The sequence below is a fragment of the Mobula birostris genome, chromosome 6 (assembly GCF_030028105.1).
Source record: "Mobula birostris isolate sMobBir1 chromosome 6, sMobBir1.hap1, whole genome shotgun sequence".
Taxonomy (NCBI): Eukaryota; Metazoa; Chordata; class Chondrichthyes; order Myliobatiformes; family Myliobatidae; genus Mobula; species Mobula birostris.
Window position 1 is genome coordinate 9,787,619 of NC_092375.1, and position 144,179 is coordinate 9,931,797.

The 144,179-nt window shown below is 43.8% G+C and overlaps 1 protein-coding gene across 1 annotated transcript; it reads right to left on the bottom strand.

Moving 5' to 3' along the window:
• Positions 1 to 1,216: 1,216 nt before the first annotated feature.
• tmprss15 (transmembrane serine protease 15) lies at positions 1,217 to 98,987 on the bottom strand. Its single transcript, XM_072262179.1, has 22 exons — positions 98,838 to 98,987; positions 88,125 to 88,192; positions 85,309 to 85,460; positions 78,631 to 78,750; positions 76,514 to 76,622; positions 66,693 to 66,799; positions 60,435 to 60,575; positions 56,153 to 56,302; positions 45,649 to 45,745; positions 42,539 to 42,706; positions 33,965 to 34,092; positions 30,050 to 30,139; positions 26,915 to 27,040; positions 26,444 to 26,584; positions 23,273 to 23,383; positions 20,116 to 20,248; positions 19,306 to 19,379; positions 12,573 to 12,747; positions 9,259 to 9,440; positions 8,134 to 8,229; positions 3,904 to 4,043; positions 1,217 to 1,372 (listed from the first exon to the last, which is right to left on the bottom strand). The coding sequence occupies exons 1-22, from the start codon at positions 98,985 to 98,987 to the stop codon at positions 1,217 to 1,219; spliced, it is 2,814 nt and encodes a 937-aa protein (XP_072118280.1).
• Between the last annotated feature and the right edge of the window lie 45,192 nt (positions 98,988 to 144,179).

Genomic DNA, 144,179 nt, shown 5'->3' on the forward strand with positions numbered 1-144,179 from the left:
ATTATGACCTACCAGTCTCTGTCTCAACCTTCTTGTCACCCTTGCCTCACCCTTTCCCTTCATCTCTTTATATTGACTATCTTCTCTTCATCTTGATTCAGGGACTCGGCCTGAAGCCTTGACCAACCTCCATGGATAGAACATAGAACAGAACTGCTCTTGAACTAGCCCTATGACCCACGATATTGTATCAAGCTAATTAAGCTAATCATACTTTATTCCTTCTTCCTACTCATTGTCCATTTCCCTCTATTCTCTGAACATTTATGTGCCTATCATATCTGCCCTCATCACACCCCTGATGCTTGACCTATTTGATTTCTTCCAGTAGTTTATTATTTTGCTTTCTACATGTTGGGTTACACAGGAATTTGCAAGGACATAGCTTCTAAATTAATTGGACACAGATGTCACTCAGTGTCCACACCATTTTATTAGGTACACCTGTACACCAGTTTCTTAATGCAAATATCTACTCAGTCAATCACGTGGCTGTAATTCGATGCATAAAAGCATGCAGACATGGTCAAGAGGTTCAGTTGTTGTTCAGACCAAACGTCAGAATGATTATTGGCACCAGATGGGGTGGTTTGAGTATCTCAGAAACTTGCCGATCTCCTGGGATTTTCATGAGCAACGGTTGTTTTTACAGAGAATCATGCGAGAAACAAAAAAAAAAAAAATCCAGTGAGCTGCAGTTCTGTGAGTGGGAATCCCATGTTAATGAGAGAGGTCGAGGAGAATGGCCAGACTGATTTGAGCTGATAGCAAAGTGACAGTAACTCAAATAACCACATGTTACAACAGTTGTTCACAAAAGAGCATCCTGTAAGGCACAACAAGCCAAACCTTGAAGTGAATGAGCCATGGTAGCAGAAGACCATGTACATACACTGAGTGGCCACCCTCTTAGATATAGGAGGTAACTGATGGACTGGTCACTGAGTTTATAATTTATCAATTCAGCATGAAACAGTTTGAAAAGAAAGAAATACCCTTTGAATTAATTACTGTTTGTCCAACTGTGCTAAGGCCCACTTTCAGCATTTAGTACATTCCTGTAAAATTCCTTTTACTGCTGTTTTGATGCGTTTCGAAGTAACAGCTTCAAGTTAATGGGTCAAGGGGGTGGTGCAAGTACATTCACCAATGAAAATTAAAATGATTCAGCGTTGAGGCAAACTCCAAACTTTCTCCACAGTACTCAGAGGTGGGTTTAAATAAGGAACTCCTGTATCCAGTCAACGAATTCCGTGACTCGGGCGTAGACCCCTGGGCTCTCGGGCAGCCCACATCCGTGCCCAAACGATGTCACTCCAGCCAGAAACCACTGACTGTCTTGTTTACAGATGAGGGGTCCTCCAGAATCTCCCTAAATGAAAAAGACTTGTATTTATATAGAGCCTTGCCAAGTCTCTCAGCCTGAACCTCAACTGCTTTGCATACAGCAAGTTAGTTTTGATATGTCACTGTTGTTACACTGACAAACAGTAAATTTATTAATTGATAAGAACAGTGATGGTTGACCAGTTTTGTAAATGATGGGACAATGCCCCAATAAAAGGAATTTCTTGCATTACTATGCTGATTTCATGTCACTTTGTATGCTTATCCACAGTCATAGTACAGAGAGGAACAGGCCCTTCAATGCACAATGTCGTGCCAAATTAAATTAGTAATCAAATGGCCAACTAAACTAATCTCTTCTGCCAACACAACGTCCATATCTTTCCATTTTCCTCACATTCATGTGCCTATCTAAACATCTCTTAAAAGTCCCGAATGTATCTGGCTCTGCTGCCATCCTAATTAGCACATCCCACCGTTCTCTGTGACCCTCACATCTCCTTTGAAATTACCCCCCTCACCTGAAATGCATGCCCTCTGGTTTAGACATGTCAAACCTGGGTAAAAAAGATACGCCCTGTCTACTCCCTCTGATAATCTTATAAACCTCTATCAGATCTCCCCTCAGCCTTCGCTGCTCCAGAGAAAACAACCCAAGTTTGTCCCACTTCTCATCGTAGCACATGCCCTCTAATCCAAGCAACATCCTGGTAAAGCTCTTCTGCACCCGCTTCAAAGCCTCGACACCCTTCCTACAGTGAAATGGCCTGAACTGAATCTAATGGACTCAGAGTTGGACAACACAGAAACAGGCCATTCAGTTCAGCACGTCCAGTCTGACCATTTCACTTATCTACACTTGTCCCATTTACCTGCACTTGGTCACAGGGTCCCCACACTAATCACGCTTGCCTACATTAGGACCATATCGTTTAATGCCTCTCAATTTAAGTGCCTGCCTAAATGCCTCCTAAACATAGCCAAGCCCGCACCTTCCCTCCATCTGCCGCAACAGGCAGGATTTCCTGGTGGCCACCTATTTTAATTCTCTTCCCATTCCCACTCTGACATGTTGGTATACGGCCTCCTCTGCTGCTATGATGAGGCCACTGACAGGTTGGAGGAGCAACACCTCATATTCTGTTTGTGTAGCCTCCCACCTGACGGCATGAACATTGTTTTTTCTCATTTCCAGTAATTTCTCCTCCCTCGCCTTTTTGTATTTTTTCATTCCTGTTCTGGCTCCCCTCTTTCCTCTTGTCTTCTCCTCACCTGCCTATCACCCTCCTCCAGTGCCCCTTCGCCTTTCCTTTCTCCCATGGTCCAGCCTCCTCTCCTTTAACATTCCTTCTTCTTCAGCCATTTACCTCTTCCACCTATCACCTCCCAGCTTTTCATTTCATCCCTCTCCCCTGGCTTCCTACCTTCCCCCTCACCCGACTTCACTTGTCAACTGCCAGCTTGTACTCCTTCCCCTTCCTCTACCGTCTTATTCTGGCTTCCTCCCCCTTTCTTTCCAGTTCAGATGAAGGGTCCTGGCCTGAAATGTCAACATTTTATCCCTTTTATCTGAGGCACACCCACCAAGGATGCCAAATTTGTTGCCACTGAAGCAAATTACTGTGACTGTGCTGAGTTGGAGGAGTTGCAGAAATGGGATTTGAAGATAAAAGTCTCAGCCTAAAATGATGATTGTTTATTCCTTTCCATAGATGCTGACTGTTCTGCTGAGTTCCTCCACCATTTTATGTGTTACTCTGGATTTCCAACATCTGCAGAATCTCTTTTGCTTGGGACTTGAAAAACATTCTTTTGGCATTCAGATTTGGAATCCTTTTAAAAACTCAGCATAGTAGACTATTGTGTACATAATATCATGTTCAACATAGTAGAACATGATTATGGACACACTTTGCAGAGATTATCTAGGGTGACAATTTTTTCAGTATTAGGGCCATACGACAAAGGAGTCGAATAAGGCCATTTGGCTCATTGTGTCTGTTCTGTCATTTGATCATGGCTGATTTATTTCCCTGTTGATCTCATTCGCCTGCCTTCTTCCTGTAATGTTTTGACACCCTGATGAATCAAATTCCAGTCAATCTCTGCTTTAAATTTGCCCAGTAATTTGGCCTCCACAACTGTCTGTAGCAATAAGTTCCACAGATTCGCCTCCTTTTATCTAAAGGAATTCCTTCTCCTCTCTGTTCTAAAGGGACATCTTTGCATTCTGAGTCTGTGCTCTCTGGTCCTAGGCTTGCCCACTACTGGAAACATGCTCTCTACATCTACTCTGTCTAGGCCTTTCAACATTTGGTAGGTTTCAATGTGATTTCCCCCCTTTCTTCAAAACCTTCACCAGTGGCAAAAAGAATGTCTCTCAAGGAATGAGTACAGAAAAAGATTTGAGGCCTGCATTGATCAGCCAATCTAATTAGCCCCATCTGCTTGCGCATGGTCCATACTTCCTCAGTTTCCTACTTACTCCTTGCCTGCACCTGCTCCTGTCCTCTTGGGTCTACTTTCTCACCAGTGGCTGATGTTGAGCACATTTACCTGGCAGGTGTCTATACCTCCTTTAGAATAACCAGCACACATCATGTTTTGTGTAATGTTATACTGCATCAAATTTTCCTGGCACTTTTCATTGGTTACGAGAGGAACCTCTGCCTCCTGAAGGAAAAGTGAAGCTGGACCTGATGGAAAGACCAATTAAATACATATGGTTAAGAAAGGAAAGAAATTCAAGCATGCACAGAATCATGAAATGATCAAGAATAGGCCATATTGGTTTTAAGTGTTTCTAGCCATCCATCTGTTTAACTACACTCTCCTGTTTGGTATTTACACTTAGTTACCCAATAAAGTAGCCACTGAGTGTACGTTCATGGTCTTCTGCTGTTGTTGCCCACCTACTTCAAGGTTGGACGTGTTGTGCATTCAGAGAGATTCTTCTGCACACCACTGTTGTAATGTGTGGTTATTTGAGTTATGGTCACCTTCCTGTCAACCTGAACCAGTCTGCTCTGACTTCCTTCATTAACAAGACAGCTGCCGCTCACTGGATGTTCTGTTTCTCGCACAATTCTCTGTAAAGTCTAAAGACTATTGTGCGTGAAAAACCCAGGAGATCTGCAGTTTTTGAGATACTCAAACCACCCTGTCTGACACCAGCAATCATTTCACTTAAGCCTGATTTATACTTCTGTGTCAAATGTACGCCATAGGTATTGCGTACCCTACAGCGTACCCTACGCCGTAGAGTGACGTGCACCTCCCCAAAAAAGTAACTCACACGTCGCAGCACGCAGACTGCAACAACTGTGATTGGTCTGCTTGGTAGCATCGCATTTCCTCCTACGCATTTCTGGTTGCTTTTCTCCGCCATGACTGTACACTGATGCAAAAAAAATGGTTGGAGACGATGAACCAAATCGCCAAATCTACCTGCTGACATCTGAAAATATTTGAAATGCATCTCCTCGTCCATGTCTCTCACAAAGAAACTCAACACAGTGGCATAGAAACCCCCCCGCCAACTAGCGTTTTGGCAGTGAATTGCAGAGCAACGCAGACACAGCTATGCGTGCTCGCTATGGAGTAGGGCTACACAGAAGTATAAATCAGGGCTACGGCATAGCCCGTAAGCACAAGTATAATCAGGCTTTAGACCACATTAGTCTCCCACTGTGATGTATGGTCTTAACCTCTTGACCCTGTCTGTATGCTTTTCTGCATTGAGTTGCTGCCACATGATTGGCCAACTAGATATTTACATTCATGAACAGTGGTACAGGTTAACCTAATAAAATGGCTGATGAGTGTATACTCCAAAAGTCTTCTGCTTACGCTAGCAACTGATCAATTTCTTTTCTGGGGTCTGGTTTGAATGTTATTTTGGTAATAGTTTGCAAATTTCATTTTCTCGTCGTCCTCTTCACAAGAGGTTTCTCAATGCTGGCTTAATTTTTGTTGCCTATTGTCTGTCAACAACATTGTGAATGAGAGCAGTTGAAATTCAATGGGGTGAAGTTCAAGTTCAGTTTATTGCCATTCAACCATGCACATATATACCACCAAACAAAACAATGATCTTCTGGAACCAAGGTGCACAACACAGTACATATAACTCACAGACATAGCACATAAAGTTACATTACCATGAATAAATTAACAAGTAATAATACACGTACAAGTACATAATACACGTAAAAAGTACAATGCTACTGGTGCCTCACACATGACGAAACCCGGTGGTGGCAGGGAGATCAGTTGTCTCACAGCATCGGGGAAGAAGCTGCTTCCCATCCTATCAATTCCTGTTCTAATGCTACAGTGCAGCCTATGCGATGATAGGGGTCAAAGGGATTGTTGGGCAGATGGGAGGGATCATTGACAATGCTAAAGGTTCTGCGTGTACAGTGGTCCTGATACTGTAAGTATCTTTGGTGGGTGGAAGAGAGACCCCGATGATCCTACCATCTGTCCTTGCAATCCTTTGTGGTCAGATGTCTTGCATACCAGACAGTGATACAGCTGGTCAGGATACTCAACGGTGCTCCTGTAAAAATTAGTTAGAATGGGAGGTGGCGTTGAGAGACTCGGTGAGATCGTCCATTAGGTGCACTCCCATAAACTTAGTGCTCCTAACTCTCTCCACAGAGAAGCCATGTATGTGCAGGGAGGAGTGGTCAGCCTGCACACATTGCAACTCAAGTTGTGCTCACACCTTTCCAGCAGCCGTTCCACCTCCTCTCTGTATGCTGTCTCAGCATCATTGTCAATGATGCCACCAGCTGCTGTGCCATCAGTGAATGATGTACTTTAATTCATTTATTAGAGATACAGCATGGAGTAGACCCTTTCAGCTCTTCGAGCCACACTGCTCTAGCAACCTTTGACAAACCTGATTAAACCTCTCAATAGACAATAGATAATAGGTGCAGGAGTAGGCCATTCAGCCCTTCGAGCCAGCACTACCATTCACTGTGATCATGGCTAATCATCCACAATCAGTACCCTTTTCCTGCCTTCTCCCCATATCCCTTGACTCCACTATCTTTAAGAGCTCTATCTAACTCTTTCTTGAAAGAATCCAGAGAATTGGCCTCCACTGCCTTCTGAGGCAGAGCATTCCCACAGAACCACAACCCTCTGTGTGAAAAAGTTTTTGCTCAACTCCGTTCTAAATGGTCTACCCCTTATTCTTAAACTGTGGCCTGTGGTTCTGGACTCCCCCAACATCGGGAACATGTTTCCTGCCTCTAGCGTGTCCAATCCCTTAATAATCTTATACGTTTCAATCAGATCCCCTCTCATCCTTCTAAATTCCAGTGTATACAAGCCCAGTCACTCCAATCTTTCAATATATGACAGTCCTAATCATGGGACAATTTACAGTGACTAATTAACCTACTCCGTACTTCCTTGGACCATGAGAGGAAACCGGAGCACCTGGGGAAAGCCCACGATTTCCATGGGAAGGACAAAGAGACTCATTACATATTGCACCAAAATTGAACTCTGAAATATGGAATGTCTTGAGCTGTAACAGTGTGACTCAGCAGTGTTACGTAAGCAATATACTTCTGAATCAGTATGATCTGGGATTGAACCAATAGGACTGTCATGAAGTTCTGATTAAGGGAACTTTGATTTGAGGGAATGCTGTTAATACTGCCCATACACAATTACTGGTCGGCAAGAAGTAATAGATCGTATCCTGCATAAAGTTATAAAGAAAGTATATTTACCAATTTCAACTTTATCAAACAATTAATGGGGCAAAGAAAAGAAAAGGGCCTATTACAGTTAAATCAGTCCAATGTACACATAACGTTGGATCTCAAACTGGAGAATTTGGGGGTGTATCCCTTACTCATGCACTGGAGCCCCGGTCAGTGTGAAAGTACACACCACAAATCAAACTTCTCTCAAAGTCCATCTCAAACAACCTGGCTCTCACTCAGGAGTACAGTGCTATCCTCCTTGGAGTCTTCATCTACTCAAAGCACTCTTTCCAAAAGCATTCTGTGGAATCTTCCCTTGTGTAGCTCCACCAAAAAAGGCAAACTGGACTACTGTCCATCACAAGTTTCTCTCCACCCAGCCCTCTCTAGAACCTTCTCCCATCCCACCATGCTGATTGGCTGGCACAACATTCTTAAGTTGAACAACAGGACTTCCACAATGACCAAGATGCTTTACAGGATAAATAAGATTATTTAACCACTTTAATAACTTCCTGATATATTGCTTGATCTATTCGCTACTCTAGTACCAATCTTTTCCGATGCAAGGTCTTTACTGAAATGCTGACAGTGTTTGCTCGTGGGAGTAAGCTGGATGGTATTCATCTGTGGCTGCGCTTGCACAAGATGAGAAACTGCTGCGTGCTTGCTCTTGCAGAAACCTGGCTCCAGGACAACATCCATGCACCATCAATCTACGGGACATGCCACTCACAGACTTGGGCTACATTATTATATCTTTTAATATTTTTGTAACTGTATGTTTTTATGCAGTCATAACTACATACACTCTAGGTGCTGTGAGTTGTGTGTGACTGTTGGTACTGTGTTTTTCACCAGAGGAACGCTGTTTCATTTGGCTGTATTTATTAGTATGGCTGAGTGACAATTAAACTTGAACTTGACAATTCCTTTCCTCCCACAGGATCTGAAGAGTTCCACCAGCAGACTGATTTGTTACACGTCATCAGAGATCCCTGCCTGATCTCAAGGGCACAGCCTCTCTTGCCTTGGGTTACTCACTCTATGTACTTACCACCTTGATTCACTGCACCCCAGCCAGCGATGGAACACATCATTCCCGGGGAGAAATGTTGCTTCCTGTCTGGGAGGCAAGCCGGTTGGATGTACTCTGGAAAAAAAAGTCTTGTTAGCAATCACAGCCTCTGCTGTTGCAACTGAAGGGTTACAGGCTTGCAGTACCTACTGGAGTACAGGTGAGGAGTTAGTTTCCTCATCTGCTATCAAAGCTGGCCTCAAGTCTTGGACATCTTCGACTTAACTAGAGTTAAAACATTAACTCTTTTACTCTCTCCACTGTTTCCAAGAGTTTCTTTTTTAATATTTTTGTAAAGATTAGTTTCACGTACATCAAAACATACAGTGACAAGTATCATTTTCCAGGAATGAAAGGGTTATCATATGAACTGTCATTGATGGCTTTGGGCCTGTAATCACTGAAATTTAGAAGAATGAGGGGGAATCTCATTGAAACCTATCAAATGTTGAAAGGCCTAGATAGAATGGATGTGAAGGCAATGCTTCTTTTTTGTGAAAGTCTAGGATTAGAAGGCACAGCCTCAAAATAGAGGGACGTCCATTTGGAACAGAGATGACGAGAAATTTCTTTAGCTAGATGGGGCTGAATCTATGGAATTTGTTACCACAGGCAGCTGTGGGGTCAGGTTAAGGTAGAGGTTAATAGGTTCTTGAATAGTCAGGGCACGAAAAGTTATGAGGAGAAGGCAGGATAATGGGGTTGAGAGGGAAATGGATCAGCCATGATGAAATGGTGAAGCCGACTCCATGGGCTTAATTCTGCTCCTATGTCTCGTGATCTTATGGTTTTATTTGCATTGACAACCAACTCAGTTACTCAGTCTGAAATAGGCTGGGGCCAGCTTGCAAGTGTTGCCACGCTTCAGGTCTACAACTAAATAAGCCCAAACCGTATGTCTTTGGAATGTGGGAGGAAACTGGAGCATCCAGAGGAAACCCACACGGTCACGGAGAGAACGTACGAACTCCTTACGGACAACAGAGGCACTGAACCTGGACCACCAGTGCTGTTATCGCGTTATGCTAACCACTATTGCCCATCCAAGTAGCTCCCTCAGTCCCTGCCTGTAGCTCTTACAGAGGTCTGAATGCAGGACTTTACCTGTGTAGTTTACAGGGGATTCCAAGTGCATCAAGGCAATGTCACTGTTCTTTGTCCTTTTATTGTAATGAGGGTTTATCAGGATATAATCGATCAGTTGGACCCGGGTCTGGGGGTATGTGAGATTCATTTGGTTGTGGAGACCCAACACTGCCTTCCACCATGAGGGCATGAGGTTCCTCCTGAAAAGCAATAAGAAACTTCGAGTCAGCTATCTATTCCAGTCAACACCGCAGTGATGGGACTCGGGATAGGACGGATGGTAAAAAAGTCAAGTTTTTTGAAAGCTTCCCAGTACATCAGATTCTCATTTTTGGTCTATTATATGCCCTCTCTTTGGCTTTTATCTTGGCTTTCACTTCTCCTGCTAGCCATTGTTGTGTCATCTTTCCTTTAGAATATTTCTTCCTCTTTAGAATGTATATATCCTGTGCCTTTTGAATTGTTTCTAGAAATTCCAGCCATTGTTACTTTGCTGTCATCCCTTCCAATGTTTATTTCCAATCAATTCTGCCCAACTCTGTCTCTTCTGCCTTTACTCCACTGTAATACTGATACATCTGACTTCAGCTTCTCCTCCTCAAATTTCAGGGAGAATGCAATCATATTATGATCACTTGCTCCTAACAGATCTTTAACTTTAAGCTCTCTGATCAATTCTCATTCATTGCACAACAACCAATCCAGAATATCTGATCCCCTACTAATCTCAGCTGCTCTAGAAATCTCTCTCATAGGCACACTAGAAATTACTCCTCTTCAGCATCAATCTGATTTTCCCAATCTACATGCATATTTAAGTCCTCCATGACTATTGTAACATTGCCCTTTTGGCATGCATTTTCTATCTCCCTTTGTAATTTGTAGGCCACATCGGTGCTACTGTTCAGGGGTCTGTATACAACTTCCATTAAGGTCTTTTTACCCTTGCAGTTCCTTAGCTCTATCCACAATGATTCAACACCTTCCGTTCCTATGTCACCTCTTTCTAATGATTTCATTTCATTTTTTACCAACAGAGCAACACCACCCCCTCTGCCTTCCTGCCTGTCCTTTTGATATAATGTGTATCCTTGGACATTAAGCTCCCAGTTATAATCTTCTTTTAGCCATGATTCAGTGATGCCTACAACATCATACCTGCCAATCGCTAACTATGCTACAAGTTCATCTACCTTATTCTGCATACTGTGCGCATTCAGATATACAGCTTCAGTCCTGTATTCACCCTTTTTGATTTTGTCCACCTTTTACATTGCATCCGGTTGACTGTCCTCTCAACATCCTCTCCTCACTACACGTTGGCTCAGTTCAAACCAACTACTTCATCTTCAGCACTACTATCCACAGTTTCTATGATACTTCTTCCATTGAAATATATGCAGCTCTAGACAGTAGTCTCACCATGCTCAATCTTATGATTCCTAACTTTGTCTGAGGTCTTACCAACATCTTCCTCCACAATCTCTCCATGAACTGTTCTGGCAGTCCGGTTCCCATCCCCCTGCAACTCTAGTTTACACCCCACCATGCAACAGAGAAAAAGATGTATATTGTATACATTTCTCTGACACTGAATATACCTATTGAACCTACTGAACATTAACAAACCTTCCTGCTAGATTATTCGTCCCTTCTAATTCAGCTGCAAACCACCCCTTCTGTCCCACCTTCCCTGGAAGGGAGAGTCCAATGATCCAAAAATATTATTCCCTCTCTCCTACACCAACCCCTTAGCCACATATCAAACTATATAATCTTCCTAATTCTGGCCTCTTTAACATCTGGCACAGGTAACAATGCTGAGATCACAACCCTGGAGGTCGATCTTTAACTTAGCACCTGAACTCCCTACACAGAGCCTCGTCACTCATCCTACCCATGTCATTGGTAGCTACATGGAGCACGACTTCAGCTGGTTCACCCTCCCACTTAAGAATTCTGAGGACTCAATTTGAGATTTCCTGCACCCTGACACCTGGGAAGCAACATACCATCCGGGAATTTCAAACTCACCGACAGAACATCCTGTTCATTCCCCTAACTAACGAATCCCCTATCACCACTGTGTGCCTCTTTTTCCCTATTTCCCTTCTGAGCCATAGAACCAGACTCAGTGCCAGAAACCTGACCACTGTGACTTTCCCCTGTTAGATCATCTCCCACAATGTATCCAAAGTGATATACCTGTTGTTCAGGGGGATGGCCACAGGGGTACTCTGCACTGGCTCCTTAACCCCTATCCCCTTTCTGATTGTCACCCAGTTTCCTGTATCCTGCTTTCCTGTGTACTAACTCAGTGCATTGATAGTAAGTTGGTAAATAGGTTTATTTTTGTCTGTGAAAGCCTTGTCTTACATATTGTCCGGACAGATCAATTCATTACGCAGTATATTGAGGAGGTACAAGGTGAAACAGTTACAGAGAAAATTCAGTTTAGCTTGGCAATAAGATATAAGATCATAATGATTGTGAAATCGAAACTCCATCTCATTGTACAAGGAGACCATTATATATTTTAATAATAGTGGGGTAGAAGCTGCCCTTTAACCTGGTTGTACATGTTTTCATGATTTTATATCTCCTGAAGATGTCACAACTATGGATGCTGCTGCAGGGTCCAGGTGCCAGAGCAGATGAGCTGCGTGACAGGTTTGACAATCGCTCTCGTAAGTATGTAGGTTCTAGCTGATTACTGTTTCATTATGGTGATGTTTAACTCCTTTATCTTTGAGACTTGTCCAAAAGCACAGCAACATTTATGCTTCCTGCTTACCCTCATTTTTGTCCGGAAAAGAAGTTGACCATTTCGACTGATGATGTAAAGGAACGTTATTCATTTAGTATTTAGTTATTACTTCCAGCCAGAGTGTTGGTGTTAACTTTCAGTTTGAGGGTTGTAGTTAATGGCCTAGTGTTTATTGTTTTTTTCTTTTCCTTTCAATTCTACAACAGATCTCATTAAAGTCAATGAAATGTCAACCCACTCCAGTGTTTCTGTCTCTCTCTGCACTTGGGTCTTATCCAAATGTTTTGACAGGAGGGGGGTGAAGAGAGAATATTATATGATCTGTATGGATAGCACACAAAACAGTTTTTCACTGTACCTCAGTGCGGGCGACAATAATAAACCAACTCACTCTTTTGGGGTGGCATCCTTGTTCTTGCTTCATACGCTAGTGTTTGAGTTTCTGTATGAGGTCTGGATTTCTCTGCGATCCTTTCTCACTGATAATGTGCATCAGCCATTTCAAGGACTCTCTCATGGAGCTGGCCGATTGATTACAACAACACTGAAGGAAGGGATGTCTTACCCATATACACAGTGGGCTGCAGAAACAATCCACTGCCTGCTGACCAGAGTGGCTCCACACACGTGTCTACTGTTAAACTGAAGGGACACAATCCATGGCCAAGAGCCTTCTTTCGCGTCCTTACCACCAATGACCCTCTCGGCATTCGCCTGTGGCACCAGCACCCTCCCACAAGCTGAAGGGGAAAAATTACAGAATTGTGTATTACAGCATAGAAACACGAACTTCAGCCCAACCCATCTACGCCAAAGATCAGAGAACATAATGTACAGCTCAGGTGCAGAATGTGGCCATTCAGTCCATCGTGAGGGCTGCACCATACAATCATGGCTGATTTTTTTTAACCCTATTCTCCAGCTTTCTCTCTATAACCCTTAATCCCCTTATCAATCAAAAAACAATTAATCTTTACCTTAAGTACATTCAGTGACAAACCTTCATGGCAACAAATACAACAGACTCACAACTGTCTGGTTGAAGAATTGCTAACCAAGTTACCCTTCTAACCTAGTCCCATCAGCCTGTGCTTGGTCCATTTCCCTCTAACCATTTCCTATATAAGAAGTAGTGGGTACGACCCAATCTATCAGGGGTAAAGCCCTCCCAGCCATTGAGAACATCTATAGGAAGCATTGTCACAGGAAAGCAGTATTCATATTCAGGGACCCCCACCAGCCGGGATATGCTCTGTTCTCACTGCTGATATCAGGAAGAAGGTACAGGAGCCTTAGGACCCACACCACCATGTTCAGGAACGGTTATTGCCCTTCAATCATTAGGGAATAACCTCACTCAACTTCACTTGCCCCATCATTGAAATGTTCCCCTAAACTACGGACTCACTTTCAAGGACTCTTCATCTCATGTTCTCAATATTTATTGCTTATTTATTGATATTATTATTTCATCTTTTTGCATTTGCACAGTTTGTTGTCTTCTGCACTCTGGCTGAAAGCCCTGGTTTGGTGGTTGTTCATTGATCCTGTTATAGTCACTATTCTATAGACTAGTTGAGTATGCCCACAAGAAAATGAATCTCAAGGTTGTATATGGTGACTGTGGGCACATGGCCAAGTGATTAAGTCATTCCACTAGCGATCTGAAGGTTGTGAGTTGGAGCCCCAGCCGAGGCAGCATGTTGTGTCTTTGAGCAAGGCACTTAACCACACAGTGCTCTGCGATGACACCGGTGCCAAACTGTATCGGCCCTTGCTCTTCCTTTGGACAACACTGGTGTCGTGGAGAGGGGTCTCCGGTCTTCCATACAACCTTGCCCAGGCCTGCGCCCTGGAGAGTGAAGACTTTCCAGGCGCAGATCCATGGTGTCGCAGAACTAACGGATGCCTTAAATAAATTAAAAATATGGTGACAGATATGTACTTTGATAATAAATTGAATTTTAACTTTGAACTTTGAACAAGTGACTCCTAACTATTGTTATTGTACGTACCTAGCTCAACCATTTCCACTGGCAGCTTGTTCCATCTCCCTACAATCATCTATATGAAGAAGTTGCCCCTCGAGCCCTTTTAAATCTTTATCTTCTCACCTTAAACTTATGTTTTCTGGTTTTTGATTCTCTTTCCCTGAGAAAAAGACTGTGTACATTCATCCTATCTGTGCCCCTCATGATTTTATACACCTATTAGGTCACCCCTCAGTACCCTATTCTCCAAGAAAAACAGTGCCAGCCTGTCCAGCCTCCCTCTTTAATGTGTGCCCTCAAGTCCTGGCAATGTTCTTATAACTCTTCCTATGGCTTCAACTGAAAAGCACAAGAGATGTTCCCAGCAAAATAACATTCTGAAGAAATTTAACGAGGTAAATCCTGAGGAATTATTTTCTAATATCAATAACAATATGTACCATTACTTCTGGCTGCTCACACTCCTCCTTTAGAATGCTGTGCACCCGATCTGAAACATTCCTGAGCCTGGCACCTGGGAGGCAACACACCATCTGAGTGTCTCTTCCGCATCACAGAATTTTCTATCAGCTCTTCTAACTGTGAAATCCCCTATCACTTCTGTGCTCATTTTCTCCCCTCACTTCCCTTCTGAGTCACAGAGCCAAACTCAGTGCCAGGGACCCAGTTGCTCCGCTTCCCCTGGGAGGCCATTCCCCTCAACATTTTCCAAAGTGGTATACATTATCGAGAATGCCCCTTGATAGGGTTGTAACCCGTCAGAACGTTATACCCTGAGGAGCTGTAGAGGCCAAGTCACAGAACAGTACAGAAACAGGTCCTTCAGCCCATCATGGCTGTGCTGACAATGATACTAATTAAAAGTACAATTTTCTGCCTGTATTCTTGTATTCTCTGCCTGTTCATGGGCCAAACAAAATGCCTCATAATTGTTGCTGTCGTAACTGCTGTCATGGTACCATGATCTGGGTTAAAAAAAAATGTCCCGATCCATTGAGCTCCTCCAGCAGCTGTTGCTTTTTTTTTGTGATAAATAGATGTAATCTTTAGCTAAACACATTGGGATTCTGAAGTCGCTGGAAATTCAAAGACAACATGCACAAAATGCCGGAGGAACTCAGGAGGTCAGTGGAATACGGCGTCAGATGAACAGTCACTGTTTTGGGCTGATCCCCCTCATCAGGACTGGAAAGGAAGGAGACTGAAGCCAGGGCAAGAAAGCTCTGACAAGGATTGAAGTACAAGCTGGCAGGTGAGAGGTGAGACCAGGTGAGGGGGAAGGTGAGAGGGTGGGGAGGGGAGAAGATGGGAGGTGATTGATGGAAGAGGTGAAGGGCTAAAGCTACAGGCTGAAGCCCATCAGATTCCTTCTTTTTCTTTAGCCCTTTACCTCTTCCACATGGCCAATCAAGTCTGCTCTGCCATTCCATCATGGCTGATTTATTACCGGTCTCAACCATGTAACCTCTGACTCCCTCACAAATCAAGAACCTGTCAGCCTCCAATTTCAATATACCCACTGACCTGGCCTTCAGAGCCATCTATGGCAATGAATTCCACAGATTCACAATCCTCTGGTAAAGAAAATTCTCCTCTTCTCTGTAGTAACTGAACTTCCATCTACTATGAGGCTGTGCCCTCTGGTCCTAGAATTCCCCACTAGAGGAAACATCCTCTTCACATGCACTCTATATAGGCCTTTCAATACTTGATAGGATTCAATGAGATCCCCCCCTCATTTTTCTAAACTCCAGTGAGTAAAGACCCATACATGCTCCTCATACATTAACCCTTTTATTCCCAGGATCATTCTCCTGAACTCTTCTCTGGACCCTCTCCAGCACCGCACATCCTTTCATAGATAAGAGCCCCAGAACTTCTCAGAATCATAGAATCGTGGAAACATATAGCATGGCAACAGGCTACTCAGTCCTGCTTGTCCATGCCAACCAACAGGGCTGTATTAATCCCGTGCCCCAGCACCTTGCTTGCACCCTTGCAATCCTAAGGGATTCAAGACTTTTTTGAGACACTTCTTAAATGCTGAGAGTGACAGAACTGCAACCAGTCTCTCAGGTTCTGCATTCAGGGTACTCAACACTCTCAGGGTGAAGAAGGTCCCTTTCAGATATACAAGACGATCAGAAGCAGAAATCAGGTGCATAATCGGAGACTTCTTCCCAGGGCGGTAAAGTCATATATAAAGGCATATACCACCTGGGGGCATAAGGTTAAGGTGAGTGGAGGAAGGTATAGGGGCGATGTCAGAGATAGTTTTTTTTTACAATGATAGATGAGAGTGGTGGGTGCATGGAACACCTTACAAGAGATGGTGGTAGAGGTAGATACATACGGGACATTTAAAAACTCTTAGACAGGCACATGGATGACAGAGAAATGGAGGGCTATGTGGGGGGGAAGAGTTAGATTGATCTTAGAGTAGGTTAAATGGATCAGCACAGCATTGTGGGCTGAATGGCCTGTACTATACTGTAGTGCTCTATGCTGTATCTGCCCTCTAAATCTTTTCCTCCTTAGTCTAAACAGATATCCTCCAATCAGTCTGTACTATCTATAGCTCCCATCATTAAATTAAATTAATTAATTTATTTAGAGATACAGCACAGTAACCGGTCCTTCTGGCTCAATGAACCTGTGCCACTCAGTTGAACCCTCATGTAATTCCCATACCTCAATCTTATCCTGTCTAAATTATAATGTTGAAATTGTACAAGGCATTGTTGAGGCCAAATTTGGAGTATTGTGTACAGTTTTGGTCACCGAATTATAGGAAAGATGTCAACAAAATAGAGAGAGAGTACAGAGAAGATTTACTAGAATGTTACCTGGGTTTCATCACCTAAGTTACAGAGAAAGGTTGAGCAAGTTGGGTCTTTATTCTTTGGAACGTAGAAGGTTGGGGAGGGGGGGACTTGATAGAGGTATTTAAAATTATGAGAAGGATAGATAGAGTTGATGTGGATAGGCTTTTTCCATTGAGAGTGGGGGAGATTCAAACAAGAGGACATGAGTTGAGAGTTAAAGGGCAAAAGTTTAGGGGAAACATGGGGGGAACTTCTTTACTCAGAGAGTGGCAGCTGTGTGGAACGAGCTTCCAGCAGAAGTGGTTGAGGCAGGTTTGATGTTGTCATTTAAAGTTAAATTGGACAACTATATGGACAGGAAAGGAATGGAGGGTTATGGGGTAAGTGCAGGTCGGTGGGACTAGGTGAGAGTAAGAGTTCAGCACGGACTAGAAGGGCCGAGATGGCCTGTTTCCGTGCTGTAATTGTTATATGGTTATATGGTTAAATTTCCTACCTTCCAGAGAGAGTCAGTCCCACTTCTCTGGTCTTTCCTTGTAACTAAATTGTTCCATGCCAGCATCTCCTCTGCACCCTCTGGAGTGCTGTCACATCCTCCAATAGTACAGTGATCAGAATCGAACACAATATTCCAGTTGTAATCTGACCAAGGTTTTATGAAGTTGCAGCTTAACTTCCCAAATCCAACTAATCAAAATCCGTATCCCAAACGCCTCCCTAACCACCTTATTTACTGTATCTACACACAAAATGCTGGAAGAACACGGCAAATCAGGCAGCATCTATGGAGAGGAGTAAACAGTTGACATTTTGGGCCAAGACCCTTCGTCAGAACTCGACTCGTAACATCAACTCTTTATTCCTCTCCATAGAGGCTGCCTGACTTGATGGGTTCCTCCGATACTTTGTCTGTGTTGATCTGGATTTCCAGCATCTGAGAAATTTCTTGTGTTCATGTTATCTATCTATATTGCCATCTTCAAGGATCTACAAACTTGTATGCCGGGGACTCTCAGTTCTTCAGTATTCCCTATTATCTTACCATTGTCTTAGCCTGTTTAATACTCCAATAATGCACCTCAAACTTGTCTAGATTAATCTGCCATCCTTCAGCCCAGTTCACCAACACACCAATATCTTTTTGTAGCAGAAGATTGCCATCCACATTATCATTACCCTTAAGAATGAGTCCCACTCTGAACCGGAATCTCTCAATGGGACAGTTTTACTTACGTTTCCTATTGCACTTCTGGTAAACAGTATAATTTGGGCACTTCTCACTGGAAGATAGAGAGACTTAATCACTTAATGCATCGTCACTTTTATTCTGTGCAAGCTAAGGGGAATTTAACTTCAGTCAATTAATTATCCTGGAATAAAAAGCCACAATCAATATCGGCGACCATAAAACAACTGAATTGAGCTTTGTAAATGCATCTGCTGTTTTAGACAGGGAAATATAATCCTTAGTCAGATAAAGCAAAATTGGAGCAATTTCAGAGCAATGTGGTTGAATCTTACCAGTGGTAGTAGTGTGATCACTCAAACCAAGTATGACATTCTCCTGAGGGGTTATTTCCTTAAAGGAGAGTGCCTATGCACGACTTTGTTTAATGTGGGGAGGCAGCCACCACATGGTCCTTAACAGATCGGGGTCAGGGTGCAGTGGCATGGAATACAAGACGATTGGGGGCCCTTCACTGCCGTTGTGATGTGTCATCATCTTCTGCCAGCTCCACCACTGAGGTTTTGGTTGGACTACTCTTTTGTCTGGAGCCTCCCACTTGGCTATGCTGCCATGGGTGACCCTACCAGGACCTAAGCTGCAGATGGGATCACTCTTGGGATCTCAGGAACCCACAAGCCTCTCCATCATGAGAAAGTGATGATGGTTGGACAAGGACCCTTACCAGATTCTGCTGTGACTCAGTTCAGTGCCCATTACAGAGGGGTAGTTAATGCTGGCCTTGTCTGTGATGCCTACATAATACCCTGGGTTGTTCTGGGTTTAGGGGACAGTTGGTACATCTGAGTGGGTAATTGGGTATATGGGCGAGTAAAGGGGTTTGTGTGGCTGTGTTTGCTCTGTCGCCGTTGTTCTGTTGTTGTCGTTGCTGCTGCTAGTTGTGTTGTTCTGATGAACACTGTGGACATGCTATGTTGGTGTCGGAAGGTGTGGAGATACTTGTAGGCTGCCGCCAGCACAGCCTCAGGTTGTATTGGTTGCTAATGCAAATGACTCATCTCCTGTACGTTCTGACATACATGTGATAAATAAATGAATCTGTCTCTGAGTAGATAAAAAGTAAGAAAGGTTGGACATATCTCAACTATTAATTCATTATCAATAAATCAGCACATCCACCCCACAACAGCACACCACCATCTTCTCAAGAACAATTACAGATAGGCAATAAATTTGATTCCCTCATCCCCTTGAAGATTTAAAAATATTTGAAATACCTCGGTATAAGATCTAAACCTCTGCTTGTATTAACCGCCAGTACAAAGGACCCATTGCTCAGGTCACGAATTGTTGATGTTTCATTGCTGTTTCTGTCGAGATGAAAAAGAAGTTTAAAATTAACGCTTCATATTTCCTACGACATAGGAGGAAGCTATTTGGCCCAGATTGATTCCTCTAAAACCATTCCCCACATATTTCTCTACAATAAACTCACATGCCTGTCAAATTCTAAACACAAGAGATTCTGCAGATGCTGGAAATCCAGAGCAACACACACACACACAATGCTGGAGGAAACTCAGCATCAGGCTGCATCTATGGAAATCAATAAACAGTCGATGTTTCAGGCTGAGAACCTTCATCTTGAGTCCCGATGAAGGGTCTTGACCTGAAACATCCACTGTTTATTCATTTTCCTAGATGCAGCCTGGCCTGTTAAGTTCTTCCGGCATTTGTGGGAGATTCTGCAGATGCTGAAAATCTTGGCAACCCACACAAAATGCTGAAGGAACTCAGCAGGTCAGGCAGCATCTAAGGAAAAGAATAAACAGTCGACAGTCCTGATACAGTACTGGAAGTCATAGATGCTGCCTGACCTGCTGAGTCCCTCCAGCACTTCGTGTGTGTTGTTATGGAGTGAATAAATAGGCAATGTTTCAGTCCAATTCCTCATGAAGGGTCCCAAAAGTCTTATGCTTGTGGAATAGAATACTTGACCTGATGAACTTTAAGGAAGCTGTAAGAAGCAAATCATTTTGTTGTATAGGAAAGCTACTAAAATAATCCCAGAAAACAAGGTGTTAATAAGGGGAATGTATGTCTTACCTGTAACCTAACAGCTGACATATGGAGTTTGACAATGTTTCTGTCCAATGGCCTGAACACACCGAACTCCACTCATTGTTTGTCTTGAACTGCACCAGCCCTTCACTGCTCTGAGAACCATTGAACAGACGCACTGCAATAGTGAACAAGAAGCCTTGTCTGTCATACAGGACAATGACCATTTTCAAAACCCTCCAGATGTTCTTCGATGTAGAAGACATTTCCCTCTGGCCATTGCGGTAGGAGAACCATGAAAACAGACAATTCTTGATGGAAACTGGGCAGGTTTCCATCTCTCTCATCCTATATGAGGTACACTCAAGACCACAGGAAATTGCACCATTGAACACACCTACAGGAGCGTTATCACAGGAAAGCAGCATCCATCATCAAGGACCCACACCATCCAGGCCATGCTCTCTTTTCACTGATGCCATGATAAAGGAAGATACAGGAGTCTCAGGACCCACACCACCAAGTTCAGGAACAGTTATTACCCCTCAACCATCAGGCTCTTGAACTAGAAGGGATAACTTCACTCAACTCCACTTGCCCCATTACTGAAATGTTCCCACACCAATGAACTCACTTTCAAGGACTCTTCATGTTCTTGATATTTATTGCTTATTTACTTATTGTTATTACTGCCTCCCTCACTTCCATCATTGAGGCCCCGCACGAATCTGTGGAGCTCCCTTCTGAGCGAAGGATCCCGGATCCCCTCTATAAATTGATCTCTTATCACCACCCTCTTATCGGTCACGGCATCAGGTGAGTGCTTCAGTATGTGTTGGCGCGTGGCCAAGTGGTTAAGTCATTCGTCTAGCGATCTGAAGGTCGCTAGTTCGAGCCTTGGCTGAGGCAGCGTGTTGTGTCCTTGAGCAAGGCACTTAACCACACGTTGCTCTGCGACGACACCGGTGCCAAGCTGTATGGGTCCTAATGCCCTTCCTTTGGACAACATTGGTGTCGTGGAGAGGGGAGACTTGCAGCATGGGCAACTGCTGGTCTTCCATACAACCTTGCCCAAGCCTGTGCCCTGGAAACCTTCCAAGGCACAAATCCATGGTCTTATGAGACTAACGGATGCCTATTTAATATATTATTGCCTTCTTTTTGTATTTGTACAGTTTGTTGTCTTTTGCACAGTGGTTGAACTCCCTAGTTGGCGCAGTCTTTCATTGATACACTGATCCTATTACGATCATTATTCTATTATGGGTTCATTGAGTTTTCCCACAAGAAATTGAATCTCTGAGCTATATATGGTGACATATCTATGTACTCTGATAATACATTTATTTTGAACTTTGGATTATGCCTGTTTTAGAGGGCATTTCATTTGAGGAAAGGTTGAGCAACCTACAGCCTTTCTGTTTGAAGTGAAAGAAGATGAGGTGATAGAGGTAATAAGATGAATTATTTATTTACTTATTGAGAGGTATAGCACGGAATAGGCCCTTCAAGCCATGCTGCCATTAAGAAGCATTGACAGAGCGGATAGCCAGCACTTTTTTCTTCCTGGGTTGAAATAGCTAATACTGGAGGGTATAACTTTAATGGGATCGGAGGAGGTCGGCGGTGAGCTTTCTACACTGAGAGTGGTGCATGCGTGGAACACGCTGCTAGGGGTGGCGGTAGAGGCAGCTACATTAGAGGTTTTTAAGATACTTAGTTGGGTTTATTTTTGCTGTTGGTGTTTGCTCCTTGTTGTGTCCTGTGTTTTCCTGCTGGGAATTGTGGGAATGCTATGTTGGCGCTGGAATATGAGGTGACACTTGAGGACTGCCCCCGGCATATCCTTATAGTAGGCTGTTTGCTAAAACAAACGACACATTTCACTGCATGTTTTGATGTACATGTAGTAAATAAATCTAAATCTGATTCTGAGTTCCAATGACACAAATGTTTCGGCAGATGCTGGAAATCCAGAGCAGCACACACAAAACGCTGGAGGAACTCTGCAGGTCAGGCAGCGTCTATGGAGGGGAACATAGAGCCAACATTTTGGTCTTGGAACCCCTCTGAAGAGAAATTTCTTCAGCCAGAGTGTAGTGAATCTGTGGAATTCATTGCCACAGATGGCTGTGGAGGCCACGTCATTGGGTTGATAGGTTCTTGATTAATCAGGGTGTCGAGAGTTACGGAGAGAAGGTTGGAGAATGGGATTGAGAGGGGTAATAAATCCACCATGATGCAATGATAGAGCAGACTCGATGGGCCGAATGACCTAATTCTGCTCCTACGTCTTATGGTCTGAGTTCCAGTGAAGCTGTCAGATCTGAAACATCAACTCTCCTTTTCTTCCTGCAGATGTTTTTGACCTGCTCAATATTTCCAGCATGTTCTGCTTCTCGAACATGAAACGCACTGGCTGCAAGGTTGGTGCAAGTAGAGGAAGTTTTCAGGAGGAAATGACAAACACAATGTTGAGGGAGAACAAAAAAAGAGGAAGAGAAGCAGGAACAATCCACTCGGCTGATTGTTTCTGTTCTTCTGTCTAGTCGTCCAAATCAGAATCAGGTTTAATATCACAGCATAAATCATGAAATTTGTTATTATGTGGCAGCAGTGCAGTGCAATATGTAAAAGTAAAAACCGTAAATTACAAGTATATATAAAAAAGAAAATTAAATTGAAATATTAGCACAAAAAGAGAGGGGAAACAATACTGAGGAAATGTTCATGGGTTCATTGTCCATTCAGAAAGCTGACGACTGAGGAGAGGAAGCTGTTCCTGAAATGTTGAATGTGTGCTTCAGGCTCCTGTATCTCCTCCTTGATGGTAGCAATGAGAAGAGGACATGTGATGGGGGTCTTTCATGATGGATAAGATCATGGCTGATCTTCCACCTAGGCATGGTGTTCCTAAACTAACCCCATGTATCCCTCAGTACAGTCTGGGGCAGTGGAGAAAGAGCTGGGCAGTAAGATTGACTAGAGAATGGGGCTGTTCTCACAGAGTGATACTACTACTACATCAACTCAGGCCTAGGGGGCAAGGCACAAAGTGCTGGCATGGGCTTAATGGGCCAAATAGTTTCTTTCAATCTGGTAAAGACCCTACAATTATGAGATTCTGGAATGTGGATGCACAGGAATTCGTCCCCTTGATCTGACAAGTCAAGGTATCTGAGAGAAGTCTAGATCCTCTTACCACAATGGTGCTCATCAGACTCATCTTCACAGTCTCGCCGGCCATCACAAAGCTTTCCCATGGCGAGACATTGACCATTCCGACACTGATATTCAGCCGTAGAACAGGGGTCTACAAAGACAGAGAGCTGAGATATTAGAATGGGAAACATCAGCTCAAAACGAAAATTCCACTTTGGATAAAATCATCTGTCTGGATGAGTAGATGTGTTGAAAACACAATCCCACATAGAGAGGTCAACCAGGTCACTCTGAGCCTACTAGTTAACGGAATGGAGAGCTTAGTCATTCGGAGATACAGCTCGGTAACGGGCCATTCTGGCCCAATGACCCTGCACTGCCTAATTGCACTCATGGGAGTTTGCTGCAGAACTTAACAAATTGGCTGCATTTCCTACATTACAGCAGTGCCTACGCTTCCAAAGTTTTGAATGCCCAAGAGGTGTTTCGGGACATAATACGTTCCCCATTCTGGCCCCCCTCTGAACCAATCTCTTCTCACCAGCCCATCACCTCCCTCTGGTGCTCATCCTCTTTCCATTTTCCCATGGTCCACTCTCCTGTCCTACCAGATTCCTTCTTCTTTTCTCCTTTTCCTCTTCCACCTATCACTTCATCCACCATCCCCAGAACCTCTTCCACCTCTTGGCCCCTTACCCCCCCCCCCGGCATCTCTCCCCATCGAGATGAAAAAGAAGATAGAACATAGAACAATACAGAACAGAAACAGGCCCTTCAACCCACAATGTTGTGCTGAACCAATTAAATTAGTAATCAAATGAGTAACTAAACTAATCCCCACACAACGTCCATATCTTTCCATTTTACTCACAATCATGTGCCTATCTAAACATTTATTAAAAGTCCCTCATGTATCTGCCTCTACCACCTCCCCAGCCAGTGCATTTCAGGCACCCACTACTCTCAGTGTAAAAAATTGTCCCTCCCATTTACGTTGAACATACTCCCTCTCATTTTAAATTGCATGCCCTCTGGTGTTTGACATCTCACCACTAGGAAAGAGATACTGTCTGCCTGCTTGATCTATGCCTCTTTCCCACATCCTCTGCATCCGAGCAAATGTTCCCTGTTGCAAGTTGAGTCTGTGGTGAGGAAGGCAAATGCAATGTTAGCATTCGTATCAAGAGGACAAGAATTTAATCAAAAGGATGTAATGTTGAGGCATTATAAAGCGCTGGTGAGGCCTCATTTGGAGTACTGTGAGCAATGTTGGGGCCCTTATCGAAGAAGGGATGTGCTGACATTGGAGAAGGTTCAGAGGAGGTTCACGAAATGATTCCGGGAATGGAAGGGTTACCAGATGAACACCAATTGATGGCTCTGGGATTGTACTCTCTGGAATTCATAAGAATGAGGGGGAAATCTAGCTGAAACCTATTTAACCTTGCAAGGCCTCGAAAGAGCGGATGTGGAGAGGATGTTTCCTATGGTGGGTGTCTAGGACCCGAGGGCACAGCCTCAGGATAGAGAGAAGTCCATTTAGAACAGAGACGAGGGAGGAGTTTCTTTAGCCAGAGAGTAGTGAATCTGTGGAATTCCTTGCTACAGGCAGCTTTGGAGGCCAAGTCAGTGGGTATATTTAAGGCAGAGGTTGATAGATTCTTGATTACTCAGGGCATGAAGGAACACAGGGAGAAGACCGGAGATAAGGAAAGCAAATGCAATTATAGCACTAGAATATAAAAGCAAGAATGTAATTCTAAGGTTTTATAAGGCATTGGTCAGACCGCATTCGAAGCATTGTGAGCAGTTTTGGGCCCACTATCAAGAAAGGAAATGCTGACATTGGAGAGAGTCCAGAGCATCTTCACAAGAATGATCCCAGAAATGAAGCAGTTCACGTATGAGGAGTATTTGATGTCTCAGGTCCAGTACTTGCTGGAGTCTGGAAGAATGGTAGGGGGAGGGGAATCTCATTAAAACTTAATAAAAGACCTAGGTAGAGTGGTCCAGTAGTGGGAGAGTTTAGGACCAGAGGTTGCAATTCAAAATACAAGGGTCACCCTTTAGAACAGAGATGAGGATAAATTCCTTTAGCCAAAGAATAGTGAATTCTCTGTGGACAATGAATTCCACTTGGCTATGGAGGCCATGTCATTGGATATATTTAAAGCAGAGGTTGATTAGTCCTTGATTAGTAAGGTTATGGGGTGAAGGCAGGAGAATGGGGTTGAAAGGGACAGAATGGTGGAGTTGACTCGATGCCCCAAATGGCTTAATGCTGCTGCTATATCGTATGGTTGTAGAGGGATCACTTACGAAGGGTGATTGATAAGTTTGTCGCCTAAGGTAGAAGGAGATGAGATATACAGTTCTCATTACATACACGTGCAGTTCAACTCTTTAAGTGAAAATGCAGAAAGTTTGAAGTTAATAACTCATCTCCTACTTTAAGCCACAAACTTATCAATCACCCCTGCTGTGGACCACTTCTGGAGGTCCAAGGGACCGACTTCTACAAAGAAGGGATTCGTCTGCTCCATGACCGCTGGACTAAGTGTGTAAATGTAGGAAAAATAAATGTGCTAGGTTTCCTAAAATTGACTCCTTCTACCTTAGGCCACGAACTTATCAATCAGCCCTCGGATAATAAGCACAGAGAGTCAGAATCATTATCCCATGGAAGAGCAAAAGGGCATTGATTTAAGTTGAGAGGAAGGAGTTTCAAAGGTAATCTGAGGGGAATGTTTATGACACAGATATTGGCTGATATCTGGAATGCACTATTAGAGGAGGTGGTGGATTGTGATACAACTACTATGAGACGTTTAGTCAGGCACAAATAGACATGGAAGGTCCTGGCCTTGGTATGGACAAGTGGTATTCATGAAGGAGGTCATAAAGGCTGGACTGGACGAATTGGACCGTAGGGTCTGTTTCTGTGCTGTACAAGTCCTGGACTCAATGAACATCTGTGCACTGTGTCATGCTGTGCACTGCCACCAGACCACATGCACTCCACCTTCACATACAGAACCCACCACTTCCAGAATCCATCGCATGAATCATCGTTCCAGTGCCTCTCATTTTAGGCAAGGAGACAGAAATGTATACAGAGCCTCAAGTCTGAATTCACCATGTCCCTGCAGAAACGAATGAGAAAGGGACAGTTGTTCCCAGTGACACAGGAGTACAGTGAAGGATTGTTCACCTGGCTGTCCCAATCGATACCCTGTGGTGAAGTTTGCCTGGAATCCTCTGCTAGTTACTGACTTGTCTGTGGCGAAGAAGACTGTCATCTCATTCTTGGTGGAGAAGAGATCACCAAATGGTCCTTCATCAGTGAATACAGCTGGAATCAGAGGCAGAAAAAAAAAGGTTAATGTCATGTTTAGCAGCAGAGTGCTCGAATCTTCATTGGGGAAATGATCTCATTGCTGCTTGGGAGATTTCTGAATGTGGTTCTGCAGAGACATCTAGTGGCCAGTGGGAATACTGACACCACAGTTACTGCCTGCGTAAGTGAGAGCTAGCTGTAACTATTGTACTATGTCAAGGAGAATGGCCACCCTTGATCTTACAGCTGGCGTGCTGCTAACAGTTATTACTGTACTAACTCTATGACAGTTTAGGCACTACTAGTTCAAAAGGATCCAAGAAACAATGGTTCGATTCCTTTTACCCATCAGGAGAGAATCTGTTCCTCTTCCGTCTCGGACTTCTACCACGTCAAAAATATTTTGCAAACTGAAGTCTTCGAAGTGGAGCTGAATATTTTTCCCCTTGTCTGCAATTAAATTCCAGGTACCTGCGATGAAGAATGAAAGAGCTTGAAGGATGTCTGCACTTGGACTGCCAGAGAATTCAGTGAAAGGAGACTAGTACAGTGTGAGACGAGGGTAAGACAAGGGAACACGCACCAGTTCTCATTGAGGAAAGGGTGAAAAATTTCAAGCTCCTGAGTGTCAACGTCTCTGAGGATCTATCCTAGGCTCAATATGTTGATGCAGTTACAAAAAATGCACGACAGTGCCCTGGGAAAACATCTCTTGTCTGTCCACTTGATCTAGGCCTCTTATCATCTTATATACCTCTATCAAGTCACCTCTCATCCTCCTTTGCTTCAAAGAAAAGCACACTAGCTTACCCAGCCTTTCAAAGGTTGTGGACACTGTCACAATATCAGAATACCCCTGTGGGATGCTGATTATTTCTGTGTATTAGACGGCATTTTCCAAATAAGGCTGAGATATTAACCCTGTTTCTCTCTCCATGGTTGCTTCTGGACCTGCTGAGTATGTCTAACAATTTCTGCTTTTTCTTCTATGGACAGGAGAGATTCTGTGGATTCTGGAAATCCGGAGTAACACACACAAAACCCTGGAGGAACTCAGCAGTTCAGGCAGCATGTATGTAGATGAATAAACGGTTGACATTTTGGACTGAGGAGCAACACCTCATATTCCATCTGAGCAGCCTCCAACCTGATGACGGTAGCAGAGCACACCTTCCCGTGACTGCGTGGGTTCCCTTCATGAAAATGAGAAATTCTGCAGATGCTGGAAATCCAGAGCAACACACACTGGGGAAGCTCAGTGGGTCAGACAGCATCTATAGAAATGAGTAAACAGTCAACCTTCTGGGACGAGACGCTTCTTCAGAACTGGAAAGAAGGGAGAAGGTGCTAGAATAAAAAAGCTGGGGGTGGGGAAGGGAAGGAGGACAGCTAGAAGGTGATAGAAGCCAGGTAGGTAAAAGGCTGGAGAGGAAGGAATCTAATAGGAGAGGACAGTGGAGCATAGGAGAATGGGAAGGAGGAGGGGCACTAAGGGAAGGTGATAGGCAAGTAAGAAGAGGTATGTGGCCAGAGTGGTGAATAGGAAAACGGAGGAGGAGGAGGGATTTTTTTTTACTAGAAGGAGAAGCCGATTTTCATGCAACAGGTTGGAGGTTACCCAAATGGAATATGAGGTGATGCTCCTCCACCCTGAGAGTGGCCTCATCATGGCACAAGAGGACATGTTGGAATGGGAATGGGAAGCGGAATTAAGATCTCTGGCCACTGGAAGGTGCCAGTTTTTGCTGATGGAGTAGAGGTGCTCATTCTCCAGGTGCTCTGGTTTCCTCCCACATTTTAAAGACGTAGGGGTTAGCAGGTTAGTCAATGACATGTGTGTTGTTGGGCTCGCTGGGCCAGAAAAGCCTGCTGCATCTCTAAAAAAATTGCACGCATTTAGCGTAACACTATTTCAGTGCCACTGATTACTGATCGGGGTTCAATTCCCACCGCTGACTGTAAGGAGTTTGCATGATATGCTTGTGAGTTTCCTCTGGGTGCTCTGGTTTCCTCCCACATTTCAAAAGCATATAGGTCAGTAGGTTAATCAGTCAGAAAAAAGTATGGCACAGAAACAGAATTTCTGGCCCGACAGGTGTAATTGGCTGGCATGGGATCCTTGGGCCAGAAGGGCCATTTACAATGCTGTATCTCCAAACAATATGTATGTGGTTAGTGTAATGCCATTACAGCACCAGTGATCAGCAATTCTCCACTATCTGTAAGAAGTTTGTATGCTCTTCCCATGACTGTGTGAGTCTCCTCTGGGTGTTCTAGTTACCTCCCACATTCCAAACGCATGTGTTTGTATCAGGTATAGGAGCAGAAATAGGCCATTTGGCCCATCAGGTCTGTTCCATAATTGCAGCATGGCTAATCCACTTTTCTCCTCAGTCCCAATCTCCTGCCTTCTCCCTGTATTCCTTCATGCCAAAACCAATCAAGGATCTATCAGCCTTTACCTTAAGTATACAATGCCTTCTCATCTCCATTTTAAAAGGACGCCCTTCTACTCTGAGGCTGTGTCGTCCTGTCCTAGGTGCTCCCACCATATGAAACATCCTCTTCATGTCCACTCTATTGAGGCCTTTCAACATTCGATAGGCTTCAATCAGGTCACCCCTCATTCTTCTGAATTCCAGTGACTACAGGCCCAGAGCCACCAAATCCTCTTCATATGACAAACTGTTCAATCCTGGAATCATTTTTGTGAACTTCCTTTGAACCCTCTCCAGTTTCAGCACATCCTTTTTAAGGGACCCAGACCTGCTCACAATACTCCAAGTGAGGCCTCACCAGTGCTTTATAAGGCCTCAACATTACAAGCTTGCTTTTATATTCTTGTCCTCTTGAAATGAGTGATAATGTTGCATTTGCCTTCCTCACCATTGACTCAATCTGCAAATTAACCTTTAGGGAACTCTGCACAAGTCCCTTTGTGCCTCAGACATTTGAATTTTGTCTCCATTTAGAAAACAGTCTACTCTTTCACTTTTTCCTATCAAAGTGCATGACTATACACTTCCTGACACTACATTCCATCTGCCACTTGTTTGCTCATTTTCCTAATCTGTCTAAATCCTTCCGTAGCCTCTCTATCTCCTCAAAAACTACCTGCCCCTCCTCCTAACTTCGTCCCACACCAACCCCTGTAGAACACCAGAAGTCAGCAACAGCAAACCAGAAAAGGCTCCCTTTATTCCCATTTTTTTTCTTGCCTCCTGCCAATCAGCCACTGCTTTATCCATGCTAGACTCTTTCCTGTAATACCATGGGCTCGTAGCTTGTTAAGCAGCCTGATGTGCGGCCCCATTTTCGAAGGCCCTCTGTAAGTCCAAGCATAAGCAGTAGGGGTAATTGGTCACGTGGTTTAATTGGGCCAGAAGGGCCTGTTACTGAACTGTAATTCAAAAATATAATATCCCTGTCAAAGTGAATAAAAGGCAAAACCAGCAGAGACAGAAGCAGAATTTTACTCACAAAATGCCCTATTCACGTAGTTCCTGGGGTAATTGATGGAACTGAAGGTGGTGTTTGGTTCGCGCAGTTCCAGTGGACCGCCACAGTCAGCTGCAGGAAGGAGAACTGGTTTGTAAACGTCAGCGCACATAGCATTACCGAGAGATGGTCAATATATCCAGGGCCATTCTAGATACACCAGATCCCAAAAATGAATTAAGTTCAGACTCAGATTTACTATCACGTGTACCTGGAAACATACAGTGACGTGTGTCACTTGTGTCAACAACCATATGCAACCAAGGATTGCATGTGGGCAGCCTGCAAGCATTGCCACACATTCTAACAGCAGCTTACTATGCTGGCCATGCTCAGACTCGATTGGTAGACATTGGGCCTTCAACTTCCCCAGCAGGCTCACAGAAATTTGTAGACTTGGAGCTCTGGCCATTGGGCCTAGACACAGTGGCAACAGACCCTTCGTTTCCCTCAAGAGGCATCTGCCCTCAATCCCTCTCAGTCTCCTGGGGACTCTATTTTGATGGGCATACGACTCCACTTGCCAAGAGAACCATTTGCGATATGCTAATTGCAGTGTCTCTCCGAGTATCACATGCCCAATGCTGGAGAAACTCAGCATCTTACCTTTCTCCAGCATTTTTGTGCGTGTTGCTCTGGATCAGTATCTGCAGCATCTCTTGTGTTTATGATTTGCTGTCTGGGCAATCATCTTGCCTCTGAACTAGCTGGCTGAAGGTTTAAGCCCCATGCCAGTACTGAGTACAACAGACTAGGGCCACTCCAGTACATTACCAAGGGCCGAGGATGAGGAGTACACCGAAACTCTCTCTGCTTTCTCAGTTCATTGTGATGGGTTTCGTTGGATGAACAAGAGAAAACAGAGAACCGTGTACAAAACATGGTGAGGCTGTACATGGTGTGCTGTGTATAGCTTCGGGCATCCTGTATATAATGTGCTGTGTATAGCTTCGGGCATCCTGTATATAATGTGCTGTGTATAGCTTCGGGCATCCTGTATATAATGCGCTGTGTATAGCTTCGGGCATCCTGTATATAATGCGCTGTGTATAGCTTCGGGCATCCTGTACATAATGTGCTGTGTATAGCTTCGGGCATCCTGTATATAATGTGCTGTGTATAGCTTTAGACATCCTGTAATAGGGAAGGCATGATTAAGTTGGAAAGATTGTGAAAAGATTTCTGAGAAGGGCTAATATGAGGGGCAGATATTTTAAGCTGATTGGAGGGGCATAGGGGGTTGTGGGAGATAAATTATTTAAGTCAGAGAGTGGTAGGTGTGTGGTTGCCCAGCCAGGGGTGGTAGTAGAGGGAAACCCTGTAACTTCTCACTGATGGTAGCATCAGGGAGGAGGTAGAGGAGTCTGAAGGCACACACTCAACAACACAGGACCAGCTTGTTCCCCTTCACCATCAGCTATCAGAATGGACATTGAACCCATGAACACTACCTCACTACTTTTTTATTCATTGTGCACCACTTAATTAAATTAACTTTATATACAGTACATATATTTACTGTAATTTACCATTTTTATTATTACGTATTGAAATGAACTGCTGCCACATAACAAATTTCACAACATATACCAGTGATATTAACCTGACTCTTAGTTGGAAAAACGGAGAGCTCTGTAGGAAGGGTTAGATCAATCTTAGAGTGGGTTGAAAAGTTTGGAACAACACTATGGGCTGGAGGGCCTGTACTTCCTACATCCTATTTTCTAATGTTGCCAGAACTTGGACGTACTGAGTTATGAGGATAGGTTGGGCAGGCTAGGACTTTATTCTGAGAGTTGACGATATGGATGTATATAAAACCATGAGGACGCTGATAGGATGAATACACACAGTCTTATTCCCAGCAATAGGGAATCAAAATCTAGATGGCATAGGTTTCAGTTGAGAGGGGAGTATATTCCAAAGGACCTTCAGGAGCAAATTCTTCATGCAGAGGGTGGCACTTATTTGGACAAGCTGCCAGAAGAAAATGTTTAGATTGATCTTGGAGTAGGTTAAGAAGTTGGCACAACATTGTGGGCTGAAGGGCCTGTGGTATGCCATAATGTTCAATGTTTTATGTTCTAAAATTAGTAGATATTTTTGATAGGGAAGAAAGATGAGAAGTTGCTGAGATTGTGTGGGTAGCAAGAGGCTTTTTCCAGGGTGGGACTGTTCTTGGTGCCAGGATGTGTGGTGACACTTGCGGATGGACCCCAGCACATCATTCATTGTTCACACAATCGACACATTTCACTGTAAGTTTCAACGTACATGCGATAAATAAAGTTAAATCTGAATCTAAACTTCAGTGGACCTGGCCATTATCACAGCACAATTATAGACATAAATTGCTGATATTCCCCACACCACCATTGTGAATAAGACCATAAGATATAAGAGCAGAACTAAGCCATTTGGCCCATCGAGTCTGTTCCACCATTTCAACATGGCTGATCCATTTTCCCTCTCAGCCCCAATCTCCTGCCTTCTCCCGTATCCCTTCATGTATTGAGGGATCAATAATCTATCAACCACTGCCTTCAATATACTCAGAGATTTGGGCTCCACAGCTGCCTGTGGCAATGAAGTGCGACACCTGCCCCTACACTTTCTCCTTCACGGTCATTCAGGTGCCCAAACAGTCCTTCCAGGTGAGAGGACACTTCACCTGTGAGTCGGTTGGGGTCATCTACTGTATCCATTGCTCCTGGTGTGGCTCCAACGTAGATTGGGAGACCAGTTCACCGAGCACCTATACTTCAACCGCCAGAAAAAGTGAGATTTCCCAGTGGGCCACCCATTTAAATTCTGCTTCCCATTCCCATTCTGACATGTCAGTCCATGGCCTCCTCTACTGCTGCGATGAAGCCATACTCAGGTTGAAGGAGCAACACCTTATATTCTCTCTGGGCAGCCTCTAACCTGATGGCATGAACATCGATTTCTCGAACTTCCAATAAAGGAGCCCCCCTCCCTTCACCATTCCCCATTCCCATTTTGCTCTCTCACCCCATCTCCTTGCCTGCCCATCGCTTCCCTCATGTTCCTCCTCGTTCCCTTTCTTCCATGGCCTTCTGTCCTCTCCTATCAGATTCCCCATTCCCAAGTCATTTATCTCTTTCACCAATCGACTTCCCAGCTCTTTACTTCACCCCTCCCCATCTCCTGGTTTCACCTATCACCTACTACCTTGTACAAACAACAGGAATTCTGCAGATGCTGGAAATTCAAGCAACACACATAAAAGTTGCTGGTGAACACAGCAGGCCAGGCAGCATCTCTAGGAAGAGGTACAGTCGACGTTTCAGGCCGAGACCCTTCGTTAGGACTCACTTCGTCCTTGTGGATCACCACTGGTCACAAGCAACCAACCAGAAAAGGTTCCCTTTATTCCCACACTTTTCCTCCTGTCAGTTAGCCAGTGCTTTATCCAAGCTAGTATGGATTCCGCTGGGGCAAAGCAGAGTTCCCTGTGGACATCTTCAAGGAGAGATGCCTCAGATTGGTCGCATCCATCATTAAGGACCCCATCACCCAGGACATGCCCTTCTTTCATTGCTACCATCAGGGAGGAGGTACAGGAGCCTGAAGGTACATACTCAACGATTCAGGAACCGATTCTTAGCCTCTACCATCCGATTTCTAAATGGACAAACCCATGACCACCAACTCACTACTTTTTTCCTCTCTTTTTATTTTGTATTATTTATTTAATTTAACTTTCTCTACTTACTGTAAATTACAGGTATTTTATTTCTACATATTGCTCTATACTGCTTCTGCAAAAGAACAAATTTCACAACATATGCAGGTGATATTAAATCTAATTCTGATTCTAAAAGAACAACACCTTGTCTGTGAAAGACATCCCATAGAAATAACACTGGCACTCACTGGGTCCTGCTGGGGGTGGCGTGGGCTTTGGTTTTGCTGTTGGTTCAGGGTATCCGCTGTCTTTGCAGGCCCCGGTTGTGAGGGAAATGTCATCCAGTGCAGTCTCAGACTGGACCCCATTACTGTTCGTAACCTCGAAGACAACCTGGGCAATGAGCAAGCAGAAAGACTCGTTATAAATGCAGGTTGGCGGAGTTGTGCATAGAGCAGAAGGTTGTCACATATTGCATTGGATCATTGATTGGATGCAGTGCTGGGATGAGAAGAGGCAGATATGGAGGTGAACCCAGAAAAGTATGAGGCGATTAGCAATGCAAAGTCAAATTTGACGGCAGGGTTAATGGCAGGTCTCTTAACAGTGTAGGGTAGGGGTCGCCAACCCGTCAATCGCAATCGACTGGTCGATCTTTGAGATTTTCCCAGTCGATCCCGAAAAAAATGAAAAATAAATACACAAATACTGTTGTAATGTGAGCATTATAAAAGTAAGTAATACCAATAAGGATAATGGTAATATAGCAATATTTTTGCTATTGAAAACTATTTGTAAAGAGAGATTGTTTCCGGGTTGTGGGGGTTTAGTTCTGTTCTTTCTGCCCAGTGCGCATGTGTGTAGCTCCCCCACCATGCACCGCATTTTCAGTGTAGCTTGTGCTGCATCAAAGTGACCAATCAGATTAGATAAGAGTACAGACTGTCGCAAACATCAATATACGGCACTCACTCGTGATATCCTGCAAGGTAGCTAGCTAGCATGGCGGAGGCTCCACTAAAGAAGGCAAAAATGTACAACTTCCATCCAGAATGGGAAGAGGAATTTCTATTTACCTTGATGAAAGACAAGTGTGTATGTATGTTGTGCCACCAAACACAAGCACTGTCTAAAAGAGGGAATCTGGAGTGGTACCACAACACCAACCACCAGAAATTTAAAGACACCTACCCCCCAAAGAGCACAATTTGTGCCTGGAAAGTTGAGGAGCTGAAATCGAGGTTGAAGGCCCAGCAATCTTTTTTCACTAAACGGGCTGCTATTGAAGCATCATTTCGTGTAAGTCACCTTTTGGCTAAGCACAAGAAGCCTTTTACAGATGGCGATTTATTCAAGGAAGCAATGGCCATTACCGCAGAGACTGTTTTTAATGACTTTAAAAACAAAAACGACATCACAACCGCAATACATAATATACCGCTTGGCCCTGCAACAGTGACAAGGAAGGTAGAGTCACTGTCAGAGGACGTGGATCGACAAGTGTTAAAGGACTTGTCACTCTGTGAATATTTTTCACTGCAGTTCGATGAATCCCTGGATGTAATGCAAACAGCTCAGCTTGTTGTATTTATCAGAATGGCTTTCCAGGATTTTACAACAAAGGAGGACTTCCTCACGCTTTTGCAATTAAAGGAGAGAATGAGAGGTGAGGATATTTACAATGAGTTTAAAAAATATAACCGTGAAAATGACATCCCCATTCATAAACTGGTGGCAATTACTACTGATGGGGCTCCAGTAGTGCGCAGTGTGCGCGTTGGTTTTATAGCACTGTGCCGTAATGACCCTCATTTTCCCAACTTCCTGGATTATCACTGTGTGATTCATCAGCAGGCCTTGGCTGGGAAGGTCGTGGACTTTTCTCATGTAATGACACTGGTGGTCAAACTGATAAACTTGATTCAAGCAAAAGCGCTTCAGCACCGCTTATTCAAGGCGTTATTGGATGAACTCGATGCCGCTTACGGAGACATAATTCTTCATGCTGATGTTCAGTGGTTGAGTCGTGGCAAAGTGCTACAACAATTTGTTGACTTGCTGCCTGAGATAAAGACTTCCCAGTCAACAAGAAACGAGGAGAACGAGGAGCTGTCAGATGATGCGTGGCTACTGGATTTAGGGTTTCTGACAGACATAACGGCTAAATTAAATGCACTTAACCACGAGCTCATAGCAAAAGACCAACACCTAACCCACATGATAAGCGCAGTAAATGCGTTTAAGGCCAAGCTCGGTGTTTGGATTTCAAATTTAAAGAAAGGGAGGCTGACGCACTTTCCCAACTTGGAAAAAATGTTACCAGCCATCAAGGAAAAAAATGCTTTTCACCCTGAGCAGTACTTTGCTCACAGACAAACTGGCAATAGAGTTCAATCGACACCTTGAGGAGTTAAATGTCATGAAAGATATTGCTGCACTTATTTCAAACCCATTTCTGCCGATTGATATAGAACAGATAGCAGCCAAACTCCAGCAAGTATTTGGTGTGCCAAGTGATTCTGAAATGGAAATAATTGATTTGCAAAATAACATCAAGCCTAAAGCAAGATCAGGGGACGGTGACATTTGGGGGCATGTCAGCAGGGAGAAGTTTCTTTATCTCACCGCATGTGCACTAAAAGTCAGTGCCTACTTCGGGTCAACTTATCTGTGTGAAATTGCATTTTCACAGATGAAAATTATTAAATCTAAGTACAGGAGATCTCTTACTGACAGACACCTCATAGACAGTCTCAAACTGGCTGTCTGTAGTTATGAGCCAAATTTCAGGGAACTAGCAGAAAGTATTTAGCCCCAGTCATCACACTGAGTGCAACAGTCAATTTTTAATCATTTATTTTTCGTGTTGAAATAAAACTAAATAATGAAGCTTAGAATTAAAGGTGTGAAGTATTGTAATATTCTTAAAGAAAGACAGCTGTGGCCTGTTTGATATGCCAGCTACAGTGTTTTCTTATTTGAAAGTTTGACAGAAGTATTTTGTGTAATTCAAATACATTTAGCCCAAATAAAAGGCCTCAAATTGGAAGTACAATCTGAGCTGTTTTTTCTCTAAACGATTTAGTAGATAGATCTTGCCTTTCACTAAGGTTGAGTAGGTGATCTTGGGCTTAAAAAGGTTGGTGACCACTAGTGTAGAGGGATCTTAGGGTCCATGTCCATAGATTCCTCAAAGATGCTGCTCAAGTTGATACGGTTGTCGAGAAGGCATATGACAGCCTTGAGGAATGCTGTGATATTTATGAATGGGATAGCGAAATGGGACAGCTATTAATCATGATGTATCATGAGAGAAACCGGGTCAAGAGAAAGATTAAATTTATCTTTGTTTTATTTACCTTTTCTGAGACAAGTAAAGATAATCTCTCTGAATCTACTGCAGGACGTCAAGCTCTGACCTTGCCTTACAGCCAGTTTATTGAAGTGGTCGGTGAAAATTAGTTTGTAGTCAATACGACACCCCCCCCCACCCTACTTCTGCTTGGTGGGAGATTTGATAATTGTACAGTCGTTAAGGATAAAGATTAACTTTATGTGTCATATGTAGATCAAAACATTGGAACATACTGTGAAATGTGGCACTTGTGTTAACAACCAATATAGTCCGAGGATGTGCTGAGGGCAGCCTGCAAGTGTCGCCATGCTTCCAGCGTCAGCACAGCATGCCCACAACTCAAAGATTTCAAAGAACCCAAATAAAAAAAAACACCAACACCTACTGCGCAGGTAAAGGGAAAATAAACACAGATCATGCAAACAACAGAAGCGAGCGACATTCCAAACCAAAATGAGTCCTTAGATCCAAACCCTGGAGCAGCTCGGAGTAGGCCCAAGCCTCCGTATGAGTCCATTATATCAGTGGGCATGGAACACAGCGGTTGGGACTGTCTTCATTGCCTCAGTGCCCATGGAGAGAGGAGTGAACATTGTGGGAGAGCAAGCGATATTGGCTCTTGCCTCCGATCCCAATGCTACGTCTTTCCAGCATATCATTTAAATCGTCCAAACAGCGGATTGTACCTTGCATTGGGATCTAGGCACTGGTGCAGGAAAAGGGTCCGGGCCTAGAAAAATCCACCCAGTGACTTGCTCTGGGCCCAGATTTCGCTGCCCAGCATGAAGCCGCTCTCGATTTCTCCAAATCGGCTCAATACCCAGAGCAATCCAACCTCGCATCCCGAACAAATGTACGGGCATCGAAATTTCTCTGCCTCGCCTTCTCCTCACCGGATGGCTCACTCCATCTGTGTCGATCTTGTAATGTCCAGCACGATTCACCCCCCGAATTCTGTTCACATTCTCTCACCTTTTCATTGTTTGCTGTGATAATTTACCACAATTTACTTAATAAAAGGTGCTATTAGTAATGTTTTTAGTCGTATTTCTTGCCTTTTGAACTACCAGTGAGCTGTCGCATGCGTTCAGTAGCAACATTTTAAACCGGAATCAGAATCAGAATCAGGTTTATTATTAGTGGCATGTGACGTGAAATTAGTTAACATAGCAGCAGCAGTTCAATGCAATACATAATATAGAAGAAAATAATAATAGTAATAATAATAATAAATAAATAAATAAATTCCAGTATACGTATGTATGTTGAGATTAAAAATTGTGCAAAAAAACAGAAATAATATATATTAAAAAAGTGAGGTAGTGTTGAAGGGTTCAATGTCCATTTACGGATGGGATGGCAGAGGGGAAGAAACATAGAAACATACAAAACCTACAGCACAATGCAGTAATGCAGGCCCTTCGGCCCACAAAGCTGTGGCGAATATGTTCCTACCTTAGAACTACCTAGGCTTACCTATAGCTCTCTATATATCTAAGCTCCACGTACCTATCGAGGAGTCTCTTAAAAGACCCTATCGTTTCCACCTCCACCACCGTCGCCGGCAGCCCATTCCATATACTCAACAATCTCTGCATAAAAAACTTACCCTTGCCATCTCCTCTGTACCTACTACCAAGCGCCATAAAACTACGCCCTCTTGTGCTATCAATTTCAACCGTGGGAAAAAGCCTCTGACTATCCACACGATCAATGCCTCTCATTATCTTGTACACGTCTATCAGGTCACCTCTCATCCTCCGTCGCTCCGAGGAGAAAAGGTCGAGTTCACTCAACCTATTCTCATAAGGCATGCTCCCTAATCCAGGCAACATCCTTGTAAATCTCCTCTGCACCCTTTCTATGGTTTCCATGTCCTTCCTGTAGTGAGGCGACCAGAATTCAGCACAGTACTCCAGGTGGGGTCTGACCAGGGTCCTATATGTCTGCAACATTACCTCTCAGCTCTTAAACTCAATCCCACGGTTGATGAAGCCCAATGGACAGTATGCCTTCTTAATCACACAGTCAACCTGCGCAGCAGCTTTGAATGTCCCATGGACTTGAACTTCAAGATCCCTCTGATCTTCCACACTGCCCAGAGTCTTACCATTAATGCTATATTCTGCCATCATATTTGACCTACCAAAATGAACTACCTCACACTTATCTGGGTTGAACTCCATCTGCCACTTCTCAGCCCAGTTTTGCATCCTATCAATGTCTTGCTGTAACCTCTGACAGTCCTCCACAGTATCCACAACACCCCCAACCTTTGTGTCATCAGCAAATTTACTAACACATTCCTCCACTTCCTCATCCAGGTCTTTATAAAAATCACAAAGAGTAGAGGTCACAGAACAAATCCCTGAGGAATGCGACTGGTCACCATCCTCCTTGCAGAATATGACCCATCTACAACCACTCTTTGCCTTCTGTGGTCAAGCCAGTTCTGGATCCACAAAGCAATGTCCCCTTGAATCCCATGCCTCCTTACTTTCTCAATAAGCCTAGCGTGGGGTACCTTTTCAAATGCCTTGCTGAAATCCATATACACTACATCTACTGCTCTACCTTCATCAACGTGTTTAGTCACATCCTCAAAAAATTTAGTCAGGCTCATAAGTCACGACCTGCCTTTGACAAAGCCTTGCTGACTATTCCTAATCATATTATGCCTCTTCAAATGTTCATAAATCCTGCCTTGCAGGATCTTCTCCATCAAGTTACCAACCTCTGAAGTAAGACTCACTGGTCTGTAATTCCTAGGCTATCTCTACTCCCTTTCTTGAATAAGGGAACAACGTTTTCTACCCTCCAATCCTCAGGAACCTCTCCTATCCTCATTGATGATGCAAAGATCATTGCCAGAGGCTCAGCAATCTCCTCCCTCACTTCCCACAGTAGCCTGGGGTACATCCCTTCTGGTCCTGGTGACTTATCCAACTTGATGCTTTCCAAAAGCTCCAGCACATCCTCTTCCTTAATATCTGCATGCTCAAGCTTTTCAGTCTGCTGCAAGTCATCCCTGCAATCACCAAGATCTTTTTCCGTAGTGAATACTGAAGCAAAGTATTCATTAAGTACCTCTGCTATCTCCTCCAGTCCCATACACACTTTGCCACTGTCACACTGGATTGGTCCTATTCTCTCACATCTTATCCTCTTGCTCTTCACATACTTGTAGAATGCCTTGGGGTTTTCTTTAATCCTGTCTGCCAAGGCCTTCTCATGGCCTCTTCTGGCTCTTTCATTCTTGAGCTCCTTCCTGCTAGCCTTATAATCTTCTAGATCTCCATCATTACCTAGGTTTTTGAACCTTTCATAAGCTCTTCTTTTCTTCTTGACTAGAATTACAAGAGCCTTTGTTCACCACGGTTCCTGTACCCTACCATCCTTTCCCTGTCTCATTTTGATGTACCTACTCAGAACCCCACGCAAATATCCCCTGAACATTTGCCTCATTTCTTCCATTGTCTCCCTGAGAACAGCTGTTTCCAACTTATGCTTCCAAGTTCCTGCCTGATAGCCTCATATTTCCCCTTACTCCAATTAAACGCGTCCCTAACTTGTCTGTTCCTATCCCTCTCCAATGCTATGGTAAAAGGGATAGAACTGTGATCACTATCTCCAAAATGCTCTTCCACTGAGAGACCTGACACCTGACCAGGTTCATTTCCCAATACCAGATCAAGTACAGCCTCTGCTCTTGTAGGCTTATCTACATATTGTGTTAAGAAACCTTCCGGAACATACCTAACAAACTCCACCCCATCTAAACCCCTCACTCTAGGGAGATGCCAATCAATATTTGGGAAATTAAAATCTCCCACCACAACAACCCTGTTATTATTACACCTTTCCGGAATCTGTCTTCATATCTGCTCCTCGATGCCCCTGTTACTACTGGGTGGTCTATAAAAAACACCCAGTAGAGTTATTGACCCCTTCCTATTCCTAACTTCCACCCACAGAGACTCCGTAGACAACCCCTCCATGATTTCCTCCTTTTCTGTAGCTGTGACACTATCCCTGATCAACAGTGCCACACCCCCACCTCTTTTGCCTCCCTCGCTGTCCTTTCTGAAACATCTAAAGCCTGGCACCTGAAGTAGCCATCCCTGCTCCTGCACCATCCAAGTCTCTGTAATGGCCACAACATCATAGCTCCAAGTGCTGATCCACGCTCTAAGCTCATCTTCTTTGTTCATAATACTCTTCGCATTAAAATGGACATCTCTCAAACCACTGGTCTGAGTGCATCCCTTCTCTATCACCTGCCTATCCTCCCTTTCCCCCTTCTGAAAGCTTTCTCTATTTGTAAGTCAACCTCCCTTTCCTCTATCACTTCAGTTCGGAAGCTGTTCCTGAATCGCTGAGTTGGTGCTTTCAGGCTTCTGTATCTCCTGTCTGATGGTAGCAGTGAGAAAAGGGCATACCCTGGGCACTGGAGGTCCTTAATAATGGACGCTGCCTTTCTGAGACACCGCTCCTTGAAAATGTCCTAGTACCCTAGTACCCAAGATGGGGCTGACTAAATTTACAACCCCCTCCAGCTTCTTTTGGTCCTGTGCAGTATTCCCACCCTCCGTACCAGACAGTGATGCATCCTGTCAGAATGCTCTCCATGGTACGTCTATAGAAGTTTTTGAGTGTATTTGTTGACATACCAAATCTCTTCAAACTCCTAATCAAGTACAGCCGCTGTCTTGCCTTCTTTATAACTACATCGATATGTTGGGACCAGGTTAGGTCCTCAGAGATCTTGACTCCCAGGAACTTGAAACTGTTGACTTCTCCGCTTCTGATCCCTCTATGAGGATTGGTATGTGTTCCTTTGTCTTACCCTTCCTGAAGTCCACAATCAGCTCTTTCCTCTTACTGACTTTGAGTGCCAGGTTGTTGCTGCAACACCGCTCCACTAGTTGGCATATCTCACTCCAGTACACCCCCTCGTCATCACCTGAGATTCTACCAACAATGGTTGTATCGTCAGCAAATTTGTAGATTGTATTTGAGCTATGCCCAGACATGGGTATAGAGAGAGTAGAGCAGTGGGCTAAGCACGCTGCATGAGGTGTTGATTGTCAGCGAGGAGGAGATGTTATCACCAGTCCGCACAGACTGTGGTCTTCCGGTTAGGAAGATGAGGATCCAATTGCAGAGGGAGGTACAGAGGCCCAGGTTCTGCAACTTGTCAATCAGGATTGTGGGAATGATGGTATTAAGTGCTGAGCTACAGTTGATGTACAGCATCCTGACGTAGGTGTTTGTGTTGTCCCTAATCCACATGTCTTTGGAATGTGGGAGGACACCACAGTACCCAGAGGAAATCCACGTGGTGACAGGGAGAATGTACAGACTGTGGCACGAATTGAAACCCCATCACTAATTGCTGGCACAGTAAAGGGTTACGCTAACTGCTCGTGCTAGTGATACCGATACACTCGTGACCATTACGGTGCATCCCTGGAAGAGACTGACCCTGACTGATGTAGTTTCATTGATTGTCAGCTGCCCATAGTTCCACTGATTCCCGTAATCTCCTTCCTTCTCGAACGCTATAAATGACTCGACCTGATTGATGGTGATCCAAACCTGTAGTCTGGCGACATTCCTTCCATACATGTGGTACCTGGGGTATGGAGACAATGAGAAGGTGTCAGGAGGATGCGTAGAATATTCCCCCAATGCAATGAGCTTGAGAACTAATCACAGATTCAGTCATCACCTGAGCAGGGCATTCATTCTGTTACACTCATGATGGCTCTTCAAAATCCAATTGTTTTCTACCATTTCGCTGCAGATTTCTCTCATGTTGATACATGCATTCCATTTCGGAATCAGCTTCCAGGCAGGCTTAAAAGAATGGCCTGTTCCTATGCTGTGCTGTCCTGTGTTTTGTCTATGCTCTATAAATGACTCCTACATTATAACAAGCTCACTGGTGTCTCTACTTCCTCAGGAGGCTCAAAGAATTTTTGCATGTCCCCTTTGACACTCACCAATTTTTATCTATGCACTATAAAGAGCATCCTGTCCAGATACATCATGCCTTTACATGGTAGCTGTTCTGCCTGTGACCAAAAGGGTTGTGGACTCTGGTCAGCACACCTCAGAAACCAGCCTCCCCTCCATGGATTCTGTCCCTGTCAAGCAACCAGCATAAGCAAAGGCCCCATGCGTTCCAGGCATTCTCTCCTCTCTACCCATCAAACTGGGCAGAAGGTACAAAAGGTAGAAGGCACATACCATCAGGTTCAAGGGCGGGTTACTATCCCACTGTTATAAAACTATTGGATAGACCCCTAGTACGACAAGATGGACTTTGGACCTCACTTTTGACCACATTATGACCTTGCACCTTATTGTCTGCCTGCACTGCACTGTAACGCTTCATTCTGCATTCTGTTAACATTTCCCTTGTAATGAAATGACTTGTTTGAATAGCACACAAAACCAAGATTTCCCTGCACGTGTGACAATAGTAAACCCATTTACCTATTTATGATGAAGAATGGGGTGAGCTTGAATGTGGTAAAAATTCATCTCCCATTTTTTTATATAGATTCAGTAATCCCGTTGAATATCAACTGAAGGTGCTTAGACTCTCTCTTGTTGGGTATAGTTATTGTATGCACTGTAGTGGTGTGACAGTTCAAAGTTCAAAGCAAATTGATTATTGAAGTATGTATACGTCATCATGTACTACCCTGAGATTCACTTTCTTGCAGGCATTCACAGAGAACAGAGAATTACAATAGAATCAATGAGAAACTACACCCAAAGGCTGACGAACAACCAATGTGCAAAAAGAAGATACACTCTGCAAATGCAAATAAATAAACAAATAAATAATAAGATAAGGTAAGGTAAAACTTCATTTATGCTGAAGGAATTTATTGTTGCAAGGTTGCTCAGTCGGGAATATATACTTTAAGAAAACAAAATGTAAGCATTGAACGATAATGCTGAGAACATGAGCTGTAGAGTCTTTGAAAGTGGGTCTCTAGAATGTGGAATCAGTTCACAGTTGACGTGAATGAAGTTATCCACGCTAGTTTAGGAGTCTGATGGTTGAAGGGTAATAACTATTCCTGAACTTGGTAGTGTGGCTTCCAAGGCTCCTGTACCTCCTTCCTGTTGGCAGCAACGAGACAAGACCACAGCCTGGCTGGTGGGGGTCCTTGATAATGGATATATCCATGGTACAGATCACCCCTTCCCTGAATGCCACCTCACTCCTGCTTCATGAGACCATGGACAGCTACATTCACCAACATGATGTGACTGGAATTAAAATGATTGCAAACATCAACAGTCATCTCCACTGACCTAATGATCAAAGAAAGGACACAGAAGGTGTTTTTTTTCTCCCAGGGTGGAAAAGTCCTCTACTTGAAGAGGAATATTCAAAGTGAGAGGGAGAGAGAGGTGTGCAGGCCAAGTTTTTTTACACAGGGAGTGGTGGAAGTAGATACAATATTGGTGTTTAAGAGATTATTAGACAGACACATGGATATGCAGGGAATGGAGGGATAAGAGCACCCGGAAGAGATTTAGTTTTATTTAATATTATAGTTGACGTACATGTTGTGTGCCAAAGAGCCTGTTCCTGTGCTACATATTTCAATGTTCTAGATGTGGGCCTGAGTATAGGTGCATCTAAGCAATCTGCCCATTAGGAATTTGTCACAGTGAGACCTGATCCTATCCGTAATGTTGACACACATGGGCACACGCTACTCTGAGGTATTTCAGTGAGAACATGAATGCACACAGGCTTGCATTTTCACACGGACACTCGTTTATCTGCTCAGATACACACCTACTCATGTGCCTACACACGCAATCATACACACACACACACACACACACATACATACATACACGGATACACACATACACACTTGCAACACACACATACACACACACACACACACACACACACACACACACACACACAGACACGGATACACACATACACACTTGCAACACACACGTACACACACACACACAAACTGGGCTTCCCTTCAATTTAGAGATACACCATGGTAACAGGTATTTTCAATCCAAAAAGGCTCCACACCCAAAATCTCCATTTCACTGGCTCAATTTGTCTCTTCCTCCAGTTCTCAATTTCACTCTTAACCTCTTCATTACATTACTTATATTTTAAAAATCCAGCAGAGGGTTTTAGTTTACATTTTATCATTATCATCTCTTTTAACTTCTAAATGTTTATTTAGAGATCGAGCACGGTAACTGGCCCCTCCAGCCTAACAAGTCCAATTACACCAATGGGACCAAGTAACCTACTAACACATATAGTATGTGTAGAGACTGTGGGAGGAAACCAAAGCCCACATGTATAAACTCCTGACAGACAGTTGCAGAATTGAGCCCAGGTCACTGGTGCTATAAGGCATTACACTACCCGCTGTGTTACCATGTCACCACCTGCACCCAATTACATCCCCACTGCTTCCTTGAGATCTTTTCAGCATCTGAAGGAAAAACAGTTTAGACTGTCACTTCATTGATTAATAAAATGCAACTCTAAGATTCATTACTCACCAGAAACTAAGACATGAAGAGTTGGTATCAGTGGACAACACAGGACTGTAGAGACGGATCTTTTCAAAATGATTTCTGGGTACCACAATATAAAACCCTGGAATTAAAGAGTAGTTACCGATATTGTATCTCAGGAACAAAAACATAATATGGAACCAACACAATGTTGGAGAAACTCAGCAGGTCAAGCAGCATCCATGGAGGGGAATAGATAGTCAACTTTTCGGGCCAAATCCCTTCTTCAGGACTGGAAAGGAAGAGGGAAGAAGCCGCAATAAGAAGGTGGGAGCAGGGGAAGGAGTACAGGGTGGCAGATAATAGGTGAGTTGGCCCCAACACTGAGCACATTTACACAGAGAGCTGCCACAAGGAAGCAGCATCCTTTAGAGCGTCATTGAACTCTACAGCACAGAAACAGCCCCTTTGGCCCATCTAATCTATGCCAAACCATTAATCTGCCTAGTCCCATTGACTTGTACTTGGACCATGGCCCTCTATGCCCCATCTATCCATGTATATATCTAAATTTTTCTGAAATGTTGAAATTGAACCCACATCCACCACGTGCTGGTAGCTCATTCCGCACTCTCACCACCCTCTGAGTGAAGAAGTTCTCTCTCATGTTCTCCTTAAAGATTTCACCTTTCACCCTTAACACATGACCTCGAGTTCTAGTCACACACAACCTCAGTGGAAAAAGCCTGCCTGCATTTATCCTACCTATACTCCTCATAATTTTATATACCTCTATCAAATCTGCCCTCAATCTTCTACATTCCAGGGAATATTGACTTAACTTACTCTTTCTTTCACCTATAATTCAAGTCTGCAAGTCCCAAAAACATCCTTGTAAATTTTCTCTGTACTCTTTCAATCTTATTTACATCTTTCCTATAGGTAGGTGGCCAAAACTGTATACAATACTCCAAATTAGATCCCAACTCCTATACTCAATACATCGATTTATGAAGGCTAATGTGCCAAAATGCTTTCTTTATGACCGAATCTTCCTGTGACACCACTTTCAAGGACTGAACCTTCATGACCAACCTCCCATGTGGGACCCTGTTAAAGGCCTTGCTACAGTCCACTGTTTTGCCTTCATCAATTTTCCTGGTAACTTCCTCGAAAAACCGTAAATTTGGTTAGACACAACTTACTGCTCACAAAGCCACATTTACTATCCCTAATCAGTTCCTCTCTATCCAAATTTTTGTATACATCTGGTCCCTTAGAATATTTTCCCACTCCTGATATCAGGCTCATTGGCCTATACTTTCCTGGCCTATTCTTAGAGCCTTTCTTAAACAACAGAACAACACTAGCTATCCACCAATATTCTAGCGCATCAGCTGTAGTTAAGGATGTTTTAAATATCTCTGCTAGGGTCCCTACAAGTTCTTCACCTGCCTGCCACAGGATCCAAGGGAACACCTTGTCATGCCCTGGGATTTATCCACCTTAATTTGCCTCAAGACAACAAATACCTCCTCCTCTGTAATCTGTATAGGGTCCATGACCTCATTGCTGCTTTGCCTCATTTCTGTAGACTCTGCGTACATCTCCCGAGTAAATATAGATTCAAAAATTCCATTTAAGATCTCCTCCATCTTTTTCAGCTCCATGCATAGATTACCAGGTCCTCAGATCATCCAGAGGACCAATTTTGCCCCTTACAATTGTTACATACCTCATGGACGTCTCGTGACTGCCTTATGACCATGATGTAAATGAGCATCTTATGAGCATGATGTAATGGTCTTGCGGAAGTCACATGACATAATTTTCCCGCCAGTGAGGTCACATGATGACCTGTTCTCAACAGGTATATAAAGGAGACCACTGGTGTGACGCAGTTAGTTTTCAGTTTGGTTTTGTGTTAGATACTCCGTTATCCTGTGTATCTGTCTTATGACACAGTTCGTTTTTAAACCGGAGTTTTGCTTTCTATCTTAAGGTGGTATTTGTGCTGGCAGTTTCGACAATATCTGCCAGATTTTTGTTTTAGTTTTACCTTTGCAGTTTAATATCAGAGAGTGAAGATCTTTATAAAAGTACGAGACCCGAAGGATTGAGAAAAATTGGTGTTGTTCGGGTGTTTCAAAAAGGACCGACCTTATTGAGTCTTCGGTCAAGAAATAGTGACCTGCATCTAAGATAACTCCTGCCAAAAGAGCAAGGAAATTCGTGCAGGGTTCGCTCGCCAGGAAAAGGTCAGTTCATTTAAGCCATTTATCTCCTTCGGCATGAATCCTTTGGACAGAACCAGCAGAAACGTCGCGTCTATGAAGAAATCCTTCTCCAGGAAAGTCTCTCCTAATTGACTGTATAAATCTCTTGGACTTTCGAATTTGCCATTCTAAGAACTGTGTTCGAATTTACTATTTTAAGAACTGTTTTCACATTTACCCTTTTAAGAACTGTTCCAGAGTTGCCGTATAGCAGTTAAATTCCTGTTAAGTTAGTCGTTTAAATACATTTCTCTATTTTTGAGCAGAGTTTAATAAATGTGTGCCTGTTTTTATGAAACCTGACTAAATTGATATTCATTGTTGCTGGTCATGTGACACAATCCTTTTGCTCTTAACATATCTGTAGAATCACTAAGGATTCTCCTTCACATTGTCTGCTGTAAGAACCTCATGCCTTCTTTTAGCCCTCCTGATGTCTTTCTTAAGGGTTCTCTTGCATTTTTATACTTCTCAAGTACCTTATTTATTCCTACCTGCACTTACCTGTTATGCACCTCCTTCTTTTTCTGAACCAAGGCCTCAGTATCTCTCAAAAACTAAGGTTCCCTAAACCTGTTATCCTTGCCTTCTATTCTTAGAGGTACATACGAGCATTGTACACTCAAAATTTCATTTTTGAAGGCCTTCCACTTACCAAGTACAGCTTTGCCAGAAAACATCCTGTTCCAATCCACACTTGCCAGATCATTTCTGATACCACCAAAATTGGCTTTCTCCAATTCAGAATCTTTACCCAAGAACCAGACCTATCCTTTTCCATAATTACCTTGAAACTAATAGCATTATCATCACTAGATGCAAACTGTTCCCCTACACAAATTCTGTCACCTGCCCTGTCTCATTTCCTAATAGGGGATTCAGTATCACACTCTCTCTAGTTGGAACTTGTATGTACTGATTAAGGAAACTTTCCTGAACACATTTGACAAACTGTTTCCCATCTAGTCCCTTTACAGTATGGGAGTCCCAGTCTATATGTGAAAAATTAAAATCACCTACTAAAACAAGCTTATGTTTTTGTAACAGTCTGTGATCTCTTTACAAATTTGTTCCTGTAAACCCCGTGGACCATTGAGTAGTCTATAATATACAATTCCATTAACATGGTTATACCTTTCCAATAAAACCTCACTCGATGAGCACTCCAGTCTGGCCTGACGGAGTGCTGCCATGACATTTTCTTTGACTAGTAACACCTCCCCTCCTCCTTTAATCACTCCCATTCTATCACGTGTTAAACAACGGAACCTCAGAATATTGAGCTGCCAGTCCTGCCCCTCCTGCCACCAAGCCTCACTAATGTCTACAATGTCACAATTCCACGTGCTGATCCATGCCCGGTGTTCATCTGCTTTTCCTGTGAAACTTCTTACATTGCAATATATGCAGCTCAAAACATTAGCCCCTCCATGCTTGACCTTTTGATTTCTGACTTTGTATGTAGGCTTAACAACATCTTTCTCCACTGTCTGCTCTGGCACTCCTAATCCCCTGCAACTCCAGTTTAAACCACCCCCCCCCCATGCTGTTCAAGCAAACTGTCCTGCTAGAATATCCCTCCAGTCTACATCCAAACCATCCTTTCATACAGGCCCCACCTTCCCTGGAAGAGAGTCCAACGATCCAAAAATCTGAAACCCTCCCTCATGCACTATCTCCTTAGCCACATATAAAACTGTATGATCTTCATATTCCTGGCTTTAGCAGCACATGGCATGGGTAGCAGTCCTGATATCACAACCCCGGAGGTCCTGTCCTTTAACTTAGCACCTAACTCTCTGAACACTCTGTAGGACCTTGGTACACCTCCTAACCTTGTCATTGGTACTAGAGTGGACCACAACCTCTGGCTGCTCATGTTCCCATTTAGGAATACTCACCAAGGACCTCCACCATCTTCGCCATGCTCTCTTCTCACTACTGCCATCAGGAGGAGGTACAGGAGCCTCAGGCCCTGCACCACTAAGTACAGAAACATTTATTGCCCTACAACCATCGGGGTCTTGAACCAGCATGGATAACTTCATTCACCACCACACTGAACTGATTCCATGACCTACAGACTCACTTTCAAAGACTCAAAGTGTTATTTATTTGCACAATTTGTCTTCTTTTTCACGTCGGTTGTTTGTCAGTCTTGGTTTATATATAGTTTTTAAATAAAATTTATTATTGTATTTCTTTATTTTCGTGTAAATGCTTGCAAGGAAATCAATCTCAAGGTAGTCTGTGGTTAGTTGTTAGTCTTTTGTATTTTGTGTTTAGTCCTCCTGTTGTATTTTTTTAATTTTTCTGTAAACACTTGCAAGAAAATGAATCTCAAAGTTGTACATGGTAACTAATACATACTTCGAGTCATAAAGTCATAGAGGTGCACAGCACAGAAACAGGCCCTTTGGCCCATCTGGCCAAAACCAACCCATTTAAGCTACCTACTCCCATCGACCTGCACCAGGACCATAGAACTCCAAACCCCTACCTTCCTGGTACCAATCCAAACTTGTCTTAAATGCACTTGGGTTGGCAGCGCATTCCACACACTCATCTCGTGACCCTCTGAGTGAAGAAATTTCCCGCCATGTTCCCCTTAAACTTCTCATCTTTCAACCTTAACCTTTGACCTTTGGTTGTAGTCCAACCCAACCTCAGTGGAAAAAGTCTTGCTTTTGCCTCATCTATATCCCTCATAATATTTATTATCACTTTGATAATAAATTTACGTTGACTTTGAAATTTGCTTTGGCTTCAAGGTATGATCAAAGTTGCAGAACTGAACTTCCCCAACTTTCAAGGAAAAGAGCTGGATTTTTATTCGAGGATAATGAGAGAAAAGGGCAAATAAACACAGTCCTTTGCAGAGAATGTGATATTACTAAAACAAATTTCCAACCACACACAAAAGGCAACAAGTCATGCATTCACCACCCACCTGTCCTCGCAATCAGCTGTTGTGTCTTATAAGGCTGGCCTCCTGAATTGTGCGCTTTGTGGGGGAGGATTGTTTGAAACTGATAAATAACAGGAGTTATTTGTGCTGAGACCCATCTGCTCATCACCTGTTAATTCCCTGGACTTTACTCCTCCTGTTTAGGCGACAACTTCAATCATTTCCTGAGCTGGGAAATGGCTGAGTGTGAGGTGCAGAGAAGTCAACGTAAATTCATGATCAAAGTAAGTATATGTCACTATATATTACTGTGAGATTTACTTTTTTGCAGGCATTTACGGAAAATAAACAAATAAAATAGAATTTATGAAAAACTATACATAACAAAGTCTGACAGATAACCAGTGCACAAAATAAGACAAATTGTGCATATTAAAAATCGTAATACTGAGAACATGAGTTGTAAAGTTGAAAGTGAGTCTGTAGGTTCTGGAATCATTTCAGTGTTGAGGTAAGACAATCTACAACTCTTGATACCTACTTCCTCTTCCCTTTTTGTTTTCTAAGATTAGTAGACAAGATTTTAATCCCATTATTAAACATACATTAAGAAGTTGGTTTCAATTTCGTAGATCTTTTGAGTTAAATAATTTTATTCTTTCTAGTAATATCCATCTCAATTTTTTTTTGGATATCAATTTTGGGTAAGGCCTTTTTAATTTGGAAAACCAAGGGAATAATAACTTTTTCAGATTTGTTTTTAGGGGACTGTTTAATGTCTTTTTCTCAGTTAGTGGATAAGTATGATTTATCTAATGTACACTTTTTTAGATATTTACAAATTAGGAATTTTTTACATGGGTTTGTTGCCAAATTACCCTTCTGCTTATCCACCTAATAGGAGAGATGCTCTCTTCCAGTTTAAACCATTTCAAAAAAGGTTGATAGCTATAATCTATAAACGGTTATTGAACTCATGAATGATATCTAATGATAAAATTAAACGTGCTTGGGAATCGGAATTTCAAGAGTCATTTTCAGATAATCAATGGAGTAAAATTTTTCATTTGGTTAATAACTCATCTATGTGTGCCCGTCATTCCTTGATACAGTTCAAGGTAGTGCATCGGGCCCATATGTCAAAGGATAAATTAGAGCGTATTTTTTCCACTATCCATCCTATTTGTGACAGATGGAATATTGAGGTGGCCATTTTAACTCATATGTATTGGTCTTGTATAAAGCTAGATAACTTTTGGAGAGATGTTTTCAAAATGCTATCAAAAGTCTTGGATCTGGATCTACAACCTAATTTGCTTACGGCAATTTTTGGGATTATCCCATCGGAAGCAGGAAACATTCCTGTTTCCACTCAATGTATGATAGCCTTTTCGACTTTACTGGCTAGGAGAGCCATTTTATTGAAGTGGAAGGATTCTAATCCACCTACGGTCTTTTATTGGCTTTCCTCCATTATGTTCTGTTTAAATTTAGAGAAAATAAGAAGTTGGACATTTGATACATCCTTTAAATTTGAGCAAATCTGGCGACCTTTTATTCAATATTTTCATTTAATTTGATTTATTACTCTTACAATTTTTTTTTCGAAGTTTTAGATTTGATCAGAAAGTCTTCCTGTTTTTTTGGTTGTATCCTCAGAATGGACTGCCCAGTCCCTTTATTTTGTTTCTTTTTTTTTTGTATAATGTAGTTGTTTTTTTCTTCTTCATTTAAAATTTATAGTTTTCTCTTTTCTCTTCATGAACTGATAAGAGGAGAATTGCTGTTTTCTTTTTTTTGTTATGTATTATATACTAGCTTAATACTATGTATGATTTTGATAATGTCTATCTTAATTTCGGTTTGTATTGTTATTGATACATATATTTGAGATAATTCTCCTCTTGTTTGTACTTATGTTCCTTTTAAATCAATAAAAAGATTAATAAAGAAAGAAAGATGCCTACGGTGCTCGTAACATCATTAACATCCCATCCCATCCAGGACACTGGCTGTTCAATTTCCCATCATCGGTGCAGAATGTGTAGGACGAGGAAACACAAACCAATCCTCATAGAGGGATCAGAAGTGGAGAAAGTGAACAATCCTGGGTGTCAATATCTCTGAGGACTTAACCTGGTCGCAACATATTGATACAGCTATAAAGAAGACAAGACAATGGCTGTATTTCACTCGGAGTTTGAGGAGATTTGGTCTTTCACCTAAAACACTGAAAAACTTTTACAGATGTACCATGGAGAGCATTCTGATAGGCTGCATCACTGTCTGGTACAGTGGGCTATAACACAGGATCGAAAGAAGCTACAGAAAGTTGTAAAGTTAGTCATCTCCACCATGAGTACTAGCCTCCAACGTACCTAAGACATTTTCAGGGAGCAGTGCCTCAGGAAGGTGGCGCCCATCGTTAAGGACCCCAAACACCCAGGACATGACCTCTTACCATAGAGAAGGGGGTACAGAAGCCTGAAGGCACACACACAGCGATTCAGGAACAGTTTTTTTTCCCCCTCTGCCATCTGATTTCCAAATGGACATTGATCCCATGAACACAACCTCATTACTTTTTATTTCATTTTTGTCCTACTTATTTAATAATGTGACAGTTATATTAAACCTGATTCTGATTCTGGTAGGAGATATAAAAGCATCTTAGCCAAGACAGTAAGACTGAAAAACAGATTCTTCCTGAGGATTGTTGTGCAGCTGAATAATGCCACATCCCAGCTTGCCAACGGCTTTTGAGTATTATGAAGTATAGAAGTAAATATGGGAAGTTTTTTTAAATTAAGCTGTACCACATGCATTGTAAATATCTGTTTTGCATGGACTGGATCCATAGTCTTGAGCAATAATATTAAAGTTTTATTCTATTCTATCCACACTGGCTCAGGAGCCTGATGGTTGAAGGGTAATAACTGTTCCTGAACCTGGTGGAGTGGGACCTCCTGCTCCTGTACTTCCTATCCTATGGCGGTAGCAAGAAGAGAGCTTGGCCTGGATGGTGGGGTCTATGATGATGGCTGCTCCTTTCCTGTTGCAGTGCTCAATGGTCGGGAAGGATTTGACTGTGATGGACAGGTCTTTATCTGCCTTTTTTGGTAAACGTTTCCATTCCTGAGCATTAATGTTTGCATACCAGGCAGTGACACAACCAGTTAGGGTACTCTTCACTATGTATCTATTTGAACAGAAAGGTAAGGTCTCTGGTACAAAGGAAGCTTAAATCCAAACTTCAATCCAAACCAACTAAAATACCACCAAGAAAACTGAAATGAAAACAGAAAACATTAGAGACATTTGGTAGGCCGAGCAACATATATGTGGTGAAGGAAGTGCAAGAGTCTAGGATCGGGGGCACAGCTCAGAGTAGAAGGACATCCCTTTAGAACAGAGATAAGGAAGAATTTCTTCAGCCAGAGGGTGGTGAACCTATAGAATTCACTGCTGCTGATGGCTGTGGATGCCAAGTTATTGGGTATACTTAAAACAGAGTTTGATAGGCTCTTGATTAGCAAAGCTGGCAACAGTTTTGGCGAGAAGGCTGAAGAATGGTGTTGAGAGGGAAAATAAATCAGCCACGATGGAACATCCATTAGTCTTGCGAGACCATGGATCTGCGCCTGGAAAGTCTTCACTCTCCAGAGCGCAGGCCTGGGCAAGGTTGTATGAAAGACTGGCAGTTGCCCATGCTGCAAGTCTCCCCTCTCCACGACACCAGTGTTGTCCAAGGGAAGGGCATTAGGACCCATACAGCTTGGCACCAGTGTTGTCGCAGAGCAATGTGTGATTAAGTGCCTCGCTCAAGGACACAATACGTTCTCTCGGCTGGGGCTTGAACTCACAACCTTCAGGTCGCTAGTCCAATGCCTTAACCACTTGGCCACATGCCCACACAGAAGAACAGACTCAAGCCAAATAGCCTAATTCTGTTCCTATGTCTTATGGTCTGATGGCTACTGGAACCTTCATCTTGGGCAAGGTTTAATCAACGTGGTTTGTGGATTAGACTCTGTAGTTCACGTTATGATATCTCTGGTTTCTGGTCGCTCCCTTTTTGTTGCTATTTTGAGTGATTTTTGAACGGGGAAAACTGGCTCTGTGGCCTGAAGTTAACGAACAAAACAGGGCTAGACTGAACTGAACTGAGCTTAACTGAATATGCCTGGTAAATTTACTAAGTGTTTTATATAGTGCTCTTGTTCGTTATTTTTGTCATTTGCATGATTTGTTCTCTTTTCTTTTGCATTTACAGTTTTTGGTGTTTTCTTTTGAACAGGTTCTATGGTGTTTCTTTATTTCATGGCTGCCTGTAGGAAGATGAATCTCAGGGTTGTACACTGCCTACGTGCTTTGATAATAAATGTACTTTGAATCGATTAATTATGCATTAGCTTGCTTATTGTTTAAATGCAGCACAACTCCACACTCTACTGATGCCATTACTCCAACAGAGATTTATTTTATATTTGCTTATTTATCTTATTTTGAGATAAAACATGGTAATACCTTCTGGCCGATGAGCCTGTACCTCACATGTACACCCATTTGATAATTAACCTGCTAACGTGGACATCTTCGGGCTGTGAGAGGAAACCTTCATGATCATGGGGGGAATGTATGAACTCGTCACAGACAGCAGTGGGAAGTGAACCTAGGTTGCTGGCACTATGAAATAGCGTTACACTTTCCACTATGCTACTGTGCCACCATAACACAGATTTTCTGCATTGTTACTTTTACACGTGATGAGCTTGGCACGGCCTGTCAGGCGGAGTTCAAGGAAGAGAACAATACATCTTGAACTGAGTGAGAACATTGTATGTAAATACTTGGTTCGAGAGAGAGCTTTCAAGGATTATTTTAAGGAAGAAACAAAAATGGGGCAGAAAGGGTTCGGGAGGAAATTGCAATCTCATGGCCGTGGCAGCTGAAGACATGGCCGTCAATGGTGGAGGAATTTTATTTGGCATTTATAAGAGACAAGTCACGGATGGTGATAGAAATATTGGAGATCCCGTCGTCTGCTCTGTTTACCAAGTGATTGCTTATTTACTTAATTTATTTATTGACATACAGCACTGAGTAGGTCTTTCTGGCCCTCCAGGTTGTGCCACCAGCAACCCCCGATTTTAACCCTAGCTTAATCACGGAACATTTACAATGACCAATTAACCCACTAACCAGTACATCTTTGAACTGTGGGAGGAAACCAGAACACCCAGAGGAAACCCACATGGTCACAGGGAGAACGCACAAATCCCTTACATAGGAGAGTGGGATTGAACTCCAAACTCCGAGCTGTAGTAGCGTTTTGCTAACCGCTATGCGAGTTCACTCATCGTACCTGATTGGTTCCCAAATGTATGATCATCAGTCGGCCCAGAGAATGGCGGGTAGGAAGGGCCACTTATTCTCACCCAATCAGCTACATTTGTTGGATCTTGTCTCCAGTAGCAAAATCCATCTTGGAAATCGCAGTCTATTTTCTCCTGATCTGTAGGCAAATATCACAAGAATGTAAGTTAGGCACCAAATGTTTAGGATCCAACCCCAAATTCCTTCATTTTCTTAATAATATAAGCCCGGGGTTAACTTGTTATTGGTGATTCAGTGAGTCACATGATAGACAATATTTGTTACAGGACATGGAGTGGACAATGCCAAGACTAATGGGATGGATGTCCCTGTCACTCAACGTGGAGAAACACTGCAGATAATAACAAATACTGAAATATTCAAGTGTAGCATCTTTGTGTTCAAGATGTTTGATAGAACTCCTCACCACCAAGAGGTGGTAGGGTGATAGATATTAATTGGGAGTTGTTTGCCTCATAGCTGGGCTGTGGTAGACTATACCTGTCTCACAATCCCCCTTTGAACTTTAATATTAGGAGTTAGAGGAGATTTGGTATGTCAATATTCAAGACTCAAGATTATTTGTCATGTGTACATTGAAACATACAGTGGAAATGCTTCATTTGCATTAACAACCAATACACTGAAGGATGTGCTGGGGGCAGCCCACAAGCATTGCCAGACATTCCAGCACCAGCATAACAATCCCACAATGCCCGCCAGCACAACACAGAACACAACAAGCAACAAAACAACACAGCAAAGACAGCTCCCTCCCACCCATGCATGTGTAGTCCTATAACCCAGGGCAGGACTCCAGCCTCCAATGGACATAGTCGCAACCTGCAAATGCCGGATTTCTACCTCCCTACAGGACTTGCAGATATTCACAGACTTGGTTCTGGCCAACAAGCCTCACCTTCCAGACTTCCAATTCAACCCTCAATCTCTGGCATCAATCCCAGACACGCCGAAGACTCCAGATGTGCCATGAAAAGCATTCCGATTGCTTGCATCATCACCTGGTATGGAGGTTCCAATGCACAGGGTCGTAAGAGACATCAGAGATAAATTTAGCCAGCTCCATCATGGGCACTGGTCTCTCTATTATTACCCTTTAACCATCAGGATCTTGAGCCAAAGGGGATAACTTCACTCAACTTCACTTACCCTAACACTAAATTTCCCCTAGTGGGAGGGGAAAGGAGTTCTCATCTTTTTTCTCCAGTCCTGATTAAGGGTCTCAGCTTGAAACATCAACTGTATACTCTTCTCCATAGATACTGCCTGATCTGCTGAGTTCCTCCAGCTTTTTGTGTGTGCTGCGTAGATTTCCCGCATCTGTAGATCTTCTCTTGCTTGTGTCTGAGCAGTTCCCACATCCTATAGATTCACATTCACGGACCCTTCATCTCATATTTTCAATTTGTATTGCTTATTTATTTATTATTATCTTTAATTTTGGTATCTGCATATTTTATTGTCTTTTGCATATTGGTTGTTTGTCTATTTTGTTGTCTGTAGTTTTTCTTTCTTTTTTGGCGTGTGCCTGCGTGCGTGTGTGTGTGTGCATGCGCGTCTGTGTGTGCGTGCGACCGTGATGATGGATTTTTCATGGCTTTTTACAAGGCGTGGAGCGAGAGAGAGAGACTGTGAGGCCTCCCACTCCTCACACAGACATTTTTCGCAGTATTTTCCCTTTCCCTTACGAGGTCGAGTTGCGTACTCAACACTCAACCCGACATGGATGGAAAACGTACTTGGGGGCAGACCCGACTAGTTTCGAACACCCACTCCCAGGTCCGGTGCTGATGTCGTTGTGCCACCAGCCGTCCCCGTCTGTAGTTTTTCATGGATCCTATTGTATTTGTTCGTACTTACTGTGAATGCCTGCATGAAAATGAATTTCAGGCTTGTATATAGTGATGTATATGTACTTTAATCATAGACTAACTTTGAACTTTGAACTTAGAACTAAAAGTGGTGCCTCAAGAAGATGGCATCCATCATCGAGGGTGCTCACTACCTGGGACGTGCTCTCTTCTCATTGCTGCCATGAGGGAGGAGATACGGGAGCCTGAAAACCCACACTCAACTCCACAGCTTCTTCACTCTGCTATCAGACATCTGAATGGTCCATAAACACTACCCACTATTTCTCTTTTCCATTATTATTTTTTTATTTTTATTGTATATATAATGATTTGTTATGCCTGTGCTGTAAGTTGCCACAAAACAACGAATTTCATGCCCTAGTTGGTGTGATCGTTCATTGATTTGATTGTGGTTATTGTTCTATTATGGATTTATTGAGTATGCCCGTAAGAAAATATATATCAGCGTTGTATATGGTGACATATGTGCACTTTGGCAATAAATTTTTTAAAAACATAGAAACATAGAAAAAGTACAGCACAATACAGGCCTCTCAGCCCACAAAGTCGTGCTGAACATGCCCCTACCTTAGAAATTGCTAGGGTTACCTATAGCCCTCTATTTTTCTAAGCTCCATGTACCTATCCAAAAGTCTCTTAAAAGACCCTATCGTTTCCGCCTCCACCACCATTGCTGGCAACCCATTCCACATACTCACCACTCTCTACGTAAAAAACTTACCCCTGACATCTCCTCTGTACCTGCTTCCAAGCACCTTAAACCTGTGCCCTCTCATGGCAGCCATTTCAGCCCTGGGAAAAAGCCTCTGACTATCCACACGATCAATGCCTCTCATCATCTTATACACCTCTATCAGGTCACCTCTCATCCTCCGTCGCTCCAAGGAGAAAAGGCCGAGCTCACTCAACATGTTTTCATAAGGCATGCTCCCCAATCCAGGCAACATCCTTGTAAATCTCCTCTGCACCCTTTCTATGGTTTCTACATCAAAGTTTCCTTTGAACTTTGAACTTCATCAATAAACCTAATTTTGATTCTGAGTTTTTTGGGGGAAAAAACTTCAATTTTGTATGAAACATATCCCAACTTTTATTCACACATGTGCAATCTAATTTTACGTTGAGTCCTAATTGACGACAGTTGCTTTTCCGTCATGGATTATCCCAGTGGTGATGGGACAGGCATTTCCCAGGTTACCACAAGGTCCTATTCCTGAGAATTGTTCATAACTTTTCAATATCTTTTTCCCATTCATATCAATACAGGTTTGGAACCTGGTTGAAATGTTTAGTACCATGCATTTAAGGTGAGAGGGGGTCATTTCAGAGGAGACGTGAAGGACAAATTTTTTACACAGAGAGTGGTGGGTGCCTGGAATGATAAAGGCAGAAACAGTAGGGACTTTTCAGAGACTTTTAGATGGACACATGAATGTAAGGAAATTTGAAGGATATGGGTATTTTGTAGGCAGGAGAGATTGGTTAGCCAGTTGATTACTAATTTAATTGGATTGGCACAACATTGTGGACTGAAGGACCTGTCTCTGTGCTGTTCTGTGTTCTAACATGAGCAGTTGGTGGGTTGGAAAAGACAAAGTACATGAGAAAGGATCATTAGAAATGGCGATGGGAGAGTGAGCTGCCAGCTGCTCTCTCTGACTCCGTGAGTGAGCGAATACGACCACTCAGTGTTCTCGGCTTGGCTCGGCACCACCCAGCACTGTGGTAACTGGGTTAACTGTCTGGACACGCCCCTCTGCTGACTGCCCCTGTGGCTCCTCCCACAGATTTCTGTATAAAGGTGTTCGCCTTGCCCCTCCCCCTCAGTCCAGGGGCAGACACTCACCATGGAGGTCGTATTGTACAGCGAATAAAAGCCTTTTGGTATTTTACCTAACCTCAGTCTTTTGGAGTTATTGAAGTTGCTTCAAGCACCCAGTTGTTGTGTGCAGTGGGGAGGGTGAGGTGCATGGGGGGGAGGGGGTTGGGTAGAGGGAGAGAAGGCACACAGAACTTCCCTCCCGGCAGAAGATGCCTGCTGTCCCACAGCAGCCAGTAAACCCACTCCCCATCCTTCCTGCCAATAATTTGTATGTGCATGGTTGTCCTTAAATTGGGTGTTTGTAATTCAGGGAGGGCCAGAATTGGAGATAATTCATCATGGCATCAAGCACTTAGGCTCAATTCTGACCCCTGTTGCTATCCGTGTGAACTTCCCACAGTCTCATTACCATTTTATTTTATTTAGAGATACAGGCCCTCCCAGTCCAATGGGGTTGCGCCATCCAATAATTCCCACATGATCAAATAACCTACATCTTTGAGATGTGAGAGAAACACATCAAAACCCTCCCTTTCACTGATCATAATACTTACTGCTGACTTCAGTGATGTTGAACACGGTGAAGGTTGCATTGAAACCAAAATCACGGGAGGAGTAATCATGCGAAGAGAACACCGCTGTTGCCTGATGGGAAAAAATCCTTACTGATCCAGGATTGGTACCTGAGAGTGAGGCTGAGAGAAGCACATCAGAGTTAGGATTGAGTGATGTAATCCAGAAACACCAGATCAAAACCCAAATCTTGACCTCATTGAAACTTATGGAATGTTGAAAGACCTCGATAGGGAGGATGCAGAGAGGATGTTTCCTATAACGGAGGAGTCTAAGACCAGAGGACACACTTTCAGAATAGGGGGTGTCCTTTTAGAACAGGGATGAGGAAGAATTATTTTAGCCAGAGAGTGGTGAATCGGTGGAATTTGTTGCCACAGGCAGCTGTGGAGGCCAAGTCTTTGGGTATCTTTATGGCAGAGGGTGATAGATTCTTGATTAGTCAGGCCACAAAGGGATATATGGAGAAAGCAGGAGACTGGAGCTGAGAGGGAAAATGGATCAGCCATGATGAAATGGTGGAGCAGACTAGATGAGCCAAAAGGCCTTATTCTGCTCCTAGATCTTTGGGTCTTATGGTCTTTCTAATATTCTTTCCCCTGTGTTGTACCTTTCCTCATTCTCACCCTGCCTAAAAAGAAAAATGGAGGGCAATGTGGAAGGGAAAGGTTAGATTGATGTTAGGGTAGATTAAAGGTCAGTGCAACATCACACGCTAATGGACTTGTTCTGTGCTGTATGTGCTCTATGTTCTAAGATCTGAACCCTGTGCCTCTGTACTTCTTTCTGCAGCTGGATTCTTCATTTAATCATCTGGAAACCACAGTTATAAGGGTTGTTGATAACATCTCGTTGACAATCAACACAAGTGCACCTCAAAGGTGCGTGCTTAGCTCTCTCTGTACACAGGAGATGTGGCTAGGAACAGGTCAAATGTCATCTATAAATTCATCAATGACAACACAGTTGTTGGTAGAATCTCAGTCGGTGACGAGGAGGTGTACAGGCCCGATATGAACAATGTTATTCTGTTCTGCATTCTATATTCTATGTTTTATATACTTTCCTCTCATGACCTCGTGGGATTTGCCTTTATCCTTTGGCAAGAAAGGAGGAGGTGAGATTTAACTGAGCTAGAGTTCGTAGGGTGAGGAAGCATCGATACGTAAAGAATGCTTAGGTTGCCATGCAGAGATGCCCTTTAACCATCACAGCTCATTCACGTCTTACCAGACAGGTGTTCCATAATGCAAATACATGGGCAACAAGGGAGGCCATTCTGCCCTTCAACGTTCTTACCAACGAAATAAGAAATAAGAGGAGATGGTGGTAAGTTTATTAAACAAACCCCACGAATAACCAATTTCATGCTTGATCTAATCACCATTTTCCAACCGGGTTCCAATAACCCTTGACTCCTTCCATAGACCGAAAATCTCATTCAATTGCATTCAGTTCTGCTCGCCTCCCATTATAGGAAGAACGAGGATGCTTTGGAGAGTGTGAAGAAGAAATTTATCAGGATGTTGCATGGATTAGAGGGCATGTGCTACAGGGAGAGGTTGGACAGACAAGGGTTGTTTTGTCTTGAGTATCAGAAGGAAGATCTGATAGAGGTTTCTAAGATTGTAAGAGGCATAGACAGACAACAGTCAGTATCTTTTATTCCCAGGGTCAAATTTTGATGGGCTAAATGGCCTAATTCTGTGTCTACATCTTACGGAAATTCCTATTACTAAACGGTATAATACTTGTCTAATACTTGCATAATGTTTGTTGAAATGTCTAATACAAGGTGAGAGGGGAAAAGTTCAAAGGAGAGGTGTGGTGTAAGCTCTTATTACACAGAGTGATGGAATGTGTTATCAACGGTTGAGGTGGAGGTAAACTTGATAGATTTTTTTGAGGCTCTCAGACAGATCCATGTATATTCAGGGAATGGAGAGATGTGGATATTGTATAGGCAGAAGGGATTAATTTACTCAGGCATTTAATTAATAGTTTAATTAGATCAACACAGCATTATGGCCTGAAGGGCATATTCCTGTGATGTATTGTTCAATATTCTATGTTCTCTGTTCTCTCTCAAATATCTTCCGTTACTTATTTTCTCTGGGGTAAAGCTTCAAAGGCATTCAAAAAAAAAATCCTCTTCATCTGCATCTTAAATCTTCCATTACTCAATGCAGCCAACAGCCTCTGGTCCCATATTCTCTAGACCCTTAAGCTAACAAAAGTCTTTCAATGTCAGATTTAAAATTTACAATTCATGGGTGGACCTTAACTCTTTTAGAATTCACAATGTAGACTTACAGCTACTCAATGCTCATCTATCTGAACTTAGGTGGTTGCCATCTCCGCCTAATGATGGATGCATCTACTATAAGACCATAAGACCATAAACCATTAGATATAGGAGCAGAAGTAGGCCGTTCAGCCCATTGAGTCTGCTCCACCATTCAATCATGGGCTGATCTAATTCTTTCAGTCGACCCCACTCCCCTGCCTTCTCCCCATACCACTTGATGCCCTGGCTAATCAAGAACCTATCTCCCTCTGCCTTAATACACCCAATGACTTGGCCTCCACAGCTGCTCATTGCAACAAACTCCACAGATTTACCACCCTCTGACTAAAATAATTTCTCCACATCTCTGTTCTAAATGGATACCCTTCAATCCTTCAGTCGTGCCCTCTTGTCCTAGACTCCCCTACCATGGGAAATAACTTTACCATATCTAATCTGTTCAGGTCTTCTAACATTTAGAATGCTTCTATGAAACCACACCCCCCCCCCCCACCCATTCTCCTGAACTCCAGGGAATACAGCCCAAGAGCTGCCAGACGTTCCTAATAAGGTCACCCTTTCATTCCTGGAATCATTCTCGTGAATCTTCTCTGAACCCTCTCCAATGTCAGTATATCCCTCCTAAAATAAGGAGCCCAAATCTAGACACAATAAATTTACTGTAAGTTCAGATTTATTTTCAATTCAAGTAAATTGAAAATACAGCAGTTTTTTACAGAGGGAATTTCCATTTTCTAGTAGTGTCTATCTGCAGAGATGGTTCCTAACTTTACTCTTACAATGCCTGGCACTAATGACTCTACTCTAGCCTAGGGATCTCCAACCTGGGGTCCACGGTCCCTTGATTAATGGCAGAGGTCCATGGTGTAGAAAGGGTCAGGAACCCCTGCAGCCTAGCTTGAGTTGTCCACTGCTCAGCTAATGCACAGGAACGCAAGAAGCTGCAGAGAGACACAGTCTGGTTCATCACTCCCCACCGCTGACAGCACCTACAGGAGGTTCGTTCGTTATGTGCCATGTTGGATGACATAACCGATCATGGGCTTTTCATGACCATGACTGTTCTTGGCAAATTTTTCTACAGAAGTGGCTTGGCATTGCCTTCTTCTACTGGAGGTGCTGCTTCAATAAGGTGACACCTACCCATCAAGGATCTCCACCATTCAGATCATGCTCTCTCTCGCTGCTACCATTGGGCAGGAGATACAGAAGTTCCCTGCTGCCAGCTTCAGGAGCATCTACTTCATGACAACAATCAAGTTTTTGTGAGCGCACAACCCACACCCTACCTCAGCATCGGAACACTGCAGACCACTGTTTTCCCTGTGTTGCAAGCATTGTACCTCTACCCCACTATCCTTGTGCATGTGTTTCTACCTCACCATCCTTGCGCACGTGTTTCTACCTCACCATCCTTGTGCATGTGACTCCATCTCACCATCTTTGTATACGCAACTCTATCTTACCATCCTTGTGCGTATGACTCTACCTCACCATCGTTGTGCATATGATTCTATCTTAGAATCCTTGTGCACGTGACTCCATCTCACCATCTTTGCATACGCATCTCTACCTCACCATCCTCATGCTCATGACAAGAAACTCAACTTGACTCTTCCTTCTCTCTCCCTTATCAGTCCATTCCCATCAACTTCAGAAGGCAAAATGTGGTTGTAGACGGGTGATATTCTGCATGGAGGTTGGTGACCAGTTGTGTGCCTCAGGGATCTATTCTGGGACCCCTACTGTTTGTGGTTTTTATAACTGACCTGGATGAGGAAGTGGAGGGATGGGTTAGTAAATTTGCTGATGACACAAAGGTTGGAGGTGTTGTGGATAGTGTGGAGGGCTGTCAGAATTTACAATGGGACATTGATAGGATGCAAAACTGGGCTGAGAAGTGGCAGATGGAGTTCAACCGAGATAACTGTGAGGTGGTTCATCTTGGTAGGTCAAATATGATGGAGGAATATAGTATTAATGGCAAGACTCTTGGCAGTGTGAAGGATCAGAGGGACCTTGGGATCCGAGTCCATAGGACACTCAAAGCTGCTGTGCAGGTTGACTCAGTGGTTAAGAAGGCATACGGTGCATTGGCCTTCATCAACCGTGGGATTGAGTTTAAGAGCCGAGAGGTAATGTTGCATCTATATAGGACCCTGGTCAGGACCCACCCGGAGTACTGTGCTCAATTCTGGTCGCCTCACTACTGGAAGGACGTGGAAACCATAGAAAGGGTGCAGAGGAGATTTATAAGGATGTTGCCTGGATTGGGGAGCATGCCTTATGAGAATAGGCTGAGAACTCGGCCTTTTCTCCTTGGAGTGATGGAGGCTGAGAGGTGACCTGATAGAGGTGTATAAGATAATGACAGGCATTGATTATGTGGATAGTCAGAGGCATTTTCCCAGGGCTGAAGTGGCTAGCACGAGAGGGCATAGTTTTAAGGTGCTTGGAAGTAGGTACAGAGGAGATGTCGGGGTAAGTTTTTTATGCAGAGTGGTGAGTGCGTGGAATGGGCTGACGGCGGCAGTGGTGAAGTCTTTTAAGAGACTCCTGGATGGATACAAGGAGCTTAGAAAAATAGAGGGCTGTGGGTAAGCCTTGGTAGTTCTAAGATGGTTGGCACAGCTTTGTGGGCTGAATGGTCTGTATTGTGCTGTGGGTTTTCTATGTTTCTATGTTCCTATGATTATTAACATGCTTTGATCAAATAATCTTTTCGACAAAATTGAGGGAAAATGAACATGTTGCGTTTAATCTCTGACTGCAGGAGGACCACAATGTTGTCGTGGATTGAAGGCTTGTGCATCACAATGACCCGGTGCATGATACTGGCCGGAGTCAGGGCTTTATATGGTTTGGTTCGTGATAGGATCACCCATGCCAAGTAGATCAATGCAGAGAGGCCAGACTAAGAGTGGTCCATTGGTCCTCCAGGTTTGGGGTTCAGCTCAGAGCTAACGACCCTGACTGGTAAAACAAAATTGTTACGGAAACAGCAGTGAAGAATTCTCCCACATTTGACTGTGATGGCATTCCTGAGACTTGCATGACTGACAGCCATAAAAATCAAGAGGAAGCTACTGACGTGATGTAGGAAGCCCTGAACACCCGAGAGATGGAGGATCTTCATTGCTGTCCTAAACGCCAGCAGCGTTATGTGTAAATGCTGCTGGTTTGATCTCTGGGTACAAGGGGGCAGCTGGACATTTTGGAAAGGTCAGGATTACATAGTGTGGAGGCTTACCACCGGTAAATCGCAGAGAGGGGAGACAGGATAATGGAGGCCAATTTATGTGTGGGATGAGAGAAACCCCATGCAGCAATGGGCAGATATGTTGACAGTGGCCCCATTACTTTTGATTTATCTGTGGTGGGCCACATATTCTATTTAGTCTCAGTAATATAAGGCAATGGACCCAAATTGGATATTAGTCAGCCTAGTCCATTCGGGCACAGCCCTCCCCACCACTGCAATCGTCTTCAAGAGGTGCTACAAGAAGGTAGCACCTACCATCAGGAAACCCCACTACTCGAGTTATGCCCTGTCTTGATGCTATCATCAGCCAGAAAACACGGAAGCCTGAAGTCCCTACATCACCAGGTTCAGGAACAGCTACTCTCCAACAACTATCAAGTTCTTGAACCAGCCTGTGCAGTCCTAACCTCAGTTCTCAGGTAAACATACATCTGAATTTAGGTAGATGCCATACCTGCCAACATCCATCAGGTACAGCAGCCACCTCACTTCCGATGGATGCACAATGAATAGCAGTAAATCTACATCACAAATTATAAAATGGTTTAAGTTCACCCCTAGATGCCTGAAATGGGAAAATATATGTTTCATTCTCTAGTGTATTTATACATTCACTCCATGGAGGAGGAGAAAATATATTTACAACCCTAAAAATATTTGGGTACTTACCAATTAATTCTTTCCTTGGGCCCAATCCCTGGTATAGGTCTAGGAAATCAGTGAATTTTGTTTGAAAGTCAGTGAAGTTCACTTTTATGTAAAGGCCTGGTTCAACTCTAATCACAAGCACATATAAACATAGATAGAACTTTATTAACTGCATAGAATCAGAATCAGAATTTTCATAACTTTAACAGCCCTCTAGTCTCTGCCCCAGTCCACACCTGACTAACAAATGTCAGGTCCATGGCCAGCTGTTCTCTCTCCACTGGGTCTATTTTGGTGGTGGTTGAGGTTTGCTCATACAGATGTGTGGTCATGGCCCAAGTGCAGAGGGAGAGATACAGAAGTGGATAGAACCATTCACTTAATTTTAATAAGAACAATGCAGAACAAAAGGGAAAATAAGAAATGCTGGGCCAACAGGGCCATTAACTAAAACTGGGTGAATGCCAAAGTTGGTGCAGTCTTTCATTGATTCTATTATGGTTATTACTCTATTATGGATTTATTGTGTATGCCTGCAAAGAAATGGGTTGTATATGGTGATATATATGTGCTTTGATAATAAACTTACCTTGAACTTTGAACTGTGCAACTGTAGTGTGGACCTGTTTGGTGTTCCAGTTGAATATGTTGTCCTTCAGTAGGAAGAAATCCATGCCCCTGCTTCCACACTGGCTATGCGACTGTGCTATCGATCTCTTACCTGCTACTAGTTCAACACAGGGCTGGCTCTTTTCCTTCAGTCGTGCTGAAATGGTGGCCATGGTCTTAGGGTTTATCCATCCATCAACACCACCAGCAGGGGTGGATTTCTTTTTTTGTCAGCAAGAAGGATAGCAAGCTCGATCCCTGCATTGATTATCAACCCCTCAACAACAACACTACCCTCTTCCTCAGCCTGCCTCTGCATTTGTACATCTCCAGGGAGAAAATATTTTTTCCCAGGAAGATTTGTGCTATGCTTACATCCTGGTTCACATCCAAGAAGGGGACGAGTGGAAGACAGCGTTCAGCTCTCCACTAGTCATTATGAGTACCTCATGATGCCATTTGATCTGGCCAACACCCCGTCCTGATCTTGAGTTTCTTGATCGCGTCAAATGGCAACAAGAATATGAAACCCCAGACCCCCAACCCCCTACCCGCACAAAAAAAACTTACAGATTGCATCAAATGGCATCAAGAACATCAAACCCCAAACCCCAAACTCCATCTCTTGCACAGAAAGAAAACTTACAGATTGCGCCACACGGCAACAAGAAAGAATGACGTAAATGCAGAATGCAAAGAAAATCAGAACCGAAAGAGACCAAGTTGAACTGCAGGTAGTTTTAACAAGAGTCCACAGTCCAATCCATAAATCGCTGAGGGTTGATAACATTCTCCAACACCATCAACAGAGAGAGAGAGACACCTCTCAAATGCAGAGACTGAACAGCGAGCTCTGGTAGTTATATACTGGTTCTCCAAAGCTGCCAGCTTCATTGCTCTCCCCAAGCTCCCAATGGCTTATGAAACTGCCAGCCTCAAGGTTCCAGCAGTACAGATTCGCCCAGGTTATAAGTGTCTGGTTGAGAACCATAGTTTATGTCCCTTTGTTGGAAGGCCTTCTGTTCTCTTGTGGGAGCCACAGCCAGCCTCTCTTCAGATTTCCACCCCCTGTCTAACGGCTAGATTGAGAGAGTGTATCAGGAGCTGGAGAAAACCCAGCACTGCCACAATCTCAGGCACCCAGCTGGTTTGGGCAGAGATTGACCACAATAACCTCCAGTCGTCCTCCACTAGCATGTCTCCCTTTGAATGCCAAAAGTGATTCCAGCCACCACTCTTCCCTGATTAAGGGATTGACATGGGAGTTGCTACTGCTAAACGGTTGGCCCAACTCTCAAAGCACAAATGGAAACAGGCCAGAGCTCCTTTAGCTGAAAAACAATGTGCCCTGCAAGCTAATTGGCTCCATCAGCAGGTTACGCCGCTCAAGCCAGGGGAGAAATTCTGGCTGGTGTCTAGAGATCTTCCTTTAGGAAGTTGAGAGCTGCAAGTTGATGTCACACTATGTGGGACAATTTGTAGTAGAGAAGGCTCCTACTGACAGTGCACACCATCATTGGTGAAGATTCACCCAGTGTTCCATATTTCCCAGCTCAAGCCATTGACTTCTTCCCCTTCCCCACTCCTCCCCTCATAGTGGAATGGTCTCTGGCCTATTCTATGCATTGCCTCCTGGCATCTCGCCAGGTATGGGGTACAGTCCAGTACATCATGGACTGGGAGGGGTATGGCCCTGAGGGATATTTTTGGGTTCTGGCTTGTAACCTCCAGGACAAGTCTCTCCTCTGAGACTTCTAGCGGGCACAGGTGCCTAGTGCCTCGGGAGCTCCACCCAGGGAAGGGAGCCCTGTCACGACAACAGGCTCTGCCGCGGAGTCTGGGTGTCCTTGCAGGTAGGCAGCTGAACAAGGCTGGAAATCGCGCTCATGAGATTGCACATTCCAGACAATTAGTGCTTCACAGTGGTTCTACTTAACTCCCTTCCTTACGTTTCAGTCCTGTCGAGTCTTAACCGAAGCACAGTAATGGCTACACTTCTGCTTTCTTTACTCTTCATTCCGGAAAAAAGAAAGCATTTTAGATTGCTGCTGCAAAATTAAATTAGTATTAACTTACTACTTCCAAGCCGCAAGTGTGAGCATTAGTTTTACTTGATGCCCTGTTGACCTAGCGTTCATTATTTTTCCTTTTGTTCTGCACAGTTCTTAATAAAATTCAGTGAACAGATCTATCCAGTTCAGCGTCTCTTCCTCTGCACTTGGACAATCAACTCACGTCTGTCTTACTTAGACCTTATCATCAACTGCAAAACACTTTCTCAGTGACACTTCACTCTGCATCCCATTTCATTCCACCACCAACCCCCACCCCCTTTCGTACTGTCATGAAATACTTGGCTCTCGGATAAACACATGAATGTGCGGAGAATAAAGAGATGTCGATCTACAGGAAAGATGTGGAGTTATAAATTCACAGAGAAGAACAGCACAGAAACATGCCCTTCGGCCCCTCTGGTCCTTGCTGAACCATATAAATTGCCTACTCCCATTGTCCTGCCTCGGGACCATAGCCCACCATACCCCTACCATCCATGTACCTATCCAAACTTCTCTTAAATGTTGAAATGGAACTTGCAGGCACCAGTTGAGCTGGCAGCCATTCCACACTCTAATGATCCTCTGAGTGAAGAGGGTTCCCTTCATGTTCCCTTTAAACTTTTCACCTTTCACTCTCAACCCATGTCCTCTAGTGTAGTCCCACCCAACCTTGGTGGAAAAAGCCTGCTTGCATTTATCCTATCTATACCCCTCATAATTTTGTATATCTCTATCAAATCTCCCCTCAGTCTTCTGCATTCCAAGGAATAAAGTCTTAACCTATTCCATCTTTCTTTATAACTCAGGCCCTCGAGTCCTGGCAACATCATTGTAAATTTTCTCTGTACTCCTTCAACCTTATTTACATACTTCCTGCGGTTAGGTGATCAAAACTACACACAATACACCAAATTAGGCCGCACCAATGTCTTGTACAACTTCAACATAAGATATGACCATTCAGACCATAAGATAAAGGAACAAAATTAGGCCATTTGGCCCATCGAGTCTGCTCCATTTTTTCATCATGGTTGACATATTTTTCTTCCTCTCGATGCTTTCTCCCCATATCCCTTCATGTCTGACCAATCAAGAATCTATCAACCTCTCCCATAAATGTACGTAAAGACTCGGGTTCCTCTGCTGTCTGTGGCAACGAATTACACAGATTCACCACTCTCTGACTAAAGAAATTCCTCCTCATCTCTGTTCTAAAATTACCCCCGGATAATCTGAGGCTGTGTCCTCTGGTCCCAGACTCTCCCACCATAGGATACATCCTCTCCACATTCACCTTATCAAGGCCTTTCAACATTTGATTCCTTTCGATTAGGTCACCCCTCATTGTTCTGAATTCCAGTGAATACAGGCCCAGAGCCATCAATCGTTCTTCATATAAGAAGTCGTTCAATCCTGGAATTGTTTTTGTGAGCCTTCTTTGAACCCTCTCCAATGCCAGCACATCCTTCCTAAGATAAGGGGCCCAAAACTGCTCCCAATACTCCAAATGAGGCCTCACCAGTGCTTTGTAAAGCCCCATCCTTGCTTTTATATTTTAGTCCTCTTGAAATAAATGGCAACATTGCATTTTCTTTCCTCACTACCAATTCAACCTGCAAATTAACCTTTAAGGGATCCTATAAAAGGACTCCCAACTCACTTTGCACCTCATTTTTTTAATTTTCTTTCAATTTAGAAAATATTCTACCCTTTTATTTTCTTCTACTAAAAAGCATGACCATAAACTTCCCAACACTGTATTTCATCTGCGACTTTTTTGCCCATTCTTCTAACCTGTCTAAGACCTTCTGTAGCCTCTCTTCTTCCTCAAAAATAATTGCCCTCCTACCTATCTTTGTAGTCATCAATTCCGTCATCCAAATTATTAACATAAAATGTAAAAAGAAATGGTCCCAACACAGTCCCCTGTGGAACTCAACTTGTCACTGGCAGCCGGCCAGAAAGGGCTCACTTTATTCCCACTCTTTGCCTCCTGCCAGTCAGCCACAAGATCACAAGACAAAGGAGCAGAAGTAGGCCATTCGGTCCATCATGTCTGCTCCGCCATTCCACCATGAGCTAAACTATTCTCCCATCTAGTTCCAATTTCCAGCTTTTTCCCCATATTCCTTGATACCCTGACTAATTAGATACCTATCAATCTCCTCCTTAAACACCCTCAATGATCGGACCTACACAACTGTATGTGGCAACGAATTCCATAAATCCACAACCCTCTGGCTAAAAAAATTTCTCCTCATTTCTGTTTTAAATGGGTACCCTCTAATTCTAAGACTGTGGACTTTTGTCCTGGACTCACCCACAAAGGGAAACAACCTTTCCACATCTACTCTGTCCAACCCTTCCAACATTCGAAATGTTTCTATGAGATCCCCTCTCATTCTTCTATACGCTAATTAATACAGTAAAGAACCAACAAACGCTCCTCATATGTTAACCCCTGCATTCCAGGAATCATCCTCGTAAATCTTCTCTGAGCTCTCTCCAACATCAGTACTAAGATAGAGGGCCCAAAACTGCACACAGTATTCCAAATGGGGTCTCACTAATGCCCCATAGAGCCTCATCAACACCTCCTTACTCTTATACACTATTCCTCTTGAAATGAATGTCAATATAGCATTTGCTTTCCTTACTGCCGATCCAACCTAGTGGTTAATCTTTAGGGTATCCTGCACGAGGAACCCCCAATTCCCTTTGCACTTCCGGTTTTTGAATTTTCTCCCCAGCTAAATAATAATCTGCCTGATTATTTCTTCTTCCAAAATGTACAACTGTACATTTCTCAACATTGTATCTCATCTGCCATTTCTTTGCCCACTCTCCTAAACTGACCAAGTCTCTCTGCAACCTTTCTGTTTCTTCAACACTTCCTGCCCCTCCTTCCACCTATCTTGGTGTCATCTGCAAACTTAGCCACAAAACCATTTAATCCATAATTTAAATCATCAATATACATTGTAAAAAGAAGCGGCCCCAACACCGACCCCTGCAGAACATCACTAGTAACCGGTAACCAATCAGAATAGGATCCCTTTATTCCCATCCTTTGCTTTCTGCCTATCAGCCAATGCTCCACCCATTCCAATATCTTTCCTGTAATTCCATGGGCTCTCATCTTATTAAGCAGCCTCTTATGCGGCACCTTATCGAAGGCCTTTTGAAAATCCAAATACACAACATCCTCAGCCTCTCCCTTGTCAATCTTATTTGAGATTACCTCAAAAAATTCCAATAGGTTGGTGAGGCAAGATCTTCCCTTCATGAAACCATGCTGACTTGGGCCTATCTTGTCACACACCTCGAGGTATTTCATAACCTCATCCTTAAGGATCGACTCCAATTACTTTCCAACTACAGATGTCAGACTAATAGGTCTGTAATTTTCTTTTTGCTGCCTCCCTCCTTTCTTAAACAGCAGAACTACATTTGCGACCTTCCAGTCCTTCGGAACAATGCCAGTGCCTATTGATTCCTGGAAGGTCATTTCCAATGCCTCCACAATCTCCAAAGTCACCTCCTTCAGAACCTGTGGGTGCACCTCATCTGGTCTGGGAGACTTATCTATTCTTAGTCCATTTAGCTTCCCAAGCACTTTCTCTCTAGTAATCTTGACTGTACCTAATTCTATTCCTTGAGACCTCTGGCTATCAAGTATGTTGATAATGTCTTCCACTGTGAAGACTGATGCAAAATAATGATTTAGTTCCTCTGCCTTCTCTTTGTTACCCATTATAATTTCTCCAGCATCGTTTACAATCGGTCCTATATCTACACGTGTCACTCTTTTACTCTTCATACATTTAAAAAAACTCTTAGTATCCTTTTTTATGTTAATTGCCAACTTCCTTTCATAATTCATCTTTTCTTTCCTAATGACTTTCTTAGTTTCCTTCTGTAAGTTTTTAAAAGTCGTCCAGTCCTCAGTTTTCCCATTAATTTTTGCTTCCTTGTATGCCATCTCTTTCGATTTTATTTTAGCCTTAACATCTCTCGTTAGCCACATTTGTGCCATTTTTCCATTCATGATTTTCTTTTTTCTTGGAATATATTTTTCCTGCACTTTCCTTATTTCTTGTAGGAATTTCATCCAATTCTTCTCTACCATCCCTCCATCTAGCTTACTTTTCCAATCGACTTGGGCCAGTTCCTCTCTCATACAACTGTAATTTTCTTTGTTCCACTGAAATATCAATACACCTGATACCAGCTTCTCTTTTTCAAATTTGAGACTGAACTCAATTATATTATGATCACTACTTCCAAGGGGTTCCATTACCTCCAACTCCTTAATCGCCTCAGGTTCATTACACAGCACCCATTCCAAAACAGCCAATCCCCTGGTGGGCTTCTGGACAAGCTGCTCCAAATAGCCATCCCACAGGCATTCTACAAACGCCCTCTCCTGAGATTCAGTACCTTCCTGACTTTCCCAATCCACTTTCATATTAAAATCCCCCATAATTATCTTGCTTTATCCATGCTAGTATCTTTCCTGTAATACCATGGGCTCTTATCTTGCTAGGCAGCCTCATACGTATCACCTTGTCAAAGGCTTCTGAAAATCCAAGTACACAACATCCCATCTCCTGTACTCAATATTTTGATTAATAAAGGCCAATGTGTCAAATGCCTCTGTTACGACCTTGCTACCTGAGATGACACTTTCAATGAACTATGGACCTTTATTTCCAGATGCCTTTGTTTTACCACACACCTCAGTGCCCTACTGTTCACTGTGTGATACCGGCCATGTTTGGATGTATGGAAATGCAACACCTCGCATTTGTTTGCATTAAGTTCCATCTGCTAATTTTCAGTCTGAATTTCCAGCTGTTCCATATCCCACCGCAAGTCATGATAGTCTTCTTCACTGTCCATTACACCCCCAATCTTTGTGTCATCCACAGATCTGCTGATCAAGTTGACCGCATTATCATCCAGATCATTGAAAACAATAGACCCAGCACTGATCCCTGCAGCACTGCGCTAGTCGCAGTCCTCCAGTCGGAGAGGCAACCATATACCACCATTTTCTGTCTTCTCCCACCAAGCCAATGTCTAATCCAATTTACTTCATCCTGAATGCTGAACAACTGAACCTACTTCACCAACCTCTTATGTGTGACTTTGTCCAATACCTTGTTAAAGTCCATATGAACACCATCCACTGCCTTGTCTTCATCAACTTTCCTGGTAACTTGCTTGAAAAACTTTATAAGATTGGTTATATATGACCTATCATTCACAAAACCATGTTGACTATTCTAAATTATTTCATATCTATACAAATACTCATATATCCGGCCTCTTAGAATACCTTCCAATAGATTACCGCGACTAATGTCAGGCTCACCGGCCTATAATTTTCTAGATTATTTTTAGAGCCTTTTTTAAACAGCAGAACAACATTGGCTATCCTGCACTCCTGTAGTACCTCACCTGTGCTAACAATGATTTAAATATCTCTGCTGGGACACTTCTGCACTTGCCTCCTGCAGAGTCCAAAGGAACACCTTGTCAGGCCCTGATCCACTCTAATTTGGCTCTAGACAGCAACACCTCCTCCTCTGTAATGTTTTATGTTCTGGCACTCCGGTATGTACATGAGGTTGAAACAGCTCACAGAAAATTTACAAGGATGTTGCCGAGTCTGGAGGATCTGAGTTACAAGGAATATTTGGATTGGTTAGGACTTTATTCCTTGGTAAAAGATTGAGGGAAGATTTAATAGAGATATATGAAATTATGAGGGATATCAGTAGTAGGGTTGCCAACTGTCCCGTATTTGCTGGGACATCTCTTATATTGGACTAAATTGGTTTGTCCCATACAGGACCACCTTTGTCCCGTATTTCCCCCACGTTCCTATGAAACCGCTTGTAAGCCGAAATGGCAGAAAGCACAGAAGCAATTACCATTAATTTATCTGGGAAGAATTTCTGAGTGTTCCCAGACCCAAAAAATAACCTACCAAATCATACCAATAACACATAAAACCTAAAATAACACTAACATATAGTAAAAGCAGGAATGATATGATAAATACACAGCCTATATAAAGTAGAAATAATGTATGTACAGTGTATCAGAATCGGGAAGATTAAGCCAAAACCGACTTGTAGAAAAAAAATCGGTACGTACACACATGCGCACGTCACACATGCACACATCACGCGTGCACACACAGGTGCCCACGCAAGGCTTCATGGTCATGGTAGTCTTTCACACAAGTGTCCCGTATTTGACTGCTACTTTTGTCCCTCATTTGGGAGTGAGAAAGTTAGCAACCCTAATCAGTAGGGTAAATGCAAGCAGGCTTTTTTCCATAGAGGTTGTGTGGGACTACAACTAGAGATCATGGGTTAAGGGTGAAAGGTGAAATACTAAGGAGGAGGGTTCTTCACTCAGAGAGCGGTGAGAGTGTGAAACAAACTACCACACAAGTGGCGCATGCAACTTCAATTTCAAACTTTAAAAGAAGTTTGGAGAGGTACATAGATGGTAGAGGTATGGAGGGCTATGGTCCCAATGCAGATCAATGACAGTAGGCAGTTTAAATAGATTAGCATGCACTGGATGGGCTGAAGGGTCTGTTTCTGTGATGTACCTTTCTGTGACCCTATGACTCGATGGACATTGTGTAGGCAGAAAGGATTAGTTTAGTTATGTTTTGTATTACTGATTTAACTGATTCAGTAAAACATTGTGGGCCAGAGAACCTATTACTATGCTGTTCTATATACTGCACTTATGTTGAAAGTTCAAAGTAAATTTATTATCAGAGTACATATATGTCACCATATACAACCCTGAGATTCATTCACAGTAGAACAGAGAAATACAATAGAATTAATGAGAAACTACACAGAAAGACTGACAACCAACCAGCATTTAAAACAGGACAAACTGAGCTAATGCAAAATAAGTAATTAAGTACCGAGAACATAAGTTGTAGAGTCCTTGAAAATGTGTCGATGGGTTGTCGAATCTGTTCAGCATCAATGTGAGTGAAGTTGTGGGCAGTCATTTGGCTGGATGGCTTGTGAACAAAAGCTTATCATTGTATTTTGGTGCATTTGACAATAATAAACCTATTAGCAATCTAATTAACAATTAGCAATTGCTAATTTACGAAAAAGTAGAATCACTCACCTGATGCCCCAGCTGCAGGAAATTTTCTGACCTTGGGGCTGAGGGTCGTAAGGAGAATGGAATGAGCCAGAGTGGCCAGTCAGCAGAAGCTTCCCATCACAGAGTGTAGCTATGGAGGCAAGAGAGCAACGATCAGTAACTTCCAGCTCCACAGAGTGCGTGCAGCAACTCATAATTGCATTTGCATTAGGAGCGCAATGCAAATCACCAATGTAACCAGCCTACCAATTCTGCCATATTTAGAAAGGCCAGAAGGAGGAAAGGCAGCATCAAAGACTTAATCAACACTGCCCGGGCAGATGAGGAGGCCAGGTCATTGAGTATATTTAAAACAGCGGTTGGTAGGTTCTTGATTAAACCAGGGCGACAGAGGTTACAGAGCGAAGGCAGGAGAATAGGGCTGAGAGGGAGAATAAATCACCCATTATCAAATGGTGGAGCTGATTGTAATTTTGCTCCTGTGTCTTATGGTCCTCTGTCAGAGATCACATCAACTGGCTAGAATTATTTTCTATCGACATATGGGCATCGAGGGAGAGAGGAAGAGGAGAGTCATCCGCAGTACCACCAATGCGGCAGAGAAGGCCTCAAGATGGCTGTGGCTCAAAAGAGGGGAGCCATGGATTCATAAGTAGCTAGCCATCTGGACACAAGCTGGGGTCTGATCAGCCCCGGCTGGGTCACCTGGAGGAGGTTGTATGATGTTGAAAGACCCGAAACACCCGATGATTCCAGGAACATCACTGAAGATGTGTCCAGAAGCATCAGTAGATGTCTGTACACAGTCTAAACTGAATTCTGAATCAATGAATTCAAAGTCATCTGCTCTTTCTCATTGGTAGTCTGGATCAAGAATAATCCTGATGCCAGATCAAGTTCCCCTCATTCCACAGACTATAGATTTATTGTCTAAAAGTTATCATGGCCCCATTTTAGAGAGAGTTGCTTCAGAGTCAGGCCACATTATGCAACGGTTATTCATAAGTGGCATAGTAGAGAGGGTACACAGAAGATTACTGCAGGAAAATTGCAAATCACACTTCAGCCCTTAGAGTCATTGAAGCATACAGTTATACCGCATGGAAACAGGCTTTTCAGCCTAACTCGTCCATGCCAACCAAAATGCCCATCTAAGTACTACAGGATGACATGATAACATAACGGTTAGTGTGAGTTTGTACATCCTCCCCAAGAACATGCGGGTTTCCTTTGGGTGCTCCAGTTTCCCCCCACAGTCCAAAGATATACCAGATAGTAGATTAATTGGTCATTGTAAATTGCCTTGTGACTATTCCAGGGTTAAATAGAGGGGTTGCTGGGCTGTGCAGCTTGTTGGGGCAGAAGAGCCTGTTTCATGCTGTATCTTTAAATAAATAAAGACACTAAAATAAGATAAGTCATTCCTGTTGCTTAAATTTGTTCCATATCCCTCTGAACCTTTCCTATTTGTGTACCTATGGTGATGGCCAAGATGAGGGGCAGAATTATGTCCAATTGAAGCCCTGGTACAGAGGGGCTGAATGGCCTGATGTGACATTCTACAACACCCATATTGTCTATAAAAGTTTGGATGTCATGTTGCAGCTGTACAGAATGTAAGTGAGAATGAGCTTGGAATCATTGTGTGTAGTCGGGAGACTGAAACCAACTTGCTACTTAAGCCCTTCGTGACCGCTTGACAACCCTTAATCGTTTACAGCTGATGACAAGTGTAACCAGTACCTGGGGGTGGGGGGGGGGGGGGAAGGCACAATAGCATATCAATTAGCATAAAGCTTTACAGTGACAACTGCATTCAATTCCTACCACTCTGTAAGGAGTTTGTACGTTCTCCCCTTGACTATGTGTGCTCCAATTTCCTCCCACATACAGGGTTAGTAAGTTGTGGGCATGCTATATTGGTACTTAATGCGTGGCAAGCTGGGCTGATCACAGCATATCCTTGGACAGTGTTGGTTGCTAGCGCAAAATGACACATTTTACTCCGCGTTGATGTTTTGATGTGCATTTGGCAAATAAAGTGAATCTTTATCTACCTCTGTTGTAGTGAAGGAACCAAAAAACAAAGTACAAATAGGCAAAAGGAGATCGCAAACCCACAGAACTGGCAAGCATACCACAACGTTCTTCGTTTTCATCCAGGGCATCCGGACAATCAGCCTCTCCATTGCACAATAAAGTTTGATTTATGCAAGTCTTCCCATCGCCACACATCCAGCTTCCTGGAAAACACTGGTCTTTGGCACAACAGAGGTAAATCAGAAAGAGAAGATCAGTTGGTGTTGAAGTCAAATCACAATCAGAATCAGGTTTACTATCACCGGCAAATGTCAGGAAATTCATTAACACTGACTTATATTGTTATATTTGTTGTTTTGTGACAGTAGACAGTGCAATACATCAAAATTTACTGTAAGTTAAAATAAGAAATCCTTAAAAAATATCTGTTAAATGGTCTTTCCTGCTGTCCTTGATCTGTTGATAATTATTGCATCTATTCATACAATGTGCAAAAGTTTTAGGCACATATATAATGCCTATAAAAAGTATTCAGCCCCACCTCCCTTGGAAACTTTCATGCTTTACTGTTATACAACATTGAATCACAGTGGATTTAATTTGGCTCTTTTGACACTGATCAAATAAAAAGACTTTCGTGTCAAAGTGAAAACAAATTTCTACAAATTGGTATAAATTTATTATAATTATTAAATACAAAATAATTGATTGCATAATTACTCAACCCCTTCAAGTCAGTATATAGTAGATGCACCTTTGGCAGAAATTACAGCCTTGAGTCAGTGTGGATAGGTCTCTATTAGCATTGCACATCTGGACATTACAATTTTTCTCCATTCTTCTTTATAAAACTGTTTAAGCTCTGTCAGATTGAATAGGGATCATAAGTGAACAGCCCTTTTCAAGTCCAGCCATAAATTTTCAACTCGAGTGAGGACTGGACCCTGACTTGGCCACTCCAGGACAATAACTTTGTTGTTTTTAAGCCATTTTTGTTTAGCTTTGGCTTTATGCTTGGGACAATTGTCTTGTTGGAAAATGAATCTTCTTCCAAATTGTAGTTCTTTTTATACTTTATTGTCGCCAAACAATTGATACTAGAATGTACAATCATCACAGCGATATTTGATTCTGCACTTCCTGTTCCCTGGATTACAAATCCATAGTAAATATTAAAAATTCAAATTATAAATCATAAATAGAAAATAGAAAAATGGAAAGTAAGGTAGTGCAAAAAAACCGAGAGGCAGGTCCGGATATTTGGAGGGTACGGCCCAGATCCGGGTCAGGATCCGTTCAGCAGTCTTATCACAGTTGGAAAGAAGCTGCTCCCAAATCTGGCCATATGAGTCTTCAAGCTTCTTCCTGAAGACTGCATCAGGTTTTCCTCCAGGATTTCCCTGTATTTTGCTGCATTCATTTTACCCTTGACCTTCACAGGCCTTCCAGGGCCTGCTGCAGTGAAGCACCCCACAACATAAGACCATAAAATATAGGAGCAGAAATAGGCCATTCAGCCCATTGAGTCTGCTCCGCAATTCAAATGGCTGATCCAATTCTTCCAGTCATCCCAAGTCTGCTGCCTTCTCCCCATACCCTTTGATGCCCTGGCTAATCAAGAACCTGTCTATCTTTGCCTTAAATACACCCAATGACTCGGCCTCCACAGCTGCTCGTGACAACGAAGTCCACAGATTTACCACCCTCTGACTAAAATAATTTCTCCACATCTCTGTTCTAAATGGACGTCCTTCAATCCTGAAGTCGTGCCCTCTTGTCCTAGAATCCCCTACCATGGGAAATAACTTTGCCATATCTAATCTGTTCAGGCCTTTTTACATTCAGGATGTTTCTGTGAGATCTCCCCTCATTCTCCTGATCTCCAGGGAATATAGCCCAAGAGCTGCCAGACGTTCCTCACACGGTAACCCTTTCATTCCTGGAATCATTCTCATGAACTTTCTCTGTCAGTATATACTTTCTAAATAAGGAGCCCAAAACTGCACACAATACTCCAAGTGTGGTCTCATGAGTGCCTTATACAGCCTCAGCATCACATCTCTGCTCTTATACTCTTATATTCTATACTTCTAGAAATGAATGCCAACATTCTTCACTATGCCAACGCCTTCTTCACTACCGACTCCACCCGGAGGTTAACCTTTAGAGTATCCTGCCTAAGGACTCCCAAATCCCTTTGCATCTCTGCATTTTGAATTCTCTCTCCATCTAAATAATAGTCTGCCCGTATATTCCTTCCACCAAAGTGCATGACCATACACTTTCCAACATTGTATTTAATCTGCCACTTCTTTGTCCATTCCCCTAAACTATCTAAGTCTCTCTGCAGGCACTCTGTTTCCTCGATACTGCCCACTTCTCCACCTATCTTTGTATCGTTGACAAATTTAGCCACAAATCCATTAATCCCATAATCCAAACCATTGACGTACATCGTAAAAAGCAGCGGTCCCAACACCGATGCCTGTGGAACTCCACTGTTAACTGGTAGCCAGCCAGAATAGGATCCCTTTATTCCCACTCTCTGCTTTCTTCCAATCAACCAATGCTTCACCCATGCTAGTAACATCCCTGTTATTCCATGGGCTCTTATCTTGCTAAGAAGCCTCTTATGCAGCACCTTGTCGAAGGCCTTCTGAAAATCCAAGTACACCGCATCCACTGCATCTCCTTTGTCTACCCTGCTTGTAATTTCCTCAAAAAATTGCAGTAGGTTTGTCAGGCAGGATTTTCCATTCAGGAAACCATGCTGACTTTGGCCACCATGAGGCAGCCACCATCATGCTTCACAGTAGGGATGGTATGTTTTTGATGATGTGTGGTGTTTGGCTTATGCCAAACCTAGCATTTAGTCTGATGGCCAACAAGTTCAATTTTGGTTTCCTCAGACCATAGACCCTTCTTCCAGATGACTTCAGAGTCTCCCACAAGCCTTCTGGCAAACACTAGCTGAGATTTCTTGTGGGTTTTTTTTTTCAACAGTGGCTTTCTCTTTGTGATTCTCCCATTGAACTGCGACTGGTGAAGCACTGGGGCAACAGTTGTATCAGCAGTCTCTCCCATCTCAGCCACTGAAGCTTGTAACTCCTCCAGAGTTGTCATAGTTCTCTTGGTGGCTTCTCTCACTAGTCCCCTTCTTGCACGGTCACTCAGTTTTTGAGGATGGCCTGCTCTAGGCAGATTTACAACTGAGCCATATTCCTTCCATTTCTTGATGACTGACTTAACTCTACTCCAAGGGATATTCAATGACAGTAATTTTCTTGTATCCATGGAGTTACTTGGACTGTTCTTTTGTCTTCATGGTGTAGTTTTTGCCAGGATACTGACTCACCATAGTTGGACCTTCCAGATACAGATGTAATTTTTTCTACAATCAGTTGAAATACCTTGACTGCACACAGACGTCCAAAAGCAGATCTCCTTTTAATTAATTATGTGACCTCTAAAACCAATTGCCTGCATAGTGATGATTTGGCATGTCATATCAAAGGGGGCGAACAATGATTCTATGTTTTATATACTTGTAATTAATTTAGATCACTTTGTAGAGATCTGTTTTCACTTTGACACGAAAGAGTCTTTTTCTGTTGATTGGTGTCAAAAAAGCCAAATTAAATCTATTGTGATTCAATGTTGTAAAACAATAAAATTTGTAAACTTCCAAGGGGAGTTGAATACTTTTTATAGACACTGTCTATAGCTAGGATGCCTAAGACTTTTGCACAGTACTGTAGTGATTTTATGTATTGCACTGTACTGCTGCCACAAAAAAAAACAAATTTCATGATATGTACGGGTGATGATAAACCTGATTCTGATACAGGTCTCTATTGTGGGTTGAGAGTGGGAAAGGGGCAGAGATAGGGGGAATCATGGTGTGGAAAAGGAGAAGGGCGAGGGGAGGGAGTGGGAAGCACCAGAGAGACATTCTGTAATGATCAATAAAGTCTGGAATCAAATGACCCTGCCTCGTTTCTCAGGGCTAGGTATGTCTGCACCCACACCACCACCTGCCTGGGCAATCTTTCTCTACCACCTGTCCCACACCCATCCCACTGTGCTCCACCATTGCCATTCCCAACATGTTTAGCTCCCTCCCACCAGATTTACAAACTTGCTCGCCACTCAGTGTTGACAAATACAGTACTGTGATTGTTGGTTGCTGTTGTGTTGTCTGTTATGGTGTTGTCCTGTGTTTTATGCTTTGCGCCAAACTGTAATCAATTCTGGGTACATTTCACATACTGGCAATAAAGTGATGCTGGTTCTGATGCTGAAAATGAAAGCAAAATAGTAAGGCGGTGTTCATGGGTTCATGGACCGTCCAGAAATCTGATGACAGAGGGGAAAAAGCTGTTCCTCAAACACTGAGTGTCTTCAGGCTCCTCTCTGATATTAGTGAAGAGAAGGAGGCATGTCCTGGATGATCAGGGTCCTTACTGATGGATATCACCTTCCTGAGGCATCTCCCTTTGAAGATGTCATGTTGGTGGGGAGGCTTGTGCCAGTGATGGAGGTCACTGGGTCTGCAACACTCTGCAGCTTTTTCTGACCCTGCATATTGGCTCTTGCTTGCCCAGAAAGGTGATGCAACCCACCAGAAATCTCTCCGCACTGCAAACCTTTCCTGGACACTCCCAACTCTTTGGATTTCACCCCTGCCGCTCCCGGTCACTGACAGGTGTTCAATGTAGTCATATGGACATGGTTCTCCCCCATGGTCATTGCTTGAGTTTCAGTTGCAGATTGCATCAGCCAAACTTACTCCTGCGGTCCTGAAACAGCATCCCAAGCAGCTAATGAGGTAGGTCTATCTAATATAGTGTATGGTCCGGGCCTGAAACAGGTGAGAAGTTATGTACATCCTGTATAAGTCGATGGGTAAACATTTTGAGGGCTTTGTGGTGCAGCCAATGCAAAGGCTCTGTGGAGAAGGACAACAATTTCGGGACCTTCCACTAACTCACATGGAGGGACAAAGTCCACTGGGGAAGCCCCTTAAACAGTGAAAGGGTGTATCACCCCTGGGAGTCACATTGAGGCAAAGAGGGAAACTGGATTAGCCATGATGAAATGACGAAGCAGACTCAATGGGTCAAATGGCCTTACTCTGCTCCTATATTTTAGGATCTTATAGTCATAGAGTTCTCCCGAGCATTGTGGGCACTGGAATGTGTTGCTGTCTCCAGCGTATCCTTAGGTTGTGTTGGTTGTTAATGTAAATGACATATTTCAATGTATGTTTCAGTGTAAGTGTGATAAATAAATTAATCTGAATCTGAATAGACATATACAGTAGGAAAACAGGCCATTCTGCCCAACTGGTTCATGCTGAGCAAGATCTCCTAGACAAATTTGTCCCATTTGCCTGCATTATCCACGTTCCTGTCCGACTGTCTTTTAAATTGTTATCATGTATGCCTCTGGCATCTCGTTCTTTGTACACACTCTGTGCAATGAAGTTGCTCCTCAAGTTCCTGCTTAATCTTTCCCTCATCTGTTATGTATTTAATATTTCAGTTATATTTTCAGATAACCATAGAAACCATGGAAACTACAGCACAGAAACAGGCCTTTTGGCCCTTCTTGGCTGTGCCGAACCATTTTCTGCCTCGTCCCACTGACCTGCACACGGACCATATCCCTCCATACACCTCCCATCCATGTATCTGTCCAATTTATTCTTAAATGTTACAAAAGAACCCGCATTTACCACCTCATCTGGCAGCTCATTCCATACTCCCACCACTCTCTGTGTGAAGAAGCCCCCCCTAATGTTCCCTTTAAACTTTTCCCCCCTCACCCTTAACCCATGTCCTCTGGTTTTTTTCTCCCCTTGCCTCAGTGGAAAAATGTGGGGGCACATGGCCAAGTGGTTAAGGCATTCGACTAGCGATCTGAAGGTCGTGAGTTCAAGCCCCAGCCGAGGCAGCGTGTTGTGTCCTTGAGCAAGGCACTTAACCACACATTGCTCTGCGACGACACTGGTGCCAAGCTGTATGGGTCCTAATGCCCTTCCCTTGGACAACACTGGTGGCGTGGAGAGGGGAGACTTGCAGCATGGGAAACTGCCAGTCTTCCATACAACCTTGCCCAGGCCTGCGCCCTGGAGAGTGAAGACTTTCCAGGCGCAGATCCATGGTCTCGCAAGACTAACGGATGCCTTTACTATATTTTCAGAATAGGGTTTATCAGGGTTGTCGGGGGTTGATGGGGCAGCATCGCTCAAAGGACTGGAAGGGCCTTCTCAGTGTAGTATTACTAAGATTTAAAAAAAACTCCCCCATCCATATGTTTGTCCAAATTACTTACAAATGTTGAAATCAAACAGTTCTGCTGGCAGTTTGTTCCTCACTTTCACCACATTGTGAGTGAAGTCTTTCTCCCTTTAAATATTTCACCATTCACCCTAAACCTCTAACCTCTATCTATAGTGCTGTGTTCTCTAGTTCCTCTAGGTCTAAGCACTTCCTGATTTTAGACAATAGAGCTGTGTTCTCCAAGTGCTCTAGGTCTAAGCACTTCCTGATTTTAGACAACTTTTCTATGTAAGGTTACCCTTCGGTTTCTTACACTTAAAAGTAAAAGAGTAATCTGTTCATCCCTGTAATTGAGCTCCTTGAGCCCTGACAACATCCTCGTAAATCTTTTGTGCACTTGTTCCAGTTTAGTAACATAGTTCCCACAGCAAAGTGAACGCAACACCAGAACTGTACACTCACCATTCACCTAACTTTAAGCCTCAACCTTACCTGTGATCTGAATACTGTCCAGGTCTACTCGGAAGTTTCCCAGAAATGACCCCTCATTTGCTTTGATGGCTGCCACCATCTCGTTCCTTACAGTGCTGTTTGACACAGCCGTGGCGAAGTGGAGCTGGAAAAATGCAACTACGCTGCCTTTCCTGGAGAAAAAGCACAACCAAGGCTTCCTACCTTTAGAGAGTGTTCACTGGAAAATTATTGGGCAAAATTAATATTTCTGCATGCAAATTGCCAATGTATTTCCTAAATAAAGGCAATGAATTCATTTCTAAATTACGACAGAGACCATGAAGGGCTGAATTTGAGTGATGTCCTCGGAATATTATTTTCTTTGTGTTATACTTAATAATATTTAGGGAGTGCCATAATTTAAAACTGAGGCATGCAGGAACTTCTCAAAGTGGGTGATGAAAATCCAGTTCTGATTTATGGTCTTGGCCTGAAATGTTGACTGTTCGTTCATTCCTCTCCAGGGATGCTTCCTGACCTGCTTGAACACAAAAGCTGGAGGAACTCAATAACTCAGGCATTTCCTGTGGCGGAACATGGATAGTTGGCATTTCAGTTTCAACTGGATTGAAAGATAAAGATAAAGATGGACGTTGTGTTCACTGGTCTATAACATTTAGTGTGAGCCTGAGCCTGGAGATAGAACAAAGATGCAGCACAAAATAAACTTTTATTCAGTAAACCACACAGCCAAAAAACTCAACATGTGGTAATGCTCTTGCGTTCAATGTCCATTTAGGAATCGGATGGCAGAGAGGAAGAAGCTGTTCTTGAAGCGTTGAGTGTGTGCCTTCAGGCTTCTGTATCTCCTACCCTTATGGTAACAATGAGAAGAGGGCATGTCCTGAGTGATGTGGGTCTTTAATGATGGATGTCACCTTTCTGAGGCACCATTCCTAGAAGATGTCTGGGATACTCCAGTGGCTAGTACCCAAGATGGAGCTGACTATTTTACAATTTTCTTTAGCTTCTTTCGATCCTGTGCGGTAGCCTCCACTGTCTGTGCAGAAAGTGAAGCAGCTTGCAGAATGCTCTCCACAGTACATCTATAGAAGTTTTTGCGTGTTTTAACTGACAAACCAAATCTCTTCAGACTAATGAAATACAGCTGCTGTCTTGCCTTCTTTATAGCTGCATCAATATGATGGGACCAGGTTATACCCTGAGGGATCTTGACACTCAGGAACTTGGAATTGCTCACTATCTCCACTTCTATGAGGATTGGAATGTGTTTGCTTGTCTTACTCTTCCTGAAGTCCATAATAATCTCTTTGGTCTTACTGACATTGAGTGCGAAATTATTGCTGCAGCACCACTCCACTAGCTGGTATATCTACTCCTGTACGCACTCTCAACTCCACCTGAGATTCGACCAACAATGGTTGTATCATCAGCAAATTTATAGATGGTATTTGAGCTATGCCTAGCCACACAGTCATGGGTATGGAGAGAGTAGAGCAGTGGGCTAAACACACACACCTGAGGTGCATCAATGTTGACCATCAATGAGGAGGAGATGTTATCACCAATTTGCACAGATTGTGGTCTTCCAGATAGGAAGGTGAGGATCCAAATGCAGAGGGTGGTACAGAAGCCCAGGTTCTGTAGCTTATTGATCTGGACTGTGGGAGTGATAGTGTTAAACGCTGAGCTATAGTTAATGAACCACATCCTGACATAGGTGTTTGTATTGTCCAGGTGATCTAAGGCTGTGTGAAGAGCCATTGAGGTTGTGTCTGCCGTAGATCTATTGTGGTGATAGGCAAATTGCAGTGGGTCCAGGTCCTTCCTGAGGCAGAAGTTCATTTTAGCTATGACCAACCTCTCAAAGCATTTCGTCACCATAGGTGTGAGCATGTCATCATATACCACCCTGACATTCATTTTCTTGCAGGCATTCACAGTAGAAAAATGGAAACAATAGAATCAATGAAAAACTTCACACTAACAGAGACTGTCAATCAATGTGCAAAAGAAGACAAATTGTGTAAATAATAATTATAAAAAAAACAAACAAATAAATAATACTGAGAACATGAGTTGTAGAGTCCTTGAAAGTGAGTCCATAGGTTGTGGAATCAATTCAGTGTTGAAGAGAGTGAAGTTATCTTCTCTGATTCAGGAGCCTGACAGTTGAGGAGTAATGACTGTTCCTGAAACTAGTGGGGTGGAATCTAAGGCTCCTGTACCTCCTGCCCAATGGCAACAGTAAGACGAGAGTATAGTCTGGATGGTGGTGGTCCTTAATGATAGATACTGCCCCCTTATGGCAAGGCTCCTTGTTGGTGTGCTCTTTGATAGGGTGGACATAGCAAGCAAACTCTATGGAGGGATAACAGACAATTCGCTAGGGGAACCCTATGGATTAACCAGCAATACTGAGACAAATGAATCATAGAATATTCAGGTCAAAACCCTGCATCTACGGGCAGATAAAAAGGATTAGCTTTTTAAGCAAATGAGCTTTGCCCAAAACTGGAAAATTTTTGATTATAATCCGTTTCAAACAAATGAATATAAAAGAGAGTGGAGGTTAGAACAAAACTAAAGGTCAGGGGAGTGGTAGGAAGTTAAATTAAATGAGAGGAGGAGCGGTGATGGGAAGCAGAAGATAAAAATAGGATGTTATGAACCGGTTCATTACAAGCAATGGCTGTTGCTAAATTATCACCAGCAATATGTCTATAAGCAGTGCTTGAGGTATTGCTCTTGAGCTTCGTGTTGAGGCAGGAAGGCTGTGAGAGAGGTTAGAGGAAGGGTGTGGTGCTATTCCCCAAGTCCGCCCAAGAACTCACCGGAACTCCAGAATCTCACAGTTTTTGTACTGGTCTTGGAGTTGTCCCAGCATATACTTTCCATGGAACTAGAGAAACAAACAATCACCTTGTCAACTCATTTCTTTGGCATTCAGTTCCTACACAGAGTATGCTGGCAAATTGTGTATAAGCATTCTATATCCATATCTATTTAATCACCAGAGTGAACACAGCTTTGGGAAGGGGGAAGGGGCAGGATAAGGAGAAAATGAGCAGTTCTATCTGAATCACAAGGCAGGCATAATGGATTCAATAGGTGAAATATTTAAAAGGAACCTGAGGGGAAAACTATTTCCTTAGAGGGATAAGAGTGTGGAATGAGCTGCCAGCAGAAGTAGTGGATGCGGGTTTGAGTTCAACATTTAAGAGAAATTTGGATAGGTACATGGATGGGAGGGAAATGGATGGCTATGGACCCAGTAGAGGTCGATGGGAGTAGGTAGAATAATAGTTCAACATGGAGTAGATGGGCTGAAGGGCCCGTTCCTGTGCTACAGTACTCAATTACTCTATGGCTCTTCAGTTCTACCAATGTTTGACGAATAAAACCAAAAACACAAGAAATTCTGCAGATGCTGATAATCCAAAGCAACATACACAAAAGGCGAGAGGAACTCAGCAGGTTAGGCAGCATCTATGGAAATGAACAAAAAGTTGACATTTCAGGCCAAGACCTTTCTTCAGGACTGGAAAGGAAGGGGAATTTTAAAAAATTTTAAAAACAGCAGAATTTTAAAAAAACAATTGGGGAGGGGAAGGAGGATACAGTAGCTAGAAGGTGATAGGTGAAGCCAGGTAGGTGGGAAAGGTAAAGGGCTGGAGAAGTAGAGATTTGATAGGTGAGAAGAGTGGACCCTAGGAGAAAGAGGAGGCGGCCCAGGGGGAGGTGATACGCAGGTGAGAAGAGGTAAAAAGCCAAAGTGGGGAATAGAAGAAGAGGGAAGGGTGAGGGAAACATTTTTTTAACCAGAAGGAGAAAAAGATATTCATTCCCTCAGCTTGGAGGCTACCTAGACAGAATATAAGGTGTTACTCTTCAGACCTGAGGGTGGCCACATCATGGCACAAGAGGAGGCCATGGACCGACATAAAACCAAAGTTTACCCAATCTATTTGTAACACCCCAGAGTCACGAAAGACAAGCACAATGGAATTGTTGAGTAATTATGCCAAATTATCATTATTGATTATGTTCAGATGCCCTATTGGAACAGAATTTTGGGAACCACAAGTCCAAAAGTTACTGTTCCTACCAGAATGAGTCATTTCTCAGATACTTGTACTGATACTTGTCCTAATGTTCAAGCACGAAGTCGTTTCTCTCAGCAAAGCACGATCAAAGTCAGTGTAACTTGGATTAACCATGTTTGAAATCACTTCCAGTTTAAATCACGCCAGTCATAGAACCTGACTGGACACTTGCTTGTAGCAAGCATCCAATACGTATGAGTCCATGAGTCCACTGGAGGCTAACGGCCCGGAGGCGGCCTGTGCTGGGGTTAGAGGGCTATTTGTATGTCTGAGTGGGAAGGAGGGAAGAGGCATGTTTTGCTGTTGTTGTGTCATTGTTGGTGCTTGTGTTCTGAACATTGTGGTCATGCTAAGTTGGCACTGGAATGTGTGGCGACACATGCAGGCTGGCCCCAGCACATCCTTAGGTGTGTTGGCTATTAAAGCAAACGGCACTTTTCAATGTAAATGTAAATAATTTGATCAGAATCTGAATCTGCCAGCCCAAAACAATTCCCTTGTGTCAGCCTCCCAGGATGACATCATTCCCCTTTGCAACACTCCGTTGGGAATGCTGAATGGCAGTAAGCTAGGTCTCCCAACACAAATCAAATATTCTTAGTTGCAAATTCAGCCATTTGCATCCTCTAACGTTCCGTTCACTGTCCACACTAGGTTCCACATGATCGAAGGATGATTGAAGTCTGTCCTCTGCATCCCCACAAAACTTTACGATGAATACAACCGAGAGGCGTTGAAAGCGGAATCACACATACCAAATTTATGACATCAAATGCAAGAGCCTTGAATTGGAGTGATGATCTGTTTTGTAACTGAGCTGCGTACAAGGCTCCTTGAGTTATCTTGAAGGAGCCTCTTAGAATATGAGAAGTCCAGTTGGTTGTGTTGTGGTGGTCTGCAGAATAAAGGAAAATTACAGAATCAAAAACAAGTTTAATATCACGTGCATTTGTCGTGAAATTTGTTGGCATTTTTCATTCTTATTTAGTGACACAGCATGGAACAGGCTCTCCCTGGCACCTCGAATCGTGATGCCCAGCAACGCCCAATTTAACCATAGTTAATCACAGAGCAATTTACAATGACCAGTTAGCCTCCTAACCCGTATATCTTTGGACTGTAGGAGGAAACTGGGGCACGCAGAGGAAAGCCACATATTCCACGTGGAGAACTTACAAACTTCCTATGGGATTGAGATCTGACTTCCAATGCCCAAGCTGTAATAGCATCATGCTAACCGCTACACTACTGTGACTCCCTACTTGCAGCAGCAGTACATTGCAATATATACAGTGATATTCAAAAAGTTTGGGCACCCCTGGCCAAAATTTCAGTAATTGTGAATAGCCAAGCGAGTAAAAGATGAACAGATTTCCAAAAGGCATAAAGTTAAAGATGACACATTTCTTTCATATTTTAAGCAAGAAAACATTTTTATTTCCATCTTTTACAGTTTCAAAATAACGAAAAAGGAAAAGGGCCCAAAACAAAAGTTTGGGCACCCTGCATGGCAGTACTTAGTAACACCCGCTTTGGCAAGTATCACAGCTTGTAAACGCTTTTTGTAGCCAGCTGAGTATTTCAATTCTTGTTTGGGGGATTTTCACCCATTCTTCCTTGCAAAAGGCTTCTAGTTCTGTGAGATTCTTGGGCCGTCTTGCATGCACTGCTCCTTTGAGGTCTATCCACAGATTCTCGATGATGTTTAGGTCGGGGGACTGTGAGGGCCATGGCAAAACCTTCAGCTTGCGCCTCTTGAGGTAGTCCATTGTGGATTTTGAGGTGTGTTTAGGTTTGTTATCCTTTTGTAGAACCCATCCTCTTTTCATCTTTGGCTTTTTTACAGATGGTGTGATGTTTGCTTCCAGAATTTGCTGGTATTTAATTGAATACTCTCTTCCCTCTACCAGTGAAATATCCCCTGCAACACAAGCCAAAGCATGATCGATCCACCCTCATGCTTAACAGTTGGAGAGGGGTTCCTTTCATGAAATTCTGCACCCTTTTTTCTCCAAACATACCTTTGCTCATTGCGGCCAAAAAGTTCTATTTTAACTTCATCACTCCACAGAATTTGTTTCCAAAATGCATCAGGCTTGTTTAGATGTTCCTTTGAACCTTTTGAATAGAACTTCGGCCCGCGGTGGGACAGTGTAAGTTAATCTTTAATATTTAGTTCCCTGCACTCCATTAGGCAGGAATGTTGTGCTTTCTGCCTGACTGATTGCAACCAAATCTGATGAGTTCTTCATTTCCTAATCAATTTCCCAGTGGGAGGAATGGAGACTAGGGTACTATGGAAGTAATAACATAGAGAGATTGTAACAAAACTATTTAAGTAGCCACCTACCATCACACTCACCTCCTGAAATATTCCAAGTTCAAGTTTAATTTCATTCATCTATTCTCATGAATATAGTCAAATGAAACAGTTTTACTCTGGCGCCATGGTGCAAAACATGGTATCAACAGTCATACACAGCACAAAGCATATTGCACATATCAGATAGCAGTAAAATACAGTCACACAAAAATATATAGTCCAAATCATGGGAGACTGACAAGTGGGTAATAGTCAGGAGAGGGAAAGGGAATAGTCAGGTACTAGAGAGTACCCCTGTGGCTGTCCCCCTGAACAATAAGTACCCCCATTTGAGTACTGTTGGCGGGGGGGGGAACAGCCTACCTGGGGGAAGCAACAGTGGCCGTGCTCCTGGCACAGAGTCCGGCCCTGTGGCTCGGAAGGGTAGGACAAGGAAGAGAAAGGCAGTAATGATAGGGGACTCTATAGTTAAGAGGTCAAACAGGTGATTCTGTGGACGCAGGAAAGAAACACAGATGGCAGTTTGCCTCCCAGGTGCCAGGGTCCGGGATGTTTCAGATCGCGTCCAAGATATCCTTCAGTGGGAGGGATGACAGCCAGAGGTCGTGGTACATATTGGTACCAATGACATAGGTAGGAAAAGGGAAGAGGTCCTGAAAACAGAGTATTGTGAACAAAGCGGATGAGCTTAGAGTGTGGATCAGTAATTGGAGCTATGACTTGGCTGGCTCAGGGACAGGAATGGTTACTTCAAGTGCCGGGTTTTAGATGTTTCAGGAAGGGAGGGAGGCAAAAGAGGTGGGGCGTGGCACTGTTGATCAGGGATAGTGTCACAGCTGCAGAAAAGGTGGACGTCATGGAGGGATTGTCTATGGAGTCTCTGTGGGTGGAGGTTGGGAACAGGAAGGGGTCAATAAATCTACTAGGTATTTTTTATAGGCCGCCCAGTAATAACAGGGATATTGAGGAGCAGATCGGGAAACAGATCCTGAAAAGGTGTAATAATAACAGAGTTGTCGTGGTGGGAGATTTTAATTTCTCAAATATCAATTGACAGCTCCCTAGAGCAAGGGGTTTAGATGGGGTGGAGTTTGTTAGGTGTGTTCAGGAAGGTTTCTTGACACAATACGTAGGTAAGCCTACAAGAGGAGAGACTGTACTTGATTTGATATTGGGAAATGAACCTGGTCAGGTGTCAGATCTCTCAGTGGGAGAGCATTTTGGAGATAGTGATCATAATTCTATCTCCTTTACAATAGCATTGGAGAGAGATAGGAACAGACAAGTTAGAAAAGCATTTAATTGGAGTAAGGGGAATTATGAGGCTATCAGGCAGGAATTTGGAAGCTTAAAGTGGGAACAGATCTTCTCAGGGAAAGATACGGAAGAAATGTGGCAAATGTTCAGGGGATATTTGTGTGGAATTCTGCATAGGTACATTCCAATGAGACAGGAGGTTATGGTAGGGTACAGGAACCCTGGTGTACAAAGGCTGTAGTAAATCTAATCAAGAAGAAAAGAAAAGCTTACAAAAGGTTCAGAGAGCTAGGTAGTGTTAGAGATCTATAAGGCTAACAGGAAGGAGCTTAAGAAGGAAATTAGGAGAGCCAGAAGGGGCCATGAGAAGGCCTTGGCAGACAGGATTAAGGAAAACCCCAAAGCATTCTACAAGTATGTGAAGAGCAAGAGGATAAGACGTGAAAGAATAGGACCTATCAAGTGTGACAGTGGGGAAGTATGTATGGAACCGCAGGAAATAGCAGAGGTGCTTAATGAATACTTTACTTCAGTATTCACAATGGAAAAGGATCTTGATGATTGTAGTGATGACTTGCAGTGGACTGAAAAGCTTGAGCATGTAGATACTAAGAAAGAGGATGTGCTGGAGCTTTTGGAAAGCATCAAGTTGGATAAGTCGCCAGGACCAGATGAGATGTACCCCGGGCTACTGTGGGAGGCGAGGGAGGAGATTACTGAGCCTCTAGCGATGATCTTTGCATCATCAATGGAGACTGGAGAAGTTCCGGAGAATTGGAGGGTTGCAGATGTTGTTCCCTTATTCAAGAAAGCGGGTAGAGACAGCTCAGGAAATTATAGACCAGTGAGTCTTACTTCAGTGGTTGGTAATTTGATAGAGAAGATCCTGAGAGGCAGGACTTATGAACATTTGGAGAGGTATAAAATGATTAGGAATAGTCAGCGTAGCTTTGTCAAGGACAGGTCATGCCTTACGAGCCTGATTGAATATTTTGTGGATGTGACTAAACACACATGATGAAGGAAGAGCAGTAGATGTAGTGTATATGGATTTCAGCAAGACATTTGATAAGTTACCCCGTGCAAGGTTTATTGAGAAAGTAAGGAGGCATGGGATCCAAGGGGACATTGCTTTGTGGGTCCAGAACTGGCTTGCCCACAGAAGGCTATGAGTGATTGTAGACGAGACATATTCTGCATGGAGGTCGGTAACCAGCTGTGTGCCTCAGGGATCTGTTCTGGGACCCTTACTCTTTGTGATTTTTATAAATGACCTGGATGAGGAAGTGGAGGGATGGGTTAGTAAGTTTGCTGATGACACAAAGGTTGGGGGTGTTGTGGATAGTGTGGAGGGCTGTCAGAGGTTACAGTGGGACATTGATATGATGCAAAACTAGGCTGGGAAGTGGCAGACGGAGTTCAACCCAGATAAGTGTGAAGTGGTTAATTTTGGTAGGTCAAATATGATGGCAGAATATAGTATTAATGGTAAGACTCTTGGCAGTGTGGAGGATCAGAGGGATCTTGGGGTCCGAGTCCATAGGGCGCTCAAAGGAGCTGTGCAGGTTGACTCTGTGGTTAAGAAGGCATACGGTGTATTGACCTTCATCAACCATGGAACTGAATTTAGGAGCCGAGAGGTAATGTTTCAGCCATATAGGATCCTGGTCAGACCCCACTTGGAGTACTGTGCTCAGTTCTGGTCGCCTCACTACAGAAAGGATGTGAATGCCAAAGAAAGGATGCAGAGGAGACTTACAAGGATATTGCCTAGATTGGGGAGCATGCCTTATGAGAATAGGCTGAGTGAACTCAGCCTTTCCTCCTTGGAGCAACGAAGGATGAGAGGTGACCTGATAGAGGTGTATAAGATGATGAGAGGCATTGATTGTGAGGATAGTCAGAGGCTTTTTCCCAGGGTTGAGATAGTTGCCACAAGAGGGCACAGGTTTAAGGTGCTGGGGAGTAGATACAGAGGAGATGTCAGGGCTAAATTTTTTGCGCAGAATGGTGAGTGCATGGAATGGGCTGCTGGCAATGGTGGTGGAGGCAGATATGATAAGGTCCGATAAGAGACTTTTGGATAGGTTCATGGAGCTTAGTAAAATAGAGGGCTATGGGTAACCCTAGTAATTTCTAAGGTAGGGACATGTTTGGCACAACTTTGTGGGCCAAAGGGCCTTATTGTGCTGTAGGTTTTCTATGTTTCTATGTTTCCAAGTCCCTGAGTCAATGAATATTGCAACCGTCTGCAGTTGAACACAATATGTCTTGCCTTCTGCTGAGCAAACACTGAGGGGCAGTACCGTCTTCAACTTGGACACCATAACACACTGCCACCAGCACTTCATGAGCGTACACTGACTCCGGCACCTCTCTCCTTTGTAGCTGTAAACAGGCGACACCCTGGCTTGAGGCCTGGCTATAAATATCTGACACACCAACACACCAGGAACTGAAAGTGACAACAGTCAAAGTCAAAATTAAAGGTAATTTATTATCAAAGTCCATATATGTCACCACTTGATACTTTGAGATTCATTTTCTTGCAAGCATTTACTGGAAAATAAAGAAGTACAATGGAATTAATGAAAAAACTACATTTTACAAAAGACTGCCGAATAACTAATGTTCAAAAGAAGACATATTTTACAAATAAGTAAATAATACTGAAAACATGAGTTGTAGAGTCCTTGAAAGTGAGTCCATAGGTTATGGAATTAGTTCACTGTTGAGGTGAGTGAAGTTACCCAAGCAACACACATCAAAGTTGCTGGTGAACGCAGCAGGCCAGGCAGCATCTCTAGGAAGAGGTGCAGTCAACGTTTCAGGCCGAGACCCTTCGTCAGGACTAATTGAAGGAAGAGTGAGTAAGGGATTTGAAAGTGGGAGGGGGAGGGGGAGATCCAAAATAATAGGAGAAGACAGGAGGGGGAGGGATCTGGAAAGTCGATTGGCAAATTGATCATGGGACGGGAGGTCTAGGGAGAAAGAAAGTGGAAGGGGAGAAGCCCAGAGGATGGGCAAGGTGTATAGTGAGAGGGACAGAGGGAGAAAAAGGAGAGAGAGTAAAAAAAATTAATAATAAAAATAATAATAAATGAATAAATAACGGATGGGGTACGAGGGGGAGCTGGGGCATTAACGGAAGTTAGAGAAGTCAATGTTCATGCCATCAGGTTGGAGGCTACCCAGACGGAATATAAGGTGTTGTTCTTCCAACCTGAGTGTGGCTTCCCTTCATACCCCATCCGTTATTTATTCATTTATTCATAGATCTTGGGGTTCATGTCTATAGGACACTCAAAGCTGCTGCACAGATTGACAATGTTGAGGTAATGTTACAGCTATATAAGACTTCAGTTAGACCCCAATTGGAGTATTATGTTCAGTTCCGATCACCTCTCTACAGGAAGGATGGGGATACTATAGAGAGAGTGCAGAGGACATTTACAAAGGTGTTGCCTAGATTAGAGGGCGTACCTTATGAGAATACATTGAGTGAACTTGGCCTTTTCTCCTTAGAGCGATAGAGGATGAGAGGTGACCTGATAGCGGTGTATAAGATGATGAGAGGCATTGATTGTGTGGATAGTCAGAAGCTTTTTCCCAGGGCTGAAATGTCTTACACAAGGGGGGCATCATTTTAAGGTGCTTGGAAATAGGTATAAGGGGATGTTGGAGGTAAGTTTTTCACACAAAGAGTGGTGGGTGCATGGAATACACTGCTAGTGATGGTGGTGGAGGCGACACAATAGGTTTTTTAAGAGACTCTTACATAGGTAATAGAACTTAGAAATATAGAGGGTTATGTGGTAGGGTAATTCTAGACAGCTTCTAGAGTAGGTTACATGGTTGGCACAACATTGTGGGCCGAAGGGCCTGTAATGTGAGTATGTTCTATATACCAATCCAACTCTGAGAGACAATCCAAATGCTACTGGCATTGAATATCTGTAAGGAGTTTGTACGTTCTTTCTATTTCATAGAAACATAGAAACATAGAAAATAGGTGCAGGAGTAGGCCATTCGGCCCTTCGAGCCTGCACCGCCATTTATTATGATCATGGCTGATCATCCAACTCAGAACCCCGCCCCAGCCTTCCCTCCATACCCCCTGACCCCCGTAGCCACAAGGGCCATATCTCACTCCCTCTTAAATATAGCCAATGAACTGGCCTCAACTGTTTTCTGTGGCAGACAATTCCACAGATTCACCACTCTCTGTGTGAAGAAGTTTTTCCTAATCTCGGTCCTAAAAGGCTTCCCCTTTATCCTCAAACTGTGACCCCTCGTTCTGGACTTCCCCAACATCGGGAACAATCTTCCTGCATCTAGCCTGTCCAATCCCTTTAAGATCTTATACGTTTCAATCAGATCCCCCCTCAATCTTCTAAATTCCAACGAGTACAAGCCCAATTTCCTCCAGTGCTCTGTTTTCCTCCCACATTCCAAAGGTATACTCTTACAGTTAGTGAGTTGTGGGCATGTTGTGTTAGTGCCGGACGCGTGGCAACACTTTGTAGACTGCTCCCACGACATTATTCAAACAACATATTCCACTGTGTTTTGATGTATATGCGACAAATAAAGCTCGATTTTATCTTTGATATCACCCTGTTTGCAAACATATCCCATTGTATGCAACATATGCAGATACCACCAGGCTCAAGGTATATTTATATCCAACTTTTATAAAACTTTTCATTGTACCTCATAAAAATAATAATAATAAAAATAATGATCTTTCAATGCACTTCATTATTGCCCATTTACTGTATTTGTCTACCTGCACTGTAACAGTAACATTATATTCTGTTTTCCTTTCGTAGTATCACAAAGCATTTATGTATGGAATGATCTAGCTGGTAGGCATGCAAAGAAAGCTTTTCACTCCATCTAATTATATGTGACAATAATAAACCAATTATTGATTACCAGCGCTTCAACACCAAAACCTATTTTGGATTCTAGGCAGTGTTAAGAATAGGGTGAATCACTAGAGACATTTTCTCTGGAGTAGGTTGATACAACTTATGATCAGGGGTTCTAACAGTCTCACTTGTCAAAGATCTCCAAAAGCAGAGTCAGCAATCGATCCTTTGTCAATTCACCAACACCAAATGCTACCTGACTACCTCTTCCTCTCAGCCAAGTCCATCAACTCGCTCTTCACCACAGAAAGCATGTACATATGGTGCTGCCTCAAGGCAGCAAAATCTGATATCAAGTATCGCCACCAACTAGGTCATACCTCTTCCCGCAGCATGTGTGGACAGGAATAAACATTCCACGTTTTGGGCGGAGACCCACATATCCTGATGAAGGGTCTCTTCCAGAAATGTCACCTGTTTATTCCCTTCCACAGATCTGCCTGACTTGCTGAGTTCCTCCAGCTTTTTGCCTACGTTGCTCATGATTTCCAGCACTTGCAGAATTTTGTAATCATAGAATACAACAGCACAAAATAAGCCCTTCGGCCCACCTAATCCATGCCAAACTGTTATTCTGCCCACTAACCTTGTAGTCGCGTGCAAACACACACGGAGGCAGAGAGAGCTGAACTCAGAATGCCTTTACTGATTCAAAATCGCGCGCTTAAATCTCCACTCCCATGGGCCCCTGCAACCCACGGGGCAGACGTGACATCAGACTGTCCCCGGAAGGTCCGCCCTGAGCGGGTAGTCCCAAACGCGCTGTCGTGTGTCTGCCCATGGCTCCTGATGGCAGTTCGAGTCCCGCGTGTGCGGGCCGCCATACTACCCCCTCCCCCCAGAAACGTCCATTGGGGGAGTAGAGCCCCCAGTCTGCGTGGCTTGTCTGGGTGGCCGGCCTCGCCGGCGCGGTGCGGGTACCCTCACTGGTTGCTCAATGTCCAAGTGCGCCACTTTGAGGCGGTCCACTGTAAAATTCTCTTCCCGGCCACCCACCTCCACGACACACGTGGTTCTGTTGTGCCGGATCACCTTGAAGAGTCCCTCGTATGGCCACTGTAGAGGTGACCTGTGCATGCCCCTGTGAGTAAAAACATACCCACAGTCTCGGAGGTCTTTAGAGGTGAAGGATGGCGTGGGACCACGCCTGGAGGTCGGGACCGGTGCCAGCGTCCTACCTTGTCCCGCAGCCTCGTTAGCACTGCTGCTGGAGTTTCTTCCGAAACTTGGGTCTCTGGTATGAACTCGCCTGGGACTGTCAGGGGGGCGCCATAGACCAATTCCGCCGAGGAGGTGTCCAGGTCCTCCTTGGGGGCTGTGCGGATGCCCAGTAGGACCCAGGGAAGCTCATCTGTCCAGTTGGGGCCCCTGAGGCGCCATCAGGGCGGACTGGAGATCCCACTGGATTCGCTGTACCAAACCGTTGGACTGGGGATGGTACGCTGTGGTGTGATGCTGCTGGGTACCCAGGAGCTGCGCCAGTGCTGTCCACAAACCAGACGTGAATTGCGCCCCTCTGTCCGAGGTGATGTCCGTTGGGAGGCCAAACCTGGCGATCCAGTTTGCAATGAGCGTCCTGGCGCAGGACTCAGTGGACGTGTCTGCGAGCAGTACGGTTTCTGGCCATCTGGTGAACCTGTCTACCATGGTAAAGATATACCTGGTGCCCTGGGAGACTGGCAGGGGGCCGACGATGTCCACGTGGATGTGTTGGAATCTCCTGTGCATTGGCTGGAACTGCTGGAGGGGAGCCTTTACGTGCCGCTGGACTTTGGCGGTCTGGCAGTGTACGCAGGTCCTGGCCCAGTGTCTGACCTGTTTGCGCAAACCGTGCCAGGTGAATCTGTCCGCTATCAGCTTGATGGACAGGTGGGCCAGGTCGTGCAGCGTGTCAAACACCCGGTGCCTCCATGCTGCTGGTCCGTGGTGAATTCTGAAATAAAGGACAGGTGCCTCTGCTGCCGAGCCGACCATGGGTCCGATACCTTGGTCGGTGCGAAGGTGAGGGGCTTGTGGTCTGTATACACGGTGAACTCCCTTCCCGCGAGGAAGTACCGGAAATGCCGGACAGCCAGGTAGAGCTCTAGCAACTCTCTGTCGAAAGCACTGTACTTCACCTCTGGTGGCCGTAGGTGCCGGCTGAAGAAAGCGAATGGTCACCACTGGACCTCGACAAGCTGCTCCAGGACTCCGCCGACTGCTGTGTCGGAAGCGTCGACTGTGAGTGCCGTGGGTACATTGACTCTCGGGTGCCTTTGCCAGTGCCTCCTTGGCCTGCTTGAACGCCTCCGTGGCCTCCGCGTCCCATGCCACTTCTTTGGCCTTGCCGGCCATCAGGCTGAACAAGGGTCTCATGATGCGTGACGCCGCCGGCACGAACCGGTGATAATAGTTGACCATCCCTATGAACTCCTGCGGGCCCTTGACCGTGCTGGGCTTGGGGAACTGGCGGATGGCCTGGACCTTGTCCGGTAAGGGAACTGCGCCACGTCGGTTGACTCTGTGGCCCAAGAGCCCAAGAAGTCGATCTCCGTCAGCCCGAACTGGCACTTCGCTGGATTGATTGCCAGTCCGTGGTCATCCAAGTAAATGAAAATGAAATCCAGGCCGCGTCCCACTGAGTCCATGGACCTTTGGAAAGTTTGGGCTGCATCCTTGAGACCGAAAGGCATCCTCAGGAATTTGAACAAGCCGAATCGGGGGATGAGGGCTGTCTTGGGCATGTCGTCGGGGTGCACTGGGATCTGATGGTATCCCCTGACCAGGTCGATTTTCGAGAAGACGGTCGCTCCGTGCAGGTTCGCCGTGAAGTCCTGGATGTGGGGTACCGGCTATCTGTCGACGGTCGTGACGTCGTTGAACCTTCTGTAGTCTTCGCAGGGCCTCCATCCTCCTGCGGACTTGGGCACCATGTGCAGCGGGGATGCCCACGGGCTGTCTGAGCGGCGCACGATTCCCATCTCTTCCATCTTACGGAACTCCTCCTTGGCGAGATGGAGCCTGTCGGGTGGGAGCCTGCGAGCCCGAGCATGCAGCAGCGGTCGTTGCGTGGGGATGTGGTGCTGCACGCCGTGCTTGGGGTCGGCCGTGGAGAACTGCGGGGTGACTATGGAGGGGAATTCCACCAACACCCTGGCAAATCCGTTACCCAAGAGGGTCACGGAATCCAGGTGGAGGGCTGGTAGCTTGCCTACTCCGAGTTGGAAAGTCCGGAGCGTCTCAGCGTTGACCAAATGCTGGCCTTTTAGGTTGACCAGGAGGCAGTTGGCTCGTAGGAAATCTGCCCCTAGTAGTGGCTGTGACACTGCTGCCAACGTGAAAGTCCAAGTGAAACGGCTGGGCCTGAAATGCAGTGCGGTAGTTCGCGGGCCGTACGTCCGAATACTGGTGCCATTTGTAGCGGTGAGTTCGGGGCCTGGGACCGCGTTACGAGTGTCCATGTTCGAGGGGGGGGAAGTATGCTGACTTCGGCCCTGGTGTCTACCTGGAAGCGCCGCCCGGAGCGTCGGTCCCAGAGGTACAGGAGGCTGTCTTGGTGGCCAGCCGTCATAGCAATTAGCGACAGCTGGCCCTGGCATTTCCTGGAAAAGCACATGGTGGACGGTAGCAGCGCGTGCCTGAGCCCCATCTTTGGTGATAGAAACACCATTGTTCCGAACTTTTGTCTTTCTCCCCCATGGGTCTCAACAGCTTCGGTTGTGGGGCCTGGGCTTTGGAGTGCGCGATCGTGGCTAGGCCAGTGGAGGCTGCTCCACGTTGCTTGCTCTGCCAAAGGATGTCTGCCTTAGCCGCAACCCTGCAGGATCGCTGAACTCCTCACTAACGAGGAGGAGGCGAATGTCCTCTGGCATTTGCTCGAGGAACAACTGTTCAAATAAAAGGCATGGCTTATGGCCGTCCATGATCATTCATGATCTTGGATGGCATGCGGTCGCCCAGGCCATCCATGTGTAGGAGCCACACGGCCTGTTCGCGGCGGGAGAGCCCGAAGGTACGGATCAGAAGCGCCTTACGTTCAGTGTACCTGTCTCCGTTGGTGGCTGGGGTAGGAAGTCGATGATCCGGCCTGCCGTCTCCTGGTTGAACGTGCTGACCACGTAGTAGTACCACGTGGCGTCGGCTATAATGTCTCTGATATTGAACTGGGCCTCAGCCTGCTCGAACCAAGTGTGGGGCTGAGTGGCCCAGAAAGTCAGGAGCTTCAGAGAGACCGCGTTGTGCGAGTCGCTCGAACTCATGGCTGTCGCTGAGTCGCCGGCTCCAGATGCTATCTGGAACATTGAGGTCACCAATGTAGTCACGCGCAAACACGCTACTAAAGAAACACACAGAGGCAGAGAGAGCTGAACTCAGAATGCCTTTACTGATTCAAAATCGCGCGCTTATATCTCCCCTTCCATGGGCCCCTGCGACCCGCGGGGCGGACGTGCATCAGACTATCCCCGGAAGGTCCACCCCGAGTGAGTAGTCCCAAACGCTTTATCGCGTGTCTGCCCACGGCTCCCGATGGCGGTTCGAGTCCCGCATGTGCGGTCCGCCACAACCAATGACTTTCAATTCTAGTCTGACTCAACCGGAGTGGAAAAAGCCTGCTTACATTTACCCTACCTATACCTCTCATAATTTTGTATACCCCTATCAAAACTCCCCTCATCTCCAGGTAATAAAGTCCTGACCTGATTTGATAACCCGTGGATCAAACTGTATTTAGAGTAGACTCACCCTGGCCTTGGGGCCGGTGGATTGCGAGCCAAGCAACGACGATTAGACCCACACACACCACCAGCAGCAGGAGGAACAAGCTAATGAGCAGTATTTCGAAAGTGCTGAGCATCCTCCTATTTTTGAAGGACTTCATGTTGCTCTTCGTCTTGCGACCGATACACGCACCTTGAAGTGAAGCCTTCCTATAAGCACTCGCCTCCCTAATATAGCTGTCAAAAATTGAAAATGGTCACTTCGATTGGTGGAAGACCTATCACTTCCATATTGATTAAAGCAATTTTAATCAGGTTCCTTTACAAGAGGTCAGAGAACACATTCAGCATCACAAGCCTATGGAGGTTCTTATCTCTTGAACTGTGAACAGGCAGTCAATAAACCATAAGAAAGAATGTAGATAAACATTAATTACTAGCTGTGTATTGTAACACTCGAGAATGGTGAAGAACATGTTTGCTTTAATGCAGTGCCTGCCCCAAGTCTGAGTGTCCATTATGATAAAACCATACTCCAAGCATCTTGTCAGAGGAGGACCCTCTAGGAACAAGCTGTCCCTGCTTCTACATTGCCATCACACCTATTGACATGATCAGTGATTTATCACCACCACCCTTAATAAAACCATAGGACCATTAAACTATAGACATGGGAGCAAAATGAGGCCATTTGACCCATTGAGTCTGCTCTGCCATTTCATTATGACTGAGATATCTTTCCTCTCAGCCCAGTCTCCTGCTTTCTCCCCATATCCCTTTATACCTTGACAATCATGAATCTATCAAACTCTGCCTTAAATATTCGTAAAGACTTGATGCCTTCAGCTGCCTCTGACAACAAATTCCACAGATTCACCACTCTCTGGCTAAAGACATTCCTCCTCATCTCTGTTGTAAAAGGATGCCTCTCTATTCTGAGGCTGTGTCCTGTGGTACTAGACTGTCCACCATAGAAAACATCCTCTCCACATCAACTCTATCAAGACCTTTCACCATTCGATAGGTCACTCCTCATCCAAAGACAAAGCAAGACTTATTAATAGAGTACATCCATGCCACCACATATAACCCTGAGATTCTTTTTCCTGTGGACATATTTAGCAAATCTATGGAACAGTAACTATAAACAGGATCAATGAACAACAAACTGCGCAAATGCAAATATAAATAAATAGCAATAAATAATGAGCATGAAATAACAAGATAAAGTGTTCTTAAAGTGAGATCATTGGTTCTGGGAACACCGCAAATAGAATGAGTGTAGGTATCCCCTTTTATTCAAGAGCTTGATGGTTGAGGGGTAGCAACAGTTCTTGAACCTAGTGGTGCAAGTCCTGAGGCTCTCGTATCTTCTACCTGATGGCAGCGGTGAGAAAAGGCCATGGGCCTGGGTGGTGGGGATCTTTGATGATGAACGTTTCATGCAGTCGGGCTCAATGGTTGGGGGGGCTTTACCCATGCGGTACTGGGCCGAATCCATTACCTTTTGTAGGATTTTCCACTCGAAGGAATTGGTGCTCCCATACCAGCTGCAATGCAGCCAGTCGGCATGTTTTCCACCACACATCTATGGATGTTTGCCAAGGTTTTTGATGATGTTGAATCCCCACAGACTCTTGAGGAATAGAGGTGCTGTGTGCTTTCTTTGCAATTATATTTATATGATGGTTCCAGGACAGGTCCTCTGAGATACTGACACCCAGGAATTTAAAGTTACTGACCTTTTCCAACTCTGATCCTCTGATGAGTACTAGCTCATGACATCTGGTTTCCCACTCCTGAAATCTGCAGTCAGCTCCTTGGTCTTATTGACATTGAGTGAGAGGTTGTTGTTAATACACCACTCAGCCAAATATTCAATCTGCCCCGGCGCCTTTGATACAGCCCACAATAGTGGTCTCATCAACAAACTTGTATATGGTGTTGGAGCTGAACTTAGCCGCACAGTCATAGGTGCAAAGCAGGTGGAGCACAAGGCTAAGCACACATCACCGTGGTGCTTCTGTGCTGATAAAGATGGTGGAGGAGATGTTTTTTTTCCAATCTGAACTGACTGGGGTCTGCAAGTGAGGAAATTCAAGATCCAATTGCACAAGGGGGTATAGAGGACCAGGTCTTGGAGTTTACTGATTAGTTTAGAGGGGATGATGGTATTAAATGCTGAGCTGTAATCAATAAAGAACATCCTGATGTATGCACCTTTGCTGTCCAGCTTTTCCAAGGTAGTGTGAAGAGCCATTGAAATTGTGGCTGCTGTAGACCCCTTGCTTCGGTAGGCAAATTGGAGTGGATCCAAGTCACCACTCAGACAGGAACTGATATGTTTCAACACCAGCCTCTCAAAACACTTCATCACTGTGGATGTAAGTGCCACTGGGCGATAGTTACTTAGACAGGTCACCACACTCCTCTTGGGCACTGGTATGATTGAAGCCTGCTTGAAGCAGGTGCGTACCACACACTGCTGGAGCAAGATGTTCAAGATGTCCGTGAATACACCAGCCAGTTGATAAGCACAAGTCTTCAGTAGTCAGCCAGCTACTCCATCCGGACCGGATGGCTCCTCTTGGATTCACTCTCTTGATGGCAGCCCGCATGTCATCTTCAGATACTGAGACTGAAGAATCACCGGGAGACATGGGGGTGCGTGATGGTTCCTCTTGTTCTGGTGGTCAAGGCGAGCAGAGAAGGCATTGAGCTCAGCTGAAAGTGAAGCTCTGCTGTCCCCTATGTTGCAAGATTTAACTTTGGAGGAAGTTGGCATTCGAACCCTGCCACAGCTGTCAAGCATCCCTCATTGATTCCAGTCTAGTCCAGAATCTCCACTTCGCCCTTGAGATGGCTTTCCGGAGATCACATCATCTCAAATAGCATTTCTGATCTCCAAATCAAGTTTGGGTGTGGTAAAGTATCTGGCAACTTTCTCTTTTTGTTCTTATTTCTTCAGTCGTCATCTGTCTGGGCAGAGCAAAATGGCTCCAGGGGCAGAATTTTGTAGCCTGTGTGGGATGTGAGAAGTCTAGGACACCTCCAGTCTCCTAGATAAACACATATACATCAGGTGCACCGAGCTGCGGCTCCCGAGAGAAAGTATTATGGAACTGGAGCTGTGGCTCAATGACCTCCGACTACTTCAGCAGGTATCTCAAAGCACTTGAAAATGGCACTGTCTCAGCAAGTTTGTCATATTCACCTGAAGGATAAGTGAACAGCCATCTGAATCATATCTGGTACGACTCTCCTAACAATGAAATTCTCTCTCACTGCAGATTATTCTGGATTATGCTCTTGCTTCTTGAAATGGATTTGAATCTTAATCACAAGAGATTCAGCAGATGCTGGAAATCCAAAGCAACATGCTCAAAATGCTGGAGGAGCTCATAAGACATAGGAGCAGAATTAGCCCATTTAGCATATCGGATCTGCTCCACCATTCCACCATGGCTGATTTATTAGCCCTCTCAATCCCATTCTCCTGCCTTCTCTCCATAACCTTTGACACCCTTACTCATCAAGAACCTATCAACTTCAGCTTTACATACAGAATACCCAATGACTTGGTTTCCTTTGGCAAAGAATTCCACAGATACCCCACCCTCTGGCTAAAGAAATTCCACCTCATTTTTATTCTAAAAGGACGCTCTTCTATTCTAAATCTGTGTCCTCTGGTCGTAGACTCCTCCACTATAGGAAACATCCTCTCCACATCCATTCTATCTAGGCCTTTCAATATTTGGTAGGTTTTAATGAGATTCTCCCTCATTCTTTTAAACTCCAGTAAGTACAAGCCCAGAGCCATCAAATACTTGATAGTGTGGTGGTAATGACACTCATCCATCAAAACTCTGCAAAAGAGGCTTAAAATATAAAAGTTCCCTTAAAGGTTAATCAATGCCAAGATTTGGTCTTCATTCCAGCGGCCAAGATAAAGGTTATAATATAAACAAAACAGAGATTCAAGAAATTTCATTTTTCAGAATTTCAAGTAGTCAAAAGCGCCCCTACATGAGGAATCACCCTTACACAGTGTGCTGGCAAGCCTATTTATTTAACCATCTGTAATAGAGGTGATTCTGATTGAGATGTCAAGAAGTTCACAGACAGGCTCATGAATGAGCAGGAAATGTAAAATATTGAGGCATCCATTAGTCTTGCGAGACCATGGATCTGCGCCTGGAAAGTCTTCACTCTCCAGGGCGCAGGCCTGGGCAAGGTTGTATGGTAGACCAGCAGTTGCCTGTGCTGCAAGTCTCCCCTCTCCACACCACTGATGTTGTCCAAGGGAAGGGCATTAGGGGCCATACAGCTTGGCACCTGTGTCGTCGCAGAGCAATGTGTGATTAAGTGCCTTGCTCAAAGACACAACACGCTGCCTCGGCTGGGGCTCGAACTCACGACCTTTAGATCGCTAGTCGAATGCCTTACCCACTTGGCCACGTGCCTACACGTAAAATATATGGACCTTGTATCTGTAGAAGGGGTGAGTTTAGTTGGGCAGTTGGTGATTAATTTTGTTAGTTTGGCACAACATAGTGGGCTACAGGGCATTTTCCTGTGCTGTACTGTTCTATGTTCAAAATGGCAGCATTATTCATGATGGACACTGTAAAATTCAGAACATACCCTCTTCTTATTACTCCCCTCAGGGAGGAGGTACAGAAGCCTGAAAGTCCGCACTCAACATTTTATGAACAGCTTCTTCCCCATCACCATCAGATATCTGAATGGACAATGAACCAATGAACACTACCTCACTATTTTTGCACTACTTATTTTAATTTATATAATATATATATACTATATATTTCCTACAACAGATTCTGACTGCCTTCAACCGTGCATACACGAAACTTGGACCTATCATCAATTCCAAGGAGACTCAGATCATCTATCAACGGTCACCAATTGAGACAAATCGGATAGAACCATCAATTCAACTTGGTGAAACAACCCTGGAAAACGTGGTCCACTTTCCGTATCTTGGAAGTCTCCTCTCCTCCAATGTCGACCTTAATGACGAGATCTAACATCGTCTTAAATGCACTGGAACAGCTTTTGGACGTCTCCGAACAAGAGTCTTTCATGATCGTGACATCCGAACAGACACCAACATGTTAGTGTACAAAGCAGTGGTAATCCCAACGCTCCTGTGTGCATCAGAAACCTGGACAACATACCGACGACATCTGAAGGCACTTGAAAAGTTCCATCAATGCTGTCTTCGAAAAATCTTAAATATCAGCTGGGAAGATAGAAGAACCAGTCTCAGTGTGCTAAATGAAGCAAAAACAACAAGCATTGAAGCCTATGTCATCAAGAACCAACTAGGATGGAGCGGTCATGCTGTTCGGATGAAAGACGAACGTCTGCCGAAACAAATCTTCTACTCCCAGCTTAAAGAAGGCAAGCGTAAAAGAGGCGGGCAACAGAAGAGATTCAAAGACGTCTTAAAAGCCAACATGAAGAAATGTAACATCGACATCAGCAACTGGGACACCAATGCCAAGGACAGGAAACTCTGGCAAGCCATCATGCGAAAAGGAACAGCAACTTTCGAAGCCAACAGATGTGCAGAATTAGAAGAAAAGAGAAGAAAATGGAAAGAGAGGCAGCAACAACCAAAGCCCAATCTGCCATCTGGAACTACCTGTCCTGAATGCGGAAGAACTTTCAAAATCAAGATTGGACTCATAAGCCACTTGAGAGCCCATAAGTAGATCAACAGAATGAAGACCATCATCTTCGACCTCAGGGGATAGCCACGACTGTATATTTTTGTATAGTTATATATATTTATATGCACAGTACTCCGTGGAGTGGAGAGTGAGTTTGTCAATCTGACAGGAGCAAAGAATATTGGGAATGGTGATGGTGGAGTGCCGCGGGAGGGGTGTGGGACGGGTGGCTTAAATTAAATCCACTGTGATTCAATGGTGTGAAACAACAAAGCATCAAAACTAACAAGGGGGATGAATACTTTTTACAGGCACTGTATATATGTACCTGACATTTTTGCACAGTACTGTATATATATTGTATATAAAGGCAGAATAAAGTGCAACGTCGACAGCAAAACGACAGTGCAGGCAGATAATAAAGTCCAAGGTCTTAACAAGGTAGTTGTGAGGTCAAGGAAACCATTCAATAGTCTTATAGCAGCAGAGTAGAAGTCGTCCTTGAGCCTGGTGATAACATGCTTTCAGGCTTTTGTATCAGGAATTGAATGCTGCCGAAGGCTGGTGATGACCTGCATCCGGCAGGAGAGTGGAGCTATGCTCAAGGTAAAGCAGAAGATTTGGTACCAGGAGTCAGTGACTTTAACCTCTTCCCGTTGTCAAGTTCTGGCTGATCATCCAGCTCCATTTACTTCAAGTATTCACTCCAATACTTGAAAGTGAATTGAGCCTGCACGATCTTCCTGGGTAGAGAATTCCAAAGATTCATTAAATTCCTAAATTTCTTAAATAGCTCTAATGTATTTGCCTCTAGAACCACCCCTGCAGCAAGTTCCATGCACCCACCATGCTCTACCTAAAGAACCTGCTTCTGACATCCCCCTATAATTTCCTCCAAGCACCTTCCTCCAGATCCTCCAGCATTTTGTGTGTGTTTTCTTAAAATTATGCCCCTTTGTATTAGCCATTTCCACCCTGGGAAAAATGTCTTTGGCTGTCCACTCAATCTATGTTTCTTATCAAGTCACCTCTCATCTTCCTTTGCTCTGAAAGAGAAAAGACCTAACATACTTAACCTATGTCAAAATAGATTGTTTCTAATCCAGGCTGGTGAATTTAAAGCTTTCATATTATTCCTAAAATCTTGGTTATTATTTTCCATTGCTTACATTTGAAAGTTCCCAAAGTTCTCCATAGCCAAAGCTTCATGATTTGAATGTCGTCAACATTCCCTATCCTGTTTCTACCCTTTTCAGCTGGCGGTTCATCCTTTATCTATGTTCCACCTTCAAGACAAATGATTGATTTGGAAAGAAAGGGAAAATCTAAAAGAAGTGAGTCGATAAGGAGTAACATTATTAACCTGAATCACTTGGACTTTGTCCATAGAGAAAATCAGTGATGTACTTTGAGCTGGTATAATGTATGGTACAAACAGTAAGTGTGAGGCATATCCGTCTCAACAGCCAAACATTTTGCAAACACGTCATCTCTTAAGTAAACAACAGAATCTGTTCAAAACAACTAGGTAATTAATCCTGAAACCACATGAAGCGCCAATGTCTTCACATTTAGATACTTCCTAACTAAAGCAATGGGAATCCTGATTATTTCAGGGTTCCTTCTTTGATGCCCTACAGGATGCAGGCAGGAAGTATGAGGACTCACGACCCCCAGGTTCACGAATTGGTGTGATCAGAGTTCAGTGATGAATGGCTCCTGTGGTCAATGCCAAGGATTGAAGCCCAAGGGTTGAATCAGAAGTCCGGAAGTCACTGGCTGGAGGCCTGAGCCTGCGAATCTGTTGGGTTAGTCAAAGGCCCAATATCTGTGCAACCGCATCTGAATCCAAGTCCATTGGATGCCGGAGACCCAAGAAGATGGACTGTCTTTGGGTTAGAGGACTGTGTATGTACGTAGGTGGGTGGGAGGGAGGACAGGAGCTTCTTTTGCTGTTGTTGTTTTGTTGCTTGCCGTGCTTTGTTCTGTTCTGTGTTGTTTTACCAAGCATTGTGGGCATGATTTGTTGGTGTTGGAATGAGTGGCGATCCTTGTGGGCTACCCCTAGCACATTCTCTGATGTGTTGGTTGTTCATGCAAGCAATGCATTTCACTCTGTGTTTTGGTGTACACATAATAAATAGACATGAAACTTGAATCATACAGGGATCATTTAATGAATTCAGCAGAACACCTTGAGCCTTCAGGAACTAAAGGTGAATTTGTGAAATTCATCTCACGTTAAATGTGACAATGTAATGGTTCAACTTGATTGTCCAATCATCACAGGGAGAGCTGCAACATCAGAATTGTTTCTCCTATTTCTGATCTTAAAAATTAAAGATTAGCTTTACTCAGCACATGTGCACCAAAAATTCGAAGCATACAGTGAAATACGAAAGTTGTGTCAATGCCCAACACGGTCCGAGGATACGCAGGAGGCAGCCCGCAAGTGTCACCAGGCTTCTGGCATGAACATCACATGCCCACAACTTACTAGGCTTCCAGCACAACTAACCCACACATCTTTGGAATGTGGGAGGAAACCGGAGCACCAGGAGAAAACTCTTGTGGTAATGGGGAGAACTTACAAACTCCTTACTGGCAGCAGTGGGAATTGAACCCCAATCTTACAACTGGCACTGTAAAACATTATGCTATCCACTACACTACCATGCTGCCCCTAAAGGCATCCATTAGTCTTGCGAGACCATGGAATCTGCGCCTGGAAAGTCTTCACTCTCCAGGGCGCAGGCCTAGGCAAGGTTGTATGGAAGACCAGCAGTTGCCCCTGCTGCGTCTCCCCTCTCCACGACACCGATGTTGTCCAAGGGAAGGGCATTAGGACCCATACAGCTTGGCACCAGTGTCGTTGCAGAGCAATGTGTGATTAAGTGCCTTGCTCAAGGACACAACACGTTGCCTCGGCTGGGGCTCGAACTCACGACCTTCAGGTCGCTAGTCCAATGCCATAACCACTTGGCCACGTGCCCACACTTACCCTAATAATTAGCTGCCCCTAATACTTAGCTTATTCACTATTTCTTATGCTTCTAAATGATCTCATAGGACAAAAATACAAGAGATTTTGCAGATGCTGTAAATCCACAGTAACACACACAAAGGAACTCCACAGGTGAGGCAGCAGAGGAAGAAACAGTTGACGTTCTGGGCTGAGAGACTCCATCAGAACTCTTCACTGATGCGGCCTGACCTGTTGAGTTCCTCCGGCATTTTGTATATATCACACAGGACAGTCGGGCATCAAAGGTGAATACAGTACACTAAGTATAAAACATGGAGCTGACTAACATGGGAACAGGCCATCAATCCATGAGGTTGTGCCAAAGTTATTAAGTGAATGACATATAATCCTTTCTGCCTGAATATGGTCCTTATTGTTCCACAAGGATATGCTATCACCTACCAATAGGAAAGACATCAATAAGAATGAAAGAACACAGAAAAATTGATAAGTATGTTGCTGGGAATTGAAGATTTGAGTTTTTGCCCACAGAACTGCCACTCACTGGATTTTTTTTTTTGTTTTAGCATCATTTTCTGTAAACTCTAAAGACTGTTGTGTGTGAAAATTCCAGGAGATCAGCAGTTTCTGAGATATTCAAACCACCCTGTCTGGAACCAACAATCATTTCGAGGTCAAAGTCACTTAGATAACATTTCTTCCCCATTCTGATACTTAGTCAAAACAACAACTGAACCTCTTGACCATGTCTGCATGCTCTTACTGCCATATGATTGGCTAATTAGATATTTGCATTAATGAGCAGGTGTACCTAATAAAATGGTCACTGAGTGTAGATAGGGTGAATGCAAACAGGCTTTTCCCACTGAAGTTAGAACATAGAACATAGAACATAGAAGAGTACAGCACAGCACAGGCCCTTCGGCCCACAACATTGTGCCGACCCTCAAACCCTGCCTCCCATATAAGGCCCCACCTTAAATTCCCCCATATACCTGTCTAGTAGTCTCTTAAACTTCACTAGGGTATCTGCCTCCACCACTGACTCAGGCAGTGCATTCCACACACCAACCACTCTGAGTAAAAAAACCTTCCTCTAATATCCCCCTTGAACTTTCCACCCCTTACCTTAAAGCCATGTCCTCTTGTATTGAGCAGTGGTGCCCTGGGGGAGAGGCGCTGGCTATCCACTCTATCTATTCCTCTTATTATCTTGTACACCCCTATCATGTCTCCTCTCATCCTCCTTCTCTCCAAAGAGTAAAGCCCTAGTTCCCTTAATCTCTGATCATAATGCATACTCTCTAAACCAGGCAGCATCCTGGTAAATCTCCTCTGTACCCTTTCCAATGCTTCCATATCCTTCCTATAGTGAGGTGACCAGAACTGGACACAGTACTCCAAGTGTAGCCTAAACAGAGTTTTATAGAGCTGCATCATTATAACGCGACTCTTAAACTCTATCCCTCGACTTATGAAAGCTAACACCCCATAAGCTTTCTTAACTACCCTATCCACCTGTGATGCAACTTTCAGGGATCTGTGGACATGTACCCCGAGATCCCTCTGCTCCTCCACACTACCAAGTATCCTGTCATTTACTTTGTACTCTGCCTCGGAGTTTGTCCTTCCAAAGTGTACCACCTCACACTTCTCTGGGTTGAACTCCATCTGCCACTTCTCAGCCCACTTCTGCATCCTATCAATGTCTCTCTGCAATCTTTGACAATCCTCTACACTATTTACAACACCACCAACCTTTGTGTCGTCTGCAAACTTGCCAACCCACCCTTCTACCCCCGCATCCAGGTCGTTAATAAAAATCACGAAAAGTAGAGGTCCCAGAACAGATCCTTGTGGGACACCACTAGTCACAATCCTCCAACCTGAATGTACTCCCTCCACCACCACCCTCTGCCTTCTGCGGGCAAGCCAATTCTGAATCCACCTGGCCAAACTTCCCTGGATACCATGCCTTCTAACTTTCTGAATAAGCCTACCATGTGGAACCTTGTCAAATGCCTTACTAAAATCCATATAGATCACATCCACTGCACTACCCTCATCTATATGCCTGGTCACCTCCTCAAAGAACTCTATCAGGCTTGTTAGACACGATCTGCCCTTCACAAAGCCATGCTGACTGTCCCTGATCAGACCATGATTCTCTAAATGCCTATAGATCCTATCTCTAAGAATCTTTTCCAACAGCTTTCCCACCACAGACGTAAGGCTCATTGGTCTATAATTACCCGGACTATCCCTACTACCTTTTCTGAACAAGGGGACAACATTCGCCTCCCTCCAATCCTCCGGTACCATTCCTGTGGACAACGAGGACACAAAGTTGGGTGAGACTAGAACTATAGATCATAGGTTAAGGGTGAAAGGTGAAATTTTTAGCGGGAACCTGAGGGGAAACCTCTCTGATGGTGGTATGGGTGTAGCTTGAGCTGCCAGCAGAAGTGATGTATGTGAGTTTGATTGCAACTTTTAAGGGAGGTTTGGATAAGTACATGGATGGGATGGAGGGGTGTGGAGGGCTATGGTGCTGGGACTGGTTGATGGGACTAGGTAGAATAACGACTTGGCACAGACTAGATGGGCTGTAGTACTTAGTATCTATGGCTCCGTGACCTGCTGACAGTCCCTAATTATGCTGTGCTTTTCCAAATGCACATACATTCTATCCCCATGAATACTCTCCAAAAGAGTCTAAAAACTGGGAAGACAGACAAGTCTAAAGATAGACTTGGAGGAAATCTGTTCAAGAGGGAGATGTGCCACGTGAGATCGATCTCTGCTGTGCTGCAGAGAACAATCGGCAGCTGCGAAAAGAGGGACTGAACAACCAAAAGGCACTTACTATCGCCCACACTGCACCATGGATCCCAGATCAGCTTCTATAGCTGCCTGACAACTCACCAGTAGAAAACCCTTAGCAGAAACCATTGAGCACATCTACATGGAGTGCTGTTTCAAGAAAGCAGCATCCATCATCGGAGACCCCCACCACCCAGGTCATGGTCTCTTCTTACTCCTCAGGAAGAAGGTACAGGAGCCTCAGGACTCACACCATTTGGTTCAAGGACAGTTATTATCCCTCAACCATCAGGCTCCTGAACCAAAGTGGATAACTTCACTCAACTTTACTTACTCAATCACTGAACTCTTTCCGCAACTAATGGCCTCACTTTCGAGGAATTTACAGCTCACGTTTTTGATATTGGTTATTTATTTATCATTATCATTATTATTGTTTCTTTTGTTTTGCATTGGCATGGTTTGATGTCTTTGCACTCTGGTTGTTCACCCTGTTGAACACAGTCTTTCATTGATTCCACTACGGTGCACGGATTTGTTGTGTATGTCCACCAGGAAATGAATCTCTGGTTTGTAGATGGTAATGTATATGTACTTTGATAATAATTTTCCTTTGAACTTCGAACATCATATTCCACTTGAGCAATCATGCAACTACAGCGCTCTGATAGCTTCCCTGCCACTCACATGAGAATCAGCGGTCAATAATTTCCTGGATTCACCGCTGACCTCTCTTAAACAATGGAACAATATTAGCTACTCCTGGACTTATTTCCTGGCTTAATTAGCATATTACCATTTAACAATTTATGGTTTTATTACTATTTATTATTTATAGTGTAACTGTAATGAAAACTTATTTCCCCCGGGATCAATAAAGTATGACTATGACTACTACTACTCACCAGTTTTCTGAGACCTCAGCTCTGGAGGTGTGAATTGATGGGAATAGCTTTAGTACAGATCCAATTTGTTAATCACTTCTGTTCACTGTCACTCTTTTGAACCCATTACCTCATTAAACATAACATCCTGTTCCTAGGATCCTTACTACAATTCGCAGAGAGCAACCATGAGGATTGGGTGTTTGAAGTTTTCTTGGATGGATTCCCCATGGTCTTTGTCTTGTGGCTGCCTGTGGGAGGACGAATCGCAGAGTTGTATTCTGCATGCATACTTTGAACCTTTGAATGTTTGAACTGAATTTGTTCTGCGGTAACCAGTATCATCACTGTCACACTTAACCCCGGAAGGCAAAACTGCCTGCGGATACAGTTTGACAGACCAAGTTCCCTTTGGAGTAAAGTCTGCCTGGCAGGAACAAGCAGAATTCCAGCATTCATTTCATGATGACTAGAATATAAAAGCCAGGATTTAATTCTGAGATTTTATAAGGCAATGGTCAGTACACGCTTGGAGTATTGTGAGCAGTTTTGAGCCCTTTATCTAAGAAAGAATTAGAGGGTCCAGAAGAGGTTCGTGAGAACGATCCCAGAAATGAAAAGGTTAATGTGTAAGGAGCATTTGATGGCTCTGGGCTTGTACTCACTGGAGTTCAGAAGAATGGGATAAGATCTCATTGAAACCTCCCAAATATTGAAAGGCCTTGATAGAGTGGACATGGAGAGGATGTTTCCTATAGAGGGGGAGTCGAAGATCAGAGATCTCAGCCTCAGATTAGAAAGACACCCCTTTAGAACAGAGATACTGAGGAATATTTTTAGCCAGAGGGTGTGAATCTGTGGAATTATTTGCCATAGATGGCTATGGAATCCAAGACATTGGGTATATTTAAAGGAGAGGCTGAAAGTTTCTTGATTAGTAAGGACATTAAAGGTTACAGGGAGAAGGCAGTAGAGTAAGGTTGAGAGGCATAATAAATCAACCATGATAGAATTATGGAGCAGACTCGAAAGGCTGGATGGCCTAAATCTGCTCCTATGTCTTATGATCTTATCATCACTGCCTCACTGACTCCCGAAGGGTAAACTGCCTGTAGATACAGTTTAACAAGCCAAGCTTCCTCTGGAGCAATGTCTGCCTGGTGGGAATAGTCTGACATGGGTAATTGGTTCATGAACATAAAGTCGAAGTGTAAGGTAGGTCAGACATCCTTTACGTTTGTGAATTACATCATATAACCTGCGGATCACGAGAGGACAATAGTCATAAATAATGATAATGTTCTGAGTACTTTATTACATACAATGTCAGTATAATGAATCACATGGTTACAAATTCAAGTGCTATATCTATGGAGAAATACCTAATAAATCCTACCTGTGTAAGTGGTAAAAAATCAGTCAAAGATAGCTTTATGTGCTTTTGATAATCAAAGGTCATTTAAAATTTCTCAAGTGTTAAAAATAAACACATGAATGTATTTCTTTGATGTGCTCGGTGAAATGCTGATGTTTCAATGTATATGACCATTTCGGACTTATACTATGAATGACAGGACACTGGGGCGTGCATGGAACAGGGAGACCTGGAAGAACAAGTGCATTGTATGTGGGAAGGTAGATAGGGTGGTGAAAAAGGTATACAGAACGCTGGCCTTTATTAGTTAGGACACTCAATATAGGAGCTGAGACATTTTCTCCTAGCCATAAGTTGTTGTTGAGGCCACACATAAAACTATAAGCCATAGGAACAGAATTAAGCCATTCAGCCAATCGAGTTTTCCCTATCGACCCATATCTCTCTCAACCCTATTCCCCTGACTTCTCCCTGTACCTTTGACACCCTTACTAATCAAGAATCCTTCCACCTCCATTTTAAATATATCCAATGTCTTAGCCTCTGCAGCCACAGTCCACAGCCCACAGCCCACAGCCCACAGAAAGATGATCTCTGGTGCCATCTGGGGAAATGAACTCTACGGCCTCCAGTTAAAGAAATTCCTCCTCATCTCTGTTTTAAATAGATGTCCCTCAATTCTGAGCCGTGCCCTCTGGTTCTAGACTCCCCCACTCAAGGAAACATTCTCTCCATATTCAACACTCACAACATGCTGGAGGAACTCAGCAGGTCGGGTAGCATCCGTGGAAAAGATCGGTGGACATTTCGAGCCGGACATTCACCATATTCACCCTATCAAGTCCTTTCAATAATCAATAGATTTCAATGAGATCCCTCCTTATTCTTCCAAACTGCTACGAGTACGGATCCAGAGCCATCCAAAGCAATTTATGTGTTAAGCCTTTCATTCACTGAATCATTCTAGTAAATTCTGGATCCTTTCGAATGTCAGCACATCTTTTCTTAGATAAGGGGCCCAAAATTGCTTGCAATACTCCGAGAGCACTTGAAGTATTGTATCAGGTTGGAGGCTACCCAGATGGAATAGCTAACACGCCAGTCCATGGCCTCCTCTGCTGCCATGAAGAAACCATACTCAAGTTGGAAGAGCAACACCTGATATTCTGTCTGGGTAGCCTCCAACCTGATGGTATGAACATTGATTTCTCAAATTTCCCGTAGTTGCCCCTCCCCCTCCTCTGCCTTCACCATGGGTGGTGGGGGTTCCTGATGATGAATGCTGCTTTCCTGTGACAACACTCCTTATGGTGGGGAGGACTTTAACTGTATGTTTTGGGCCATATCCACTACTACTTTGTAGGCTTTTCCATTCAAGGGCATTGGTGTTTCCATATCAGACCATAATGCAACCAGTCAACTTACTCTCTACAATACATTCATAGAAGTTTGTCAAAGTTTTAAACAACATGCCAAATCTTCACAATTCCCCATTCCGCATTCCTGTTTCCCTGTCACTCCTATCTCCTTACCTATCCTTCACCTCCCTCTGGTTCTCCTCCTTGTTTCCCTTCTTTCATGATCTTCTACCCTCTCCTATCAGCTTCCCCCTTCTCCAGCCCTTTATCTCTTTTACCAATCGACTTCCCAGCTTTTTAACTCACCCCTCCCCAACTCCTAGTTTCACCTTTCACCTGCCACCCTGTACTTCTTCCTCCCCTCCCGCCACCTACTTGCTCTGACCTCTCATCTTTTTGTCCAGACCTGATGAAGGGTCTTGGCCTGAAACACTGACTATTCACTCTTTTCCATAGATGTTGTGGCTTTGCTGAGTTCCTCCAGCATTGGATCAGTTCAGAGCTGAGGTGAGTGAAGTTATATACATTGAACGGGCGACATTCTGAAACTGGCTCACCTTGTTTTCCCCATGAGCCACCTGGTGAAGTTCACCACCCTGTGCGGACATCTCCTTGTTTACCACTGTTCATTTTACAGGGTTTTGCTGGAGTGCCATTGACTCACTTGGTTACCACATTCTCAAATGGCAATTCTATTTTTTGTTGCAACACACACAGCATTCCACAACACGTACATAGGAATGCAGTACATGCCAGCATTGTTGAAAAGACAGCCTTCCCAGAAACCTGCCCTTATTGAAACTTTGTAACACACAACCTGTCAGTGTAATTGGTGGATGTCAGTTCAATTTCAACATTTGAGAGAAGTTTAGATATGATGATGATGATCAGGTCTGAGTTGACATCATCAACATCATCACCGTTTGATAGCCTCATGAATGGGAGGGGTATGGAGTGGTATGGTCTGGGTGCAGGTCAATGGGACTAGGCAGATTAAGAGTTTGGCACAGAGTAGATGGACTGAAGGGCCTGTTAATATGCTGTCGTGCTCTTTGACTCCATGACTCTACAGGTCAGTAATATTTGTTCTTTCATTTGCAGTTTATGTTCATTCATTGTTTTCTTCTGACATAAATTCACATAAATTCTACTTTTTTTATCGTGTCGCACCAGATAGTCAGCCATTCTTGTCTGGTGCGTGGTATCAGGATTAACCGGGTCACGATATGAACGTTCCCGACTCGACTTTTTTTTTTTTACGAGGCCGAGTGGCTAGTTCGATGCTCAACCCGGCACAGATGGAAAGCAGGCTCGGGGGTTGGCCCGACTTGGATTCGAACTCAGGAACCTTTGCTCCGGAGTCCGGCGCTGATGCCATTGCACCACCAGCCGGGCACATAAATTCTATAAGAGTAAATTTCCTATCTCATTTTTTTCTGACCGCAAATTTCAAAGTTTATATTAAATTTATTATCAAAGTACCTATCCTTGCAGCACACTACTAGTCACAGGCCTCCAGTCAGAGAGGCAATCATCCACCACCACTCTTTAGCTTCTCCCACATGCCGATGTTTTATTCAATTTAGTACCTCATCTTGAATGTCGAGTGACTGAATCTTTTCGACCAACCTCCCATGCTTTACTAAAGTTCATGTCAACAACATCCACTGCCTTGCCTTCATCCACTTTCCTGGTAGCTTCCTCAAAAGACTCTATTATATTGGTTAGACATGACCTACCATGCATGCTTATCTAATCAGTTCATGCCTATCCAAATATTTATATATCCGATCCCTCAGAATATCTTCCAATAATTTTCCCACAACTGATGTCAGACTCACTGGCCTATAATTTCCTTGTTTATGTTTAGAGTCTCTTTCAAACAGCAGAACAACAATGGCTATATGCCAATCTTCTGATACCTCACCTGTCACTAAAGATGACTTAAATGTAGTGACAAACAGTCAAATTTCAACACCATTCCAGTTAAAAAGGTCAATTAGACAAGGTTGTCCATTATCACCTGCTTTATTTGTATTGGCGATAGAACCATTAGCAGAACTAATTAGAATTGATTCAGATATTAAGGGTTTTAGAGTTAATCAGGAGGAATATAAAATTAATAAAATTTGCTGATGATGTTTTGATTTACTTAACAAACCCACAGCATTCATTACGTAAATTATCTTCTAGATTGGATGAATATGGGAAAGTATTAGGGTATAAAATAAATTGGGATGAAAGTGAAATTTTACCTCTTACTAAAGGAGACTATAGCCAATGTCGATTAGCAACCCAATTTAGATGGCTGGTAAATGGTATAAAGTATTTAGTTATAAGACTTGATAATTATGTAAAGCATTTATATAAATTTAATTATTTACCACTATTGAAAAAAATTCATGAAGATCTTGACAAATGGATGATACTACCAATAACATTAGTGGGTAGAGTCAATGTTGTAAAAATGAATATATTTCCTAGATACACACATCAAAGTTGCTGGTGAATGCAGCAGGCCAGGCAGCAGCTGTAGGAAGAGGTGCAGTCGATGTTTCAGGCCGAGACCCTTCGTCAGGACTAACTGAAGGAAGAGTGAGTAAGGGATTTGAAAGTTGGAGGGGGAGGGGGAGATCCAAAATGATAGGAGAAGCTGGACAGGTGATTGGCAAAAGGGGATACGAGAGGATCATGGGACAGGAGGTCCGGGAAGAAAGACAAGGAGCAGGGGGGGGAGGGACCCAGAGGATGGGCAAGAGGTATATTCAGAGGGACAGAGGGAGAAAAAGGAGAGTGAGAGAAAGAATGTGTGCATAAAAATAAGTAACAGATGGGGTACGAGGGGGAGGTGGGGCCTTAGCGGAAGTTAGAGAAGTCGATGTTCATGCCATCAGGTTGGAGGCTACCCAGACGGAATATAAGGTGTTGTTCCTCCAACCTGAGTGTGGCTTCATCTTTACAGTAGAGGAAGCCATGGATAGACATGTCAGAATGGGAATGGGATGTGGAATTAAAATGTGTGGCCACTGGGAGATCCTGCTTTCTCTGGCGGACAGAGCGTAGATGTTCAGCAAAGCAGTCTCCCAGTCTGCGTTGGGTCTTGCCAATATATAAAAGGCCACATCGAGAGCACCGGACGCAGTATATCACCCCAGTCGACTCACAGGTGAAGTGTTGCCTCACCTGGAAGGACTGTTTGGGGCCCTGAATGGTGGTAAGGGAGGAAGTGTAAGGGCACGTGTAGCACTTGTTCCGCTTACACGGATAAGTGCCAGGAGGGAGATCAGTGGGGAGGGATGGGGGAGACAAATGGACAAGGGAGTTGTGTAGAAAGTGATCCCTGCGGAACGCAGAGAGAGGGGGGGAGAGAAAGATGTGTTTAGTGGTGGGATCCCGTTGGAGGTGGCGGAAGTTACGGAGAATAATATGTTGGACCCGGAGGCTGGTGGGGTGGTAGGTGAGGACCAGGGGAACCCTATTCCTAGTGGAGTGGCAGGAGGATGGAGTGAGAGCAGATGTACGTGAAATGGGGGAGATGCGTTTAAGAGCAGAGTTGATAGTGGAGGAAGGGAAGCCCCTTTCTTTAAAAAAGGAAGACATCTCCCTCGTCCTAGAATGAAAAGCCTCATCCTGAGAGCAGATGCGGCAGAGACGGAGGAATTGTGAGAAGGGGATGGCGTTTTTGCAAGAGACAGGGTGAGAAGAGGAATAGTCCAGATAGCTGTGAGAGTCAGTAGGCTTATAGTGGACATCAGTGGATAAGCTGTCTCCAGAGACAGAGACAGAAAGATCTAGAAAGGGGAGGGAGGTGTCGGAAATGGACCAGGTAAACTTGAGGGCAGGGTGAAAGTTGGAGGCAAAGTTAATAAAGTCAACGAGTTCTGCATGCGTGGGGTGATATACTGCATCCGGTGCTCCCGATGTGGCCTTTTATATATTGGCGAGACCCGACGCAGACTGGGAGACCGCTTTGCTGAACATCTACGCTCTGTCCGCCAGAGAAAGCAGGATCTCCCAGTAGCCACACATTTTAATTCCACATCCCATTTCCATTCTGACATGTCTATCCACGGCCTCCTCTACTGTAAAGATGAAGCCACACTCAGGTTGGAGGAACAACACCTTATATTCCGTCTGGGTAGCCTCCAACCTGATGGCATGAACATCGACTTCTCTAACTTCCGCTAAGGCCCCACCTCCCCCTCGTACCCCATCTGTTACTTATTTTTATGCACACATTCTTTCTCTCACTCTCCTTTTTCTCCCTTTGTCCCTCTGAATATACCCCTTGCCCATCCTCTGGGTTCCCCCCCCCTTGTCTTTCTTCCCGGACCTCCTGTCCCATGATCCTCTCATATCCCTTTTGCCTATCACCTGTCCAGCTCTTGGCTCCATCCCTCCCCCTCCTGTCTTCTCCTATCATTTTGGATCTCCCCACCCCCTCCCACTTTCAAATCTCTTACTAGCTCTTCTTTCAGTTAGTCCTGACGAAGGGTCTCGGCCTGCAATGTTGACTGTACCTCTTACTAGAGATGCTGCCTGGCCTGCTGCGTTCACCAGCAACTTTGATGTGTGTTGCTTGAATTTCCAGCATCTGCAGAATTCCTGATATTTCCTAGATTACAGTATTTGTTTCAAACATTACCAATACAATTGCCACAGAAATTTTTTCAAAAGTTAAATAAATGTGTGAGAAAATTCCTTTGGAAAGGTAAGATGTCAAGAATATCATTGGAAAAATTGACGTGGAAATTTGAGTTAGGAGGGTTACAACTTCCAAACTTTAAGAATTATTATAAGGTAAATCAACTTAGATTTATTGCATCTTTCTTTGACAAACAAAAACCAGCATGGATTAGAGTAGAATTAGACAAGATAGGAGAAAATACACCCGAAGATTTTATATATAAATGGGAATCTAAATGGATACGGGAAAAGAAAGAATCTCCTATATTAAAACATTTGATTGATCTATGGAATGAGATAAACGTTGATAACGAAATAAAGAAATCTTTATTAGCAAGGAGACCTTTGATCCAAAACAGACTTATTCCTTTTACAATGGATAACCAACTTTTATATAATTGGTACCAAAAAAGGGATTAGATCTATAGGAGACTGTTATGAACAAGGTATATTGATGTCATTTGAACAACTGAAGAATAAATATAAAATATCAAATAACACTTTCTTTTGTTACCTTCAATTAAGGGCTTATTTAAAAGGCAAACCGGGTCAAACAATGTTTTTGCCAAAACCCAATGAAATTGAAATTTTAATTGAAAAAGGAAAAATTTTTAAAATTATTTCTTTTATGTATAATTTGATTCAAAACCAGACAATTAAACAATGAATCCACAAGTCAAAACAAAAATGGGAAACGGATCTGAATATTAATATTGATGAAACAAATTGGTCAAGATTGTGTCTTGACAGTATGACAAATACAATAAACGTTCAACTTAGATTAGTACAATATAATTTTTTACACCAATTATATATTACACCACAAAAAATAAATAGATTAAATTCAAACTTATCTGATCAATGCTTTCGGTGTAATCAAGAAACTCATACTTTCTTACATCCTACTTGGTCTTGTTCCAAAATTTAACCTTTTTGAATAAATTTAAGAGTTATATTGGAACAAGTTACTGGAACTCAACTTCCACATAACCCTATATTATTTCTATTAGGTGATATTGAAGGGATAAAACCGAAACTGAAACTGAATAAATATCAGAAAGAATTTATAAAAATTGCATTGGCCGTAGCCAAGAAGGCTATAGCAGTTACTTGGAAATTGGATTTGTATTTAAGTATGGATCGTTGGAATAATGAAATTTCTAGTTGTATTCCACTTGAAAAAATTACTTATAATTTAAGAGATAAATATGATATATTTTTCAATATTTGGCGCCCTTATTTACAAAAGATAGGATGGCATATTTAGTTGCTCCGATGATAAAGATGTTGGTCCCTTGGGAAAAGTAATAAATAAATATACTAAATTTATTTTGAATCCCATGGAGCATGTGGAAACCTTCCAATATCCAGGCAGTTCTTCCTTCTTCTTTCTTTTTCTTTTTTTTTGAGGTAGGTGTATATATCGGGGGGAAGGGTTAAGGGGAGGGGGAGGGTAGATATTATCATTCTATGTAATCACTTCGAAAACTCAATAAAAATTATATTAAAAAAAGATGACTTAAATATCTCTGCTAGGACTCTGGGAATTTCTGCACTTGCCTCCCATAGGGTGCAAGGGAACACCTTGTCGTTCCCAGGTGATTTATCCAGCTTTATTTGCCCCAAGGGAGCAAATGCCTCCTCCTCCGTAACCTGTTCAGGGTCCAAAAATTTGATGACACTTTGCCTTACTTCTATGAACTCTGTGTCCATCTGCTGATTAAATCCAGATGCAAAGAATTCATTTAAGATCACCTCCATCTGCTTTTACTCCACATATAAGACCATAAGAGATAGGAGCAGAACTAGGCAAATGAAATACAATGTTGGAAAATGCATGGTCATGCACTTTGGTAGCAGACTATTTTTGAAACGGGGAGAATGTCCAAATTCTGAGCTGCAACGGGACTTGGGAGTCCTTGTGCAGAACACCCTAAAATTTAACTTGCAGGTTAAGTCGGTGCTGAGGACGGCAAATGCAATGTTAGCATTCATTTCAAGAGCAGGGATGTGATGCTGAGGCTTTATAAGGGACTGATGAGGCCTCACCTTGGGTATTGAGAGCAGTTTTGGGTTCCTCATCTAAGAAAGCATGTGCCTGCATTGGAGAAGATTCAGAGGCAAATCACAAGGATGGTTCAGGAATGAAGGGCTATCATATGAGGAACATTTGATGGATCTGGGTCTATACTCACTGGAATTTACAAGGATGAAGGGGTATCTCATTGAATCCTTTTGAATGTTGAAGGGCCCAAACAGAATAGATGTGGAAAGGATGTTTCCCATGGTGGGGGAGTCTAGGACAAGAGGGCACAGTTTCAGGAAAGAGGGACATCCATTTAAAACAGAGATGCGGAGAAATTTCTTTAGCCAGAGGGTGGTGAATTTGTGGAATTCACAGCTGCCTGTGGTAATAAATTCCACAAATTCACCACCCTCTGGCTAAAGAAATTGGGTGGCCAGGTCATTGGGTGTACTTAAGGCAGAGCTTGATAGTTTCTTGATTGCACACTGCATCAAAGGCTACAAGGAGAAGGCTGAGGAGCTGGACTGTGGAATGGAAAAAAGGATCAGCCATGATTGAATGATGGAGCAGACTCGATGGACCAAATGGCCTAATTTTGCTCTAATGTCTTATGCTCTTCTATTTAAAGTTTTTGATACTAGTGAATTTGGAGGATATGACATTCATGCAAGAAATTGACCTTGAGGCACAGGATTAGTTATAATATTGAATGCTGGAATAGTCTGATGGCCAACCCCAACTTGTATTTTATTTCAATCCCAGTGCCAGGAATATTGGAAATAAAAAGAGAACCATCCATCATCAAAGGTCTCCACTATCCAGGCCATGCCATCTTTTTGAGGTTATCATTGGGCTAGAACTACAGAAACTTCGATTATCAAAGAACCCCTCCACCTAGACCATGCCATCTTCTTGCAGCTACGATCCTGCAGGAGGTACAGAAACATCTATCATTGAAGTTGTCTTCCATCTGGACCATGTCATCTTCTTGCAGTGCAGAAGCATCCATCATCAACGATTCCCCAATATCCTGGCCATGCCAACTTCTTGAGGTTATCATTGAACTGGAGGTACAGAAACATTTATCATCAAAGATGCCCATCATCTGGAACATGCCATCTTCTTGCAGTACAGAAACATCCATCTTCAAGGGTCCCCACCATCCGAGACATGACATCTTCTGGCAGCTACCATCAGACAGGAGGCACTGAAGCCTGACCTCCCACACCACCAGATTCAGGAACAGTTATTTCCCTTCAACCATTCAGTTTTTCAACCAACCAGCACCATCCTAATCACTATAGTTTAGCAACACTATGACGATTTTTATCACTTTACAAGACAATGGGCATTTTCTTTTCTAATTGTATTCGTTTTTTGTAAAAATTGTGTATAATTTATGTTCATTTTATGGTTTATTTTGTGAATGCTTTGTCTCTGATGCTATGTGATTGTGAGGCTGATGCAAACAAGTTGTTCATTGCATTTGTACATAAGTGTATTTATGTGTATGAAAATAAACTTGACATTGACTTTGAAATTCTGAAAACTCTTTGCTGATCAGGCAGTGTCTGTTGAGTTAATTTTTCACCTTCAACACGCAGAAAAAGATGGAGGAACTCAGCAGGTGAGGCAGCATATAGGAAGAGAAGTGAAGTCGATGTTTCAGATCAAGACCTCTCATCAGACTGTTTCAGGTTGAAACTCTTCATCTGAAAAGGGTGAGTTAAAAAAGGTTTTAAAAAAAGGCAAAAGAGGTAGCTTTACAACATTTAATATTGAATCCGGAAGCTGAACTTCTAAGATGAGACCTGGTTTATGCCTTAGGAACAGCACCTCATCTTCTACCTGGGCACATTGATGCATTTGGACTCATTATGGAGTTCTCCAACTTCAGGTAATTCAAGGTCAAGCTGATGTTTAATTGTCACTCAGCCATAAACAGGAATACAGCCAGCCGAAACAGCAGTCCTCTGAGGCCAAGGTGCAAAACACTGTATCAGCAGTCAACATACATAATTATGATAGCAGAAAAAATTAGTTACAAAAATAGATATAAAAACAATAATATAGCCCAATTCCCTGAGTGTCATGGCTGTAGATTGACAGTGCACGGATGGTGTCCTGGAATCACATTTCTGCAAGGACAGCCTGCAGCAGTTCCCTATTGTACACAAGTACAGCCACAACCGAATGCAATCCAGCTTGCCTTCCACTAAGTAAACACTGGAGAGCAGCACCGATAGAGGAAGCCAGCCCCAAACCCAGCACCACACAACCACAGCATGTGATTCTAAGGCATGAGGGCCTTGTGTACATAACAACTGAGACAACACAGCTCCCTCCACTGCCTGTCTTGCCAATGAACCAGGTAATCACTTCCTCTCTCTATAAGGGCTGGACGAAGAACTGGTTCTTCTTTTAAGTTGATTTGTCCTTGAACCAGAAAATACTCTAAACAAACATACCCTCACAATGTTGTAAAGATTGGCAGTAAACACCCATAATACCGATGAGAAAGAAATATTACTTAAAACAGTGGAGAGAGGAAGCTAGTTCTGCTCTTCATAGGAATGATTGTCAAGTCAAACTAGAGTTTCTAGAAAGTATTGGGACCTAGGGGCAAAAGAAAATAAAATTTAAAAGTAATAGCAAGAATCCACTGATAGATGGGATGGAACCGGCTGCCTGAGTGTTGCTTCTGCCTGGAACATCGGGGTGACCCGGCAACATCACAGCGGCAGTCCGGGAGCAGCGTTGGAATCTGTGGTAAGATGCTGAACTTTAAGTAACTTGAGAGACTGTTTCATGGCAAAGAGCACTGCTGTCACTGCGCTTTGGGTCAGCGCCAGCTTCACGTCACGGAGATCATCGTGCGCAGGCGCTTCTGGGAAATGGCGCGACGTTTAAGAAGAGCTCGGGAACCTTCGGGAGGGCGTGCCCGGTTTGAAAACATAACGGTCTATTAGGGAGCAGAGAGTGTGCAGGTTGGAATCCGTCTACAAAGTCCGGAGAGGTAGCCAGTTTTTTCACCTTATGACTTATGACTAATGACCAGCGTCTAAGCAACTAGTGTCTAGTGACTAATGTCTAATAACCAGTGACTAATGTCTAATGTCTAATGGTTAACGGTTGATGGAACTAATGGAACTATCAAACTGCCGCACTTACGAAAAATAAAAGGAGGAAAAAGGAAAAATTGTTTGGTCATTGAGTGGAATCTAGTTAAAAAGCCTTCGGGTAGATGCATTCAATCCTTTTCAAATAGGAAAGCTGCACATGTTCAAAGAAGAAAAAGAAATCCAACTTGACAATGATTGTATGTATGAACATCTAACTTGAATTTATTAATATTACTGGAGCATATTTGTACATAAGGGTGTCATAAGTCAGGCTTTTGTAACTGAGTCTTGTATAACTTGGTTGTTTCTACTGTGGGTGATTCTTCTGTAATATTGGCTCAGTTTTCCCTCTCCAGTAGCCCAGCTTGAGCTGCTTGGCATGTCCCATGGTCTTGCTATTGCCAATCACATAGACACAGAAGTATAATAAGATCCCGTAAAATTTGACACCCTAATCAATCTAAAACCTATCTACCTCCACTTTAAATATACCAATGACTTGACCTGCATAGCGATCTGTGGCAATAATTTCCATAGATTCAGCACCCTCTGGCTAAAGATATTCCACCTCATGTCCCAAACAAGAGAAAGTCTGCAGATGCTGGAAATCTGAGCAACACACACAGAATGCTCGAGGAACTCAGCAGGCAAGGCAGCGTCTATGGAAAAAAAGTACAGTTGTTGTTTCGGGCCGAAACCCGTCATCAGGACTGGAGAAAAAAAAAGCTGAGGGGTAGATTTGAAAAGTGGGGGAAGGGGAGAGGGAAACAGCAGGTGGTAGGTGAAACCTGGAGGTGAAGCAAAGAGCTGGGAAGTTGATTGGTGAAAGAGACAGAAGGCCAAAGAAGAAACAAGAAGGCGGGGTGAGGAGCACCAGAGGGAGGTGATGGACAGGCAAGGAGATAACATGAGAGAGGGACAAGGGGATGGGAAATGGTGAAGGGGGGTGGTGGGGGTATTACTGGAAGTTTGAGAAATCGATGTTCATGCCATCTAGACAACACAACCACCTACGTCAGAATGCTGTTCATTGACTATAGCTCAGCATTTAACACCATCATTCCCACAATCCTGATTGAGAAGTTGCAGAACCTGGGCCTCTGTAACTCCCTCTGTAACTCCCTCTGTAACTGGATCCTCGACTTACTAACCAGAAGTCCACAGTCTGTGCAGATTGGTGATAACATATCCTCTTCACTGACGATCAACACTGGCGCACCTCAGGGGTGTGTGCTTAGCCCACTGGTCTACTCTCTATATACACATGACTGTGTGGCCAGGCATAGCTCAAATGCCATCTACAAATTTGCTGACAATACAACCATTGTTGATAGAATCTCAGGTGGTGACGAGAGGGCGTACAGGAGTGAGATATGCCAACTAGTGGAATGGTGCCGCAGCAACAACCTGGCACTCAACGTCAGTAAGACAAAAGTCTGATTGTGGACTTCAGGAAGGGTAAGTTGAAGGAACATATACAATCCTCATACAGGTGTCAGAAGTGAAGAGAGTGAGCAGCTTCAAGTTCCTGGGTGTCAAGATCTCTGAGGATCTAACCTGATCTCAACATATTGATATAGTTATGAAGAAGGCAAGACAGCAGCTATACTTTATTAGGAACTTGAAGTGATTTGGCATGTCAACAAATACACTCAAAGATTTCTATAGTTGTACCGTGGAGAGCATTCTGACAGGCTGCATCACTGTCTGGTATGGGGGGGGGGCTACTGCACAGGACCGAAAGAAGCTGCAGAAGGTTGTAAACCTAGCCAGCTCCATCTTGGGCACTAGCCTACAAAGTACCCAGGACATCTTTAGAGAGAGGTGTCTCAGAAAGGCAGTGCCCACTATTAAAGACCTCCAGCATCCAGGGCATGCCCTTTTCTCATTGTTACCATCAGGTAGGAGGTACAGAAGCCTGAAGGCACACACACAGCGATTCAGGAACAGCTTCTTTCCCTCTGCCATCTGATTCCTAAATGGGTTTTGAAGCTTTGGACACTACCTCACTTTTTTTACTATATAGTATTTCTGCTTTTGCACATTTTTAAATAATCTATCCAATATACGTAATTGATTTACTTGTTTATTTATTATTATGTTTTTATTTATTATTTTTTTCTCTCTCTGCTGGGTTATGTATTGCATTGAACTGCTTCTGCTAAGCTAACAAATTTCTCGTCACATGCCAGTGATAATAAACCTGATTCCGATTCTGGTTGGAGATTACCCAAATGGAATATAAGGTGTTGTTCTTCCAACCGAAGTGTGGCCTTATCCTGGCAGCGGAGGAAGCTATGGATGGACATATTGGAATCGGAATGGGAAGTGGAATTAAAATAGGTGGCCACTAGGAGAAACAAGGTGGCCTCTTGTATATCGGTGAGACCCGCCGTAGATTGGGAGGCCGATTCGCCGAGCATCTATGCTGTGTCCGCCAGAACGAGCAGGATCTCCTATCTCTCTCTCTTCCCCCCACCTTTCAAATCTACTCGTCAGCTTTCTTTCTCCAGTCCTGCCGAATGGTTTCAGCCTAAAACATCAACTTTACTTTTTTCAATAGATGCTCCCTGGCCTGCTGAGTTCTTCCAGTCTTTTTGTGTGTGTCCCTCCTCATGCCTGTTCTGAAGGGTCATCTTTGTATTCTGAGGCTTTGGCCTCTGGTCCTAGACTCCCCCACAATCGGAAACATCCTCTCCACTGTAGTACTAAAACAATCACCCTCTAACTGCTTCCACTGGCCCATTTCACAGGACCACCCAGCTCCTTGGCAACACTGGCATCACATTGTGGGTGGTATGGTGGCGTAGCGGTTAGTGCATTCCTCTACAGCATCAGTGATCACCGATATGAGTTAATTCCCACCACAGCCTGCAAGGAGTTTATATGTTCTCCCTGTGATCATTTGGGTTTTCCTGTGGGCTCTGGTATCCTCCCACATTCCACAGATGGTAGTGAGTTGTGGGCATTCTGTATTGGTGCCAGAAACATGGCGACGCTGATGCTTGAGGCTGCTCAGCACAGTCCTTGCTGACTGGATTTGACGCAAACAACGTATTTCTCTGCATCATCCCTCTCTTTCCAAGGTTTGATGAAGGGTCTTTAACATCGAATTTAACTAATAAAATATTAACTCCAGTGTGTTCAGCTTTTATTTCAGAATTCTGATGCCTGCTGATTTTTTGCATTGGTTTCCCCATCATCTTGATGAATGTTGGTAGAGGGTGAAGATGTCATGTGAAGTCCTTCCAGTTTTGCGCTAAGTCGCAGGTGACAGGATCCGGGATCAAGATCAGCTTAATTCACCATATATATTAACAGGTGTTAGGAATTTGCTGTGGAGTGTTGGTCAGGATGATATACAATGAAAGTAACATTCAACAATTATAAAGGATAAAGAATTATATAAAAAATAAAACTAGAGTTTAAAGTACAGGTATGGAATAAGATGTGCTTGAACACATAGATACCAGCATGTACCTACAATGCAAGTAGCATTATAAAAGTGGTTTAAAGTGTTTACAATCCAGGGTAATAGAGGGGGGTGGGGTGTGGCTAACCACAATGGTTGATCAGTTCAACAGACAGGGTGAAGAAATTTTTAAGATGCTGTGAAGTTTCCAGAAGGGAGCTTTTGGAGAAAGGCAGCTTGCAAGATGTGTATTTGTTTGTCTGTTTATTGATTGATTGAGATACAGTGCGGAATAAGCCTTTCCAGCCCTCTGAGCCAGATCCCCAGCAATCCCCCGATTCAATCCAAGCTAATCACGGGACAATTTACAATGACCAATTAACCTACTTGGACAGGAGGAGGAAACTGGAGCACTTGGAGGAAACCCATGTGGTCATGTGGAGAACGTGCATACTTCGTACAGGCAGTGGCTGCAATTGAACCCAGTCCACTTGTTCTGTAAAGCGTTATGCTAACCATGATGTTACCGTGCCAACCCTGAATGATTTTTCCTGCCTGCTTCTTTGACGTGGATACATATGGTGATGGTAGACAGCAGCCAATGGCTTTTTCTGCTGGTCTGACAGTTCACTGTAGTTTCTGTATACTGTGAGAGGATGTTGCACCAAACCAGACAGTGATGGCCAATGTGAGGATGCACTCTGTGATAGTGAGATCACAAAAAAAGCTCTTGCAGCGGCAGCCTTGACAACCTGCTGTTATTTCACACCCTATCCCCTTAGTTTCAAATGTTGATAAGCTTCAAACATATCAGAGTCAGAATCAGGTTTATTATCACCGGCATGTGACATGAAATTTGTTAACTTGGCAGCAGCAGTTCAATGCAATACATAATCTAGTAGAGGAAAAAAGAATAATAATAAATAAAATAAAAATAATAATAGTAATTACACAAGTTAATCAATTACATATTTTTGAAATAGTAAAAAACCGTGCAAAAACATAAATACTGTATATTTTAAAAAAGTGAGGTAGTGCCCAAAGCTTCAATGTCCATTTAGGAACGAGATGGCAGAGGGGAAGAAGCTGTTCCTGAATCCCTGAGTGTGTGACTTTAAGGCTTCTGTATCTCCTACCTGATGGTGACAGTGAGAAAAGGGCATGCCCTGGGTGCTGGAGGTCCTTAATAATGGGTGCTGCCTTTCTGAGACACCGCTCCCTAGAGAATTCCTGGGTACTTTGTAGGCTAGTGCCCAAGATGGAGCTGACTAGATTTGCAACCTTCTGCAGCTTCTTTCAGTCCTGTACAGTAGCCCCTACATACCAGACAGTGATGCAGCCTGTCAGAATGCTCTCCACAGTACAACTGTAGAAGTTTTTGAGTGTATTTGTTGACATGCCAAATCTCTTCAAACTCATCATGAAGTATAGCCACTGTCTTGCCTTTTTTATAACTACATCGATAAGTTGGGACCAGGCTAGATCCTCAGAGATCTTGAGACCGAGGAACTTGAAGCTGCTCACTCTCTCCACTTCTGATCCCTCTATGAGGATTGGTATGTGTTCCTTCGTCTTACCCTTCCTGAAGTTCACAATCAGCTCTTTCGTCTTATTGACGTTGAGTGCCAGGTTGTTGCTGCAGCACCATTCCACTAGTTGGCATATCTCACTCCTGTATATCACCACCTGAGATTCTACCAACAACGGTTGTAACGTCAGCAAATTTATAGGTGGTATTTGAGCTATGCCCAGCTGCGCAGTCACGTTTATATAGAGAGTAGAGCAGTGGGCTAAGCACACACCCCTGAGGTGCGCCAGTGTTGATCGACAGCGAGGACGATATGTTATCACCAATCCGCACAGACTGTAGTTGATCCAGTTACAGAGGCCCAGGTTCTGCAACCTCTCAATCAGGATTGTGGGAATGATGGCATTAAATGCTGAGTTGTCCAGGTAGTCCAAAGCCATGTGGAAAGCCATTGAGATTGTGTTTGCCATTGACCTATTGTGTTGATAGGCAAATTGCAATTGGTCCAGGTCCTTTCTGAGGCAGTAGTCATTACCAACCTCTCAAAGCGTTTCATCACTGTTGATGTGAGTGCTACCGGGCGATTGTTATTAAGGCAGCCCACATTATTCTTCTTAGGCACTGGTATAATTGTTGCCTTTTTGAAGCAAGTGGGAACTTCTGCCTGCAGCAGTGAGAGTTGAAAATGTCCTTGAATACTCCCACTAGTTGGTTGGCACAGGTCTTCAGAGCCTTACCAGGTACTGCATCGGGACCTTCCGCCTTGAGAGGGTTCACTCTCTTTAAAGACAGTCTAACATCAGCCTCTGAGATGAAAATCACAGTGTCATCAGGTGCAGCAGGGATTTTCACAGCTGTAGTTGTGTTCTCTACTTCAAAGCAGGCATAGAAGGCGTTGTGTTCACCTGGTAGTGAAGCATCGCTGCCATTCATGCTATTGGGTTTCACTTTGTCAGAAGTAATGCCTTGTAGACCCTGCCAGAGTTGCTGTGCATCCGATGTTGCCTCCAACCTCGTTCAAAAATGTTTCTCCAACCTTGAAATAGTCCTCCGCAAATCATAGCTGGTTTTCTGGTACAGGCCTAGGTTGCCAGACTTGAATGCCACAGATCTCGCCTTCAGCAGACGACTTACCTCCTGGTTCATCCATGGCGTTTCGTTTGGGAATGTAGAGTAAGTCTTTGTAGGCACACACTCATCCACACTGGTTTTAATGAAGTTGGTAACAACTGCAGCATATTCATCCAGGTTCGAAGATGAATTCCTGAACAAACAAAGTAAAGAGAAGGGGAATAACGATGGAATGCATTAACACCCAACTAATGAGTTCTTGCAAAATGAAGCAGGTTTCCACCCTGCTTTCCCTGGTGAAGTCAACGTTAATACACCTCCAGGCTTGCCTCCCACTCCATTTCTTGAAAGCCTTTTGGTTAAAATGGTATTCCTTCATCATCTGGTTCTAATTCCTGGAATTCTCATCCTACATCTCTTCCACTCATTTTCCTATTTCCCCACAAACACAAGAGATTCTGCCGATGCTGGAAATCTTGAGCAACAAGCATAAAAAGCTGCAGGAACCCAACAAGCTAGGCAGCATCTATGGAGGAGAATAAACATTCAAAGTTTTGGGTTGAGACATTCTCTCTCCTTTTCTCTTTCTCCATTCCCCATTCTGTCTCCCCTCTCACCTTTTCTTTTCTCCTTAACTACCAATCATCTCCCTCTGGTTCCCCTCCACCTTCCCTTTCTCCCATCGTTTACTTTACCCTATTATGATTCATGACTGCCATGTGATTTAAATTTGCATTCTTTAGGGTATTAATTAAAGGCGATGGATTACTGGTCTCCAGTACAAATCACACAGGACAGGAGGCCACTCAGCTTTTTGCTACTACCACAGATCTTTGAAGCAATCCGATTAGTCCTAATCTCTACACAGCCCACTGTTTCCATTCTATTCTGCCGGTTTTCCTAAGGAATTTGCTTCCTGCGTTCCAAGTCATAAAAATAGGTGTCTGTCTCAATTGCAAATTTATGTTATTTCTTACTGGAAATGTGGATATTGCTGATAATGTGCTATTTTGTTGGAACATGGAGTTAAGTCAGAGTTGAATTTGATAAAGAACAGACCATGGGCACGGTAAAAGTCTCAAAGTCTCTCGAAAGTTCCATCATCTCACACAGATGGTAAACCTCCAGCGCTGCCAACTTGCCGATGCAGCATACTGGAAGCATCCGACCACAGTCCGACTCCAAGTCCATCGGAAAAACTCCGAGCCTCCGACCAGCTCTCCGACACCGAGCACCAAGTACCACCTCCGCCAAGCACTTCGACCCTGGCCCCGGCAACAAGCAATAGGCAAAGCCAAGGATTTGGGACCTTCCCCTCCAGAGATTCTCGATCACACAGTAGCAGCGACAGTGAAGCAGGCATTTCAGAAGTTTCTCCAGGTGTTCCTCTGTGCTTCTCACGGCTGTCTCCATCAAATCCGGATTGTGCACGGCCCCTAGTTACACATACGATATTCATTCAGAATGGCCGTGCACGCTGCGTCTCGCCGCCATCTTCTCCTCACTCCCTTTTGTGCAAAAGAAGACAAAATGTGCAAATAATAAAACAATACTGAGAACTTGATTTGTAGAGTCTTTGAAAGTGAGTCCATAGGTTCTGGAATCAGTTCACTGTTGAGGTGAGTGAAGTTATTAACGCTGGTTCAGGGGTCTGATGGTTGTTGAGTCACAACTATTCTTGAACCTGCTGGTGTGGGACCTAAAGATTGTGTACCTTCTGTATGATGGCAGCAGTGAGAAGAGAGCATGGCATAGATGATGGGGGTCCTTGGTGATAGATGATGCTTTCCTGTGGCAGTGCTCCACGTAAGCGTGCCCAATGGTGGAGAGGCCTCTACTTGTTTCAGACTAAACTGTAGTCACCACTTTCTGTAGACTTTTAGAACTGCTGCTTCACAGTTCCAGATACCCAGGTTCCGACCTGATCGCTGGTGCTACCCATGTGGAGTTTGCACCTTCTCCATATGACTGGATGTGTTTTACTACCTGCTCCCAATCAGGAGCAATTAGGGATGAATAGTAAATGCTGGCATCCTTGGCAACATTCACACTCAAAGAATGAGCAGGTTGTAAAGCAATTAGCCATTTTAATTGTAGGCATTTTAATTGTGATATGGATTTCTACAGATTTCACATTTATACAGTTGTACCCTGAAGAGCATTCTAACTGGTTGCATCACCACCTTGTACGTAGGGGACACTACACAGGATCAGTAAAAGCCGCAGAAAGCTGTAACCACAGCCAGCTCCATCACAAGCACTAGCCTCCCCAACATCGAGGGCATCTTCAGAAGTCAATGCCTCCAAAGGCAGCTTCTATCATTAAAGACCCTCATCACCCAGGACATGCCCTCTTCTCAATGCAGCCATTGAGAAGGAGGGACAGAGCCTGAAGGCACACACTGAAGATGAGTGTACTCAAGGACATTTTCAACCTCTCACTGCTATGGGCGAAAGTACCCACTTGCTTCAAAAAGGCAACAATTATACCAATGCTTCAGAAGAGTAATGTGAGCTGCCTTAATGACTATTGCTCAGTAGCTCTCACATCGACAGTGATGAAATGCTTTGAGGGGTTGGTAATGACCAGACTGAACTCTTACCTCAGCAAGGACCTGGACCCATTGCAATTTGCCTATCACCACAATAGGTCAATGGCAGACACAATCTCAATGGCTTTCCACATGGCTTTGGACTACCTAGACATGCTGATAAAGGGCATGCCCTTTTCTCACTGTTACCATCAGGTAGGAGGTACAGAAGCCTGAAGGCACACACTCAATGATTCGGGAACAGCTTCTTCCCCTCTGCCATCCGATTCCTAAATGGGCATTGAACCCGTGAACACTACCTCACTTTTTTAATATATAGTATTTCTGTTTTTTACACAATTTTTAATCTATTCAATATACATATACTGTAATTTATTTATTTTATTACTATTATTATTATTATTATAATTTTGTTTTGTTTGTTTCCTCTATATTCTGCATATGACAAGATAGGCAGAACTCAGCATGGATTCCTTAAAGGAAAATCCTGCCTGACAAACCTATTACAATTTTTTGAGGAAATTACCAGTAGGCTAGACAAGGGAGATGCAGTGGATGTTGTATATTTGGATTTTCAGGAGGCCTTTGACAAGGTGCCACACATGAGGCTGCTTAACAAGATAAGAGCCCATGGAATTACAGGAAAGTTACATACGTGGATAGAGCGTTGGCTGATTGGCAGGAAACAGAGAGTGGGAATAAAGGGATCCTAATCTGGTTGGCTGCCAGTTACCAGTGGTGTTCCATAGGGATCAGTGTTGGGGCCGCTTCTTTTTACATTGTACATCAACGATTTGGATTATGGAATAGATGGCTTTGTGGCTAAGTTTGCTGACGATACGAAGATAGGTGGAGGGGCCGGTAGTGCTGAGGAAACGGAGAGTCTGCAGAGAGACTTGGATAGATTGGAAGAATGGGCAGAGAAGTGGCAAATGAAGTACAATGTTGGAAAGTGTATGGTTATGCACTTTAGCAGAAAAAATAAACCGGCAGACTATTATTTAAATGGGGAAAGAATTCAAAGTTCTGAGATGCAACGGGACTTGGGAGTCCTTGTACAGGATTCCCTTAAAGTTAACCTCCAGGTTGAGTCGGTAGTGAAGAAGGCGAATGCAATGTTGGCATTCATTTCTAGAGGAATAGAGTATAGGAGCAGGGATGTGATGTTGAGGCTCTATAAGGCGCTAGTGAGACCTCACTTGGAGTACTGTGGGCAGTTTTGGTCTCCTTATTTAAGAAAGGATGTGCTGACGTTGGAGAGGGTACAGAGAAGATTCACTAGAATGATTCCGGGAATGAGAGGGTTAACATATGAGGAACGTTTGTCCGCTCTTAGACTGTATTCCTTGGAGTTTAGAAGAATGAAGGGAGACCTCATAGAAACATTTCGAATGTTAAAAGGCATGGACAGAGTGGATGTGGCAAAGTTGTTTCCCATGATGGGGGAGTCTAGTACAAGAGGGCATGACTTCAGGATTGAAGGGCGCCCTTTCAGAACAGAAATGCGAAAAAATTTTTTTAGTCAGAGGGTGGTGAATCTATGGAACTTGTTGCCACGGGCAGCAGTGGAGGCCAAGTCATTGGGTGTATTTAAGGCAGAGATTGATAGGTATCTGAGTAGCCAGGGCATCGAAGATTATGGTGAGAAGGCGGGGCAGTGGAATAGGATAAAATGGATCAGCTCATGATAAAATGGCGGAGCAGACTCGATGGGCCGAATGGCCTACTTCTGCTCCTTTGTCTTATGGTCTTATGGTCTATATTATGTATTGGATTGAACTGCTGCTGCTAAGTTAACAAATTTCACGTCACTTGCCGGTGATAATAAACCTGATTCTGATTCAGCATTTCAGGAACAGCTTCTTCCCCTCTGTCATCAGAATTCTGAAGGGAAAATTAACCTGTGTAAACTACCTCACTATTTTTTTGATCTCTCTTTTAGCACTACTTAATCTAATGCATGGCAGGGTGAGATACGTCTCTACCAAAGGAAACGTAAGGCTTTCCTTCCCTATATTGGCCTGCTGGCCACCCTTCGGCAAGGTGTAGCTTCTGCTTAGCCCCCACCGATCAGGGTCTCATGAAGCCATGGGAGCAGGTGGTGGATGGTCATGTGAGCAGCCAGTGCAGATCACAAGTCCTGGTTATGTGACCACTGACACCAGGCAGACAATCTCTGAAGGGTATCGATAATGGCTGGGGTCACCCGTCTTGTAAAGACACTGTCCAGAAGGAGGCAATGGCAAACCACTTCTGCAGAAATATTTGCCGAGAATGATTACGATTATGAGACTATGTTCACCCACATCATACGACACGGCATATAATGATGATGATGGTGACATATATATATTTAAAGGCATCAGTTAGTCTTGCGAGACCATGGATCTGTGCCTGGAAAGTCTTCACTCTCCAGGGCACAGGCCTGGGCAAGGTTGTACGAAAGACTGGCAGTTGCCCATGCAGCAAGTCTCCCCTCTCCACGACACCAATGTTGTCCAAGGGAAGGGCATTAGGACCCATACAGCTTGGCACCAGTGTCGTCACAGAGCAATGTGTGATTAAGTGACTTGCTCAAGGACACAACACGTTCCCTCGGCTGGGGCTCGAACTCACGACCTTCAGGTCACTAGTCCAATGCCTTAACCACTTGGCCACGTGCCCACACTACATATGTTATTGTAATTTACTATAGATATTTTAATTATGGATTGCACTGCGCTGCTGCCGCAGGACAACGAATTTCACACTGTGACGCATGCATTAATAGTAAACTTAATTCTGGTTCTTCTCCCCACACCCCCCACCACTTTACCCAACTTCAAGATGTAAGTTTATTCATCACATGTACACTGAAACATACTGTGAAATACAGCTTTTGGGTTAACAGCCAACACAATCTAATGGTGTGATAGGGACAGCCCACAAGTGCGGCCATACATCCCTGCACCAAAATGGCACGGCCAGAATGCTCAGAACAACCCAGGGCACAACGAAATAGAACACGACAAGGTAGAAAGCAGAAACAGGAAGACAAGCTCCATTCCTCCCTCCCACCCACCCACCCACCCATGCGCAAGCATAGTCCTCCAACCCAGGACAGGCTGTCTTTGGTCCCCAGTGGACTTGGATTAACAGGCATTGGGCTTCGATATCCCCAGAGTACTCTCAGGACTCACAGACACTGGGAGGGCATCTGCACCGTTTTAATTGCCCCCTCCCCCCGTGTGTAAAATCTGCGGTGAGTTGATGGAACTGCATCGAGAATAAAACAGGGCGATTGTCAATCAGGTCTGTCTCTTTCTCTTAGGAGAGAAATTAAAACTGGGGAGATGGTGAAAGAAAATAAAAAACAAAGAAATGAGGGAAGGCACAATATGCTGAACCTTGAAGTGGATGAGGAACAGCAGCAGAAAATCCACCAGTTATTAGCTACCTAATAAAGTGGCCACTGAATATATGTCACAATATACTACCTTGACATTCATTTTCAGACGCAAACATGAGGAAATCTGCAGATGCTGGAATATCAAGCAACACACATAGAAGTTGCCTGTGAATGCAGCAGGCCAGGCACAACACCTTATATTCCGTCTGGGTAGCCTCCAACCTGATGGCATGAACATCGACTTCTCAAACTTCCGCTAATGCCCCACCTCCCCCTTGTACCCCATCCGTTATTTATTTATATACACACTTTCTTTCTCTCTCTCTCTTTTTTCTCCCTCTGTCCCTCTCACTATACCCCTTGCCCATTCTCTGGGTTTTCCCCCCTCCCCCTTTTCTTTCTCCCTGGGCCTCCTGCCCCATGATCCTCTCATATCCCTTTTGCCAATCACCTGTCCAGCTCTTGGCTCCATCCCTCCCCCTCCTGTCTTCTCCTATCATTTTAGATCTCCCGCTCCCCCTCCCACTTTCAAATCCCTTACTCACTCTTCCTTCAGTTAGTCTTGACGAAGGGACTCGGCCCGAAACGTCAACTGTACCTCTTCCTGGAGCTGCCGCCTGGCCTGCTGCGTTCACCAGCAACTTTGATGTGTGTTGCATTCATTTTCAGAATCAGAATCAGAATCAGGTTTAATATCACTGGCATATGTCATGAACTTTGTTGTGTGGCAGCAGTACATTGTAATATATAGGAATAAAAACTATAAATTACAGTAAGTATATATATACTTATACATATATACAGTAAGTGTGTGTGTATATATATATATATATATATATATATATATAGGCATCCGTTAGTCTCGTGAGACCATGGATTTGCACCTTGGAAGGTTTCCAGGGCACAGGCTTGGGCAAGGTTGTATGGAAGACCAGCAGTTGCCTATGCTGCAAGTCTCCCCTCTCCACGCCACCGATGTTGTCCAAGGGAAGGGCATTAGGATCCATACAGCTTGGCACCGGTGTCGTCGCAGAGCAATGTGTGGTTAAGTGCCTTGCTCAAGGACACAACACGTTGCCTCGGCCAAGGCTCGAACTAGCGACCTTCAGATCACTAGACGAACACCTTAACCACTTGGCCACACGCCAACACACGGTAAGTATATAGTATATTAAAAATAAATTAAATAAGTAGTGCAAGACGAGAGGGAAAGATACTGAGGTAGTGTTCATGAGTTCAACGTCCATTCAGAAATCTGATGGTGGAGGGGAAGACGCTGTTCCTGAAATATTGAGTGTGGGTCCTAAGGCTTCTATACCTCCTCCGTGATGGTAGCAGTGAGGAATGGGCATGTCCTGGGTGATGGTTGTCACCATTTTGAGGCATTGCCTTTTGAAGGTATCCTTGACGTTAGTGCTTGGGAGGCTAGTGCCCGTGATGGAGTTTACAACTTTTTCCAGTCCTGTGCAGTGGCCCCTCCATGCCAGATGGTGATGCAACCAGTCGAAATGCCCTCCAGGGTACATCTATAGAAATTTGCTAACGTGGCAATCTCCTCAAACTCCTGATAAAATATAGCCACTGTCATGCCTTCTTTATAATTGCATCATTATGTTGGACCCAGGATAGATCCTCAGAGATGTTGAGAGCCAGGAACTTGAAACTGCTCACCCTTTCCACTTCTGATCCCTTGATGAGAATGTTCCCTCTACTCCCCCTTCCTGACGTCCACAATCAATTCCTTGGTCTTATTGATGTTGAGAGTTATTGCTGCAACACCACTTAAGCAGCAGACCTATCTCACTCCTGCAAACCTCCTTCTCACCATCTGAAATTCTGCCAACAATAATTGTATCATCAGCAGATTTATAGGTGGCATTTGAGCTGTGGCTAGCCACATAGTCATGGGTGTAGAGAGAGTAGAGCGGAATACAGTCAGCACACATCCCTGAGGAGTGTCAGTTTTGATTGTCAGCAAGGAGAAGATATTATTTTCAATCTGCACAGACTGTGTTCTCCCAATGAAGAAGTGAAGGATCCAGTTGCAGAGGAAGGCCCAAGTTCTGGAGCTTTTTGATTAGAACTGAGCGTATGTTGAACACTGAGCTGTAGTCAATAAACAGTAGATTGATGTAAGCATTACTTTTGTTCAGGCGATCCAAGGCCCCACGAAGTACCAATGAGATCACATCCATTGTACACCTATTGCAGTAATCGGCAAGTTGTAGTGGGTGCAGGACCTTGCCGAAGCAGGAGTTGATTCTAGCCATCACCAACCTATCAAAACATTTCATCACAGTAGATGTGAGTGCCATTGGGCAATAGTCATTAAGGCGTCTCAGCCTGCTCTTCTTGGGCACTGGTATCATAGTTGCCTTTTTGAAGTAGGTCAGAATCTCCAAAAGCAGCAATGGGAGATTGAAGATGTCCTTGAACGCGCCTGCCAGTTGGTTGGCCCAGGTTTTCAGAACCCTACTAGGTACATGATCAGGGCTTGGTGCCTTGAAAGGGTCACCCTCTTGAAAGATGTTCTGACATCAGCCTCCAAGACAGAGATCACAGGGTAATGAGATGCTGCAGGGATCTGCATAGATGTAGTTTTATTCTCCCTTTCAATATGTGCATAAAAGAGGTTGAGCTTTTCTGGGAGTGAAGCATCACTGCTATTCATGATGTTGGGTTTCACTTTGCAGGAAGTAATGGCTGCAAACCCTGCCAGAGCTGACATACATCTGATTCAGTCTCTAACCTCAATCAGAATTACTTTTTCACTCTTGAGATTGCTTTCTGTGGGTCATATCTGGACGTCTTGTATAGTGCCTGATCATTGGTCTTGAATGGTACAGATCTATGAATATCCTGGTTCATCTATGGCTTTTTGTTTGGGTGGTGTTTAGACTCATCCACACAGGCTTTGATGAAGTTGGTGACAACTGTGACATATTCATTTAGACTGGAAAATGAATCACTGAATATTGTCCAGTCCACCGACTCAAATCAGTTCTGTAAGTGCTCCTCTGCCTCCTTTGACCAGACCTTACTGGTCTTCACCACTGTTGCTGTGGGGTTTAGTCTCTGACTGTACACTGGGAGTAGAAGTAAAGCCAGGTGATTGGACTTTTCAAAGTGTGGGCATGGGATGGCATAGTAAGCAGGCTTAATGGTGGTATAACAGTGGTCAAGTGTGTTGGATCCTGTGGTTCCACAGGTGATATGTTGGTGGTAGTTGTTTAGAGACTTCCTCAAACTGGCCTGGTTGAAATGCCCCACAATGATAGGGAAGGCATCAGGGTATGCTGTTTTGTGACTGCCAATCACAGTGCTCAGCTCGTGCAGTGCCTGCCTGATGTTGGCCTGAGATGGGAAGTACACCACTACCAGGATTCTAACAGAAAATTTCCTCAGCAGATAAAAAGGACAACATTTGGCCATTAGATGTTCCAGGTCAGGTGAGCAAGACTGAGACAGAACTGCCACATCTGTGCACCACAATCAGTTAATCATAAAGAATATTCCATCTCCTTCGCCTTTAAAAGACTGAGCTGTCCTGTCTTTGCAGAGTTTGGTGAAGCCATTGAAGTGCAGAGCTGCTTCTGAGATGGGGGGTGGGGGTGGGGTGATAGCCACGTTTCCATGAAGCAAAGAACGCTGCAGTCCCTGATGTCCCTCTGGTATAGCAATCCTGCTCTGAGTTCTTCAATTTTGTTTTCCAGAGAGTGTACATTTGCCAGAAGGATTGTTGGGATATTGGGGATCTAAAGCTTCTGTGTTTCAATCTTAATTGCAGTCCAGCATGCTTTACATGCTTCTATTTCCTTCAAGGGAAACTGTCCTCACCTTCTGAGTCTGCAGTCCGTCGATTTTGACTTTTCATGATGTTACTTACTGTAGTACCTATGGCTGTGGATTTCAGCTGCAGTAGTCCTATACGGGAATACTTGATAATTCTTATCAGAACTGCATGTAACGGGTCGCCCTTTAATGACGCCATCTTGCTGGCATTCACAGTAAAGCAAAGAAATACACTCAAAAACGGACAGTTAACGTGCAAAAAGAAGACAAACCGTGGAAATGATAGACAGATAGACAGAAAGACCAATAGATAGTTAGACAAACAGATAGAGAAATAGATAGATAAGACCATAAGATATAGGAGCAGAAGTAGACCATCCGGCCCATCGAGTCTGCTCTGCCATTCAATCATGGGCTGATCCAATTCTTCAAGTCACTCCCATTCCGCTACCTTCTCCCCATACCCTTTGACGCCCTGGCCAGATAGATAGATAATGCTGAGAACATGAGTTGTAGAGTCCTTGAAAGTGAATCCATAGGTTGTGGAATCAGTTCAGAGTTGTGGTGATAGAAAAGGAGTGGAGGCATTCGATGGAAGAAGAGGAAATGAGAAGGAACGGGACATGCAAGAAATGGAAGGAATGAACTTGAGGAAAGGAAGGAAAAAGAAGTCTTGAAGTTGAGGCGAATAGTAGTCCGGGATGTCGTGGGGGAGAGGGGGCTATCAGTCCGGGATGATGTGGGGGAGAGTTGGATATCAGTCGGGGATGATGTGGGGGAGAGGGGGATATCAGTCCGGGATGTCGTGGGGGAGCGGAGGATATCAGTCCGGGATGACGTGGGGGAGAGGAGGATATCAGTCCGGGATGAGGT

Coding starts and splice junctions, on each gene's coding strand:
- tmprss15 (XM_072262179.1), bottom strand. CDS start 98,987: ATGCACAGGTCACCTCTACAGTGGCCATACGAGGGACTCTTCAAGGTG. Junction 76,623..78,630: donor TGAAAACGAAGAACGTTGTG/GTATGCTTGCCA, acceptor TTGCCTCCATAG/CTACACTCTGTGATGGGAAG. Junction 26,585..26,914: donor AACAGATTCTCTCCTGATGG/GTAAAAGGAATC, acceptor CTCTGATTCCAG/CTGTATTCACTGATGAAGGA.